Source organism: Meriones unguiculatus, chromosome 19 (assembly GCF_030254825.1).
Source record: "Meriones unguiculatus strain TT.TT164.6M chromosome 19, Bangor_MerUng_6.1, whole genome shotgun sequence".
NCBI lineage: Eukaryota > Metazoa > Chordata > Mammalia > Rodentia > Muridae > Meriones > Meriones unguiculatus.
Genome location: NC_083366.1, coordinates 49532755 through 49666118, shown reverse-complemented (window position 1 = coordinate 49666118; position 133364 = coordinate 49532755). Strand labels below are relative to the sequence as shown.

At 43.2% G+C, this 133364-nt stretch overlaps 3 protein-coding genes across 10 annotated transcripts; 2 read left to right on the top strand and 1 right to left on the bottom strand.

Annotated features, from left to right (window-relative positions):
* Nucleotides 1–23968: 23968 nt before the first annotated feature.
* Nqo2 (N-ribosyldihydronicotinamide:quinone dehydrogenase 2) lies at nt 23969–67667 on the bottom strand. Of its 5 annotated transcripts, none has more exons than XM_060372610.1 (7): nt 67528–67667; nt 36525–36612; nt 33886–34050; nt 30256–30386; nt 28708–28821; nt 27756–27857; nt 23969–25414 (listed from the first exon to the last, which is right to left on the bottom strand). In XM_060372610.1, the coding sequence occupies exons 2-7, from the start codon at nt 36529–36531 to the stop codon at nt 25238–25240; spliced, it is 696 nt and encodes a 231-aa protein (XP_060228593.1). In that variant the 5' UTR covers nt 36532–36612; nt 67528–67667; the 3' UTR covers nt 23969–25237. The 5 variants fall into 5 exon arrangements, with proteins under 5 accessions (XP_060228593.1, XP_021513440.1, XP_021513439.1 ...); XM_021657765.2 differs by lacking the exon at nt 67528–67667 and adding an exon at nt 40522–40676 and having other exon boundaries at nt 33886–34095; XM_021657764.2 differs by lacking the exon at nt 67528–67667 and adding an exon at nt 40522–40676.
* LOC110561379 (serpin B6-like) lies at nt 67448–81984 on the top strand. 4 transcript variants are annotated; one of them, XM_021657767.2, is made up of 9 exons: nt 67451–67579; nt 68312–68393; nt 69580–69637; nt 71918–72092; nt 73395–73547; nt 74695–74812; nt 77608–77750; nt 81019–81174; nt 81469–81984. In XM_021657767.2, exons 4-9 carry the CDS (start codon nt 71928–71930, stop codon nt 81871–81873), a joined length of 1140 nt encoding a protein of 379 aa, XP_021513442.1. In that variant the 5' UTR covers nt 67451–67579; nt 68312–68393; nt 69580–69637; nt 71918–71927; the 3' UTR covers nt 81874–81984. The 4 variants fall into 4 exon arrangements, with proteins under 4 accessions (XP_021513444.1, XP_021513442.1, XP_021513443.1 ...); XM_021657768.2 differs by lacking the exon at nt 69580–69637; XM_021657769.2 differs by lacking the exons at nt 68312–68393; nt 69580–69637 and having other exon boundaries at nt 67448–67579.
* A 19902-nt stretch (nt 81985–101886) lies between these two features.
* On the top strand, nt 101887–120394 carry LOC110561378 (serpin B6-like). The gene is made up of 7 exons (XM_021657766.2): nt 101887–102115; nt 107425–107599; nt 109315–109467; nt 114094–114211; nt 115561–115703; nt 119446–119601; nt 119888–120394. Exons 2-7 carry the CDS (start codon nt 107435–107437, stop codon nt 120287–120289), a joined length of 1137 nt encoding a protein of 378 aa, XP_021513441.1. The 5' UTR covers nt 101887–102115; nt 107425–107434; the 3' UTR covers nt 120290–120394.
* The last annotated feature ends 12970 nt before the right edge of the window (nt 120395–133364 follow it).

The window sequence follows — 133364 nt, the reverse complement described above, 5'->3', positions numbered from 1 at the left end:
GTGTGACAGGGGTGATTGAGGACTTCGTGGACCCAGCGGTGACAGGAAAATTATCGTTCGTCTGCCACGCAGGCTGTGGAGGAAGAAACGTAGTTAATTTGTAGCCATCTAAAAAAGTAATTGTGACATCTCAAGCGAAAAATAGTGTTGCTACAGGTGTCATTAAGAAGCAACTTGTTTCCCTCTGCACTTTGCCCTTTGCCCTTGCTCCTCTCTTCCTTCTTTCCCCTGCTTCTCCCCATTCTCTCCCTCTATCTCTCCTGATCTGCTCTGTCCTTTCTCTCTTTCTGTGTCTCTCCTCTTCCCCCCTTTCTGCGTGCACTTTTCCTCTCTTCCTCCCCCTCCCGCGCCGCTCCAATAAACCAGCATTTCAATAATAATAATAAAGTAGAAGAAATAACTTGATGGGCTGGAAAGATGGCTCAGAAGTTAAGAACACTGGCTGTTCTAAAGGTCCTGAGTTCAATTCCCAACAACCACACGGATCATAACCCTCTGTAGTGAGATCTGGTGCCCTCTTCAGGCGTGCAGGCAGAACACTGTGTAAATAATCTTTTAAAAAAGGAAGCAAGGTGCACCATAATACAGTGATCACTTATTGTCAGTTCATAACTGTCAAGAGAGAGAGAGGATCACAAAAGACACGACAAAAGACTTTAAAGCATACACACAACCACCACTTTAAGAAAATTCACAGCCCTTTAATAGATACCTCACTGTACTGGCTGGTTTTGTGTGTCAACTTGACACAAGCTGGAGTCATCAGAGAGGAAGGGGCCTCAGTTGAGGAAATGCCTCCATGAGATCCAGCTGTAGGACACTGTCTTAATTAGTGATTCGATGTGGGAGGGCCCAGCCTGTGGTGGGTGGTTCCATCCCAGGACTGGTGTTCCTGGGCTCTATGAAAAAGCAGGCTGAGCAAACCGTGGGGAGCAAGTCAGTAAGCAGCACCCCTCCATGGCTTCTGCATCAGCTCCTGCCTCCATGTTCCAGCCCTGCTTGAGATCCTGTCCTCTCTTTCTGCAGTGATGGATCATGATCTGTAAGTGGAAGCTAAATAACCCTTTCTCCCCAACTTGCTTTTTGGTCATAGTGTTTTGGTGCAGCAATAGAAGCCCTAACTAACACACTCATGATGCAGATAAGCATTAAAAAAGATGCTCAATGCCATATGGCGTTAGGGGAAACTCTGCTTTGACGTAAACTACACATAAATAGCCAAAATCCCAAATTCACAAATGCTGATGAAAATGTACAATAACCAAAACTCACATATATTCTTGCAAAGAATGCAAAATGTTCTGGTTACTATGTAATTTAGCAGTTTTACACAGGTATGTACCCAAATGAACATACCTCTAATGTCCAAACACATTTATCGAAGTTGAGTGAGTTTTCTTGGAGGGGGTCCGATGTGGGATGTGTATATGTGTGTGCAAACCTGTACATACGTGGAGGCCAACTCCACCTCCAGAATCTTCCTTTCACTCTGCACCCTTTTGTTTTCCAGACCAGGTCTCACATTAACCTTTAGCATGTGGAGTAGGGCTAAGCTGGCTGGCCAGTGAGCCTCAAGGTCCTGCCTATCTTTGCCTCTCTGGCACTGGCATCAGGAGTGTCACCAAGGCCAGGATTTTTACACAGGTTCTGGGGATTGAATTCAGGTCCATATGTTTGCATGGCAGGCACTTTGCTGAAGGACCCAGGAGCTGTCTTCCCCAGGTCCCTGTACCCAGGTTAGGTGTTTTGGTTTTGTTTGTCTTTAAGATTTGTTGTTTTTGTTTTTTGAGTGTGTCTACATGAGTGCAGATTCTCCTGGAGGCCACAGAAAAGCATCAGGTCTCTTGGAGCTGGAGTTACAGATGAGCTGTCTAATGTGGGTCTGGGTGCAAAACCCAGGGGTCCTCTGTAAGAGCAGTATGTGCTTTTAACAGCTGACTCATATCTCCAGCCCCTGTATCTTAAATTTCTAAAGGTTTATTTTATATGTATGAGTGTTTTGATTGCATGTTTGTGCACCACTGGCATGCCTGGTGCTCATGGAGGTCAGAAAAGGTCATCAGAACTCCTGGAAGTGGAGTTATGGATGGTTGTAAGTCATGATGTGAGTGCTGAGATTGAAACCCAGGTTCTCTTCAGGAACAAACACTAAGCTGTCTCTCCCATTCCTGTATCTGTGTTTTTGCAGCAACTTTTATTAATTGCCAAAACTTAAAAGCAAATGAGTTACTTTTCAATGTCTCTAATAAATCTACGCAATGGAATACTACTTGACACTAAAATGAATTACAGAATTAAAAAAAGAATTTGATGTGGGTTTTTTGTATATTTCTAAGTAAGAGAAGTCAATCTTAAAAACTATACAATGTATAATTTCAAATATGACATCCTCAGTGGAGGGAAGCTATGAGGATTCTACAAAGGCCAGTGGTTGCCATGAGTTTTCAGGAAAGAAGGCCATATAAGTAAAGCATAGGAGATTATTTTTAACAGCCTGAAACTATTTCATCCGATTACAGGTCCATGGATACCTGTTATGGCATGTATTGGTCCAGAAAGGCAGAACCAAAATGATGGAAATGAAGATAGAAAGATGGGAGTAGTTCTCTCTTCTCTTGCTTACTCTTTTCTTTCTGCAATTTCTCTCTCTCCTTTGCTCTCCTCCTTCCCCTGCATGGTGGCTTTTGATATACCAGCATTTGTATAATATACGTATTAAAAAAAAAGATAGATGGAAGTAGATGTTTTTAGGGAAACTGGACTGTGAAATTACTGAAAGGTTGATAATGTGGCTTTGCACTGTATTGTTAGGTTTTGTTACTGTCAACATCTTAATAAGTCTAACTTAAATTACAAGTTAACTTGAGAGAGAGAGTCGGAAGAAGTTCTGTACTACTTGAGGTTTCAAGCATTCACCAGGCTACTTGAGGTATATACCCCATGAATAAGGTACTTATTTTCTCCTTTTTTGCCTTGTCTTTCTAGGGATTTATCAAAGTTGCTGACCTCTTAAAAAGTAAGGTTTTCATTTTCTATTTTCAGGTTCATTGACTTCTGCTATCTTTATTATTTCCATCTGTTTGTGGTGGCCATTTTCTTTTCCTGGGTAGCATTGAAGTTATAGTCTTATGCTTTAAGACTTCCTTTTCTAGTGAACACATTTCAATGCTATACTTCCCCTTAGTCCTCCTTCACCTACATCCCAGATATTTACATATATTTTATTTCTCCTAAGTTAAAATAATGCCAGCTCTTCTTTTGACCCACAAATCATTGGCAATTGTGTTGTTTATTTTCCCAGTATGGAGCATTTTTTTTTTTTCCTTTTGAGACTGGGTCTTGGCACGTAGACCTGCTGACCTGGAACTGCTGACATGTGGACCAGGCGGACTTTGAAATCAGAAATCTGCTTGCCTCTGCCTCCTGGGTTCTAGATTAAAGGTGTGCACCACCATTCCAGACTTCCGTTGTATTTTCATTGGTTTCTATTTTAGTTTTGTGTTAAAGTAGAGCTTTTGTGTGTGTGTAATTCTAATTCTAGATGGCTGTAACTTAGGATGAATGTTCCATGTGTTCTTTGAAACCATGTACATTTTGTTTTGTTGGGTAGAGCGTTCCATAAGTGTCAGTTGGAACCAGCTAGCTCATGTTTTTCAATAATTTTATGTCCTTACTGTTTTTCTGCCTGTCGCTCTACCTATTACTGAAATGAGTGATTTCTGATGCTGATTCTAGTCACCTGAATCACTCTTCCTTTTGGGACTGGTGGAAGATACTGTCAAGTGTTAGTCTTTTGTTTTTAAGCTTAAAAAAAAAGATTTATTTTATGTGTATGAGTGTTTGTCTGCACGTATGCAGTGTTCATGGAGTCCAGAAAAGGGTATTGGATCTACTGGAACTGTAGCTACAGATAGTTGTGAGCTGCCATGTGGGTTCAGAGAACCAAATCCTGGTCCTCTGCAATAGCATCAAGTGCGTTTAACTCCGGAGCCATGTCTTTAGGTTTTAATAGCTTTCTCGTGATATATCTGAGTCTGGATTTTCAGTTGTATTGTGATCATTGTGTTTGTATAGCCTCCATTCCTTGACTGAGACTTTCCTTTTTATTTTCTTTTTTCTTCATTTGCTTTATGGATTTTGTGATTCACCATTAAAAAATGTTTTGTTTGTTTGTTTTGGGGTTTTGTTGTTGTTTTGTGTTAAGCAACAGAATTTCATTGTCTCACAGTTACAGAGGCTGGAAGTTTGAAGTCAGGGTGTCACGGGGTTAGTTCCTTTCAGAGTTTCTGATTTCTCCCAGTTAATGCTGACCTGGGGCAATCCTTGATGTTCCTTGTCTTTTAGCTTTATAATTTGATTTCATTTGGTTCTTCCTCAAATGGCTTTTCTTCTGGATCTCCCCTCTTCCTTAATTACCCCTGTAAAGATCCTCTTTCCAGATGTAGTTTCTCAGATATTAAAGGTTAGAATGTATGGATATCTTTTTGGTAGAACATAGTTCAGTCCACTACAAAGCATGCATTACATAATACATATACAATTTTAAGTGTTTAATGTGCTTCATTTTGATAAATAGATGTAGTAGATTACCTGCCACTATAATCATGATTCAGAAGCCCTCCGGCAGCCTTAGGAAGTTCTCCACATTTTTTTTCTTTTTTAAATATAATTTTTTATTTATTACAATTTATTCGCTTTGTATCCCAGCTTAGCCCCACCTTCATCCCTTCCCAGTCCCGCCCTCCCTTCTTCCCTCCCTCCTCTCACATACCCTTTCCCCAGTCCACTGGAGGACCTCCTCCCCTTCCATCTGACTCTAGCCTATCAAGGCTGTCTTTCATAGTCTTCCTTTGTGGCCTGGTCAGGCTGCTCCCCCATCAGGGGGAGGTGATCAAAGAACCAGCCACTGAGTTCATGTCAGAGACAGTCCCTGCACCCCTTATGAGCCCATTTGGAGACTGAGCTGCCACGGGCTACCTCTGTGCAGGGGGTCTAGGTTATCTTCATGAAACGGTCCTTGGTTGAAGTGTCAGTCTCATAAAAGACCCCTGGGCCCAGATTCATTGGTTCTGTTCTCTCCTTGTGGAGCTCCAGACCCTTCCAGGTCTTTCTGTCTCCCCCTTCTTTCATATGATTCCCTGCACTCTGCCCAAAGTTTGGCTATGAGTCTCAGCATCTGCTTTAATACCCTGCTGGGTAGAGTCTTTCAGAGGCCCTCTGTGGTAGGCTCCTGTCTTGTTCCTTATTTTCACCTTCTTCTGATGTCTATCCTATTTGCCTTTCTGAATGAAGATTGAGCATCTTACCTCCTTCTTGCTTAGCTTTAGGTGTGCAGATTTTAGAATGTTTATCCTATATTATATATCTCATATCCACTTAGAAGTGAGTATATACCATGTGTGTCTTTCTGCTTCTGGGATAGCTCACTCAGAATGATCTTTTCTAGTTCCCACCATTTGCCTGCAAATTTCATGATTTCCTTGTTTTTAATTGCTGAGTAGTATTCCATTGTGTAAATGTACCACAATTTCTGTATCCATTCCTCAACTGAGGGACATCTGGGTTGTTTCCAGATTCTGTCTATTACGAATAAAGCTGCTATTAACATGGGTGAGCAAATGTCCTTGTTGTATACTTGAGCATCTTTTGGATATATGCCTAGGAGTAGTACAGGTGGATCTTAAGGTGGCACTATTCCTAATTGTTTGAGAAAGCGCCAAATTGATTTCCATAGTGGTTATACAAGTTTACATTCCCACCAGCAATGGAGGAGGGTTCCCTTTCTTCACAGCCTCTCCAGCATGTGTTGTCACTTGAGTTTTTGATCTCAGCCATGGGTATAAGGTAAAATCTCAGGGTTGTTTTGATTTGCATTTCCCTGATGAATAAGGATATTGAGCATTTATTTAAATGTTTGTCTGCCATTCGATATTCCTCTATTGAGAATTCTCTGTTTAGCTCTGCACACAATTTTTTAATTGGATTACTTGATTTGTTGCTGTTTAACTTCTTGAATTCTTTATATATTCTGTATATTAGCCCTCTGTCAGATATAGGGTTGGTGAAGATCCTTTCCCAATCTGTATGCTGTCATTTGTTCTGGCGACAGTGTCCTTTGCGTTACAGAAAGTTTTCAATTTCATGAGGTCCCATTAATCGATTGTTGATCTTAGAGCCTGTGCTGTTGGTGTTCTGTTTGGGAAGTTGTCTCCTGTGCCAGTGAGTTCAAGGCTCTTCCCTACTTTTTCTTATAACTAGTTTAGTGTGTCTGTTTTATGTTGAGATCTTTGATCCACTTGTTAAGTATGGATCTATTTGCATTTTTCTACATGTAGATACCAGTTAGACCAGCACCATTCGTTGAAGATGCTATCTTTTTTCCATTGTATGGTTTTGGTATCTTTGTCAAAAATCAGGTTTCCATAAGTATGTGGGTTTATTTCTGGGTCTTCTATTCTATTCCATTGATCCACCAGCCTGTTTCTATGCCAGTACCATGCAGTTTTTTATTACTGTTGCTTTATAGTACAGCTTGAAATCAGGGATGGAGATACCTCCAGAAGATCTTTTATTGTAGAGGATTGTTTTAGTGATTCTGGGATTCTTGTTATTGCATATAAAGTTGAGAATTTTTCTTTCAAGGTCTGTACAGAATTGTGTTGGTAATTTGATGGGAATTGCATTGAATCAATAGATTGCTTTTGGTAAGATGACCATTTTTACTATGTTAATCATGCCAAGCCATGAGTATAGGAGATCTTTCCATCTTCTGATATCTTCTATTTCTTTCTTCAGAGACTGGAAGTTTTTTTCATATAAGTCTTTGACTTGCTTGGTTATTTTATGTCCTTTGTGGTTACTGTGAAGGGTATTGTTTCCCTAATTTCTTTTTCAGCCCATTTGTCCTCTGTATATAGGAGGGCTACGGATTTTTTTGAGTTAATTTTGTATCCAGCCACTTTGCTGAAGGTGTTTATAAGCTGTAGGGGTTCTCCACAATTTTATGGTCTCTCTTTTCACCCCAATCCATAAATCTTTCTGTTAGTGTAATTAGCCTTTTCCATAATGCCCAAGAAGTAAAATATAAATACATATACAATGTGCTGTCCTTTGTATCTGGCTTCTTTGACTTAGCAGAATGCTTCTGTGAATCTTCCATGTTAAATGTATAAATGGAATCAACAGGTTTGAAAATGTTTGAACTTGAATATAAGTTGTAGAAATAGTACAGTGAATACTCTGCCCTTAGCTTACAATTGTGAACATTTTGCCATGCTTGTGTTGTCTTTCTCTAATGCTTCATGCACCTTCATTTTTCTAAGCCACTGCCTAAATTGTATCTTGCAAGGACAAGGATATTGTATAATAGCACTTTTCTAACTGCTACAGTGAATGTATTGTGAAGTTTTTGTTTTAAAGTCTGCCATGTGAATATACTCTTCTGTATAAATATCAAGACCCAAAACATTACTGTTCAGAGATGAGTAATGCCTACCTAATATCTCAGTTAGCATCTTTAATTATTTTTCTTCCCATGCAAGTTGAAACTTACTGGCACTTTGAATGCCAGTAATTTTGGTTTGCATTATGAATGTTTTGAGCATTATGTTATGTAAGGCTGGGTGCTAGTCAATATCTCTGAGGAATGCTGTTAGTTTTGTTTTATCTGGATACTAAGATGGTGAGGATTATGCCACAAGTTACATTATGCACACATGCAATCTGATCTTTGTTCCATGTGTTCAGTGGCCCAAACACTCCTTTGTATCTATATAAACTTCATAGTGCTGCCTTCCTCTGCTTATTTTTCTTCCTCCTTATTGTCTACCCAGTACTTTCTGCTTCTAGTGGGCTTCTGTTTTCAGTCTGCATGCAGAAAGCTAGGGCTTTTGCTTCCTACTCCCACTTGCTTCCACAAGTGCACCCTGTCTAGAGTCAAGATATAGAAAGAGAGAGCAAAGAGGAAAGCAGGGAAGATTTGATTCAAACTCCTATCAGTTGAAGTTTTATGTCTTCAGGGTTTCAGTTATTGTGACACTTGTTGTGACTACAGGATTTCTGTAAAACCAAGCAAAACTTCATATTGAAATACTTTTACTGGTGTCTTAACTAGGGTTTGTTTGTGGTGAAAAGACACCATGACCAGAGAAACTCTTATATGGAAACATTTAATTGAGGCTGACTTACAGATCAGAAATTTAGCCTGTCATCGTCATGATATAGCAATACACAGGTAGACATGGTGCTGGAGAGGTAGCTGAGAGTTCTACATCTGGATTGCGGGTACTAGGAAGAGAGAGTGATACTGAGCCTGGCTTGAGCTTCTGAAACCTCAAAACCACCCCCAGTGACATACTTCCTCCAACAATGCCACATCCAGTTCAAGAAGTCCACGCATCCTAATAGTGCCACTCCCTGTGGGCCTGTGGGGCCAATTTTATTCCAACTACAACTAGTAATTGAAAAAAAATTCAAGGAACAAATGATTTTATTAGTATTATTATTTTGGTTTTTGAAGATGGGGTTTCTCTGTGTAATCTTGGCTGTCTTGGAACTCATTATATAGACCAGGCTGACCATGAACTCAGAGATCTGCTTGTCTCTGCCTCCCAAGAACTGGGATTAAAGGTGTATGCCACCCCAGCCTGGCATGAGTTAATTCTTAATCTATCTAGTTCAGGGTTATATATAGAAAAGAAGACTAGACTTTCCAATTTACTCTTTGATACTGCTCTTCATATGAAAACTAGACAAGGATAAAAAGTGAAACTACACGCTAAACTCAGCAACATCAATATAAAACCTTTTTTCTCATCAAAATGAACATTTTCAAATTTATTCTTTTCTTATATAATACACCCCAACCACAGCCTCCCTTTCCCATACTCTTACCAGTCTCCTACACACACACACACACACACACACACACACACACACACACACAGAGCTCCCCTTCTCCTTTAGATCCACTGCTCTTCATTTCCCTTCAGAAAAGAGCAGGTCTCCAAGGGATATCAACTGAAGTTGGCATAACAAGATGCAGTAAGTCTAAGCACAAACTCACATTAGGAGGTAAAGGGTCCCAGGAACAGGTGAAAGAGTCAGGGATACCCCACTCCCATTGTTAGTCCCACAAACACCCCCAAAGTAAACACCCATAACATGAATGCAGAAGACCTAGTGCAGACCCATGCAGGCTTCATGATCGCCACTTAAGTCTCTGTGAGCCCCTATGAGGCATGCTTAGTTGATTCTGTGGGTGGTGTTTTCATATTGTCCTCAACCACTCTGGCTACTACAATCTTTCCTACTTCTCTTCTATGGGTTTTCCTGAGTTCCACCTTATGTTTGGCTGTAGGTTTCAGCATCTGCTCCCATCAGCTGCTGGGGAAGTTTCTCTGATGACAGCTGGGCTAGGCACCAATCTATGAGTTTAGCAGAATATCATTAGGAATCATTTCATTGACTTTGGGAGGCATTAAACCAGTCATATTTGGTTCTACCATAGGTCTCTGGGCCATCCAGCTTCTTGTTCCTGGTCATTCACACACTGTTGGGCATGGGTTTCCTCTCATGGCTACCTCACTGAAGGTGTTTGTTTTACTTTGGGTTTTATTGCTGTGAAGAGAAACTGTGACCATTATTGTTATGGTGGGAAATATGGCAGCATGCAAGCAGACATGGTTCTGGAGGAGCCAAGAGTTCTTTATCTTGACCACAGGAGCAGAAGGAGACTGTGCCACACTGAGTGTAGCTTAAGCATAGGAGACCTCAAAGCATGCCTCTACAGTGATGCATTTCCTCCAACGGGCTACACCTGCTCCACACTTTCTAGTAGTACCACTCCCTATGGACCAAACCTTTAAACACATAAACCTAAGGGGCCATTCCTATTCAAAGCAACACAGTGTTTATCAGCTATAGGAGTCCCTAGGTAGAATTTGGGGCGTCACTTATGCATCATATCATATCATTTGCACATAATGCTACTTTTAACTTTGTCCTTTCCTATTTTTAGCCCCTTAATCTTCTTCAGTTGTCTTATTGCCTACCTAAAACTTCAAGTACTATATTGAATATATACGGAGAGAATGGACAACATTGTCTTATTCCTGATTATAGTGGAATTGCTTGAGTTTCTGTCCATTTAATTTGTTGGCTATACCTTGCTGTAAATTGCTTTTATTATGTTGAAGTATGTCCCAGTATCTGTAATCTCTCCAAGACTTATCCTGAAGACGGATTGTATTTTGTCAAAGGCCTTTTCAGCCTCCAATGACATGATCATGTGTGTTGTTGTTGTTTTTTCTTTCAGTTTATATATATGGCTGATTTTTGTGTGTTGAACCATCCCTGCATCACCAACCCTACTTGATCATAGTGGATGGTCTTTTATGTGTGTTCTTAGATTCAGTTTGCAAGTATTTTGTTGAGTATTTTTGCATCTATGTTCATAAGGGAGATTGGATTGTGATTCTTTCTTCATTGAATCTTTGCAGGGGGTTGCATATCAGAGAGATTGTAACCTCATAAAATGAATTCAACAATGTTCCTTCTGTGTCTATGTTGTGGAATAATTTGAAAAGTATTAGTGTCAACTCTTCTTTGAAAGTTTGGTAAATTCTGCATGAAGACTGGCCCTAGGCTCTTTTTGGATGGGAGACTTTTAATAACTCTTTTGATGGGTTATATGTCTATTTAAGTTGTTTATCTGAACTTGATTTAACTTTGGTGAGAGGTATCTATTGAGAAAATTATCTATTTCTTTTAAGTTTTTGAATTTTGTTTTTAAAGTATGACCTAATGATTCTTTGGATTTCTTCGATATCTGTTATTTTGTCCTTCCTTTCATTAGTGATTTTGTTAATTTGAATATTCTTTCTTTGTAATTTAATTAGGTCGGAACAAGGTTTGTCCATCTTGATTTTCTAAAAGAACCAATTTTTGGTTTTATTGATCTTTGTATTCTTATTTCTATTTTATTGATTTCAGCCCTTCATTTATTTCCTGCATTCTACTTCTCTTGGGTGTTCTTGCTTCATTTTGTTCTAGAGCTTTCAGGTGTGTTTTTTTAGTTGCTGAGTATGAGATCTCTCCTATTTCTTTATGTGGGCACTCGTGCTATGAACTTTCTTTTTAGCACTACTTTCATTGTGTCCCCTAAGTTTGGGTATGTTGTGTCTTCATTTTCATTGAATTCCAGGAAGTCTTTTATTACTTTATTTCTGCTTAACTCAGTAGTCATTCAGTAGAGAGTTATTCAGTTTCCATGAGTTTGTGGGCTTTCTCTTGTTTCTGTTGTTGTTCTTGAAATCAGGCTTAATCTATGATAACCTGATAAAAAGCAGGGAGTCATTTCAATTTTTTTTTCTTTTGAGGCTTGTTTTGTGACCTAGTTTGTGGTTTATTTTGGAGAAAGCTCTGTGAGGTGCTGAGAAGAATGTATATTGTTTTGTGTTTGGATGAAATGTTGTGTAGATATCTGTTAGGTCCATTTGGTTTATAATATCTAGTAACTCCTGTTATTCTCTGTTTTGGTTTTGTCTGGATGAACTGAACGGTGATGAGAGTGGGTTTTTGAAGTCTTCCACTATCTATATATGAGGGTCAATGTGTGATTTAAGCTTTAGAAATTCTGTGTTTGGGGCATAGATGTTAAGAATTGAAACATCATCTCTGGGGTTTTTTCCTTTGATGAGTATGAAGAGTCCTTCCCCATCTCTTTTGATTAATTTTAGTTTGAAGTCTGTTTTGTTTGATATTAGAATGGCTACACAGCTTGCTTCCTGGGTCCATTTGCTTAGAAGATCTTTTTCAACTGTTTGCTCTGAGGTGATATCTATCTTTGATATTGAGGTATGTTTCTTGTATGCAACATAAGGATGGATCCTGTTTTTGCATCCATTTGTTAGTCTATGTCTTTTTATTGGGGAATGGAGTACATTGATATATAGAGATATCAATGACCAGTGATTATTAATTCCTGTTATTTTGTTGTTGTTGTTGGTGGTGGTGGTGGTGTGTGCTTCCTTTTAGTTTTGTTGGTGTGAGGTTATTTATTTTCTGTGTTTTCATGGCATAGTCAACCTTTATGGGCTTTAGTTTTCTTTCTAGTATCTTCTGTTGGGCTGGATTTATAATAAATATTATTTAAATTTGATTTTTATCATGGAATATCTTGCTTTCTCTCTCTGTGGCAATTGAAAGTTTTTCTGGGTATAGTAGTCTGGGCTGGGATATGTGGTCTTAGAGTCTGCAGGACATCTGTTCAGGCCCTTCTGGCTTTTAGAGTCTCCACTGATGAGTTGGGTGTAGAGTCAGTCATGTAGAGTTTCTCCTCCCTTTCTTATTTAGTATGGGACTCCAGTCATTGGCATGGCATTGTCCTGATATAGGGTAGGTTTTCTTAAAGTTCTAGAAATGCCCTCATAGGCAGGCCCAGGAATGTGTGTCTTAAGTTAAGTTATCATCCAGTTAAGTTGATAACTATTAACTGTTAAATTGGGCATGTCTGAAGAACTTGAATGCTTTACCTGGACTGTTTATTAGAATAGGTTTGCAAGGAGCAACCTCAAGGAATGAGTCAACATCTCATCTCCATCCTACAAGGGGCAGCTTACTTCTGCTTTCCTTTAGAGCAGAGAACTCCCAAGTTTAGTGTTCCTTCCTGTAATGTAACGTAGTCATCCTCATGTGCATATTCTATGAGGAAGCTTTTGCTTGCCTTTCCAGGGTTTGGAAGGTCTAGGGGACCAACACAGGAGTACATGATAAGCATTAGCTGCTGCTTTGCTGGAATCATTTGGTCTCTGTCCTCCCGAAATTGTGAGGTCTGTTAGTGTCCTTGGAATAGAATGTAACAGGCAAGCTTGAAACAAAGAATCCCAGAACCAGGTCTGTTGGTATATGCTTTTAATCCTAGCACTTTGGAGGCAGAGGCAGGAGTATCTACATGAGTTTGAGAGTAGCCTGTTATACATAGTGAGTGCCAGGCCAGCCAGAGCTACACACTCTGCCAAATTAATAATAATAATAATAAATTAAAAATACAAATCTTGATTGAATAATAGCCCTCCTTCTTAAGTGTGTTTGTTTGTTTGTTTGTTTGTTTTGAGACAGGGTTTTTCTTTGTAGCCTTGGCTGGCCTGGAGCTTGTTCTGTAGACCAGGCTGGCCTCGAACATAGAGATCTGCCTGCCTCTGCCTCACAAGTGCAGGGATTAAAGTTGTGTGCCACCACTACCCAGCTCTTAAGTATATTTCTTAAGTTTAATATTTTTCATGACAGCATGTTATATATTATACATAACATCATTTTACTTTTTCTATTAAGTTTATACTTGAGAGATAGAGGCAGGAGGATCTCTAAGTACAAGGTCAGCTTGGCCTATGTAGTGAGTTTCAGGATAGCCAGGACTACCTGAGATCCTATCTCAAAATAAAAAGGTAGTAGACTATGTTCAATTAAGCTCATACTTAAAGTTCTTTTTTTTTTTCACTTAAAAAAAAATCTGCCCACACATCTTTACTTGCAGTGTTCATGGCAATGAGTCATGGTCCACACATCCTTACTTGCAATGTTCATGGCAATGAGTCATGGTGTGGTTTGAGGACTTCTGCTACACTATCAATAATGGATCATCAGGGGGATTCCTCTTGGATATCCAGTTGTTGCCTTGTGTCATGGAGACCCTGCAGCCTTGGATCTACAGGACCAGCCCTTTCATGAGTTCCAGCAGATGGGGTAGATATTGGGGTGGGCTAACTCAAAGCCCTGGACCTGGGCCCAGGTGATGGCTGAATTGGACAGCCTACCAGCTTTCCTGTCTCCTCACCAACAGGTTGAGCTCTCCTGCTCTGCCCCAGATAGCTCACCCAGTGATACAGTGGGAAAGGGGCAGAGCCAGCTCACCCACACCAACACCCCTTGCCACCAGGCCCAGCTCTATTGTTCTGCCCAGGCAAGTTGCGGGGCCCACTCTCCTGGGCACTGTAGCCAGTGAGGACCAGGGCCATCTGTCTAGTTCTCATGGCCTCAGGGCCAGCTCTCCCACCTGCCCCAGGCTGTGGGTGAGGGGGAGCATCTCTTCCTTGCCCATGCCGCATCACTTGTGCACGCAAGACATGTGGACAAAAGGGTATACTGTGTGACACTCTACACACTCACGAGGAGATGTTTTTTTGTCTTTTATTCTATCTTTATTTTATTTTGGGGAGAGGTTACAGGGGGAAGGACAGATATGAAAGGACAGGGAGATGAGTGGGATTAGGGTACATGATGTGAAATTCACAAAGCATATAAAATTTATATATTTCATCCCATTTTTTTAACCTTTTCCTAGTTTGGAATATATATTTATAAAAAATCTAGACTATATAATTAATAACTAGAAAGGAAAATCAAACTTATACTTGAATAGAGATACTTGCGGTATCAGAAGCTCCTGTGAGGTCCCCCTTCATACGCTTATCCTTCCCAGAATTCCATCATCCTGAATTATCACTGTATTGCCAGTGTTTCTACCTAAACAGTGTAAGTTAGCTTTATGTGATTATTGACATCTGTGTCTTATGTTTAATATACCAAAGCTACAGAAAAGTAGCCAGGCAATACAATGGACTTTTCCACACTCTTTAGCTAGATTCCCAGTTTTAGTGTTTTACTGTGTTTTCTTTGTGTCTTAATCTCCGCATATGTATATATATAACACGAATGTGTATATATACACATATATATGTACATATTTGCTGAACTATTGAAATAAATGTGAAATTCATCACTTTGTTTTTTGAGACAGAGTTTCTCTGTGTAGCCTTGGCTGTCCTGGACTCACTTTGTAGACCAGGCTGGCCTTGAACTCATAGAGATCCACTTGCTTCTGCCTCTAAAGAGTGTTGGAATTATAGGCGTGTGCCACCACACCTGGTACTGTCATTTTTTTTAAGTAAGTAAAAAGCTATGATTTTATTGTCTTGTCTTTTTGTTTCTTTGGTTTTTTGTTTTTTTTTTTTTTGGTGGGGGTAGACAGTATCTGTTATGTAAACTCCATATGTAGACCAGGCTGTCTTTGAACTCACAGAGATCTACCTGCCTATCTCTGGAGTGCTGGAATTAAAGGCGTGTGTCACCACAGCCAGCCAAGCTGAAGATGTTTAATGTGAAATGAACTATGATAGAAGAGTGACCATAGACATAAAGAAGTCTAAGCAAAGAGAAAAGCAACCATGGGAGGGCTTAGAACTGTTGGGGTATTATGGCTCAGCCAACAGTAGGTTTGCTAAGAGTGGCACTGGTCTAAAGTGATATGGAAAGCAACAGGCTACCATGGGGAGTGCAGATGGGTAGGCAACTTTCAGAAAAGGTTCAGGGGCTATGAAGGGTGTGGTAGGTCTGCTAACCCCTCTGACCTGGCAGAACAAAGGTGGTATTAAGTCTTCTCTATAGAGACAGTGTCCAAAGCTAGGTTTGTTTAGGCCCAGGTTCATATGTGGGCAGGCTCCCTAGAGATCCTTATTCCACATAGCGTGCGGGCATGCACTGGAAGTCAGTTAGGGTCTCTTCTTCCTGTTCCTCCAGAATACTTTCCAAGAGAAGGATGCTTAAATTTCTACTTGCTTTTAGAGTAGATATTAAGGTAGATGGGGAGCTGACGGGCCATATACTGGCAACTGACATTTGCAGTATTTCTAGACAACTCTGTATGTTTCAGTAGCTAACTCTGTGTGTTGAACATTATTGCTCAAAATAGCAAGAGGCATGTGGTGAACTGGCTTTTCTTTTCCAAAGCATGTCGCCTCTGGGCTCACCATGCTACTTTTCCTTTTCTTTATTATGATGCAGCCTTAGAAGCCAGAGTCATCTCCTGAACACCACAGAAGTATGGCATTCTTAGATTGGCCTGAGTCCCATGCTGAACCTTCAGCTCCCTCTGGAAGTAACAAAGGTAGGCAAGGATTAGCCAGGAATTTCTCCCCGTACAAGTAAACAGCACTCTACATGTTCTTGGGAGAACATTTATACCAGTTTTTTTTTTTTTAAAGGAGCCCTCTCTCAGTGTGAGGGCAAAATATATAGAATAACATTTTCCCTTGTAATTCAATACCTATAGTTTCTGATTTCTTACTGTGGCAGGTTCAGATTGTGGTGGAAAATGAGAGGAGGGAGTTTCTTGTGAAAGCCCAATGCTCCTCATTTCTGCAGATATCAGTTCTTAGAACTTCTAAACCAATTTCATCCTGTAAGTAGAACAGATGTTCCCCCTGGAGTAATGCCTTTCCCACCTGTTTCCTACCCTTTAGTTGTACTTTGTTTATTCTGTGAGATATTGGACTTAGCATGTCTCATCATTTTCTAGGTTGTCATACCATAAGAAACACAGTGCAAAGAGATTTGCCTTTGATTCCATCCAAAAGCATTCAGTTAGTCAGCCCTCAAAGCACCATCTAGAAGGTAATATCAGGTAGCTACTAAAATTTTTCTGGGATGGGGCATGGATTTTGGTTACTTTTAGCTCAACATATTTCCAGTTTTGTTTTCATTTCTCTAATAAGAACTAGCTCGGCTGGGGGATGGCAGACTGCAGAGCAGAGACTCCCAGGCTCACGCCACACCCACCAGCAGCTGGGCAGGTAAGTGTCTGGCCCTGTGGGACAGTGAGGAAGGCTCACACAGCTTGTCATTGTAGGTCATTTTCTCCTGACAATGGTATTCCTTCAGTTAACACTCCTGGTAGAACTTACTCACCCCAAGTAGGGAAAGCCACACTTGTCCCACCCAGGCTTGTCTCTGGCTCTGAAAATTCAAATGCCACTAAAGAAAGTATATCATTTTAGCAGTTACTTTCAACAAGAGCTGAAAGTCACCTCAACAGCATTCAGTTATTCGCTAAAGAGGCTTTAGTCAGATACTCTGCTCACAGGCAGGAATTAACCTGTGTGTGGCAGGCTCTCAGCAGGTTTTGGGGACATCCTGGGCTCAGTGTTTGGGGTACAGTCCTGTGTTGGAGGATGTGGAGTGCCACCACTGACTTCTAATGGCTAGCATGGCTTCAATTGTGGAGTCCTGAAATGTCTTTAGCCATGGCTATATGGTCGATGTGGCCACAGCTGAGAATAGCTATACCATCAGATTCCAGGTTGAGACAAAGAGCAATTACTGGTCAGGACTCATCTGCCAAGGAAACTACCCACCAAAGAGTCGGAATTCATATGGACTGACTTCAAGACATTTGGGGAAATTTCCAAGGCTAGGGAATTCTTTAAACTTTAAAATTACATTTTTTGTTGTATATGTTTGTTGTGTATGAGAGAGAGAGAGAGAGAGAACACATGTATGCTGCAATGCATTGCTCTGAGAGCAGCGGACAACTTTCAGGAGTTGGTTTTCTTCCACATGGCAACCCCCAGGGTAGCACTCAGGCACACCTGCTGAGCCATCTCATTGGCCTAGGGCTGATGAATTCTTGAGATCTCCACAGTGACAGCATCTGGCTAAGGGCTCTAAAACAGCACCTACTGAGCGGTATATGCCCAAGATTGTCCAATACTTCCATCAGATGGGCCCTCTGCGCGCAGCTCCATCTCCTGTCTACACAGAGCATACAGTACAGGGAGATGGCACTGTCAGATTTTCAATTTCAGCTAAGTAGGTAGGTGATAAGGATTCTTTATTGCCCAAACTAAAAATAACTGTTGTCAAATGATGTATTTTAGTATCTGCTAACAATGAAACTAAGACTGACTTTATTGGTAATGAATGACCTGTGATTTTTTTATCTTGATGGGATTTGGTTCCCTAGTAAAGGGAAGAGGGACTCTCTGGCATGAACTCAATGACTGACTCTTTGACCTCCCCTCCCCCAAGCAAGGAGCAGCCTTGCTAGGTCACAGAGGAGGACATTGTAGCCACTCCTGAAGAGACCTGAGAAGCTAGGGTCAGATGGAAGAGGAGGACCTCCCCTATCAGTGGACTTAGAGAGGGGCAGGGAGAAGATGAAGGAGGGAGGGTGGGGTTGAGAGGGAATGAGGGAGGGGGCTATAGCTGGGATACAAAGTAAATAAACTGTAACTAATATTTAAAAAATAAAATAAAGAAAAAAAAAAGAACTAGCTCTTAGTATTATCACAAGGGCCCAGTTGTGGCTGCCTTCTCAAAGCTAGAGGATAGGTTGAATGCCAGGACATACAGCTGCAAAAGGGAAACCCTTGACTTAAATGTGCAGAAGCCTCAGGAAGTAGGAGTTATCCTGTGGGGAGCTGGGCCTGGAAGCCCTGCTGTGCGCCCTCTGCCCCATGGTAGTTAAACCGAAGGCTTCCTTCAGACTGCCACCAGAGGGCATCAGATACACAGCCCCAAATATTTAGGAGCAAGTTAATCACATCTATTAGCTTTGCTGTTGGCAGCTCTTTTGTAGCCTCAGGCACACCATGGGCCCAAGTGGCCTTCTCAGATCAACAGGACAGGTCAGGTATTTGGAATTCAGTTTTTGTTATTGCCAAAGCTATTGGAGTCTTATTCAGAAAGACATCACAAATGTCTAGATCCTCTAAGAGTTAATTAAAAAGAGAGAAAGAAAGAAACCAAAAACTGTGTGTGTGTTAGGGTGTGTGTGCACATGGGCATGAAAACACAAGATATGTGCATGTGTCTGTGGGGGTCAAAGGTGTTGGATCTCCTGGAATAGAAGTTACAGGTAAGTTGTAAGCTGTCCTAGGTAGTTGCCAGAAAGTAAACTTGGGTCCTCTTCAAAAGCAGTCCTGGCTCCTAACTCCTGAGCCATCTCTCCAGCCCCTATGCCTAGATCTTGAAGTGCTTTTCTTTAGTAGTTTAAAAGTTTCGGGTCATACATTAAGGTCTTTAGCATAATTTAATCTGCATGGTGACAGACAAGGATCTAGTTTCATTCTTCTACATGTAGATACTAGAGGCTGAATATTTCTCTCATTTTCTTTGTCCAGGATCTCGTGGCTGTAGTTTCGTGGACTTATTTCTGGATCCTCTGTTCTACTGCATTAGTCTACTGTCCAAGGAGTTTCCCTAATCTTTTAAAGGATCTCAACTTAGGTCAAACTAGGATTTCTGGCTTTGACACACACACACACACACAAAAATAATTTCAGGACTAGCCACTATGAAGCAGAACTGGGGTTTCATTTATTTATTTATTTACTTATTTATTTATTTAGCATGTATGTATGTGTGTGTACACACATGTGTGAGTGCAGGTACACCCACGCTATGGCATGTGTGTAGAGATCAAAGAACAACTTTCAGGGTTGGGTTCTTGTTTTCCACCTTGTTGAAGCAGGCTCTTTATTACTCAGCTGCTGCCAGGATAGCTGGCCTGCAGACTCCCATTTCACCGTAAGAGTGCTGAAATTACAGCTGCACATGATCACATCTGGCTTTTTGCATGGGTACGAGGTATCAAACTCGATCATCACAACACTCAACACTTTGGTGTGCGCTTCCCCTACAAGTCACACTTCAGCTTTCTAGCCTCTAACTTGGACCCTATAGCCACTGTGAAGTTGATGCCTAAGAACCAGATTGCCATATATAAATTCCTTTTAAAGGAAGAAGTGATAGTTGCCAAGAAAGTTGTCCATGCGTTCTTGCTGGAGGAAGTGTGTCACTGCAGGTGGGCTTTTGGGTTTCAAAAGCCTAAACCAAACCTGTTCAGTGGCAGGGGTTTGTAGTCCCAGCACTTGGGGAGGCAGAGGCAGGCGGATTTCTGGGAGTTTGAGGCCAGCCTGGTCTACAAAGTGAGTCCAGGACAGCCAAGGCTACACAGAGAAACCCTGTCTTCAAAAAACAAAACAAAAAGCCTAAGCCAGCGCCAGTGTGCTCTCTCTGTCTCTTTCTCTACCTGATGCCTTTAGATCCAGATGTAGAACTCTCAGCTACCCTCTAGCAGATAGTCTGCCTGCATGCTTCCCACCGTGACAATAATGAAATTGTAAGCAGACCCCAGTTAAGTATTTTCTTTAAGAATTGCCATGGTTATGGTGTTTCTTTACAGCAGTAGAACACTGACTAAGACACTTAGCAAAAGAATCCGTGGCCCACAAAGCATCAGGCTATTACTGAACAGGGAGCTTTTTACTGTCAGGAACTCCTGAAAACATTTGTTTAGGGTCCCTGAGCAGTCCAGAGAAAAAGCTTCAAAAAAAGGGTGTAGTGGTGGGATCCCACTTCACCTCTGTCTCAGTTGCCCATCTGTCAAATGAACATAATCATAAAACCTTCCTTCAGATTGCTAGCACATGCTTGGAAGAGGCCAGCACCAAGTCAGACCTCACAATACTGGCTCATGATCTGATTTCTGGCACACAACCCGAAGCTTTTTGGTGTTCACTCTTAGGTTTTTTTTAATCAACCAAATGGCTTAGTGCATTGCATTTTAGCAAGGGACTTCTGCTTCTAAAGAAAAGAAAAAAGTGGTGAGGGGCTAACAGAAATTAGACATGGCAGTCAGCACACACTCCCAGTCAGCACTGGGACTTTGGGATCCCAGACAGGATTTCAATTTGTTTCTGAGGCTCAAGAAAGAGGTTATTCTATTAACTTTTCATTAATGTGACCAAAATATGTAAGGAAAAAAAAAAAACCTTAGAGATAGAAAGTTTATACTAGCTTACAGTTTCAGCCCATTGAAACCCATTCATATCACCTCAGATAGGAGGAAAGAGGCAATTCATTGAAGGGGCTAGGTCAAGATACAGTCCTCACGGACATGCCTGTGTCCTGCTTATTCCAGCTAGGCCCTACCTCATAACTTTTAACACCTCCCAATAATGGTGTCCTATAAATCCATCACAGGATTAATCTATTGGTTAGGTGACAGCCTCGTGATCCAGTTTTCATTGGAAATGCTCTCAGACACCAGAGATCTACTTCACTAACCTCACCTATGTGTGTTACTTTCCCTCACCATTATAACCAGCATTGCTAACAAACAAATGACAAAACCCAAACCGAAGTTAATTTCCAAAATACTTTCACTTTCTCTGCATTTCCTTAGAATCCCTGTCTGTGACTGGAATGCCTGGTCAGAGATTTAAGTGCAAGTGACATAGCTGATTAGATGTGAGCAAAGTCTCAACTCTGGAACAGCTAGTGAGTCTGCTTGGAAGGAAGAATTTATAATGCCCTTAGATACGTGAGGGCAAGCTGAGGATTCCAACTCCCAAGGTGTAGCGACTTCTGCAACCTGGGAAGGCAGCAAGGTTCCCTCCTTTCACAATCCCTGTCCTCTTACAGTACTGGAAATGGGGAGCTGGAGGACCAGGGCAGAATTCCCACTTCCTAGTACTGTGGTACCCAGTAATTCACAAGGACCCAGAATGAGGCTCTAAAGGGGGGGGGGGGGGGGACTGTCTCTCCACCTTCCATTTCCATGCTCACTGTGGCTACAATTTGCTAAGCAAACTGAGGGATTTGAATTGTCAAACCTACTCGTGAGTCTTGACAGATAAAAAGATGCATATCTAGGACATTTGTCCTGGCACTGCCTATTTTTTCTTGGCATCATAAACCTGCAATTTCTTACCATAAGCTTGGGCCTGTATCTGCAGTCATAGAAGAGACACCAGAGCAATAACCACTGAAAAAGTCCTATTGTCAGAAGCCCAGGATTAACTTCTGCATGATGGGGGAATATGGGGCCAGCTAGTTACTGCTGTCAAACCTTTGATGGAGGACTGGTGGCTAGAAACTCTCATCCAAACATAGAATGAGTTTATAAAGAACCATGTGAAGAGGCCAGGCTGAGGTGATGGGAAGATTCATTGAATGTTACTGGAGCCAACATAGACATGCAGTATTTCTATTACATCTTAGCTCATACACAGCAGGCTTAAAATATATATATATATATATATATACATATATATATATTATTTTACGTACATTGGTGTTTGACTGCATGTATGTCTACGTGAGGGTGTTGGATCCCCTGGAACAGGATTTACAGACAGCTGTGAGCTTCCATGTGGGTGCTGGGAATTGAACCCAGGTCCTCTGGAAGAGCAGTCAGCGCTCTTAGCCGCTTAGACATCTCTCCATCCACCAGAGATTTATTTACTTATTATGGATACACTTTTCTGCTTGCATGTATACATGCACAGCAGAAGAGGGCACCAGATCTCATTATAGATGGTCCCAAGCCATCATGTGGTTGCTGGGAACTGAACTCAGCACCTTTGAAAGAGCAACCAGTGCTCTTAACCTCTGAGCCATCTCTCCAGTCCCCAGCAGGCTTTCTAGAGTAGGGATTCTTTCGACAACCAGCATGTGCAGAATGGACACCTAAGAAGCTACCTCTGAAAGGGCACTTGAGGAACCCATACATAAACAGATTTTCGGGGGACAAACAGAAGATGGAGAGATTTTGAAGAAGATACTTCAGATATTAAAATGCTCTAAGAAAGAGGACCAAGAAGGTCCAAGACGGGCTTGGAAAATGTCTAGACATATCTTAAGGGGACTCCTAGTTAGTTTTAACTGTCAGTTTGGCACAGCCCAAAGTCTTCTGGGAAGAGAGCCTCAGATGAGGAACTGTCTAGATCTAATTGGCCTGTGGCATGTATATGGGGGCTTGCCTTAACTGATAGCTGATGCAGGGCCCAGCCTACTGGGGCAGCAGCATTCCCTGTGTAGGTGGCCCTGTACTGTATAAGAAGGCTTGGTAAATCTGGGCATGGTGGCTCACACCTTCAATCACAGCACTCAGGAGGCACAGGAGGGTAGATCTGTGTGTTTGAGGCCAGCCTAGGCTAAATAGAGAAATCCTCTAGGCCAGCCAGGGTGACATAGTGAGACCCTGCATCAGAAAAGAAAAAGAAAAAGGAAGAAAAATATAAAGCTCACTGAGTATAAGTCTATGAAGTAAGCTACTAGCTAGCGTCCTCTTCCATGATTCTTGTTATACTTTGTGGCTATGAAACCAATTTCTTGGTCAGAGGTAAGGATGTATGGAAAGTAGCAGGCCTGCCTTCCCACCTTGAGTTCCTGCCTTGATGTGCTGAGCCATGTCTCCATCCCCATGTTCTGGGTTGAAAGCTAAAACAAACCGTTACTCATCTAAGTTGATTTTGGTCAGAGTATTTTATCATAGCCACAGAAAGAACTACAGCAGAAGGAGAATCTGAAGACTACTCTGAAAAGCAGCTTGGGGGTTGGTAAAAAGTACTTAAAGGCTGAGGAGAAAGCTCTGCAGATAAAGTGCCTGATAACCAGAGTTCAGTCTCTGAAGGAGAAAACTGACTCCTAAAGGTTCCATGTACTCACCCCCCCTCCCAAATTAGACACTGCTAGAGAGGTGGCTAGTTGGTTAAGAACATGTAGTACTTTTTCCAGAGTATCTAGTGTGATTGCCAGCATCTACACGGCTACTCACAAATGTTTGAGGGACGGAGGGCCCTCTTCTGGCCTCTGCAAGCACCAGACACAAAAGTGGTGCACATAGATACAAGCAAAACACTCATACACATTAAGTAAACATTTAAGCACAGGACCTGCACAGGTTCAAACCTGACAAAATTTCTACACTGAGAAGGGGACGTGGACAAAGACCCACCCCTAACCAAACAGTTATTTGTAATTGATGCCTGCTGAAAAAGGGGAGATAAGTTTTCTTCAGTGGAGGCTCACTGGGTACATCAACCACATTCCATAGCAGACCCCATGCCCAAGAGTGGTTGGCCAACCTAGAACAGACTGCACTTCTTGTTCTGGTGGGATTTTTGCTATGTTTTTGTCTTGATATTTTGTGTCTTACTAGATTTTGTTTGTCTTTCTTCTTTTCTTTCTTTTTTAAGAGTGGGAAGAGAGGTGTGGAGGAAGTAGGGGAGGAAAAGAATATGATCAATATATTGTATGAAAAATAGAAAAAATTTAAATAAAATCAGAATTTGAAAGTGAAGGCACTGAGTAAGTATTTGATAAAAAAAAACTTGGAAGACAAAGATACATTTGGAAAAATATCTATTGACAAAAAGATGAACGTACAGATGAAAAGGAGTCTGGAGCTGGCAAGATGGCTCAGTAAAGCCTCGTGACCTAAATTAAGCCTCTGGAACAGGATAGACGGAGAGAACCGATTTCTGCAGTTTGTCCTCTGACTTCCATACTAGTTAAGGTTTCTTTGCTTTAACAAAACACCATGACCAAGGCATCTTATAAAAGAAACGACTTGATCCGTCTTAGGCTTTCAGAGAGCTGGAGTCCATGATGGCAGAGCAAAGGCAGGAAGGGCTGACAGCTCACATCTCGATCCAAAAGCAGGAGGCAAAAAGGGCACACGGGATGACACTGGTCCTTTAAAGCCACAAAACCTACCCCCAGAGACACGCTGCTGCGTCCGTACCTTCCAAGCTTTCTCAAACAGCTCCACCAACTGGGGACGAAGTATTCAAGCTGAGAGCCTATGGAGCCACAACTTACACACTCACAGCCAGTGGCATGTGTGTGCATGCATACACTAATGAATGTTTTAATGAATAAGGTTTTGAAAGGATGCTGGTAAAAGGAATATAAAGAAACTGCAGATAGAAATCATTTGAAGATGATAATCCTAACTCAAAACTGAGCAAGGAATCTGATGAGGGAATTGTGGGTAGTATCAACAATGCTAAGGAAGAAAGGCCCTGGGAAGTAGCAACAGCCTTCTCTTCAATAGTGATGACACTGAGGGGTAGGAGATGTCTCCATATGTCTGTGCCCATTTTTCAGGGTCATTAAAACAGTAGTAGAATACTATCAAAGGCTTTGATAGACTTAATGATAAAAAAAATCTTCACTGTATGTACTTAATGATAAAAAAAATGCTAGCCTGCTTTTCAATTAAAACATAATAATCCCCAGGCCAAAAGAAAACAAAGTAAATTGAAATTTAGCACTAAAACATTAGCTGCAAATGGTCCTCTTTCCTGTTAAAAAGAACAATCAAGTTAAATAAAATGAAACAACAAACAAATCTACCTCCATGTTCAGAAAACTATACTATGAAGTAGCAAGAGAGATTTTAGAGAAACATTACAAAACAGAAAAATGAGTGAGTAATGACCAGGCAGAACTAATACAGTGTAACAAGCTGATTTTTGAAATATCTGCTCTAGTTGTGTAAAACTGGAGACACTCAATGGTGTCTACATCTCTGGACACAGGGCCACCTTCTCTGCACATGCTTTAGGCCTCTCACTGTGGTGCTTGTTAGCTGTATCCGGAGCACAAAATGCTACTCTTGGAAATACCAAGAGGGTGTGCAGTGGATGGGTTCTTCTTTCCAGATGCCCTTTAGCCGCTGGGCCCATGATGCCAGCATCACTTTTCTTTCTTCTTCTGATGAAACATCAATACCAAAACTGATCTGTGGGGCAAGGACTTTAAATCCACAGAAGTGCAGGGTACCATGCTAAAGCCGGAAAGGAAAGAACTAATCATAACCACGCTCTTTACGTACATTCAGCTAAATTAGTAAAGGGGAAAACGACGTGCTGAAGCCTTCAAAAATTAAGAAACATGCTATAAAGTAACTGATAACAACCCACTTCCATATAGCCGCAGGATAGAGTGCTCCATTAGCAGAAGAATCTGGCAGCTGGAATTCAGACAGATCTTTACTAATGAGTCCATCACCAACATTACAGTTTTGATGGATTTGGCAAATTATGCTATATTCAGTGGTATGTACAGAGGTTATTTTAGCTGTGATGTGCTGCTGTAGAAAGCTGTTGACTGTATTTGTTAAGACAAATTTTAAGCAGTATTTGTGTATACTTTTTATGTAAAATAATAATAAACTAAATAAATAAAACTAATAAATAAAATAATAATAAACTAAATAAAATAATAACATTAGAAAATGTTACAAGTAATTCTTGCTGGAGGTATAGATTAAGTGGGCTTTTCAATTTTTTATATTGTTTACCTTTCCTATCTGTTATTTCAAACTGGGGTAAAGTGCATATTTTTAAAACAAGATTTGAGATTAGTAAATGACATATATGAGAACAACTAGCATTCGGAGAAGGAAGCTCACAGCTTATAATTGCCCTTAATGGAGCGCCACTATCCCACTCACTGAAATCGTCTTTCAAAAAGAGCCTGGCTTCTCCTATACACATCACACTCGGTCTTCCTCACTATGCTCTTGAAAACTCACACCCACACCCGAGCTTTCCCTACCAGGTGGAGTTAGAGGACAAAAATCCCACATGTGTGTTTTTACATTACTTTCTCTCAGATGACATCATTTATTGGAAGTCAGCTTCAAAGTCCATTATTAGGGGCTGGAGAAATGGCTCAGCAGTTAAGAGCACTCACTGGGTATGGCAGCACGGATCTGTAACCTGCCAGTGTAATTGCTGAGGGCAGGGACAAGCAATTCAGTCTAGCCAAATCAGTAAGCACCAGGATCAGTGAGAGATGTGACCTCAGAAACTAAGGTGGAAGGTTACCGATGAAGAACTTGAAGTTGGCCTGCAGCGTTCACACATGCATGTATGCACAAGTGCATCTGCACACACATACAAATTGCATGGGCAAGTACATCCACACACACACATAGACACATCCTTAACACACACGTGAGAGCAAACAACAAAGGCAAGGAAAGAACTTGCCTTTGGAATATACATATACATGTATATATATGTACACACACATGTATATATATGTACACACACACACACACATATATATGAAGAAAACTCTTAGTGTTTTGAAGTCACCGTAGCGTAATTTTTACTAATATAGAGAAAGCTGGCAAATCAGTTAAAAAATGCCAACATCTCAATGGAAATGAGTAAGAAATGTGAACCTAGAAAGAAAAGGGACAATTCTTAATTTTTATTTATTATTTTGAGACAAGGACTCCTATACCTCAAGCAGGCCTCAAACTTGTGTATCTGAGAGTGACCTTGAACTTCTGATCCTCCTGCCTTCACCTCCCATGTGGTGATTATGGGCATGCACTACCATAACTAGCTTACGGGGAACTGGAGCTCAAACTCAAGGCTTTGGGTTCACTAAACACTTATTCCTCCACAGACGTCTACCTGCAGCATCTTCCACAATGTCTATGTTCCCAACAGCAGTCTTTCCAGCTATTAATACAAGCTTTCCTCACAACTGGACAGGTGTTCTCCTCACCATCCAAAGAGCACTTCCATTTAGGTTTCCAGTTCTCCTAAGAGTCTTTGCCCTGAAGTCTGTCTCTTGCTGTCTGTCCCTTACCAGGGAGTTCCATACACACAGGCATCCTAGCCTGCTGGAACTCACTCTGCCATTGCCTTTCCCTTCTGTAGAAGGCTATTCTTCAGCTACTCATCTGTTCAGGGTGTTCAGAGGCCCAAGTGACACTGTCCATATCATAGGGTCTGTGGTACCTCTCACCAAGGTTAAGGGTGGTGCTCTAGAGAGCACTGTAAGTCTGGAAAGGACTCTCCAGGCCTTGCTGTTGCTCATCACTCATACCCACACACCTGGTGGCACCTCAGACCTAGCCAGGTTTGGCCTAACATTGGGTCAAGCATTATCAAAAGTTGTACATTTTCCCTCTTAGCCAACCTTTAAACTGCTACCAATTTGTAAAATAAAATAAGGACAAAAATGTTAATTATTATCTCTATCTAGTTGGGAGTCAAAATGGTATGGAGTGTCAAGCTTACAAGGTATATGTGTGTGTAAGGTGCAGGGTGGGGGGGTGTCCAATGGGCCAGCAAAAGCAGACAAGGTTCTCAAGGCCTATTTACCTGGAGTGGCCACAGGAAGTACCGGAAATCTCCGCTCAGCCCCGCTTTTGTGTACATCTCGGCTGTGCCTCCGGTAGTCAAGGAAAGGAGGGATAATTTACCCTGCAGCAGAGGAAAAGGTAAATGCTCATGTGACTGCAATAAGAGGAAACTGCTCCTGTGATGTAGTACTGAGGTTTATGGTAGCCAGAAGGGAGTCTGAGGTCAGGTTCCTTCCAGGGTAAACAAATGTATTCCCCCCATTTCCCATAAGCCCATCTAGAGATGACAGCTAATGCCTGACAGCAGAAGGGACAAGTGAATACCAAACTTCTACCATGCAAGACTTCTGGAGGGCTGGGTTTCATGAGAACGGAGATCCCACAGGACTAATGGGAAGGTAATGCACAGGATGACTGTGCAATGCAGCACAGCATCTTGGGTACCTGGTTCATTTTCTCCTTGTACGTTTAATTTTAGAAACTTTTAGAATTCAAAGCCACTTGCTCAGTGTGAAGTTCTCTCAATAAGATACAGATACTATACATGGTACCTATGAGGTTTCAGACCCTCTCCCCTACAATATTGGAGCTGCGTGGTTACCCCCACCCCGGGGGGCATATGGAACCCAAAGGTGTGAACTGGTATGAAACAAGCCAGACTGTCACAGAGTTGGTACCCTGGCCGATAATGGCACTGTGCATGTCCTTACCCACTTCACTCTTGCCCAGTACTCAGCCCGTACTTCATCTGCCTCGTGTGTAGATTAGTGTGGATATACATCCCCCACTATCAAAAAGCTCTGTGAATTAAAAAAGGATGCACTGAGCATCCATGAAGTGTGCTGTGCACAGTTAACTGCTTAATGAATATTTACTTACCTAATACAAAAATGCAAACTAGAAATATAAGTTGATAGATGCCCTCACCTTCTTCCCACTGACTGGATCTGTCTTATCTCCAGAGCACTTACCTTGAGAAAACCGGAGTCATAAAAGCCCGGGATATCGAAGGCAAAACCTTGGCACAGCACCCTATCCATCCAGCCTTTCAGGATTGCTGGAACACTAAACCAGTATAGTGGGAACTGGAGATGGAACAAGCAGAGGCAAATTATGTCTCAGGATCCATACTTTAGTCCCACTGGCCTCTCCTCCCAGGGCATCCAGTAGATGAAGGTAGCCTACAGCATGATCTCAGTGGGGACACAATATGGGTACAGTGGAGTGAAGGGCAGAGATGAGTGTGGCCCAGCTGCTATTCTGGAGACTGTCTCCTGATGACAGCCTCTTATGCTATCCTGAGAGCAAGCAGAGAGGAAGTGTGTTGGATAGTTTTATGTCAACGTGACACAAACTAAAGACACCTGAGAGAAGAGAGTCCAGCTAGAAAAAAATGCCTCCATAAGATCAGGCTGTAGGCAAGCCTGTAGGGCATTTTCTTAATTAGTGGTTGGGGTCGGGAGCAGACCATTTGTGGGTGGTGCCATCCCTGGGCTGGTGGTCCTGGGTTCTCTAAGAAAGCAGACTGAACAAGCCATGGGAAACAAGCCACAAAGCAGCACTTTTCCTTGGCCTCTGCATCAGCTCCTGCCTCCAGATTCTCTCCCTGTTTGAGTTCCTGTCTTGACTTCCTTCAGTGATGGACTTCAGCTGCGGAAGTATAAGCCAAATAAACCCCCTTTCCCCCCAACTTGCTTTTGGTCATGGTGTTTCCTCAGCAGTATTAACTGAAATTAAGATAGGAAGTGAAAAACAGTGAAGTCCTTGGATGATGGAAATCTGGGGTGAACAGAGCACTCCAGAAGTGCTGCCCTGGCCATTCTTGCCCAAAGGACTCAAGTAAGCAGAGCCCTTATAGACTGTGCTCCCCTTCCTTCTGAGTTTGACTTGGATTTTAGTCAGTGTAACAATCTCTTGGAAGCACATGCTTATATGACTACGCAGATACATGTTAACTGCTCCCTGTCAGTTCTGGCAGGAGTGGCCAGATGAGTTAGTGCTCCTCAAAGTCAATCTGTTGGGCTAGTTCCTTATGTAGTCGCTTCACCCTCTCTCTCTGTTTACACATTGATATGTATGTAGTAACCAGTCAGAGGATGGAAACAAGAATGTCCTGTTAATGGTTAGGGCATTTAATGAAGAAGCTGTCCCAAACTGCCTTGGTAAACAATACAGAGAAATCTGTATTAAAATAAAGATAAAGAGATCCTTATAAGCCAATGTTACTGAAAACCCTAACTCCCTAAGTCAGTATGAATAAAGAATGTAACAATGGCCCACTGTTCCCAGAAGCATCTGAATCATGCCAGTCTTGCTGTTTTCATCCTCCCAAAGTCACTGTCCCAGACATGCCAGCTAGCTAGGAACCAGGTTTCTCTGTACAATTGTTCTAACTAGGGTTATATCTAGGAGAGATATTTCAAGTAATTATATATATGTGCCAAAAAGTACTGGTTCCAAACTCAACGTTCAAGTGTTTGTTCATAGGAAGAATCTACTCATCTGAGGAAAAAACAAACCTGAAATATCACTAGATCAGCTTCTTGCACCTTTCTCTGTTCCTCAAGTATGTCACTGGACAGAGCTGTTTTCTTGTAGGCTTCATAGGTTTCTATCCCATATCTGAAGATTTCAGGATTAGAGAGGGCACCTAGGAAGGAAGAAGTCAATTTTTCACTCATAAATGAGTGTCTCCAGCTTTTCCCAGCCTTCCAAAAACTGCTATGTGGTCTGGGCTCATCAAAGCCTTAGGGAAGAAGCTGGGGTGTACTGGAGATGTTATCAGGTGGGGTGTGGCCACCACATTACATTTAGCTCAAGTCCACTTAGGTCCTTTACACTTACAGTATTCCTTCAGTGTCCAAGAGAACTGGTTCTGACACTTCCTGCACATAATAAAATTGGTGGTTGAATATAAAATGGTGTAGTATTCACTTGTACTTTTAATCTTATCACCTGTATTTGTCATGAAATATGTATTAGTTTATTAGCTTAAAATGATGATTCCTTATCCTACTTTCAATTTTCTTAGTCCCTGTGCTGCTGTTTATTGAGAGAAAATTGTACTGGCCTTGCTCATCAAGCATTCAACTATTGTGATATATCCCCAGCCTGAACTGATGTATTTGATAAAAAAAAAAAAAAAAAGGGTGGGGTGGGTGGGAGGGATGGCTAGGTGGTTGAGAGCACTTAATGTTCTTGCAGAGGATCAGTGTTTGGTTTTTAACACCCAAATAAGACAGGTCATAACCTCCTATAACTCAAATTCCAGGAGTTCTGACACCCTATCCCTGTTCTTCGGATACCTGCATGACTGTGGTGTACGTACAGGCAAGCAAGCAAACACATAAATAAAAAAAGAAGGAAAGATCAGGATGAATATTACAGACTGGATCTGGAGGTATGGTCTACACAACTGCAAGTGCATAACAATCAGCACTTTCTTACCTGTATCAAGGAAAGAGATCGAAATTAGGGTTATTCTCAAATACTGAAAAAAGTGAGGTGAAATTATTATTTGCAGACAGTTATTCACATGTCTGGAGAACTTCATAGAATCAATTAAAGCATTACTAACAATAAGAAAGTTAGGGTTGGCTGGGTACACACCTATCAACATCCTTATGATAAAACATCTCAGTAAACTTGGGGAAGAAAGGGGGAGAGGAAAGGAGAATGCAAAGCAAATGAAAGGTCACATCATTTCTCTTGGAGAGCAAGAAAGCAGTACCATAGAAGGTGAAGTCTTCCTAAGTTCACCTCTATACTTAATGGGCCTCAGCAAAAATGACAACGTATTTCTTTTCCATCTGGAATGTTGACTTAAAAGGCTTTATGGAAAGCTAAAGTAAAAATAATTTCAAACACTAGGAGGTAACAGTGACCTAGCTTGATCAGACAATAAATTAGATAGATAGATAGATAGATAGATAGATAGATAGATAGATAGATAGATAGATAGATAGAGGAATAGGTATAGATATAGACATAGATATGGATTATTTTGGTGTGCTGATTCTCAGGAAACACTTCCCAGAAGATTTTTACCTCAGTGATGCTGATTTCTTCTTAATTACTGCTAGTTTCTCAGCTCTAGCAGTAACATAGCTTCATCAGATATAGAGCAGGTATACACACAGACATAGATACAGAGATAGATTATTCTGTGTGCTGATTCTCGGGAAATACTTCCCAGAAGATTTTTACCTTAGTGATGCTGGTTTCTTCTTAATTACTGCTAATTTCTCGGCTCTAGCTAGCCAGCATCAATTATACCGGTGTAGTGGTTTGAAAGAGATTGGCCCCTGTAGGCACATATATTTGAATACTTAGTCATCAGTTGGTAGACTGGGAAAGATGAAGAGATGTGGTCTTGTGGAGGAGGTGTGTCACTGGAAGGAGGTGAGTCAAAAGGTCACTTTTGAAACCTCAAAGCCCACACCAGATCCAGTATCTAAATCCCTGCCTGCAGAGCAGGATGTAGCTCTGAGCTACTTCTCCAGTACCATGCCTGCCTGTATGCCACCATGCTGCCTGCCACGAATAATGGACTAACCGTCTGAAAATGTAAGCAGGGCCCTAATTAAATGCATTCCTTTATAAGAGTTGCCTTGGTCCTGGTGTCTCTTCACAGCAATAAAACTGTGACTAAGATACACTCAGTAAAGATTTCATTTCAGTGGTGCTAGTCTCTTGTTAATCATGGCTGACTCTTCAGCCCCCGCTGACCAGAACTACAGAATCTTAATTCAAAATAGTAAATATGCAATGGCCTCAAACAGTCTTTAATTAACTTTCAAACTTCCCTCTAGAACTTCACAAATCAGGCTTCCATCATGGGCACGTTTCTCGACATTCTTTTCTTCCAAGCCCCCACAGAACACCTCATCAAATTTTTCTCACTCACAAAGTCCTTCCACAATCTTTCCAAAACCAACATGGCTAAAAGCCTGTCACAGCAATACTCCATTCCTGGCACAAAGTTCTGTCATTAGTTAGGGTTACTATTGCTGTAATGACACATCAAGACCAAAGCAACTTGGGTAAGAAAGGGTTAAAGGGACTATTCTTCCACACCAATATCATTGCAGGAAGTCAAGATGCGAACTCAAAACAGGGCAGGAATCTGGAAGCAGGAGCTGATGCTTACTGCCTTGCACCTCCTGGCTTGCTCATCTCAGCTTTCTTATAGAACCAGGACCATCAGCCCAGGAGGGGTACCACCCACAATGGGCTGGGCCCTCCCCCATCAATCACTAATTAAGAAAATGCCCTACACACTTGCCTTCAACCAGATCTTCCTGAGGCATTTTTCTCAATCTAGGTTCCCTCCTCTCCGATGACTCTAGCTTTCGTCAAGTTCACACAAACCTAGACAGCACACAGTAGGAAAAATTCCTTAATGACATCTCAGGAGAGCCCATCCATAGCAGGCTTACAGGTACGAGAGAGGAAACTTACTTGAACTTTTTCCCTTGAGAAGAGTATGCGTCTGTGCAACCTGATCATAATGGAAATCATAGGAAGCTGCTTCCCCAGAATTAGTTTCAATGTGCTCAAGCTCCCCGTACTTAGAAGCCATTGCAGCAAGGATCCAAATGGACCCAGCCACTGTCCTAGAACTGCAAGCCCAAATAAATCTATTCTCAAGTTGGTTGTGTTAAGTGTTCTGTGAGAGCTGAGAAAGCTAACACAACCCTCACACTTGCTTATGTAGCAGATACTTTTGAAAAGAAACAGAAACGGGCTGGAGAGGTGTAGTGGTTAAAAGCACATATTGCTTTCGTAGAGGACCCAGATTCAAGCCCTAGCATCTACGTCCAGAGGCTCACAACTGCCTGTAACTCTAGCTGTAGGATATCCAATGCTTACTTCTGGCCTCTGTAGGCAACCAAATGGTTATGTACCTACTCTCACATAGACACACACGTAGACATAATTTAAAATAGAAAAATCCTTCTATTAAAAGAAACCTCGATACCTTGAAAGCAAAGGAATTTGGTTGCTGGGGACAGGGATGACAGAGAGTGGCACTGTGGACTCTCTTGACCTGAGACTTGATGTTACGGGGCAACAGTTAGATACTGCTGACATTTAAAAACTTACAAAGTACGGAAAGTTTTGAGACAGATGATTTAGACTGGACTCACCAGTGATATCGTTTCTTGTGGCCCTCGGCTCAAAGTTCATGGTGTATAAGTCAGACACAGTGACTGCACATCCCTGCTTGCTCAGTTCTTCAACAGCCACTTTCTTCAGGGACCCATTGAAGGACATGGGTTCTTGATGTGCATAGACAATGAGCACTTTCTTACCTATATCAAGGGAAGAGATGTTTCCTTTGAAGAACAAATCCTAAACTGGAGAAGAATACGGTGAAACTGATGTATAGGCACATGACTGCATTGAACCAAAAAAAAAAAAAAATCAACCTTTTTAATGGGTGACAAAACAGTACTTTAGTGCTATTATAGGACACTGCAACTAGACTCACTAATACAAGTTGAATGGCTTCTATTTTTAAAATGCTTGGGACTAGGAATGATTTAGAACCTGGCTTTGAAATATTTGTATAGACTTTGTAAGTAAGTCAAACACCCCAACTTTGAAAATTCAAAATTTGGAGATTTTGTAATCATGTGCTCAGAACTATATTTTGAATTATGATAGTCAGCCTTTATTCATTAATACAATGAACCAAAATATGTCTTCTTAGAAAACATACTAAATTCTTTAAAAAGCCTGTTCCATGACAAGTTTTAGCCTTGCTCTACAACAGAAAACAAAACAAAAAAAAAATAGAAATTAATCTCTTATGCCTACATTGGCCATCAACAATAATGGCACCTTTCAGACTGTGTATTCTGATTCCATCTCCCCCAGGTCCTTGAACACCTGATGCTGAAATAAAATAGGACGAAGCTGACCCTGGCCTCTTGCGGGAGACAGGGCCATGTGGAACCTATCTTTTTGTAGTGACATTGAGACAAGATTCTAAGAGCAGGTCATGAAAGCGCTGTCTCTATCATGAACAAGCATGAGTTTGGATCCCAACACCCACAAAAAGCCAAGGGCATCAGCACAGGCCATAACCCTAGTACCTGGTGGCACGGGGAAGATAGAGACAAGAGAATGCTGGGAGCTCACTGGCCAGCCAGTCTAGCTAAATTCCATTACAGGCCCTGTATTTAAAAAACAAGGTCAAGAGGGCTGGAGAGATGGCTCAGTGGCTGCTTTTCCAGAGGACCGGGGTTCAGTTCTCAACTATCTGTAAGTACAGTTTCAGGAGCTCCAGTGTCTTCTTCTGACCTCCGAGGGTACCAGACATGCATGTGGCGCACAGACATACATGCAAACACTGATATACATAATAAAATAATTTTAAAAATCAGGTGGAGAGTGAGTGAGGAAGACAATCTCAATGTCAACCTCTGGCCTTCTCATGTGCCCACAGGCAAGTGCACCTGTATATACACACACAGATTCACACACAGGCTTGTCTGTGTGTGTGAGCATACCTATGTGCACAGGTGAATGGAGGCCAGGTGTCTTCTTCAGTGGCTTTCTACCTTATTTTGGGAGATAGTCTCTCATTGAACTGATCTGGCTAGATTGGCTGGTCAGAGAGCTCCAGGAATGCCTGTCTGCATGTTGGGCTTACCGATGAGTGTTCCTGTGGCTGGCTTTTGGTGGGTGCTAGGGATCTGAACTCAGGTCTCATGCATGCTTGGCAAGAACCTGATCATCACTCTCTGGCCCATGTTAAACTCTTGATTTGAACTTTCTCGTCTAGGATCCTGAATAGAAAACACGTTACCTTGAAGCAGACAGTCTCAGGGCATTCACCTGAGTGATAAGATTGAATTCCATGTGTTGGAGTAAATATTAGGTTTTACTTCACTTTCTAATTGTAAATGGACTAGACTTTGAGGGCTTGCCAAGAGAATGAACACAAATAAAATACCTACATCAGTGTTTCCCAACTAGGGACCAGTGTAACCAGTCATGGGCACACCTGATGTTTTTAATTGTCATAACTGGTGGTGGAGGACTGCTTCTGTCATCTAATGGGTACAGCCCAGAAACTAAGATGGCACCACACAACTGATGGGGCCTCAAACATCAGGAGTACCTAGGGCAAAAAACCCAAAACCAGGCATGAAGGACATAATATGGCTCAGTAGAGTTCTTGTCTGGCATGTGCATATAACTAAATATTGTAGAAGTAAAGGAAAAGCTCAAATCAACACTGTACTATGCACAGTGAGATAAGACTACATGTTCTAGAGTGAAAGAATTTCAGTGCTATATATTACTGTATAAAAATGTGTTGTAAAGTTATGTATATGTCTCTGATGTGTGCGTATATATAAGAAGCAGACACAAAAGCAAAGCAAAGCAGCCTTGGAGGTGTGGTACGGTGACAGTATGTGCTCCGATGCATGGGACACTGGGTTTGTTCACCAGTATGGCAAAAGAGAGGGAAGAGGTAAAGATGGACTTCAACCTTCTAAACTAGAAGCTCACTTCCTAGGTGTCCTTTCCTGAGAACTTTTTGGCCTGGGATAATTTCTGGACAAAGACAGGATAGGCCTGTGTCCCACTTTTTCTGAAGGAGGTTGAAATGGACAAAGAAGTAGAAAATACAAAAGAAAATAATTACACCCAGTGATCCATGTCATAAACCAAGTGGGTTAATCCATACTTCTATGTTTCTTGGATTTTTTAATAACAAATAGTACAATTTCTGACTAAATGTGTAACACCCCCATAACAGGTCATTCATTACCTGCCATGTTGGAGGAGATGGATTCTCTGATTTGGTAGAGTAGCCAAAAGTTTCAGGTACTGTCGCTCCCCTTGGTGACTGTCACACTCTGGAAGAGAAAGTAAACTCCAGGAGGAATGGAAGATAGAAGTGAGATCAGGATAACAAGTATAGGCTGAGTAAGTGGCTGCTTCACAGACATCTGCACAGCAGCTTCTCAGAGGGCAGGCCACCTCTGGAGAAACAGGCTTCCCGGTCTAAACCACATGCAATGCCAAACCAGGGTTTTCTGTTTTCTGGGAGGACTTAAGTTTCCAAACAGTAGCTAATAAAAGAGTTCCTGGGAGAGGGGCCACAGGCAAGAAATTGAGTGGTGCCTGCTCAGCCAGCCTTCCTGCACCCCAAGATTTCCTTTTCAGCCAGTAAGTGAGGCTAAGATGGAGGGCACCAGAGAAGTCAAAGGACTGTCACTGTACACCACTGGGCCTTTTGCTCAACTGTAAGTAAGGCATGCCTCAGTCTGGCTCACCTTCCTCCTGCTGCGACCCTTTGTTGTGGTGACCCCCAAACATAAAATCATTTTGTTGCTACTCTATAACTGTAATATTGCTACTATCATGAATCGTAATAGAAATATTTGATATGCAGGATAGCTGATACCCCACCTTTGTGAAAGGTCTTTTGACCTCCAGAAAGGTCCCTACCCACAGGTTGGGAAACACTGCTGTAGAGTCACAGGGTCGCCCAGAAGAGAAAGAAAGGTGGCTGTAATGTAATATGATTCTAGGGGACTTTGGGTGGAACTCAGTGGTACAATATGTGTTTAGCATGTGCAAAGTCAGGGATTTAATCTCCAGTACCTTCCCCTTCAGTAAAAGATACTGAATAAATTTCTTCTCCCTAATGGGCTTCAAAAACAAGGAGGCTTGTGTCATTACTGTTTTGGCTAGCCATCTCCAAAACAGCTTTCTGGAGGCAAGATATGTTGGTTTGAATGAGAAAAATACCCCCATAGTCTTTAGTATTCGAACATTTGGTTCCCATTTGGTGAAGCTGTTTGGAGAGTTTGTGGGGAAGTAGAGCCTTGCTGGAGGAAGCGTATCAATGGGTACAAGATTTGAGATTATACAGCCTTGCCTCACTTCTGATTCCTTCTTCTTGCTTCCTGCTTATGACTGAAAACTTGAACTCTCAGGTCCCTGCTCGGTCATCATGCCTGCTTCTTGCTGCCATGCTTCCTAGTCCCTCTGAAATCATAAGCCAAAATAGACTCTTTGTTCTATAAGTCACTTTTGGTCAAGTGTTTTATCACAGTAACAGTAAAGTAACTTATCTACACTATTTCCTGCTATTGGCAGGAAAAAAACAAAACAAACAACAACAACAACAACAACAAACCACAGGTAAAAGTCAACCATGAGAAACCAAACAATCCAACTTAGAAATGGGTAAAGACTTAATGAGACTTTTCTCCAAAGTTATACAAAAGAACTCAATAAGTATGTGAAAGGCGTATTAGCCATTAGAGAAATATGGCTAAAATCAAAACAGCAAGACTTGCTGGCAAACAGACTGTTATTAGTGGTGGTAAAATGTAAAATGGTGCAGTTGCTACAGAAAAAAAAACAAACAAACTGAGAAGCTTCTCAAAAATTACACAGAAATCACTATGTTCTTTTGTAGTTTTGCTTCCGATTATCTGCTTAAGAGTCAAAAGGTAGGATCTGAACTGGGCTTAGATGTTGTCAGATAAGCCGAGTAACCCTGGTTCAAGGTCATCCCGACTACAATCACAAGATTCTGAGGCTCTTGGGCTATTTGAAACACATGGTTTTGAGACAGATCCATTTGTTTACCTATGTAAGGGATAGATGTTAAGTGGAGGGGAAGGATTAGAAAATAAGGTCAGCGTTCCCCCACCTTGGTTTACATTGCATGTTTACAGAGCAGATCAAAAGCTTTATCTCTCTGGCAGAGCACTAATCAAGTGACTTTCTCTTATCTCAGTCACTAAACATTATGTAGACAACACAAGTCCACATTTCCTCTGCCTGTTTCATCACAGAGGGGGTGTCAGAACAGAGACAGTGAGTAAACGGTGATCCTGAGCCAGCCATGCAAAAGCCTGGGGCAAGAGAGAAGTCAGGCAGAGCAAGCAGGCAGGAAGTCAAGTAATGACCCTGTGAGAGTTCAAGAAAAAGCAAGAAACTTTATTTAGCTGGGCTCTGGTTTGAAGTGAGTGGAATGCGATGCAGCCAAGGAGCGGGGTTGGGGAATAACGGAGTAATAGGGCAGGGTAAAGATGGTATCCTAGGCTGGATCCACCAAGGTTCCCATGGCCACTGCAGATGAGCAAAATACAGCCTGAGATTCCCCAAGTGAGGGCCCAGAGCCACCTTAGCTAGGACTCACGGCAGCACCTCTAGGTACACTCTACACTCAATTTCCAGCCTACCCTTGCCTCATCACCCCTAGCTGTCCTGCTCAGCCCCGTTGCACAGCTACAGTAAATGGAGGGTGGTTGCATCAGAGTTGAATTTCCTTACTCAACTCTTGCAGAGTAAGAAATGGGAACATCAAAGTCTCTTGATACAGGTTCTTCACCCTCAGATACAGCCATGTACTGATAGCTCTCCTTAGATGGAAATTGTACCTTACCCAGGTTTTTTTTTTTGTTGTTGTTGTTGTGTGTGTGTCGGGGGGGGGGGGGGGTGAGAGGACGACATAAACTCCATTTTGTCTCCATTTTCAGGACCAGGCCTGACTTTACAAGAAAAGTCCACCAGTCCCAGGGACTAGGCCATAGGTCACCTGTTCTAGAAACAGACCATAAAATCTCCTAACCAAGGAACAGCCTGGAGAGAACCACAAGAACGGGAAAATGTCTTATCTCAGGATGGGGATACTGTGCTGGGCAGCCTTATCTCATCCTGTAGTTAAATGTTCGTGATAAAGAAAAGCAGTCCATCAACCACCTGAATGCAAGCCAGTCAGGAATCTTTCCTTGTAATTTCCCCAGCACCCACCAATAAGGTTTTAAATTACCTAACACTTGCTCCAATTCCCCTGTTTCCAATAAAAAGGCCTGTCACTCCTCTGTCTAGGGTCACTATTTTGTAAAGTGGTCTGAAACCTGCCTGTGAGTGGTGGTCTCTATGTGGTGATTTCGGATTTAACAGGGAGGGGTCTGCGGTTGTTAACCTGTAACCCATAAGCCACATTAAATGAGCTCTGATATTTAGAGATAAACATAATTTTTTTGTCTTAACATCTAGCAGCTATTTTGATATTTTTAGTGTATCATTTTCTGTGCTCCTTTCTACACCAGCAGGTTCTGTTTGGCCATTCTACCGCTAACATGTCATCCTGTAGTGACATTACTGCCCTCCTGCTTTCTGTGCTCATTTGGGTTCCTCCCCCTAGAAACACCCCCCCCCCCGCGCGCGCCCCAAACACACACACACACACACATACTCTTTGCTATATAGAGGCTTCTATGGTTCAGACAAGTTCAGTCTTCTGCACCTCTCTGGCTGAGGCTTCCAGAGATTAGAGATTACTGAAACTGCTAATTTCACATTAAGGTTATAGAAGCCGGTGTTTCTTTTGAGCCAGCGTCCTTGAAAGCAGAATGAACCTCAACTGCTTAAGGCGCCAGGGTAAGGGAAGGCACCTTGTACAAACTGCTCTGGGCTCCGCTTTGACTTTACGAAACCTTTGGTAAAAAAAAAAAAAAAATATATATATATATATATATATATATATATGAAGAGACCCGCAGCTGTTCTCCATCCAGAAGTGGGCTGACGAAATGCAACGGCTCCTGGCAAACAAGACCTGGACCTTTATCCTCTAGATACTTCATCCTGTAGAAAGGTTCAAGGAGCGAGGAACCTCCGGGACATGGTCTATTTTGCTAGCTAACAAACCAGAAGGTACTTCTTCTGTGCTGTATTCCCCCAATATCGCTTGCGGGAAGGACGTGCACGCCCTGGGGAAGCAGTGAACAGACTCTCACCTCTGCCTCACGGAAGGAGCGCAGCACACTCGACACTGCCAGACTCCCGGGCACAAACGCCTAAACCATGCTTGCAGGCACCGCAGCTGCGCACTGGGGTCCAGGGCGGCTTTACCCTCGCTGGGTCCAGCCCCTCGCCCCGCCTGCACACTGACCTTTGGCCGCCTCTGGGCAACATCCCGCCCACAACTCCTTGTCTGACCAGTCAGTGTGGCGCTTGTTGGACTTCAGTTTTCCCTCCCCTAGTCTCCCTGTCCAGTTCCGTCCGGCTCTGGGCTCCAGTGGTTGTGGTGAGAACCAGTTTGGCTTCTTGCCGAAGGAGGCTGGCAGGAAGCCTATGCAGGGGGCTGTAGAGGCACCCTTCTGCCTTGTACCCTATCCCACACAGGCACTGCATCTATTTGGGTAAAACAGAACAAAATGCCCACCGTGTGCTACAAAGGCAGTCAAAAAAAGGAAGGAGTTGTGAATACACCCAGCTCCAGCCTGCAGGGAATTTCCCGGAGCAAGGACAGCCAATCCAAAAAGATTTCACGATTCTATTTCCTGCCTGAAAGAGCAAATTACAGGAATGAGGAATCAGAAGAGTGGTTGCCAAGATTTAGGAGGGGAAATGGCCGTAACTGCAAAAACAGTATTTGTGTTGAGGGACACATTCTTTGCCTAGGCCATCAGTGTCACTTACATGGTATGATACTTTTGCTAGATGTCCTCACTGGTCAAAATAAAATAATTAATTAAAACGAAATGTTGCAAGGACGTCCCTTGGAAGGTGAAAAGTCTTGGAACCAGTGCGTTAGTTGGAGAAGCTGGGAAAAGAAACTGGTGGACACGTAAGGTGAATGTGTGTGTGTGTGTGTGTGTGTGTGTTGGTGTTGGCTTTTCAGCTTCCTACTCACAGTGACATCTTACCAGTTCAAAGAGTGGTGATGTGGTTGATATCTCTGCTACCATTTTCCTTGTATCTAGAGGTGGAATGTGGCATCTTTACTGCACTCCCCAGCAGGGCTGCCTGTGAGCCCTGACCTGAAGATGGTCTTCATTTTGTAGTATGGCTGCAGGTGTGGGTGCCTCAGCACCTGTGATCATGCATGACTGGAGTACGGTACCATCTGTGACAAGAAGAACTCAGACACACCCTAAGGGAGCTGCTCTCCACCGGGCACTAGAAGCTGAATGGTATTCGCCAGTGTTTATAATGGTGAAAGCTGAGTAGAAGTTGAACAATAGGACACTTCACTACCAGCACAATCTTAAACAAACAAACAAAAAACAGGTTTTTTGTTTTTTGTTTTTTTTTTTTTTTTGCCAATCTAGTATTTGTTTCAGTTACAGCAAACAAATAAGACTGAGACTGTATGCTGAGTTTCAGGTGCTCTCAAAATAGATAAAAATAGCACTGATAGCAAACGTTGCTTCTTGGGGCGGGGTTTCCGGTTGAAGAAATGTACAAATAGAATTAGGCATGGAGACAGGAAAGCCTGTTAGAGCCTTCTTCAACTCCCAATCTCGCGTATTTTATTTCAGAACAAAATGGAAAACTGCATTTACTTTAAAAGATGACCACACTAGTCAGGCCGCCTCCTTTAGAAGTTGTTTGGGGTTTTATTTCCCTTATGCTAAAAGTATTTCTTTTCCTTTGAGAACCAGAACTTTCTAATAACAATCATTGTGTGCGTGTTTTACGTGTAAAATTAAGTGGCTTTAGTTACATCCACAATCTTTAGTTCCTGTTATTACCAGTTTCCAAAACCATTGCACAACTCCAAACCGAAACTCCTTTTCTGTTACATAGTTTGGATCTTGACTGTCCCGGAGGTCCACATGCTGAGGGCTTGTCATCAGAGCCTTATCACTTTTGCAAGGCGGTGAAAGCTGCAGGAGGTGCCTGTGCAAAGCAGTCACATCCCTGGGGATGCCGCTGAAGGGAAGTGGGTTCCCTGGCACTCTCTCCTCTCTCTTTGGTTCCGTGCCTCTTTGAGGTGAATCAGGCTCCTCCCCATGCACTCTCTTCTAAGATAGTTAGCTTTTCCACGGGCCAGAAGACAACAGCTAGCTGATCTGGAGCTTAAGGCTCTGAAACCATCCACTGAATGGACCCTTTCCTGCCTTAATGTTACCTCAGCTGTTTGTCATACACCGTTAAACAACAACTCCTCATTTTCTCTCCTCTGATTAATTCTCTTGGTGTTCCAGTTGCATTTCTGTGATAGGCAGCCTGAGGAAAAATCAACTTAGGGGAGAAAGGGTTTATTTTAGCTCACGAGCCTGAGTACAGTCCATCTCAGCAGGGAAGTCAAGGCAGCAGGAAATCAGAACAGCTAGTCACATTGCATCCGAGTCAAGAACAGAGAGCGACACCTGCTCACGCTTACTACGAGTCTAGTGCCCTCTACCCTTCTGAAGCCCGAGTTTTCTGGTTGACAAAACTCATCCATGATGTAGTGACTACCAGAACTTCATTCCTTTCTATAGATGAATATATATATATATATGTGCACATATATTACATTTTACTTATCCATTCATATATTGATAGGTTGTTAGACAAGATGCTTGATTATTTTGAATGATTCTATGTTGACTATTGGTGTGTGCTTATCCGTCTCCGTTCCTGTATTCAGTCCTGTTGTGTATATACCTAGGAATGGAATTGTTGGGCATATGGCAGTTCTGTTTAAAGCCTTTTAAGAAGTAGCTAGTGGCAACAACACTTCATATTTTCATTCTTATTTATTTAGCTAAGCAGTGTTTAGACTCTTAAAGATTTTTTTTTATGTATACATATATGCTTGTATGAGTTTGTGTGTGCCACGTATGTGGACGTACCTGCAGTGGCCAAAAGAGGGAGTTGGATCCCCTGGCCCTGGAGTTAGAATCGGTTGTAAGCCACTTAAAGTGTGTGCTGGGAACCAAACCTAGGTTCTTTGTAGGAGCAGCAAGTGCTTTTAACCCCTGAGCCGTCTGTCCAGCTCCTGTTTTGGACTCTTGACAATGTCTGGCCTGTGATAAACTCCTCCTCAGTTTTGGTGCACCTCCAGGTTTGTCTTCCTGTTGGTTTGGAGGTTCTTTGAGCTGTTTAGGTTCTGCTGAACCATTTGGGATTGTATTCATTACTTTTCTCACTGTTACAATCAAATATATGCTGAGATGAAACAAGGGATCTGGGGCTCACAGTTTAAGAAGAGCTACGAAGTAACTAGTTGCATTGTGTCTACAGTTACGGAGCAGAAAGAGGACAGGAAATGGGGCTAGGCTATACATGCTCAAGGCCTACCCCTACTAACCCACTTCCTTCAGCAAGGTTCCTTTTCCTGGAGTTTTCACAGTACTCCAAAACAGAATGTTAAGCATTTGAGCCTGTGGGGAAATTTTTACGTTCAAACTACAACAGGGTTTTTGTGATGTTGGAGTTCTGTTATTTGGGCTTAGGCAGTATGACAAAAAAGGCTGAAATGAGCCGTAGTTTTCTGGGACTCTTCTGAGCCGTTTGGGTTTTTTGTTTTTAACCCGCACACAGAGAACACAGAGAAACAAAGATGCTGAGGACATACCCATTATAATTTTATAACCATAAGAAGGTTAAGTCTGAACTATCTTAGTGCACCCAAGGGAAAATTCTTGTTGATTACTCTTTTTTATACTTGTGAGATATTATCTGAACGTACTATATATTAATGTAATTTCTCTGTGTCATTTTGTGCCTAAAGCAGCATGGAGCAAAATTTAAACTGTCCCAGAGTTTGTGAAAGTAATTGCAGTAAAACCTCTGGCTGTATCATTAAAAAAACAAAGGTGTTTCATGCCAAAATTACCATTTTTGGCAAGTCATACGTGTATATATATACATGTATATGCATATAAATATATGAATTTGAATATCTGAGGATGATTTGTGAACTACGTTAATATATGAGTGCTTTTGCCTCTTTCTTTTTTTTTCCATTTTTTTTCGTAAAACATTTAGTTAGAATGTAGGAAATTAACAATCAACTGTTAAAGAAAAACTGGTCATTTGAGGATTTCCCTTTAGCTGAAACTAAGTAAAATGTTCACCAATTGAAATAATTTCCAGCTTCCTTCCTGATGGAATGATTTGTGTCGCATTCTGTTAAGTATAACCATGTGAAGTGGAAAAAGTCTGGCATATTAAAATGCTAGTTAATCCTGGAAACTAAGACTAAAATTTCCTCTTGGATCATCGCTATTTTTTTAAAAAGAATATTCTTCTTTTCTGTGTGAGTGCGGGTGCATGTTCCTGTACAGAGGTCGACATCCAGCGTCTTCCTCAGTAGCTCCCCACCTCGTTTTTTGAGACAGGCTTCTCAATGAACAATGAACTTGGCAAACACCTTGACTTCAGCTCGGCCAGCTGACCAACAAACCCCAGGGCTAGTCTGTCCCGCCCCCCCCCCCCCCCGCCCTGGGATAACAAGTGAGAGCTACCGCAGTGCCAGCTTTTACTTCCTGCTAGAGATCAAACTCGGGTCCTTATGCTTACAGAGCAAGCCCACCAGGTCTGCACGGCAAACTGTCTCTAAACTACCTAACTAAATAGTTAAACAACATCCTAAACTCTGACCCTACATCAGTACCCCAGAGATGGATTTAAGAGGTCAATGGATAATGTGATTAGCATTTAAACGTCTTTTTTTATTTTATATGTGTGAGTGTTCATCCTGTGGACAGGTTCCATGTGTGCCTGGTGCTGCAGAGGCCGGGAGATCCCCTTGAACTGGAGCTGCAGACAGTTGTAAATCATTATGTGGTTGCTGAGGCTTGAACCTGGTTACTCTGGAAAAGCTGCCAATGTTTAACCTGCTCAGCCACGTCTCCAGCCCAGGATGGTTAATCTTGATTGTCAGTTGGCTTGGATCTGAAGTCAACTAAAAGACACCTCTGAATAGGTCTGTGGGAACATTTCCAGGAAAAATTAACATTTCCAGGATGAAGGCTCGCCTGGAGACTGGGTGGCACTTTCCATATCAGCCCAGAAGTAAAGGATCCAAGGAAAAGACAGCGGTGCCTGCTTGAGGGCATTTACCTTTTTATTGTTGCTGCTGCCGTTATCTTCCCTGACACCTAAGGTTCTCCAGGGATCTCTGAGGACTTCAGCGTCATATTGGGACTCTGGACGCAACTAGCCTCATGGACTGAATAGCTACTAGGTTCTCCATGTTTTCAGTATGTAGACAACAATCACTGGATTACTTAGGCCCTATTGTATAATCCAATTAAATAAATCCCACTATAACTATTGGTTCTGTTCTGCTGGAAAACCCTGCCCAGTTAACTGGACCTCTTTGTTCCTGTTTCCAGGAGCCACAAAGAATAAATCTCCTTTCTCTGTGCTATTGCTCATCTCTTTAATTGCTCTGTTGAGGATGGACGGCTGAGCCTAACTTGTCAGGGCTGCTAGACTCAGGCCTTGACCATGAGAACTCCAGCAACAGGAGATGAACACTTGACTGACAAAGGTTGTGCTGCTGTCATGTCTGTCTCCATCCCTGCCCCCATCCTTGTCCTGTTCCCCACCCCCACCAGACTTTATGATCCAAAGACCTGCAGAGGGCGAGTCCCTCTCTGTCTCTTAAGTTTTGTTTGTAAAGCTTCTCTCTAAAGTCAGATTAAGACATGCCTCAGGAGTCAGTGTACTAAGACCAAGACTTACCCCTTGTAACCAACGAGCTTCTACCCCTCACCACGGTACACTCTGTCCATCCCACTCTCGGCAGCTTCATACAGAGAACTGGGGTGAGGTGATGTATGAAAACTGGGCCCCTCTCCTACAGAAGGTATCCTTCCTTTCCTTCACTAGGTGGCACCAATTGGTACATGCCCTCTTGCCTATGTCTGAACTGTTCCATACAGTCTTAGGGTGATTTAGCAATGATTCCTCAACCTTCATTCGTAACTAATTCCATAGGCTCACGTTAGCTGTTGAATTGACCTGGCAGAAAATTTATTTCACCCCAACTGCCTGCTGCCTTCATGTGTGGCCTACAGTGTGAGCCTGGGCTGATGAGACTGACTTTCTCAGCTACAAACCTGGCTAGCTCCACTGTCTAGCTTGACATGAAGCCCTGCTGGTCTTATTAGGCCCCTTGCACGAAATGATCAAGGAGGTCCAACCAAAACCATATAATGGTCTGTTTACTGGATGGAATGAAAAAGGCCATTAGGAAACTCGTTAATTTTAACAAGTTACAGGAGATAACACACCACTTCTGAAAACCTTGATCTCTTTCAGTCTAGGCTAGCTGAAACCACACCCCAGTGTTTGAGAATGAGGGTGCCAAGCCATTCTTGCCTGTAGGTTTTGTAAGTCTCTCCGGATACTGGGCAAGAGCTTCAAAAACGAGATCAAGGAGCCCTAGAATCCTTTGCCTGCTTTACTAAATATGTACTCCAAGGTCTTTGGTAATCAGGAGGTGATCTCAAGATCCAAGAGATAAAAGACATGGTCTTTGTCCCTATCTCAGGAACCCCTAGAGCTCCATCTAGTGGTGATTAATATTAAGGCCGAACTCTTGGCTTTTTCCCAAATATACAAGTACTTGGGAAAGAAATACAAATGCAATACAAATACACAAATAAATATACAGATACAACTGATGATGAGAAAAAAAAAAGGGGGCCTGTGTTTTCCTACACCTCTCTGCCAGTGAAGAGAAGGAAAAAGTCCTCACATGACAATATTAATTATGTCATAAAAGTTGTTTTGGTTTGGTTTTGGTTTTATGAGACAGAATTTCTTTGTGTATCCCCAGCTGTTCTGGAACTAGCTCTGTAGACCAGGCTGGCCTCGAACTCACAGAGATCCACCTGCCTCCACCTCAGGAGTGCTGAGATTAGAGATATGCACTACCATCACCACTTGGCTTCATAAGCGTCTTTTAAAATCTCCAAGTGGATCCAAGCTTGGTTGAACATGCCTTAAATCCCAGCACTCAGGAGGCAAAGGCAGGCCGATGCCTGAGCTCGAGGCCAGCCTGATCTTCAGCATGTGTTCCAGGACAGCCAGGACTCCAGAAAGAAACCCTGTCTCAAAAATAAAATCAACATGCGAGTCCAAGATTGGCAATCTGCACCCTCCTCACCAAAGTGAACATATGCAAAAAACGAAACGGTTATTTTTTTAAAAACTATTTTTAATGTAAGTAAAACGAAGGCAACAACCTAGAGTGCTGTCTGGCGTTGTATCTGGGGACCCGGGGCATCAGCAGCTGCTTCCATGTAGGTATCATCAGTGTGAGTCTGTGCGAGTGCTCAGGTGCTCGTCGGGGGTTTGGGTTCAGTTTCATTAGATATGCTTCATTCTCAACACACTCAGCTGGCCAGTGGGGGCCCACGCCTTTAATCCCTGCATTCAGGAGGCAGAGGAAGGCGAGTCTCTATGAGTTTGAGGATGGCCTGGTTCACAGAGTGAGTCCCATACTTGCTCACAAGTGCAAGCCGCTGCCATCAGGCCATGACATGAATAGATTGTGATGGGAATGGAGGGATAGTTTTGTCTTGGAGAGACAGGATTTAGAAAAACTGGGTAAAGAGACCTAACCAAGTTTTTTTTTTTTTAAGGTAAATGTCAGATTGCATCTTTGTGTGTTCTGCTTGAAAACTGGTAACATAGTTATGTAGGCTGAAAATGGAGTTGAAAATATATTAAAATATTATTTTCCTGGAAACCTTGAATTTTGTTTTCAAATTCTGGTTCCAGATTGAAAAACTGGGATATATATTTTTCACTTTTCATGGGACTGTGTTTAACTAACATGTTGAAATACATACAATTGTTCACCTAAATTTTAGCTTGCTGTAATCTCAGCTTTATTCGGAACAATATTCTGATTTGAAACTTAAGTACTGATAAGCCGATTTTCACCTTGAAGGGGCATGTTTAACCCATCTCAAAGAGTAGTTGAATCTACCAAAGAGTCTAAACATGTAAGCCAATATATATATATTTTTTCTCAATGCAGTTTATTCAGGAACCTTGAACAATCCTCGGACCCTGGGGAAAGCCAGCCCACAGCTTAAATAGCCTCTGGGTAGCCAACCCCAGCGTGCCATGTAGGCAATGCAGATAGGTCCACATACACGGAAGCAAGCCAGATCCTCAGCCTTAGCCAAATATGTAGTTGTTTGTGACAGAGAGCACTCACCATCGGGAAGGTGGAAGGCAGAAACCAGCTCCATCTTTAAGGCGAGGCATTACGCAGCTCTCTACAGTTCCCCCTTTTTGTTTTAGACGCATCAGGCAAGAGTAGAGGTCTGATCTCTGATATTAGAAATAAATTGGGACTTTGTACCGATGTTCATTTAGGTGTCATCCACCCAAAGAGCATCAGACCCGTCTGATACCTTTTTCTCAGAGGCGGGACCTGGGGCATCAACCCGCATGCAATCAGACATGCTCTTCTCTGGGTCGAAATCAGCTGACCCTGAGTGCAGTGTAAGCCAATATTTTATATTTATTTTATCATATGTGTATAAGTATTTTGCCCACATGTATGTGTGTGCACCCTGTGCATGCTCAGTGCCCAAGGAAGTCAGAAAAGTGACAGATTCCCTGGAACTGGAATTACAGACAACTGTAAACTGCCCTCAGGGCACTGGGAATCACACCCAGGGAGGCCCTCTGCAAGAGCAGCAAGTGTTCTTTTAAGTGCTGAGTCATCCCTCTAGCCCCGCCTCTCAGTTCTGAGGGTCATCTTCTCAGCTGTCCTTGGCAATGTACATTTCTTTTCCTGGACTTATATCCTAACATGGAGAGACAGAAGAGGGTGCAGGCATATACCTGGATCTAGCCATGGGGTACCTTCAGCTGGGGAAAGGAAAAGAAGGAGAAGCTGAATCTGATTTCTAAAGGCCCTGCTCAGTCTCCCATGGAAATGTGCCTGTCATTTCCAATTGTTCAAGGAAAGAAGGAATAACGATTCATGCAGGCCTTTGTTAAGAGAAACCCTAATGGCGTGATTACCTCTCTTCCGGCTGATTCACCGGGTGCTATAGGCATGGATCTGAAGCCCCAGGCCACATGCAGATTCTTGGCTACCTACAGCAAAGGCCAGGAAATGGCTAGAAACAGAGACAGGTTAAGACAGAGAAACCACTCCAGGGAATGGGAGTATGCTAGTTAGCTGAGCCCCCAAAAGCACCCAGTCATGAATCCTTGGCACTTTATAGGTCATTTACAAAGCCCCACCTCTCTTGTGTTTGTATACTGCACTTTTCTTGAGTGTGAGGCCCAGGCGAGACAGTCCTTCCAGTCTTTCTGGGTCAACTAGCTTCTTTCTTATGTTACTCTTTAAAAAAAAAAATTATTTATTTATGCTGTCGCTGTGGTATATGCCTGTAATCCCAGTACTCAGAAAGGCAGAGGCGGGTGGAACTCTCTTGAGGCCAGCCTAGTCCACAAAGCAAGTCTAGGACAGCCAAGGTTACACAGAGAAACCCTGTCTGGAAAAATCAAGCAAACAAACAACAACCAAAAACAAGAAAAAACAAACAAACAAACAACAACAAAAATGAATTTACTTCTTTTTAAATGTAGGAGTACTCTGTCTGCATGTATACCCACATACCAGAAGAGGGCATCAGATCGCTTCGTAGATAGTCAGGAGCCATGTGGTTGCTGGAAATTGAGCTCAGTACCTGCAGAACAGCCAGTGTTCTTAACTACTGAGCCATCTCACCAGCCCCTCACATGTTAACTTTGATGCAGCTTTCTCCTGCCACTCTGCCCCTACCCCACCCCTGCTCTGCTTAGCATGTCTCCTCAGCTTCGCAAAAGCTGTCATCATCCTTCTTCCCCTGCCTTCCCGGAATCACCACATGGTGTTATTTTAGCTGTTAGGACTCTTACCCTCCTGACCCTGCTCACAGTCACCTCCCTTTATCCCCTTCTCAAATACATCTGTGATGCCCTCGAGCCACACTTTCCTTTGCTGGCTTTGATCGCCTTTAGCTCCTGATTGGAGTCCAGCAAGTATCAGCTCCTTCATCCAGATGAACCCAGTAAGCTATATACATTAGGAGTGAACCCTACCACTGGACTCTCCTAACTGACCAGAAACATCTTTGTTTCCTTACATCTCCTTGCTTACCAGTTGAGGGTGTAGTTTTACAGCTATTGGTCTCCCAAGTGTGGCAGCCCAGGGGCTTACTTGCCTCACGGCAATGCACTGCTTTCTCTGGAAATAATGCACTATGCAGTTTCAAGGCCAAAGGCCAATTTATTATTTAAGAGGGTCAGCCTCGGAGAGCTGGCTCCGTGTTTGGTTAGTGCCTCATCTAGATCTACCTGCCAGCATAGTTCTTCGTTTCTGCCCTTGCCTCCTTGAAAATCTTTTAGTTGAATTTGTGTCTTCTAGAGTACAGGCCAGTAAGCTCCAGATGGCCTGGTTTTAGGAATATCATGTTACCACCAGCATCTGTGCTAACCACCCCTTCCCCTCTCCAAAGTGCCACTCAAACCTTTCATGCCTTAAGGTCCTACACGCTATGACAGACCAACAGGGCCAGTCAGCCCCTGTCAGCCCTTCTCAGCTCTGAAGCCATCCCGGAAGAAAGAAGACCTTGATCTAGTGCCAGTGACTTGACCTTGCTGATCTGTGGAGCGAGGCTCCCTTGTGTACTGTATGGAAGCATCACCTGGCAATAAAGAGCTGAGGCTTTTTAAGTTGCCTTCTGGACTGACCCGGGTGTTGCCAGCAGCCCTTCAGAGGCTAGCTGAGCAGCAGAGAGACTTGGTCAGCTACAGATGTGGAGAAGGCTGGGAAAGCTGAAAAGTCAACTGACTTTGTAAAATACTTGGGAAGTCCTTAAGGAGAGAGTTAGAGATTACAAAGAAAAATATTTTGTGTTAAAAAAATAAACAATGCAATGACACAATGTATCTGGATCCCATCTGTTTTTTGTTTTCTTATCAGCATACGAATAATTATTTTCCAGTAATGATTACAGTTGTATATATTCTCTTTAAAGGAGATAAGAATAAAACAAGACTTAGAGAAGAGGAAGACTGAAAAATGCTAGTGTGGAGGCAGTAGAAAAGAAATTAGAATGAGGGCACTTCAGAAGAATCCAAGCTAAGGCCTACAGCGCCACCTTGTGACAAAATAGCAAAATGGCAGTCCATTGAGATGCTAGAACAAAAAGCTTCAGCCATAAACCAACGTGGTCAAACTGGATGTTGTATTTATATTTTCAAGGATCAATTACTAGATAAAAGTCTATATACAGAATTAAAAATAAAGATTCTTTTCAATGTAACCTTAGAGCAATGTCATATAATAGCTTATGTGTGTCATTTTTACAGAAATTTGGAAAACTAAAAAAATGTGCACATACCATTGATTCATATTCATATTCATGATTCCAATGGGAATTCTTGAACTCTGAAAAGAACGATAATGAGATTACACATTTATTAAAGGTGGTGACTATCTTGGAAATGCCTTTACAGATTGAAGCTGATGATAGTACAGCAGATGGTATCCATTAGAATACAGCAAATTTTAGACATGATGACAGAACATGTTACAGATATATCGTTCAGTCCTACAGGACAAGCAATTAGGGGAAAAACCTAATTTACAAACTTTACAAAAAAATGCTTATACAGCAGAAGAGGGATATGGGATCTCCCAGAGATAGATTAAATAATGGTCTGTTGAATTTAAAATTTTAAAATGTTAATGAGACAAGTAGCATAGATGTTGAAAAACACTGGATTTTAGAAAGGACTGCTGAGTTGGATCAGCCAGTAGACGTCCTAACTTCAAAATGGAAGGAAGAAAATGTGCTACATTGGAGAAGAGGTTTTATATTTATAGCAACAGGAGAGGAAACACTATGGATTTCATCCAAATTGATAAAAATTGGGTATGACTGTGGGGCCAGGGAGGAGTGTCACTGAAGATATTGACTGCTGACAAAAAAGAAAGAAATGAAGACCAACAAAACGAGTAACAAGTATTGCTAATCGCTCTACATAGGAACAGCTCTGAGACTGGCTGAGACATGAGAAAATGTCTCTGTATAGCCAATAAATCTTGTTGACTACAGAGTCCTCAGGACTTATGCCTTCCTTTCATATGGTATGGATGGAGATTTATATTGCAGCTTGGTTATAGGTCTGAACTAACTTATAAAGAAAGACAGATGCCTTTCACCTGTTCAAACAAAGAGCAGAAAACCATCTTTAGATGATTTGTGCACATTGCACATTCCATACATGTGTTAATGCAAAAATCTATATTACCCATGAAAGTTTGTATGTTTATAGAACAAAAGGATCAGACACCAAAGTGTCTGACAAGACAGTGCCCCTGACAAGATTCACCCTCAACGATACTGAGACTTATTTATTCTAGCATCTTGCTAGATCCAGCCTCCCAGACTACCATTTCATCAAAACTTACTTCCAGGACAGCTTCAAAGCAGCCAACCCCAGATGGTCTAGCCTTACAAATTTTTCCAGCCAGGACTGCAGCTAAGCCCTGTACTTTTCTGTCACATAGAGCCTGGACAGCAAGAGAAACAGCTAGCTCTCCTAGGACTTGGCCTTTATCCCTTTATCTTTGTATATGGATAAAAAATTAAGTTTGTTTTTGTTATAACATAATATATATATATGTGTGTGTGTGTTTTAACTCTTGTATAAGGTATTGTAACTATACTACTCATTTAAAGATGCAATGTGAAGTTCTAGTCCTTTTGAAAACTACTATTACAAACTGTTTAGGATAATTAAGAAATGCAAGTTAGAAGCCAACCAAACTCGTGGTCATGTTAGATACTAGTTTAGTTCATTATGGAAATATGTTTTCAGAGTTGAACAGATACTCTGAAGATGATGCCCCAGTGTTGCAGAGAAACTTGGCTCGACTGTCCAGGCAGCAGCCATCTCTGTTGTTTCTACATGTTGGAAGCTGCTTGCTCTGTACTTCCTGCTCACTCAGATAATATTTATCCTTCTCAAGTCTCTGATGGGGTTGAAGACTAGATACTTACAGTCTCACAATGAAGCTTAAGTTGTTCAAGATTTAAGAAAATGTTTTATAAAGATAGTTTTTTAGGTCTAAGTTGGTTTTTTTTAAGTTGGTAAATTAAAACTATGATAGAAAAGGATCTAAGTACACAGCTCTGAACTCACCAAGCTGGGATAGACAGTAGAGTACTTTCTCCTAAGTGAATGCAATTCTTACATGATGGTTTTCATAATAGTTCTTACTGTATGTAGTTTATAACTGTAAGAGAAAGAGCTCTTTATTGGACTGAAAGGGAAAGGTGTTGGGGTTGGTCTGGTGTGGCGTATTCAGATGCTCCGAGATCTGGTTACAGTCTAGACGTGGGCATTTATTGATCAATGTTGTATAAACTTTGCTCCCCAATTATCTCTGATTGTTCAATAAAGAAGCTAGAGATCCAGGTACAGTGGTGCACACCTATAATCTCAGCACGTGGGGAAGCAGAGGCAGGTGGATCTCTATGAGTTTGAGACCATCCTGGTCTACAAAGCAAGTCTAAGACAGCTAAGGCTACACAGTGAAACACTGTCTTGAAACAAAACAAACAAAAAAAGCTGGAGAGCCTATAGCGAGGTGAGAGAGGACAGTAGGCAGAATTTTGCTTCCCAGTGAGGAGTCTCCAGTAGGGACCATGAGGTAGAAGAAGAGGGAAGAAGGAAGAGGAAGTAGAGAAAGGACGTGGCCATGAGGACTGACCTGGTGGAGAACAAGTAGCCCAGGCAGGGCTGATATGGCAAGTAATTTGGAGTGTGTGACTGGGAAGTAGCCAGACTAGCATAAAGGATTAGAGATTCTCTCTGTAGATCTGTCAAGGGAAACTGTAGAGACAAAAAGGCCAAAAATGAAAGCACCCCCTAACCTCACTTCAACAGCAGGACCTGATTACCTCAAGCTTGATCCAGTAACTCATGACCCCATAATGCCTCATTATGGTTCATGGGAACCATCTCATGATGTCTGTAAATGTATTACTTATCAGGAGATTGAGAAGAACACTCCCTGTCTATCCAGATATGACATCACACAAATGTCTCATGTTCTAAGACCAAGTAACTTCCCCCAGTGATATAAAAGGACCCCCTTTGTAACTCTTTAAGTTATCTAATATTTATACCAATAAAGATACGAGAGGCATAAACTGAAGTACTGACCTATGTATAAAATATCTGTTTACAAGCCTGATTCTATGACTAAACTACTAGCTCTTTAAAAATCTCTTCCTACCCACCTCATCTGCCTTTCTCTTTAAGGCAAGAGCTCCTCCAAACCTGAGAGGGGTCCTTAACTTTCTTTCCTAGAATTTTGTTTTACTTGTGTCCTGCCAACTGCTTCTCTTTTGTCCCTGTAAGTCCTGAGAGAATCTCTATCTGTTATCTGGAGCTCCCCCAAAAGGCTTATCCAAGCCAAAAGAGAGAGAAAGAAAAGTTTTACCAAAGGTCCAATTACTTATAAAAGAGCTAGCTCCTCCTCTACACCCTTGGCGGACTGAACTAAGTCACTGTCATGGTGTTGGTGGGGCTCCAAGCCATGTCAGTAGGGGCCTAACCATTTTACCTTTATGGTAGGAAAGTTCAAGGCCACCCAGCTAACTTTGGCTCAGCCATAGAGCAAAGACCGCAATACCTCTCCTAAGCAATGTGCCTTAAAATAGGCAGGAACTTTCCACTTTTTAGCATTCTTATCATGAAGGCTTTTAGAAGCATACCCAAGAAGCTGCATCTAACAAATGCAATATCCACTTAGGCTTTTATACTGTGTTAATGATTAGGGTTTTTTTTTTTTTTTTATGTACAATAATCAATCCTGTAGCACTCTTCCATCTCAAATGGGAGATTCTTGCTGAGAATTTTCTTTCTTTGTTTCTGTTTCTCCAGTAATACACATTCTCCATTAAACCTCATATCAGTTCTGATTTGGTAAATACTTTTAACCCTACACCATCAGCTTGTTATCCACAGCCTGACACCCAGCAGGCATAGAAAGGAAGACCTCTAGATTTGAGTTCTGTTTCCCTAGTTGAATATTAAAGCTTTTCCCTATGGTTTGGCTCACTTTGAGAACCGGACATTAAAGTAACTGAACAGTTAGACCTTTGAAACTGCAGGAGTGTTTTGTAAGGACTCACGCTTAAAGTTAGATGGTTTGTAGTTTTGTTGTTTATGTATTTACTTTGGAGAGAGAGTGCGTGTCTCACACAGCCCTGGTTGGCCTAGAACTCTATCTGTACCCAGGATTTCAGATTGTACTCCCTCTGAGTACTGGGAATGCAGGCACTTCCCCAGGTCTTATATAATCAAAGCCAGAGTTCAATGTAAGGGAAGCAAGCACTCTTCCAGCTGACATACATCCGGAGCCCAGTTTGTGTTACATAAAAAACTACGAAAGTATCCTAAGGTTGAGCGAGAGGCTCGAATAACTAATGAAACATTGAGATGAGAGAACAAAGCTTCAGGACTCTGGCGGTCCAGATAAACTTGATAAACTGCCCAGTGAAAGTGACTGCATGTACTTATTGGTGCACAAGAAGATCACATGTGATACGATTGATTTCCTTACATGCTCTTCCAGGAACACAATTTAAGCCACACCCTGTGGCTTACAGACCGGTCATCCTAGGTTACATTGTCACTTGATCTTTTTCTACCACCCCACTCCAACCCCACCCTCCCCTGGGCAGCCTGCGCCCCACATGGTTCAACCAAGGATCCTCCAGGCCCCAAACCCACAGTCAGGCCCTGAGCAAAGTCCTTCTGGGTCATGGCCAACGGAGTCCCAGGTCTACCTCAGGCCCCATTCTGTCTCTACCCCTTCATCCAGGCTCCACCCTCACTACCACCCTCTTCTCAGAATCCCTGTTCTCCCAGGGCTCAACTCTCTTGAGTATGTGACCTCACCCCTATCTTCTGGACCTCAGCTTGGCAATGCCCCAGGCTCTATCCCAGGCCCCTGTAGCCCAGTCCTATTCCCAGGCATGCTGGCTCTCAAGTGTATGGCCAAAGCTTCTGTCTAGTAGGGAGTGAGTGTGTCATGGGTTTTAAACTCTGGCTGCAGCAAGTGGAGACTGGCTGGGTTTAGGGACAACTGAGAGGAAGGGACACTCTAAGAGTGGGCAGAGCTAAAGAACCTGAAGTTTTCCCAAGTTTCTGGGACCCTTGGGCAGTTTAGGGCTAGGCTAGGGTGTCCTTAGGTCCCGAAAGGGTAAGGCCTCTCCTGTCACCCATGTGTCATATTTCTTCAGTGATTTAGAGTCATGATTGTCCTTGTCCTGGCTCTTTTCAGAGCAGGTGAATTCTTGTTGATTCATCATGATCTGTTTCTGATTCACCAATCATTTTTTCTGGATGTCTAGGGACATGACACTGCCAGCCTGACCTCACCTCCCTGCACTACTCTCCACAGAGGTCACAGGTTCCCTCCAGTGCCAACAGATCCCTCTAGCACGTGCTCAGGAGGCCGAGCCAGTGCATTCCTGCTCTAAGCCAGACCACACCAGCCCCACCTTGCTTTCTGCCCTGTTCCCAAACCTGGTGCTTCAGGTCTGTTCATAGAGAATCTTAACATCTGATTCCACTTCCCTGCCATTCATTCCTCCAGTCTCCCCTCTGCCTCCTCTCTATCCTCCAAGAAGACCAACTGCCCTTGCCCCATCCTCCTCCATTTGAAAGCCACTGCACTCAACTCTAGCCACCTTCTTCTGTTCGACAGTATTTCTTCGTGGCCCCAAACCACTCAGGTCCTTATTTAGAACCAGCCCCTCTTCTTTGTCCTTGATAACCCATTCCTTTGTCTTTTCCAGCCCCTCTGGCCTCTCCTCTTTTTTTCTACATTCACCTTTATGTATTGAAATTCCTGGAATCCTCCCCCTCTACCCACTGGAAAAGCACATTGAAGCCTGTAACTTCAAGCTATATCTATTTGACAGTTATGTTGACACTTGCTGCCTAGACCCCTCCTGAATATCCCATGGAACCCCAATCTTTCCATGTTAACATTTAAATTGATTCCGCATCTGGTGACACAGGCTTGTTATCCCAGTTATGTAGGACACCAAAGGAGTTTGAGCCTATCCTGGGCTACAGACAAAATTTAAGGCTATCTTGGGTGACTTACTGAGACATTTTCTCAAAATAAAAAGTGAAAAGAAGACTGGGGATGTAGCTTAGTGGTAGAGTGATTGCCTAGCATTCAGGAGACCCTGGTTCAGCCCCCAACACTCAAACAAACAAACAAACAAACAAACAAGGACTACTGAGGTGGCTTAGCTGGCTAAAGCATTTGGCCTGCAATACTGACAACCTCCAAACCTTCCTAAAAGTGGAAAAGAGAGAACCAGCTTTACAGACTTATCCTCTTAACCCTGTGGTGGCCTGAGCACAACCTTCTTAATACAGTTTTAAAAGATTTATTCCCTTTTCTGTTTTTCCACTTTGCTTGTCACACTCATATACCTGCTGGACCAAGTCAGACATCTGGGAGTCACGTTAGAGTCCTCCTTCCTTACTCACCAAGTCCTCAAGCCCCAAGACTGTCTATCTTCTTCATTCCCCACTTAGTTCCTTTTGTTCTAAGAATGGCAATGTTGCATTCCTGCCTCATTCCCATTCCAGCCACCCTTCAGCACTGCTTTTTCTACCCTAATTTTGATGTTGAGTACTCTGGTTTGCCTTTTTTTTTTTCTTCTGTTTTTCTTTTTATTGAGTCAGGCTTTCTCTGCATAGTCTTGGCTCTCCGTGTAGACCAGACTGATTTTGAACTCCTGGAGATCTGCCTGCCTCTGTTCCCTGAGTGCTGGGATTAAAGGCTTGCACTACTATGCCTGACTCCCTGGCTTGCTTTTTGTTGATGAGATAAATTTCACTGTCAAAAGCAGCTGGAATGATCCCTCCTGTGTGTCATTTACTCAGCTCATCCTCATTCTTCAGTTCCCAGTTCTAGTGTTAAAGACTCTGACACCCTTTTTGGTCCATATTCCCAAAGACAAACATTGTTTCTGCTTCTACGTGTTCTTGCCTCTATACTCAGCAAGGGTACTGCACATACCATACCATAGTTTATCTGCTTGTTCATCTGTACTGAGTCCAGAGACTGTATCTTCTCTCGTTCTGTCTCTAAGTAGCCCCTGGTCAATTCAGTAAGTAGAATAAATAAGCAATTATGGAACAAATGAAACAACTATTCCATATCTGGCAAGTCACTGGCACCGTTTCCCCAATTCTACACAGTTCGTGCAATAAAGTTATTAAAGCTGATGATCAAACATCAAATTAGAAGAACAAGATTGTACTTGTTCTAGGGGACTTTGCCTGTGAAGTTACATGGTTAACTCAGAGGCTGGGAAGTACCCTGTCCTTGGGAAGGTCCCTTGTTGTTTTTAGACAGCTGATGGCCCTGGAAAACAGGAGGGCCAGTGTGTGTGTTTGGAGGAAAAGTCTGAGGAATGCTGCTGTGATAACAGACAGCAGAGTCCTGTTCTACCAATCGCTTTCTCCTTGAGCTCAGCAAACCGATGCCTTCCTCATAAGAGCTGGGGTTCTGTGGTTCAGGGTAGGGATTGTGTTCTTTGAGTGTCCCCAGCAAAATTCATGCTGAAGCCAATCATGTGAGGGATTAAGAGGTGAGGGTCTTTATGGAATGATTAGGTCATGAGAACTTTGCTAATTCATGTATGTACTAAAGGATTAATTGGGCAACAGGATACCCTTTCTCCCCTTCTTTTTTTGTTTGAGACAGGGTTTCTCTGCATAGCCCTGGCTGTCCTGTAACAGTATGTAGAACAGGCTGACCTTGAACTCACACAGACCTGCCTGCATCTGTCTCCTGAGTGCAACGATTAAAAGCTGTGCTACCACGGCATGGCTGGCACTGGGCTTTCTTGAATGGGTTATTATAAAGCCCATTTGTCCTTGCCTTTTGTATGCATGCCCTTCACAGCGTCAAGCCCTGTGCCTCATCAGGCTCCACAGTCTCCACCAACGACAAGACCCTCACTACTGCACAGTCCCTCGTTTTTAGACCTCTTAGCTTCTAGAATGACAAACTGAATAAGTCTCCATTCTTATGAAAGTGTAGTCATAACAACAGCAACAACACATACTAAGGCAAGTACACACTGAGAAGGTGAGCTTCCTGTCTTCATTTAAAGATAATGAAAACAAGTTGTAACCACTTCACCAAAGAGGACTAATAAATGACCTATCTATCTCATGCCACTTTCATTTTCATTCTAGAATACCAAAGCTCGAATTTTGTCATCTAACCTACTATGTGAAATCCAAATGCGTCTTTGTGATGGTTAGCTTTGTCAAGCTCGCACAACCTAGAATCACCTGGGAAGAGGGTCTCCGTGATGGATTATCTACATTGGGTCAGCCTGTGGGGTTAGTTAACTTAACCAATTAAGTTAGTTGATGTGAGACGATTCAGCCCACTTTGGGAGGCACAATTTGTAGGCAAGAATTCCCGAGCTGTGTAAGAGTGGTAAAGTTCTGCAGAGCATAATCAAGCATGTGAGCATCTATGCATTCATTCTTCTCTTTTCTCTATTGTGGATGTGATATGATAAGCTGTTTGAAGTTCCTGCCTTGACTTGCCCAGCATGATGGACTGTGTTCTGGCACTGGAAGCTGAAATAAAATCTCTTTCTCTATAAGCTGCTTTTTGCCAGGGCATTTTATCATGGAAATAAAACTAGAATAATATTAAAGTATTATTAATTCATATTAATTTAATTTAAATTAAGTTATATTAATTATAATTAATTTTAAATCATCTAATATTTATATCAATAAAGACACAGGAGTGGTAAACTGAGGTAAAAACCTGCTAGCTCACCAAGGTAACTATTTTCTGAACTATATATAGAATATCTATCTACAAGCCTAATTCTACAACTAAACTGCTAGATCTTTAGAAATCTCTGTCATTCTACCAAGTTAGTCTGCCCTTCTCTTGAGTCCCTCCAAACCCAAGAGCGGTCCTTAGCTCCCTTTCCTAGAATTCTGTTTTACCTGGGCCCTGCCAGTTGCTTCTGTGTTGTTCCTGAAAGCCCAGAGAGAAAATCCCCATCTCTTACCAAAACTCATTCCACAAAGGCTCTTCCAAGCCAAAAGAGGGGGGAGCTCTCAAAGGTTCAACTGCTATAGAAGAAGTCTTTAGCTCCTCCCCTGCATGCTTGGCAGGCTGACCCATGTCACCATCACGGTGGTGGTGTGGCCTCCAAGGGCATTTTATCATGGAAATAAAACTAGAATAATATTAAAGTGTTAATAAATATTATTAAACTAGAATAATATTAATAATATCATCACATTAGGTGTGATGATAATTTATATTAGAGTGTTTTTTTCTAGTCACCTGTTCTAAATCCCAAATACGTGAGACAGAGACTTTAAGCACTACAACTGGGCAGATTCCCATTTATAATAATCTTCTATTCTAGTCTTACTGTTTCCCAACCTTGTGTTTCAAATTGTTTGCCATTTTGGTCCTGTCTGGGATGTTAAAGCTCCATCAGGTCAGTTCTTAATTTGTCACGTCCTTTCTCTACCTCCTCTTGAATTCTGTTAAGTCCTCGCCCCGAATTTGGTATGCCAAATATTCAGGTAGGGACCACAAGGGAGAAGAAGGAAGAGGAGGTAGAGAAAGGATGTGGCAATTAAGAACTGACCTGATGGAGTAGAAACAGCTCAGACAGGAGCAACATGGCAAGTAATTCAGGACACATGGCTGGGAAATAGCAAGACTAGCATAGAGGATTAGTATAAATGGATATCTGCCCAGTTATGTTACTTAAAGGTTATTAACAAATTTTATAAGTCTCTGTCTCATTTCTTTGGGAGCTAGAGCAGATGATTAGAGAAAAAAAAAACAAAACCCAAAATATAAATTATCATTGCAAATAGGGACCCAAAACCATCTCACCTTTTTGATGTGGTAGCTCAAGGTCATCCAGCTGACTTTTTCTTGAGTCATAAAGCAAAGAGCACAAGATCTCTTCCAGGTAACTTGTCTTATAATAGGCAGGAAATTTCAATTCTTTAGCATTCTTATCTATGGAGGCTTTCAGAGGCACACCCAAACTCCATCTCTTCGGGCTACACCTAACTGCATCTGACATCTCTTTAAGCTTTAATATTTTGCTAACAACTAGGTTTTCTGTGTACAATAATAAAATATCCTGCAACAAAGAAGGCCATTGAATTTGATCAGGGAAGTATCGCTTAGGTCTCTAAGACCACCTGGCTATAATGCAAGCCCAAAATTCAGCTCCTGTCTCCCCCAGAGCTCCCCCAGCACAGGGACTGCAAAGACTTGGTGTTCCTAGGTACCACTCACAGGCTGGCTGAAAAATTATCTTCAGGCCCTATTCACCACAGGTTTATCATTGTTTTTATTTTACCATCTTATTGATTGTGTATGTGTGTGTATGTTTGTGTTTGTGTGTGTGTGTGTGTCTTATGAGATTTCCTGGTAAAGACTCCTGTGGTCAAACTCAGTAGCTGTCTCTGACTTTGTTCTTGAGGGAGCAGTTTTCCTGGCATCCTCATGAATCTCCCTTCACCAGTCACCCAAGACCTCCTGGCCAGGTGGTTGTACACCTGAAACCTGTCTTACACGAGGGTAGTCCCCTCTTCATTTGCATTTTGAAACAAATTTCCCAGTGATACAGCTAGCTTCTTTTGCTTTGGAGAAAGAAAAACAAAGAAGCATGTCAGGGAATCAGGCCAGTCAGGAAGCTGATCAGTGAGAAGAATTTAGTAATGGGGGTTTATTTTCAAAGCGACTGAGCACAGATAGAGTCTTGAGTCTGAAATCTGCCTTCTGAGGTGATTTGGGATTTTGTGGGATAAGGAGGTAGGATTGCCTAAGTCAAAGGGAAAAGTGACTGTAAAGAGGTGATGGTGTTCTTACCCCAGTGCTCAATAGTCAGGATTCTTCATGGGATGATGTTCAGAAAATGGTAGTGTTGGTTTGGTTTAGGACAATTTTCAGGCCCTTAAAGACAAAAGTCTTCTATCAGAATTCTGAAGTGAAGTGCCAAATGTTTATAGTAAAATAAAATGGGGTGCTTGGGACTGGAGACAAGGCTCAGCACTTAAGAGCACTTAATGTTCTTCCAGAGGGCCTGACTTCTCTTTCCAGTGTCTACTTCAGGTGGCTCACTACTGTCTGTAACTCTGCCTCCAGGACATCTGATGCCCCCTTCTGTCTCTACAGGCACTTGCACACACATGACATACACAGTAACACACACTAAATATATATATATATATATATATGCTAAAATCACTGGCCTACACTCTCAAGGACCTTTTGACCTACACTGGTGCCATCCTCCCGGCCTGCTGCAGCTGAAGGGCTTCACCTTGAATGTGGGTTGAGCCTGCAAGCTTCTGAAGCATCCTCACGAGAGCAGATTCCCTGGTGGAGCCTGCAGCAGCCTTTCCTGCCCAATCACCTGTTACCTGCGTGGTGGGGTGTCTGCTTCACTTTTATATTAGCCTAGTACTATTAGGCATGCTTGTGTGAGTAACCCAAGAATGTCTGAGAGGCAGATTTTGTGTGGCCAGCCTAATTGCCAATTACAGTCCACAGACAGTGCTCTCCACACTGGGGATGGTAGTTCACAGAAGGCTGGCGGGAGAAGTACGAGGCTGAGATCAGCTTGAGCTATCTAGTGACTTCAGTGAGAGCCTGTTTAAAACTACCACAAAACCCCCCCAAACAAACAAAAAACATGCAAATGTAGTTGGAGACTAATAAAAAATTGTCTGGATATATGACCTCCAAATTAATAGTTTTGCTAAAAAGTAAGCAGTAAAAAGCAAATGAAGCAGTATGACTTACATAGGTTTGAGTTAGATGGTTTTTGACCAGCTATTCTTTCAAAAATCTCCAGATTAACAAGGTTCTTCTAATTTAACTTTTAAATACAAGAGTATCATTTTAACAGTAAAGACATAATTGAAACTCAGGTCGTGAAAACTATCTTCTCAGTGGCACCTGCAAGCTTCATGGCCCTGGCTCTCTGGGCACCTGTCTTCCAGGTGCTAGTTTACTGTATTGAGCTGGGAAATGCAAATGTCCTTTGAGCCACTGAGCAAGAGGCTGATAAATAAAAAAATATATATTAAAAAGAAAATAGCACCACTATTGAGCTCTTGAGAAGACCATTTTTCAGTTTTGGTTTTCTTTTTTATCAGACAGGTTTTTTTTTTTTTTTTTTTTTTTTAATCTCCTAGTACTTTGCTAGCTGTTTCTGACTGTCACAGTTCAAAAGGTAAATGATATACTAAATTCTGTTGTGATGTTAAACACAATTTAGTCCCTTCCAGCTATGGCTGGATGTCTCACTATAGTTCTGCAAGTTGATTCTTGAGAGCTTTCTGCCTGCTTCTCCATCTCTTCCCATGCCTGACTCCCACTAAGTTTGCCGTTTGCTTTCTAAAGGCACTGAGGATACATTGCATACTCTCTGCCACCCAGCCCTCTGAGTCTTTCATTTTGTTTGTTTTTGCTTTTAGTACACTACTTTAAAATTTATTCTTTGAGAATGTCATAGATTATACAATGTATTTTGATCATATCCCCTCCAACTCCTGCTAGACACTTCCACCCATCTCCTTCCCAACTTTATTTTCTTCTCTTTCTCCTTCTCCTTTCTTCTGCCCTCCCTCCTTCCCTCCCTTTCTCTTCCTCCTCCTTCTCCTCCCCCCTCTATAACCTACTGAGTCCAATTAGTACTATCCATATATAGCTGGATATAGGGTTGCCCTTTGGCTCATAGGCAGTTTGCCAGGTGCAGCACCCCGATTCCACCTCCCCCAACAGCCATCAACTGCCAGGTGCAGCACCCCGACTCTACCTCCCCCAACAGCCATCAACTGCCAGCAGTTCCTCCTAAAGCTCTTCTCTTATCCATACTGCGACGTTGACTGGCTACGGGCCATCTGCAGGCAATAATCTGTTGCGTTCGTAGATGTAATGGCCCTATTGTGTCCCGAAGGCACAGGGTGGCAGCAATCTTCTGGAACCCCTGGCTCTTAACATCCTTTCTTCTCCCAGAGAGCGGATTAATACTCCTCCCAGAAACCATAGGATATATATATAAAAAAAAAAAAAAAAAAAAAAAAAGCTAGTGCCAGCTATGGAATACCTTCCTTGGAGTTGTTAGCCGGGGAACGCCCAGAGCCTCTAAAATAATACAGGCTCTTGCCATTGCTCCTGGCTGCCACCAGAACTCAATGGAAAGAGCCTGTGGCTGAGTCACCACACAGTTTAGTCTCACAACTTGAAGAAATCAAATTGCTCCTGGTTTGGAAGCTTCCTCCGTGCTGGGTAGCTTTCATAGGAGCAGAAGGTTCTAGGCAGGGTGCTGCGAGAGATCCCACTTGGTTTTCTTCATGCTCTCCTTTCAGCATTGTACCTGGACTGTTTATAGAATGTTTTGATTTTGACTAAGTTCATTTTGATGTCTCTGTTTCTGTCTGTCTGTCTCTCTGTGTGTGCCTAGATGCATGCATGTTGCAAATGATTGAAACTTGGATCCTATGAGTGGTCGGCAAGCACTTACAACCTTGCCTTTTGCTCTTCTCCGTCCTCTCACAGTGGCCTTGCCCTCATTCATCCATTATCCCTGGCTCTACCAACATGTAAAGGCTTCCAGTACAAAGGCCTGGAGACTCAGGCTCTGAAAACCCCTGTGGAAAAGTAAGAAGCCCAGGAGACTGAAACGCAGGAGACTGATGAGTCACTGATACCTCCTGGTCTTTTTTTTTTTCCTTTTCTTGCACCATCCAGGGTCCACAGGGCTGAAGCTCTCTACCAAAGATAAGCACAGCTAGTTCCTCATTAAATGAGGAAGAGAAGAGAGGAAAGAGGAGAAAATATAGAAGACCTGTGAGGGATGGCAAACAGTAGCCTTTATATTCTTCCTCAGGCTCTAGAGACTGGTTTGCCAGGCTTTATCAAAAGTTGCCAGCACAGGGAGCTGGGGCAGGAGGTGGGGAGGTCAATGACAGAGTGAGTATGGGCTTAGCATATGGAAGCTCTCAGTCCAGTCTCAGAGGGTAAAGGGGGGAGATTCCAAGCACCTGCCCATTCATGCCCCTCAGGAGTTACCTAAAGAGGGAAGAAAGGGCACAGTAGACAACTTAATCCCAGGCCTCCCTCGCATTAACACCAGCACTACTTAGCCACTGGGGTAATTTACCAACTGTGTACTTGTATCACTTCCTGTTAAAAATGGCTCCTTTTGACTGTCACCATGTCTTTGATAACAAGCCCATTAGAATACACACTATAAAAAAATGATAGATGTGCTTTAGCAGCCTCATGTTGAGGGATCTTTCCTCTGCACTATTAACCTACAGGATCTAGAAACATTTCCTTAAAGTGATTTACTAAATCAGAACAAATCTAGTGTAGCGGAGGCACCTCCCCTGCTGTGACATGACCACTGCGCATCGTGAAGCAGCGTTGCTGTGGTGACCTATAGACTTGACAAGGATGCAAGCAGACAGCCAGAACTACAGTAATGGTAACAAGGCTAGGAGGCTCGCCCGCAGCTTCTGCTGTCTTCAGATGTACGTAATGGCGCCCCTGCTGCATATAACATAATTGAAAACGTAAGACCCTAAGAATCAACCCGCACAAAAGACTAAGGAAGATTTCTGTTTCTATCAGAGGAAGCTCCGCCCTCCTCCCCTACCCCCAGCAACTTACAGAGTGATCAATCACAGAACGTTAGTCTTTTTAGGAAAGGGGAAATTAGAGTTCCATATAGAATTTTAATAGACCTAAATGCATCCTGTATATTTTGCAAAAAAGCACAGTATATTTTGCAAAGAACACGCAGGAAGGATAAACTGGAATAAACTGGAGTGGACTGGAGAAGTCTCGGGGACTAAGAGCATGTGCTGCTGCTCTTCCTGAAGCTCAGGGTCCACTTCTCAGCTAACAGCTTCTGTAACTCCAGCTTCAGGGGACCCATGCTCTCTTCTTCCCTCCCAAGGCCCTGAGTTCATGTATGCAAACTCACACGATAAGCACACAATTAACTACAAACAAACCTGGAGCAGAACAAATGAAGGACGGGATGTGGAGGATATTAAGATACTCTGAGAATTCCTTTGTTCCACCACTTCAAATGTAAAATTTTACAGCTGGGGTGGCTCCCTGGTTCTTTACTGACATATACTATGCAGAGGGGCCAGGGCCTCTGGTTGACACCTCCACAGGAAACATCCAATGTAAATGTCAACAGGGTCATTGTTGGGAACCCCAGGTTTAGGCCAAGGGTGAAAGGATCTGTTTCCGGAGTTGACCTGTCCTTACAGGTTTAAAACCCAATCAACAGTCTCCCCACCCGGTCGTCTTGCTTCCTATCAGGAATGCAAAATGGCAGACAGGGTTTCCAATCTTATTTATATAAAATCTCAGCACCCCGGAGTCCGACTTTTCCATTCTGGAGTAGTGGAGTCTTGGGACACAGGCACTGACCAACTGTCTGTATTTTTGTGTGCCTGCTGAACAAGCGCTCTACCTCCAGCCCCAGTAGTTAAAAGTCTTTTTTTTTTTCCTCCCTCACTTTAAACATGTGTTCTGTTCAGTCGCACTTATGTCCATCCGGTAAGTGCTGGCAAACTGCCGGTGTCCCTTAGGGCTGTCCTTCAGCCCATAAAGGCTCAGTAAGCAGGCTGAAGGAAACCACCCAGACTCCAGCCTGCATAACACCCCTGCACTCCTAGAGCTTGGGTGTAGCCAGAGCATCCAGAAAGTACCAGGAAGATTAGCAGCCCAATCTGTGGTAGTGTGGCCAGGAGCCAGCGGATGAGCTAGACTAAAGGGGTGCAGGCGCTCACCTGGCCCTGCCCTTTGCCCTTTCTTAGCCGAGGCGTCCCGCTCCCTGGCCTCCAGGCTCCGCCCGCCTCCCCGCCCATCAGCTATTTGAGGGCCCGGGCGCGGCCCGTACCTCCTCGTCTCTCCGTTCTGCTCGCAACCGGCCAGGAAACCGAGAGTCTGGGGTACGCTCTGCTGTAGGCTAACTGTGGCCCGGGCGCTGGGGACGCGGGCGGGTGTGGCGCGCGGCGAGAGCCCAGAGGGCCTGGCTCGGGTTCCCTCTACAGCGCAGCGGCCTCAGCCGGCTGTGACGCCGCCGGGTGAGCCGCCTTGTGATCCCGGCCTGCTGGTGGCATCGCCGCCCTCCCAGATCCACTAGCGTCCTTGGAGGAGGAGGCTGGCGAGGGATGGGGGCGACGCGGAGCCGGCCCGGCTGCAGCGAGGGGGTCCGGGGCTACAGGTGACCACGCATGTCCCTCGGTCACGAGTGATCCTGGAGACCCCGGGCTGGTGACGCACTGCGACGGGGCGTTGGGATCTGAGAGGGGAAAGGGAACAGAGAGAGGCCAAGGGCTGGGTGTTCAGGCCCAGGCTGTGCTGGGGAGTTCTGAGAAATCCTCAGCACCCTGGAGGCCCACGAACCTAGATACTTTTGAGAAACAATTCCAGATCTTTGAAATTTTTTTTTTTTTTCCTATTAAACTCGCGCCAGAAAAAGTGTTGGGAGATTTGATGTCTGTTAGGCTAGGAGGAAGGACACAGGCAAAGTTTTGACAGGGTTTCTGTTCCAGATGAAATTGGCTTGTAAGCGAGTGTTTCCCTCCTGTCTTGTTTTGATGGACCCAGAGCCTTTTTCTGCTGAGCAATTTCTCTGCCACTGTGCCATAAGCGTGGTCTTCCTCTCTTCCTTCCCTTAGGTCTGTTTTGAGAATCAGAAGTGCGGACAACTAGCTTTTACGCGGCGTTAGCCACACTGGTTGTGAGGGAAAGCTGAGTGAGGTTTGGCATTTATTTATTTATTTTTTTGCCTGCTTTTGCCTGTGATAGAGCGCTTCCGGAGGCTGCCCATTTCCTTCCTCCAGTGGTTTGGGACTTGGGTGTGGGATCTGATGTATCAGGTAATCTTGGGTAAATGTATGTGATCAGGGACCATAATGCTGGGTCCATGAAATGACTGCTGTTATCAGTACGCGTGGGGCGTGTCCCAGGGTTTCGTGGCTGCCCTGAGTAATTGTATGTCCTACGACTTGTGCCATCCCACAGAGAGGGTGTGTTTGGGTCACTCTTGCCTCCATACACCAGGTTTATGTGGCTCCCCATACCTGCCTGTCTCCCCATACCATCCCATACATGAATTTCACCTTTAGTCAACATGGAACAGCAAGTAGAAACCAAAATCTGATAGAAAACATTGCAGGGAAACTGAGACGTGTTTCTGCACACCTGCAATCCCAGCACTCAGGAGGCTGAGGCAGGGGAATGGGAGTTTGAGGCCAGCATGGGCTGTATACATACACACACACACACACACACACATACATATACTTTTTTCCTGTCCTTGTTTTCTAAACAGTATGGTAACAGGGACCATTTAGCTAACATTTACATTATGGTGTGTATTTACTCATGTCCAGACCATTTAAAATATGCAGTGGCATGTACATTTGCTAGGTCAAATATTAAGTTATTTTACCTAAGTAAATTGAGCACTTGAGGATTTTGGCATCTTTAGATACCAGCTGATATCCTTCAGATATCCAAGAATGACTGTTAAAATTCTATTATTTCCAGCCCAAAGCATCTTTAGATTAGTTTAGTGAGTTACAACTAATTCAGGCCAATAGCAGTAGATTGCATTAGAGTAATCAACAGCTGTGGCCCCCACATCCTAGTATCTGGCACAAAGAGCCTGGAAGCATATGCTTTAGGATCATATGGAACGCCAACCCTCTGTTTCCAAGCTTGCTGGACGTGGGGTTAAGCCATACAGTTAGTCTTTGCAGACCTTTCAGAAGTGTGCTGGGCTACAGTGCTGGCAAAAGGGAACAGATACTTGACCCTATTGCTTAGCTGCCATTCTCAGCTAGCTACCTCTGTAGCCACTGGCCTCAAAGTGCCATACAGATGCCATTCTTTGTGTGTTCTTGGACTTGGAGAAGATTGGTGATGATTTTCTAATTGACAGATCTGGAATCACTTAGGAGACAATACTCAGGAACACCGAGAGTTACTGTCTTGATTAGGTGAGTGTCTTGGCTGGGCTTTTGAGGGACTGTCCTGAGTAGATTAGTTGAGCTTTGAAGACCTAAAAATGGACAGCACCATTCTCTGGGCTGCATAAAAAGAAGACAGCTAGCTGACACAAGTATTCATCTCACCCAGAACTCTGGAGCTCTAAGGAGCTATGAGCCAAAGTGAACTCTCCACAAAGTTGCTTTTCTCGGGGTATTTTATCACAGTGACAGACATTCGGGAAGTCCTGGGTGAGGTCAGCCCAAATGTTTTAGCATCTGACAAATACGTAATGCAGAAAGAGAGAGCACAGAGTCAGTTTACCAGAAATGAGCAGCACTTTCACAACTGTTTCCAGAGTGAAAAGGACAATCTCTTTGAATTGCTAGTTTGAAAGGGTCTCCTAAGAGCCCAGAAAAATGCATGAGTAGGGCGTTTCTGAATATCAGAAATAAGAATAAGAGTCTATAAGCTTTCAGAGTAGGGGTTGGAGAGGGGCAGAGGGATCTGGAGTCATTATGTCATCAGACCTTCCAATAGCAAAACTGGTAGCCAAGAAGTGGTGAAGCTAGAGTTAAAAGAAACAGATGTAAAGTTACATGTAACCTTTTATAGACCCTGCCAAACCCAATGACATGGAATAATACATTTTCAGAGTTTCAAGAAATGAGAATAACTGCATTCTTTCTTAGAAAGTGGTTGGTCAGTGTGCTGCATCAAAATAAAGGAATGAATGACAAAACAAGAATATATTTGGGCTGAGAACAGATGATATAGGGAAAGAAGTATGAGCTTTATATAGTATTCATAGAGAAGGGTCCAGGAGTTCTATCACTAATATGGCCAGTAAACACTAGTTGGTATAAAACATCCATGTAACAAAAGAGTAATATGATTGAGATATGAATACCTCCGAGTGCTAGTGGATCTCAGAAGAGTCAAGACCATAAGAATTTGTAATGGTGATCTAATTTAAACCATGGTACATGAGAGCCTTAAAGGAGTCATCTATCCCACCTTGTCAATTGGTGTGCCCAACCATAGCAGGGGACTTTCTTTCTCTCTCTCTCTCTCTGTCTGTGTGCGTGTACCTGTGTATGCATGCATGCACACATGCTTATGTTGTGTAGGTGTAGACACAAGTCTTGGCTTGCACGTGGAACTCAGAGACCAACCTTAGGTGTGGGTCCATGCCGTTCATTTTGTTGGAATAGGGTCTCATACTTTGCCACAACATTTGCTAGGCTTCTGACGTATGATCTTGCAGATATTCTCCTGTCTCCACCTCCCATCTCACAGGATTGGAATTGTAGATGGGTGCCACCTTGTCTGGCCTCACACGGGTGCTGGAGCGTCAAACTCAAGTCCTTAAGCTTTCATGGCAGACGCTATCCATTGAGCCATTTCCCTAGTCCAACATCTCTATTTTAAATCAGCACCAATACTCAGTCTGTTCTCCAAACAGTCAGAGTTAGTTCTTTACAAATCCTCTCCTGAAAGAAAGCAAGAGGAGAGCAGTACCTTGGCCTTGGTCTGGAAGAGTTCAACATAGTATCCTCTTGTTGCTGTGAAGCCAGGATATTTGAGACCAACAGCTTGGGCAAAGTAACCAGTATAAAGAGATTCTCACTAGCCATATGAACACAGTTTTGTGCACCAAGAAGAAAAAAATACCAGGTAACTGGAAATATTTATTAAAAGGCTTGTGTCCATGAGTAAATTCAAATGAGGCAAACAAGATGACTTAAAGGCACAAAAGAATTCAGCAGTATTTACACTTCTAGGAATGTTAAAGCTGTGCCATGTATTCTGTTCTTATCACTACAATCTTTCCCTTTCTTGTAGCCTGTTACTTCCGCTTTCCATGTTTCCATGAGTTCCCAGCCTACCTGGGGAAGTCTTAGAACTGCTGTACTGTCTGACTGCGGAAAAGGAATTTGACAGCTGCTAGTGGCTGATGTGAGAGCCAACAGGCTCTGCTCCTGCGGTTGCTTGCTTCCAGCCTGTACTGCTGCATGTGTGGACCTTCTAGCTGGTGGATCCTTAGCTGCCTCTTGGTCTCTGAGCCAGCTTTTTCTGGTTCCCTGTGTATTGGTTTCTGCACATGAGAAAGTCGAGGCACTGGCCCCGGTTAGCCCCAGCGGGCTGTATCACTTCCTGGCTGTGACCTTTGCTTTCCAGGATACCTTTTCCCTTTTGTTGACTGAGTCACAACATCATAATTCGAGTGAGAGTGAAGATATGGTCTACACATCAGCCTGAGTTTATGTGTTATTATTTCCTCATTCTAGGCTCACCATCATGGATCCTCTCCAGGAAGCAAATGGCACCTTTGCCTTAAACCTTTTGAGAATACTGGGTGAAGACAGCTCCAAAAATGTATTTTACTCTCCCTTCAGCATCTCCTCAGCCCTGGCCATGGTCTACATAGGGGCAAAGGGAAACACTGCAAGTCAGATGATTCAGGTAACCAGCGCCATGTCACAGCAGCTAAATATCATAGATTGTTCGTTGAGCTGGTCCTCCACATTCTCCATCTCAAAAACAAACAAAGAAACAAAACAACAACAAACACACACACACACCATTTTGAGGAATAAGTGGCAATGAAATGACAAAGGTATGGTTGGAAAGTTGAGGGGAAGGATGCATTATGTCTGTTAATATCTGCTCACAGTGTGTATGTGAGGATTAGCAAACACCGAAGGGGTGGGGCCAGGGCGCCTGTGATCTCTATATTCTTCTCTAGCCCTAAGGAATCTCAGCTTTTTCACAGGTAGGGAACACTAGACTGGTCTTGTGCCAGGACCTTTAAGTTTCCTCCGAAAGGAGGTCAGCGTTGGCTAGGAGGCCGGGGAAGATTCACTGGGCTCTTCTTGGATGTATTGCTTTAGCTACGGAGGTGCATGAACTGCAGCGACAGGCATAAGATGGGGAGGCTACCTTGGGCTAGGACTCTGCATTCTGGGCTAGTTCTCGGCAGCACCTTCCATTTTTATAAGACGCACCGTGTTTGTTGTTTTCTCAGCTTGCCTCCTGCCTGACGGAGTTAGGGCCTATAGGTCTGCCTTCAAGTTAAACTGCCACGCTTTAACTTCCAGGCTATCCTATCTACGGATAGGCAGTTCATCTGTTTCCCACGGGAGCAGCTGAAGCCTTTCATGTAGCTCTTCAGCAGGCTTGGAAAGTCTAAGGGGCAGATCTAAGGTCTGGCACCCAGGTGTTCCCTGTTGGCTGGGGTCTTGCCGCTCTTCCAAGCAGCTTTATGTGGTTGCAGTCAGTCCAGGATCTTCCACGTGACTTGCTGCAGGATGGCTTGGATTTCCTTCCACCATGATGGCTAGGAACAGGAGCATAGATGTGGTAGCCACCAAGGCCTAGAACAGGGTCACTCTTCTCAGTTCTTGTGTTCAGACAGTGCAGGAACCAGCCCAGACCCAGGGGCAGGGAGGAGAATGCATGACCTGAGGTCAGAAGCCAGCTGCCCTTGAATGACAGCAGCTCTGCTTGGCAGCCACGCTTGAAGCCAGAGCACAGTTCGTGACCGTGAAGAGCTGGGTGTGTGAAGTGCCTTTTCTGCTCTGACCAGGGCTGACAGGGCACAGGGGAGGACCCTGGAGAGGGAACATTCAGGAACTTTCTTCTTCGATCCTGTGGTTCTTTGAGGGGCAGCAGGGATCTGTAAAATTCTGAGGATGAGTTTGGTGTTGACTCATTTCCTGTAGCTGGGCCTGCTGAGGTTGTGCTTTCAATCTGTGTTGCTCTCAGGCTCTTTCTTTGGATAAATTCCGCGGCAAAGCAGAAGGGGATGTCCACCCGGGCTTCCGGTCACTCCTCACCGAGGTCAACAAGACTGGCACGCAGTACTTGCTCAGAACAGCCAACAGGCTCTTCGGGGAAAAGACTTGTGATTTCCTGGCCGTAAGTGTTGAATCCTACTCAGAGACATTAAGCTGACGATTAGCCCCACTTCCTTGCCCTCTAATGCAGTTTCGTATTTGTCTAGATGATTTGAAACCACGAGTAAGTATATTCTTATTGCACAGAATGTTTAAGCAAGAGCCATCCTCTAACTCTGCCCCTTCCACAAATAAGAGCTTTTTATACACGGTGATGTATGCTCATGTACATAAAGAAATTCAATTGGTAACAGTTTTTTCTGTGTGATACTATTACATATATTGTTTTTAATGTGTTTCTCTTATTTTTTGAGTATACCCTGCCTCCTTATTATTACTGCTACTTGCTGTTGTTGGTGTGAGAGATGGAACCCAGGGTCTCACACATTTAAGCCCTGGGCCCGCACTGTAAATACCGTTCAGTTTTATTAGCCATCATAGGAAAGTCCTGAGTATAGATGTTTGGTGACAATAGGAAGCCACTTGTCTGTAGGCGTAACTACCTTGTATACAGTGCAGGCCATTAGCAACAGAGTTCTTGAATGTAGATTTATGCCCACGTGCATGCATTGCTATCAGATACATATGTAAAAAGAAGGAGGAGCCTTAAGATTGTAAGATGTTAATGCTTCATTGTTCTCCCAAATGGCCAGAGGTATCAGCAGAGTTCATTTCTGTCCGTGTTGTGGGCTATGCACAGTCTTACTGTTTTAAATTTTGGTCTTGAGATTGGAAACATTTTTCTTTTTCTTTTTTTTTTTCATTTTTCTTTTTTTTTTGAGCATGCCCAAAGTGAATATTTCTAAATCCAAAAAAAAAAAAAAAAAATCTGAGATCTGAAAACTTCTGAATCTAAATTACCTCTGATCCTGAGCATATATGGTAATTTTGCTCAGCTTATATACGAGTAGTCCATTCATATATTCTGTGGACATTTTTTGTGTTGTGTTATATTTCTTTATGCTAATTTATAAGAAATTTCCTTTTTGCAGTGTTTGAGGTCAGTCTTATCTTTTTATTGTAATTTTCTAACCTATTTCAGATCTACCCTGCTTTAAAACATGTGATAGAAAGTGGGTGCAGCGGAGCGTCAGGTCAGATAGCAGTAAGTTCTATGCAATAGTACATTTATTGATCCATCGATCGATTGATTGATTTCTCTGTCTCAGTCCTTTAAAGATTCCTGCCACAAGTTCTATGAAGCAGAGTTGGAAGAGCTGGACTTCAAGAGCGACACAGAGCAGTCCCGACAACACATCAACACCTGGGTAGCCAAAAAGACCGAAGGTGAACACGGGGTGACTCTAGTGTGTTTTTAGTGCTGAGACTTCAATCCAGGGATCTGAGCATGCTGACAGGGTCTCCTGTGCCACTGAGCCACACGCCAGGCCCTGTTGCAGTTAGCCTATATTTTTTAAATGGTACATTTATTTACTTGTTTGTTTATTATGTGTTTGTGTATGTCTCTGCACACCTGCAGTCAGGATAACTGACAGGAGTTGGTTTTCTCTTTGTACCCCTGGTTGCTAGGTTTTCTACTTAGTTCTTTAGGTTTGGCAGTGAGGGACTTTATGTGCCAGGCCATCTCTTGTCTCTAGACTTTTTATTTTAATTTAATTAATTTATTTTTGAGATAGGGTCTCATTGTGTAGGCTTGGCTGTCCTGGAACTCACTGTGTAGACCAGGCTGGCCTGGACCTCTGGGATCTACCTGTCTCTGCCTCCTGAGTGCTGGGATTAAAGGCGTGTGCCACCACAACAAGCTCCTGAGACAGAACTCTTAAACTTGGCCCATCACAACTCCTTTTTACCCGAGAAATTTTTATGTGACCTTGCACAGAGTACAAACAGGTATACATTTATCTTTAAAAGAATCTTTATGTGTATGCCTGCATAATTTTATGTGAACCCTGTGCCTTCAGGGACTTGCAGAAGCTGGAGAGTGGCAGATTCCCCTGGAACTGAAATTACAGGCAGTTGTGAGCCACGTAACATGGGTGCTCTATGAACTTTTAACCATGTAGTCAATCTCCTTATCTCCCCAGAGAGGTAATAGCTTGATGCTTACATGCTGGGAATGAAAATATGAGGATATTGTAAATCTGTTTTTCACAATGAAGCTTTTCTGTCTATAAGAGCAGAAAACTTTGTATGTAGATCACAAATCCTGCATTCCTAATGTGACAATTTTGAGTATGAGCTGAGGTGTTTCACACAGGGTTGGCATTGCATTTTTTGGCACAGCACAATTGCGTGCACAGTACAAAGTGCTCATGTATGTTCAGGACCAAGGGCACAGTGGAGTGGTGAAGCAAGATGGGTGCCACAGCCATAAGCACCTTGGGTTCATCATGCATTTGAATTTGAATGAAGTTTTGGCTATTGCATGTTCAGAAAGCTTTGAGTATTGGCAGTTTTTCCCACTAGCCCCACACTCAGGCAGTGAGATCCCAACCTGCAGCTGAGGAGGCTTTGCTCTACGTAGATACAAACTTTACAAAGCCGTCTCTAAAGTATTGTCGGAGTCTGATACTTTGCCTAGCTTTCTCCTGTTCTTTTTAATCTTTACTTTTTAAACACAGTGGCTCACTATGTATCCTTGGTTGACTTATGACCTGTTATATAGACCTTTGGCTTCAAATTCAGAGATGGGCTTGTCTTTGGCTCTGGGATTAAATGATCTGTCACCACATCTGGCTTTTCCCAGTGTGTCTGGGATGTCTCCCAATATTTGATACACCTATTTGAGAACTCACCAACCTGCTGTGTCTCCCATCCTTGGTCCCTCTCTCCCTCCATCCCTTTGTTCCTCCTATTCTTCCTCCTTCCCTTTTTTTCTTATTTTCCTTCCCTTATTTTTCTTGTCCTTTTTAAGGGTTTTTACAAAGAGTGCAGAAGGCTTTCACGCTAGATCTTCAGCTCTTCCCTGGTTGTGTGCAGTGCTCCCATTGTGTAGTTCTGTAGCATGGCTGCAGATGCTGGGCCCAGCCCACATTTACCTGTGGCTGTAGACTGCTTTATATTTGTAAAGTTCATTTTATAATTGCTATTCTACTTTCAATTTATTTTTAAGGTGATACATAAATATGCATATTGGCAAAGTTCTGTGTAATTTTCAATGATACCTATATATGTGTGTGTATGTGTATATATATATATATATATATATATATATATATATATATATAATTTCAAATATCTTTAAATTTAAATTTACTACCAGTCTATTTTAAAACAACTTAATGTTCCTTTCTTAAAGTTGTATGCACCAATTACCTCCTTCCAGCTCAAGTGTTGCATTTAAATTTCAACTGCGTGTTTAGTATGGATTCAGACATTTTATGTTTTTATTTGGACAGTGAAGTTTTTCTTACCAGAACCCTTTTCTGCTTATTTTTCTTCTCTCTAAAGCTTTCAAACGGTTTGGCTTTGGTGCTGGAGAGATGGCGCAGCATTTAAGGGCAAACACAAACTTCTGTCTCAAAGGAAAAAAAAAAAGAAAGAAAAAAAGAAAAAGAGTTGCCTTGGTCATGGTGTCTCTTCCCAGTAGTAGAACAGTGACAAAGATGAGACCCAGTTAGCTAACAGAGTTGACTGATATATGCCACGGGCTCACCTCCTCCTCACCACGTTGGCTGTCCTAGACTCATTTTGTAGATCACGCTGGCACTAACAGAGATCCACCTTCCTCTGCCTCCCTGAATATTTGGATTAAAGGGATGCACCACCACTCCCTTCTCCAAAGCCACTCTTATTTTTTAAAAAAGCATCAAATTGGGGGCTTGCTTACAGTTTTAGAAGGTTTAGTCCATGATCATCATGGTAGGAAGCAGACAAGTATGGTTCTGTAGCTGTACTGTAGCTGTAGCTTTACATCGTGATCCACGGGCAGAAGGCAGAGAGAGAGGACCTGCTATCAAAGGCCATTCCCAGCAACACACCTCCTCCAACAAGGCCATTCTTAGGAATCCTTCCCAAACAGTTCAGCTGAGGACTAAGTATGCAAATATATGAGCCTATGGGGGCCACTCTTTTCTAAACCAACACAATTCTTTAATTTCTTTTTTTTTAATTCCTTTCAGATAAAATCAAAGAGTTGCTGTCTGCGGGTACAGTGAATTCAGATACTCTGCTGGTCCTTGTGAATGCCATCTACTTCAAAGGAAACTGGGAGAAGCAGTTTGACAAAGAGGACACCAGGGAAATGCCTTTCAAAGTCAGCAAGGTAAACAGCAGAGCAACAAGGAGACTCCTGTTGAGGTCCTCTGTTCACACTGGCTTCTGAAACAATATGAGGCTCCTCCTATAGCCTGTGCCTGTCCTGACCCTGGGCAGCTCAGCAGCCTGGACTCTCTCTCTCAGCCTTGAAGCCTTTCTCTTCTCTTTTTCTTTTGCATGTTGCCAAGGGTGGCTGAAGGCTACATGGTTTCAGACCTAGCCCTGCTTCTGTCATGGGTTATGCTGTCACTGGCAGCTGTTGAGGCCAAACCTGATGGCAGATCTCTGCAGTGTACAATCTTTTATACAACTTTCTAAACTCCAGATGTGGTGTATGAGGCTCCTTGTGCCCTGAATGCAGCCCATTCCTCCTGGTTCCCTTCAGTAGTGCACATGCCTTTCTCTTCAGTGTGTCTCCCTTGTGTCTTCCCCCTCCTTCAAGAGGACCACAGCTCCTGCTGGTTGCCGCAAAACAATTCAGTGGGAAAATCTTTCTCACCTTGCTTGAAAAACAGCTGAGGACAGACAGCTGTGTAATGAGTGCCTGGCTTATGGCCAGTGCTCAGTAAACACCGAATCAGTGCATGAAATTTCAATGTTAGTTTCATGGGATAAACAGAGATTTTTGCTTACACTCAAGCAGACAAAGGATGTCTATGTAGGATAGACTCCATGTTCAGCCTCTTCCAAGTTGGGGCATGTTAATTCCTGATGGCCCACAGGTGTTTTTGTTTGTTTTGTTTTTAACTGTAGCTAGTTCTCCTAGTTCTCTTTCTCTTTCTCTCTCTCTCTCTCTTGCTTGGTGCATATACTCTTAAGGCTGACAAAACAAATTAATTACATCAATCACTTTCTGGATCATTAATTCAAACCTTGAGTCTCCCAGGCAAACTTGAATTTGAACTTCCAATTTCTTAGGAAATGCAGTTTATTTTAAGCTTTATTCTTAAATAAGCTGTTCTGTTTTTTCCTGATTAAAGTATTTCTTTAATACATGAAGTCACTTGTTGACAAGATGTAGCTTAGGACTTCCTTCAGCTGCAAGCAACAGAAACCCTACGTGACTATAGTTGAACTCATCCAAGTTCATCACCCACCAGGAGGGCAGCAAATGGGTAAAGCCTGGGGCTGCCTGCCTGGGGTGATGCTCTTGGGAACTGGCTCTCCTTTCCTGGTCTGACACCCTTAGCATGGGCCCTTTTTCCTCATACTCACACCAGAGCTCTGACTCTGCAGTTCACAGGGAAGGACATAGGACTGAGAACAAGAAGCCTCCTTCTGAGACTTTCCCGTATACTGCATATGTGGACCTACTTACTAGGGCTCCCGCTAAGTGCAGAGCCAAGAGGCCTTGCCTTGCTAACTTGCGCCTGTACTAGCACAGACTGCTCTGTGGCTACAGCAGATGCTGACTGTAATCCATATAGGTGGCCATGCCTCCAAGGGCACAGGATTTTCTGTTGGTATAGATTTGTATGTAAATTATGAGCAGTGTGTCTGCTCATTCGTTTGCCACTAATAGAGTCTTCAGATGTCACTTGAGAACTCTCTATGGACCAGGAATAGGTGAAAACACAGTGGCTGGTGGGAGGGCTCCAGAGGCATCCAGGGGGCATGGCAGGATGCTCTGCTTGGGTGTCTTTGCAGTGATGGCCACTGAGGAAACTTTTGCTCTAAGGTGGCATGTGAGCAGACACCAGGACATAGAGGTGTGTTCCAGGTTCTGTGTTCCAGTGTGCTGTGCAGAAAGGGCCTTAATCTAGTTAACCACAACACTGCAAACAGCCCTATGAGTATAGTGGGTCAAAGAAGAGAGAGTGAAGTAGACGGAATAGGAAGGAGGGCAGGCTCTTTTTTCTATTCCAGGGTGTTTTCAGGGCGTTAACAACTTTTGTTCCTGCTGTAGCTGTCCCACACAAAGGAGTCCAGCCACAGCAGTGTGGTCTGACTTGCCTTGTGCTGGGGCTTATGGCTGCTCTGCTGAGGTCAGTGAAAAGTAGGTCATCACAATATCCCAGGGCTGTGCTGCTGGCCGTGGATGATAAAAGTAAAGCCAGAATTTGGTTATATTTCAAAGGGACAGACAATACAGTATGGTAATGAGTCAAATGTAGGGTATCAGAGAAAGGTAAGAGGCAAGGATATGAAATGGTTTTGGCAAATGGAAGGAGGACATCACTGTCAATCAAGACAAGTAAGAGGTGTAGGTAGAGCAGCTGTACAAAGGAATGTGAAAGTGCAGGAGTTGGATAGACTATAAAACAATTACTCCAGTGTTCAGGGAGAAGTCCAGGCTACAACAGTGAGTGTGGGAATTATGTGGTCAGCCATGAGAATGAATGAGACCCCAATAGAATAGAACTGTTGGCCCATGACATCACAGGTGTTTGTAGATTGGGCCAGTCAGCTTTCTGTCACTAAAATGTGGAGGTAACCAACTTAATAAGAGAAAGGGTTTATTTGACTCAGCATTAGGGATGTAAGTGTGTGATGAGATGGACCCATTGTTTTGGGGCCTGTTTTGAGGGTTCTGGAATGGAATGCTGGGAGCAGGTATTAGAGCAAAATGGTTCATTCCAAGGCCAGCAAGTAAAAGAAAGGAAAACGTCCAGGATCCCACAGTTCAAGGGAACATCCCAATGACATAAATACCTCCCACTAGGCCCCGCCTCTTAGAGATTCTATCCCTATGCCAGGCATGGTGGCACACACCTTTAATTCCAATGCTCGGGAGGCAGAGGAAGGTAGCTCCCTGGGTTCAAGGCCAGCCTAGTTTGTGTAGCAAACTCTAGGCCAACTAGGGCTTTATGGTGAGACTCTGTCTTAAATGAATAAGATTCTACCTCTTCCCAAACTTGCACACTGAGGACCAAGCCTTGAAAAATGTGCCCTTGGGGTCATATGAGGCCTAAACAAGTGTTTGAGAGGCTAATGAAGTCAATTCAAGAAATTGCTCCCTGGTCTGAAGAGATAGCTCAGCAGTTAAAAGCTCATGTTTTTCTTGAAGAGAACCAGAGTTCAAATCCAGCACCCACTGGTGTCCCCATAACTATCCATAACTCCAGTTCCAGGGGGTTTGATGCTTTTTTCTGAAATATGCAAGTACCAAATCCACATAGCCATGTGGTACCAGTACATACATGCAGGCCAAACACTGATAAAATATCATTTAAAAAGCAGGTATTCCTAGTTGCAGTGCCTGGCTCCCTTGGTTGAATTTGCCCAGTATGTCACTTGTGTCTCCTTTCAACTTGATGTTTATCCATCCTTTACAGAATGAGGAGAAACCTGTGCAGATGATGTTTAAGAAGTCTACCTTTAAGATGACCTATATTGGAGAGATATTCACCAAGATTCTGATGCTTCCCTATGTCGGCAACGAATTGAACATGATCATCATGCTTCCAGATGAACAAGTTGAACTGAGAACAGTAAGGACCCTGAGACCTCGATGAAGCTGTGGAGAGAAAGAGTGGCATTTGGGTTTCTGCTGGGGCAGCTCTCCCAGGCTCCCAGAATCATGCATTTGTTTTCCTTTCATTTGTGGGACTGGGGTGGGACCCAAGGCCTGGGGCATGCTTGGCAAACACTCACCACTGAACTGTTCCCTAGCCCTCCCAGCTACCATATCACCCCACAGCCATACTTCTTGGGCAGTGCAGAGCTTCCCCATCTTGGGAGTCCTGTATGAGAGCATTGTCCTAAAGTCTTGAACTCTCTTCTAGGTGGAAAAGGAAATAACCTACGAGAAATTCATAGAGTGGACAAGGCTGGACAAGATGGATGACGAAGAGGTGGAGGTTTTCCTCCCTCGGTTTAAACTGGAGGAGAACTATGACATGAAGGATGTCCTGTGCGAGCTGGGCATGACTGATGCCTTTGAGGACAGCAGGGCAGACTTTTCTGGAATATCTTCCAAGCAAGGTGTGGCTCTCTCCAAGGTCGTGCATAAGTCTTTTGTGGAGGTCAATGAGGAGGGCACAGAGGCTGCGGCTGCTACAGCTGCCATCATGATGCTGAGGTGCGCAAGGTTCGTCCCTCGCTTCTGTGCCGACCACCCCTTCCTCTTCTTCATTCAGCACGCTAAGACCAACGGGATTCTGTTCTGTGGCCGGTTCTCCTCTCCCTGAGGAAGGGATGCTCCTGTCAGTCTCTTACCCATTCTTTATGGTTTACCTGTGACCCAAGTGACCTTATCCATAAGTGCATTGACAGCATTGAAATAAAGGGCTTTCTAACAACCCCCACCTTCAAACTGAGTGTTTGTCTGCCTCATGGGAGGGATTTCTGTAGGATATGGATTTGCACCTCTGTGGGTTTTTTGGTGTTGCTGGCTACAGAGCTCATTCCTGCTAGAAGACCCTGTGTTTCCAACACAGGCATCCCTGTGTGCTTCTTCTCTTTCCTTGGTAGCATGAGGGTCTCATCCCTCTTTAAGTGACAAAAAAAAGCCAGTGAGTTGAAGCTCTGAGGAGTGGGTAGGAGGGACATGCCTCAGATAGTCTCTGTGTAAAACTGTGCCAGAATTTGTGTTACCAGATAGGTGGGATATGCAGTTACTCAGCCTAGTAAGAAAAGATCCTTTTTCCTAGATCTCTTTTTTCACTGTCATATGGGATGACACATATACCTCTTTAAGAACATACTGTCCACTCTCTCCCAAGGGATGGAAAAATGAGGTCATTAAATTTGACTATAGTTGCATGAATAGATACCAGGTGACTTTCTATTTAGTGACACATTTCTATTTAGGTGATACATTTCTTCAGTCTTGTTTGCTATGTGCTGGAAATACAATAGAAACATTTAGCAGGAAGGGAAGAAGTTGAAGGGGGCAGGGTCTGTGTGAAAGAGTTCCGTTGGAATTCTAAGGGATGGCAGGAAGGACGTTCCATGATCTCTACAGTTTGGCAACAGCCAGGATCCCTTCTGACTTCACTGATGCTGCTGTGGTGACAATATTATTGAACAACGTTAAGACACATGGAACTTAGGAGTTGATGTGGAGAAAGGGAGATGAAGGGTTGCTGCTTTTGATGCTCACTCTTTGTCAGTGTCCTGTTGCTATAACAAAAATACCTGTGACTGGAAAAGATGAGCATGATGGAACAGACATGCGATTACAGCACTGGGTAAGTAGGGGTGAAAGGATCAGGTAACAAAGCTATCTGGACTCAGCTGGAGTTTAGTGACACAAACTAAACATGCCTAGCAGACATCTACAGAATATTTCATCCAAACACTGAAGAACACATATTTCTCAGCAGCCTATAGAATGTTCTCCAAAATCTACCACATATTAGGACACAAAGAAAGTCTCAACAAATTTAAAAAAATTGAAACCACATCATCCAGTCTACCTGACCACAGTGCAATAAAGCTGGCTATCCAAAGAAACTATAGAAAGTTCACATAGCCACGGAGACTAAACAGCACAACTGAATGGCAGCTGGATCAAGGAAAAAATCAATAAGGAAATTAATAATTCCTAGAATTGAATGCAAATGAAAATACAACCTACCCAAATCTATGGGATACAAGACAGTCTTAAAAGGAAAAAGTTCACTACAGCACTAAGTACCTACATCAAAATTTTGAGAGACTTTGAGATCCCTGGAAAAACAATAAAAAATAACATCCCAAAACAGTGTGGGAAGATATAATCAAATTTAGGGCTTAAGAAGTAAAATACAAACAAAATACAAAGAATCAAGGAAGCACTGGATTCTTTGAAAAAAATAAGACTGAAAAACTATGAGCCAAATTAACCAAAAAGGAAAAAAAAAGGAGCGAAAAGATCTACATTAATTACATATCCCTACAGTTAGCGACATAAGTAAGACATCACTATGGATAATGAGGAAACTCAGAAAATCATGAGGACATGCTTTTAAAAAATGTGTATCCTAACTTGGAACCCCTGCACAGAAGTAGCCCATGGTAGCTCAGTGTCTAATAGGATTCCCCAATAATAGGAAGAGGGACTGTCTCTGACATGAACTTATTGGCTGGCTCTTTGATCACCTCCACCTGAAGGGGGAGCAGCCTTACCAGTCCACAAAGGAAGACAAAGAAGCCGGTCCTGGTGAGACCTGATAAGCTAGGGTCAGATGGAAGGGGAGGAGGACCTCCCCTATCACTGGACTGGGGAGGGGGTGCATAGGAGAAGAAGAGGGAGGGAGGGTGGGACTGAGAGAGGATGGGGGAGGGGATACAGCTGGAATACAAAGTGAATAAACTGTAATTAATAAAATTAAAATAAATAAATAAGAGTGCAGTTCTTAAAAAAAAAAAAAGTGTATCCTACCAAACTGGAAAATCTAAAAGAAATAAATGAATTTCTAGACTCATATGACCTACAAAAGTTAACTCAAAATGAGGTAAATAATGTAAATAGACCCATAACAAACAATGGGTAACCGTAACTAAAAATTTCCCAGCTAAAGAGAGTCCAGGTGGATTCTGTGTAGAAATCTACCAGCAATGTATGTGCATCACATTATTCCCCAAAATAAAAAGGAAGGAACATTTCTAACTTCTCTTTACAAAAAGTTATCAGGATACCAAAACCGGGACAAAAAGAAAAAAAGAAAATGAAAAAAAGAATGAATGAAATTATAGGGCAACTTCCCTTATGAACATAGACATGAAAAAATAACCTATAAAAAACATGATGAAGATTATCCTTCATGATCAGTTAGCTTTATACCAGAGATGCAGAGATGGTTCAACATAACGTAAAGCAATAGACATAATCTACCACATAAATACACTAAATTAAAGAAACCACATAACCATCTCATTAGATGTAGCAAAGGCCTTCAGCAATACCCAACATCCCCCCTTCATGACACAAGTTACGAAGAATTTAGGGATATGAGAGACACATCTTAACATAATAAAGACAATATACAACAAGGCCAAAGGCAACATTATCTTAAATGGGGGGGGGGAAGCATTTCTAGAATGAGGGACAAAATAAGGATGGCCACTTTCTCTATGTCTATTCACTATTGTGCTATAAGTCTTCACTAGAGCATAAGTGTGTGAAATAAAGGTGATACAAATAGTAAAGGAAGAAACTTAAATCTCCTTATTTGAAGATGATATGATTCTATGTATAAAAGATCTTAAAAGATGCCAGAAGAAAACTACAGATAATAAACACTTTCATTAAAGTAGCAGGATACAAAATTAACATATAAACATTGCCTTTTATATACAAACATGCCAAGAAGGAAACCAGTGAAACAACAGCATTTACAATAGCCTTAAAGTTTTCAATGCCCCCCCCCAATAACCTCTTTCAGCAAAAGATACATTAATTCAAGTGAAGAGGCAGCCTGCAGAATAGAAAAAACAATCTTTACTAGTTGTTTATCTATCAGAGGATTGTAGTTAGAATATATGAAGAACTATACAAAAAAAATAACAACAAACAAACAAAAATGACAACCCTCCCCCTAAATACCAAGAAAACAAACAACTCAATTAAGAATTGAGAGATGGACCTAACAGTTTTCAGAAGAATGTAAAAGGCTTAGAAAAAAATTTTTTTTTTAAGTGTTCAGCATTCTTTGCTATCAGCAAAGGTCAAATTAAACTGCTGCTTTAAGATTTCATCCTCCCAGTCAGAATGGCTAGGAACGAAAAACCAAAACCAAAACTCAAAACAAATGACAGCAAATGCTGATGTAGGCATGGAAAAGAGGAACTCTAACTCACTGTTGGTGGGCGTGCAAACTGGTACAAGAAGTCTGAAAATCAGCTTGGAGGTTCCTCAAAAAGCTAGGAATCTACCACGTGATCTAACAATGCCACTCTTGGGCATTACCCCCAAATTGAATCTTACTAGACAGATACTTTCTCATCTATACTCTCACTGTTACTCCAGTCACAATTGCCAGGAAATGGAAATAGTCTAGATTTCCAACTAATGAATGGATAATTTAAAAGATGTGGTGCATTTACACAATGGAATATTATTCAGCAATTAATAATAATGAAATGAAGAAATGTACAGGCAAATGGATAGAGAAGGGAATAATCATATGGAGTCAGATAACCTAAATTCAGAAAAACAAACATTGTATGTTCTATCTTAAATGCAGATGCTAAATTTGAATCTTTGTACTGGATTTGTTTTGTTTTTTGTTCTCGAGACAGGTTTTCCCTGGGAAGACATGGGTGTCCCGGAACTCACTCTGTAGAGCAGGCTGGTCTCAAACTCACAGAGATCTGCTTGCCTCTGCCTCCCAAGTGCTAGGATTAAAGGCTTGTGCCACTACTGCCCATCAAATCTTTAGACATGTGTATTTAAACTGAAGTACTCATGGGAACCAGGAAAGTGGTAATGGACCATGGATGTCCATTAAGGTAGGGAAAATGGTGTGAAGTGGAAATGGGAAGTAATGGCACAGAAAGGATTGGGCGTTGCGGGGGATGGGAGGACAGGATAGAGCTCGGAGTGTGGGGAAGAGTGGCTAATACTAAAGACTCCCACCCCTAGCTGAAGGCCTTTCGGCAACAAACAATAATGGCTACCAGATAATGTGTTCCAAGACATTCTTCCTTGGCAGGTTTTGGTAACCGTTTCTCCCTACTTCACGTCTGCCTTCTTTGTATCTTAGCTGCATCAGATTCTAGGATAAATGCCCAGATTGGTGGTTCTCAACCTTCCTAATGCTGCAATATCTGTGTTTTCCAGGGGTCTTAAGAGACCCCGGTGAAAGGGCCGCTTAACCCCCAATTAGGTTAAAACCCACAGGTTGAGAAATGCCGGCCTAGATGTCGTGGGGCATGAGCTGCGTAATAAGCTGAGGTTTTCAAACAGAAGCCGTGTGTGCTGGGACTCAGTGAGCTGCACCACGTGTGTGGTCAGGATATTCTCTAAATGTGGAGAGTCAAGACGTTAGGGCACAAAGCCAAATTACATTTGGTTGTTTAGCCCCTTTTAACAGCCCTTTTTAACCTTCCTCTGTATATAACTTCCTTGTGACAGAAAAGGGAACTGTTTAATTAGCTAAACTTCAATGAGACCTGTAGCAACCCTGTTAAAACCTCTCTTTACTGTGCCTCCCCAACAATGTCCTTTAAAATCAAAACTTCAAATCTCACTGTCATTTCCTTCACTGATATCTGTTCCGTCATCAACTCTTCAATTTACCCTCTATCTCCTTTCCTTAATCACTTCCAACTAGAATGAGTTTGAAACTCTTCATGGTCTTTGTAACATGCTTATGGGTATTCCTTTAATAACTGCTTTGACTTATCTTTATAGGTAGGCACCTCTTTAGTCTTCATGCAATCCAGTTCTCCCAGAATACTGTCCAGCCACACTGCTTGGACTTGCGTGGGCGACAACTTCTTGATGCACTAGTATAAACACCAGATTCTGCCCCAGAGAGCAGCAATACACACTGTAAATTATGAGGTCCCACCCTAATCTATGACTGTCCAATTCTAGCTGAGTAGAAGCTAGACTCCAGTCCACACTCATCATCCCTTGGGTCTCCTCACCTTCCTTTCCTGTGAAATCATTTCTCTATTTCTTTTTGACATAAGCGAAAAAATCTAGGAATGTAACATTAGACTCCAGACCAGACTGCTACTCAGACCACAATACAATGCCTGTGAATCTCTAGCTAACAAACTTCCAGGTATGATGATGTCTCATTGAAGAAGCGAGTTTATTCACAAGGTGTTGGTGGCCATGTATTCTGCTCCCTGCCACCTTCCCCTGTCTCCTGCTGGGGAATCAGAGAGTCTGGCAGCAGGCTCCTGCTCTGAAACCCCCTCCCTCAGCTTAAGAGAGCCTGGGTTTGCTGACAGGCTCAGTAGTTAAGAGCACTGAAAGCTCTTTTGGAGGACCCGGGTAGGGGGATCCTGTGCCACCTTTGACCTCTGCAGGCACCAGACAGCATGTGGTACACAGCCATAAACAGGCAAAACATCCATACACATAAAGTTAAAGGAAGAGATCATGACTCTGTCACGTGGGCCTAATTCCTGTCATCTGTGACTCTTTCATAGATTACATCTCAATGATTCTTGAGGCTTTTCAGGACCAAGTTGAATCCTTTGCCTTATATAACTCCAAAACCTTGGTGCCCTTGATGTACTTACAGCAGCCCTGGCATCCGGGTGGCCTACTTTGTTCATGTCAGTCAACCAGAAAGAGAACAAAGTGCAGGTAAAAACCTAACATGCTTTAAGAGGGTGAGGTAATGCTGCATATCGAAAATGGGTCTGACTCATTTAGAAGAGTTCTGGCCTTTCCTGTTCTAATCTAATAGTCCAGAACAAAGGCTGTGGTCCATTTATTGAACTACACAGACAATATAGTAATGAAAAAGTACTGGGGAAATTTCACCTTAATTGATCTTTTACAGGAGCCTCAGCAGGGGATTTGATTTTGGCCCTATGACTCTGAACAGCACACAAAGCCACAATCCAATCTTATCAATCAATCTCTACCTATGGGTTGTTTTCAATTTTTTTTTTCTTTTGTAGGAAAAGGTATCATTTTCAATACCTTGATGCTTCCAGTAAATATGCTTCCATATTGTTATACACATACATTGTTCTCAGTTGGGAACAAAGAGGTCACAGAGGAAAAATAAGGGAACATTGTGCAATTGAGACCATGCATTCACCTGAATTTTTGTAGGAGTCATTTATTTTGGAAATCCAAAGTATAGTAAGATTGATTGCAATGTTCATCTTAGAGGTTGGTTAATCCGGAAGAGGTTGAATATAGAGTGTGAGTAGAGTAAGTACACAGTTGTAAATGATTACAGAGCTTATTTTTCACCTTTTTGGGTGAAAGTTTGATTGGTGAAGGCAAGCGTCAAAGAGCATTGCTCAGAAAACTCATACTTATGAGAGGAGGACACGAGAGGCTGGCAGCTCTGGGGAGGCAAAAGGAGCTGGCTCTCCTGGTCCCTGGCCAGCAGGATCTCCTCGCTGGCATAGATCTTCTTTTCTTCCATAATCTTCTAATGTGATTGGTATCTTCCAGATTACAGGGCATTAAGCTCCAGATAGCATGGTTTGGGGAATATCATCTGTTGCCATCACCATCAGTGCCTCCCTCTCACCCCTGAAACCATGTCACAGTGTTGTCTCTCATAACCACCCCTTTCCCTCTCCAAATCAAACTCAAACCTTTCATGCATTAAGGTCCTACACCCCTATGACAAACCAATGGTGCCAGTCGGGCCCCCATCATCCCCTCTCAGCTCTGAAGCCATCCCGGAAGAAAGAAGACCTTGATCTAGTGTCAGTGCTTGACCTTGTTGATCTGTCAGGGGAAACTGTTGAGACAAAAATGCCCAAAATGAAAGTATCCCCTCCAGCCCCTCTTCACCAGCAGAACCTGACTTTCTTAAGCCTGATTCAGTAACTTGTGATGGCTTATGTACCGTGGGATCCTCTCATGACCTCTGGGGCCTCCCAGCTCAGAGAGGACTTATGCTCCTGTAAATTTATTACTTTTCAGGATAACGAGATGGAAACTTCTTGTCTTTCCAGCTATGACATCATACAAATAGCCCATGAACTAAGACCAAGTAACTTTCTCCTCTAATATAAAAGGACCTCCTTCCATCTCAGGAGGGAGATTCTCCCTGAGAATCTTCTTTCTGCGTTTCTGTTTCTCCTGTAATACATATTCTTTATTAAGCCGCATATCAATTCTAATCTGGTAAATAATTTTATACCTGCATCACCATCTTGTTTGCTCTCAGGCAATTTCTTCATTCCTATGTAGTTTGATAACCCATGTCTAGAGAATGGTGCTGCCCTCAATGAGCTGGGTCTGCCCATATTAACTTAAATTAAGACATTACCCCAACCTAAGACAAACCCACTGGCCAAACCAATGTAGACTCTCTTACCAGGTGATTCTAGACTGTGTCAAGGTGGAAGTTAAAGCTAACCATCATATCAGGTTTTATGCAGTTCTGGGGATAAAATCCGGGTTTATTATACAGGAAAAATATCCACTGAGATTTATTCCCAAATGAGTTTTTCTTATTCAGAAGCTCTATAAAAAGGTCTCAAGGTCCCGTGAAGGGCTCAAATACAACCAAGTGACCACAGAAGCAGGGCTCTGCCAGTACAGACTAGACAAAAGCCACTGTGACTTGGCCCTGCTAGAGGTACCTTGGCAGAGCCCAGGGGCTCTTGGAAATGATCTGAGTGCCATCAGGAGCACCACAGACTCAGTCAATGACAGCATCCAAGTAGCCTGACCTGAGGACAGTGAGCATACCCTCTCTCCCTGAGCACAAGCCATGGCTCCTTCCAGCCTCTTGGGCCTGACCTTCCTCCCAGATGAAGGTGCTGCTCCAGTGCTGGGGGAATGATGCTAGGAGCCTCAGCTCTCTGTGCTATTAGGTACTTTCTCAGGAAACAGAATGAATGGATGATGCTACATCCTGCTAGGGCTGGAGAAGAAATAAAGAAGTTGTTGGGCTAAGAACTAGCAATCTGGTTGCCTTTAGGTATGACAGACATCTCTTTTTTTTTTTTAAACTTAGCCTTCTCTTCACCCCTTTCACACTGTACCAGGGCGCAGGTGGGTGGTTTAACTAAGGATTCTCTTCTTTAACAGAAGCCCCTTAAGTTGGCTTCCCAATTCCTGTCCCTGTTCTTACAGGCATGTCTTGTTTGGTCTCAGCGCTCTTAAGCCAACCTTCTCACCTGGCCCCAGCCCTTCAGTGCCCCAGGCAGGAGCCTAGACTTGTGTAGCCACAGCCCCATTCCCTCACACTGAAGAACGCTGGTGACCTAGGAATTCTGTGCCCCAGGCCTCCTGGTCTTGGACTGGTGTGTGAGAGTTTCTGCCCAAGGCTTATTATCTAGGAGGCTTGGGAGTAAGGACTCCTGAGTTATGAATCCCCTTCCAGCTGAGGTCTTCTCTGCCTTGCCGGGCTCTTGTACCTGTTTCCTAGAAGGAATGGACACTCTGGCAATGGGCAGCAGCTGATGGCCTAAACTCTTTCCAAAGTACTGCACCTCTGGGCAGATGCCAACAAGGCCAGGGAGCTTGAGGTACCATAGTGGCAGGTCACTGAGGGTTGCGCTTTGCCTCCAGTGTCTTGACCATGCTATCTCTCCAGCTGGCTCAACCCTTCCTTGCCTCTAGACACATTCCTGGTTACTCGACTCACTCTGCTCTCGTGAGTATCATCCTCTAGGTATCTAAGGGAGAGGCACCGTCTTTCCACCTACAGCTCTGTTGAATATTCTCGAGTGCCTTGCCTATCTCTCCAGCACCTGCTGGAGAGGCCCAGCCTGGATTCTTTCTCCAGCTCACGGGCCTATAGGCCAGGCCACACCAGCCTCACCCTGGTGCTTCAGGCCTGTTCATGGACAATCTTAACATCTCCCTCCACTTCCCAGCCATTCATTTCTCCAGTAATACCACTTACTCCTCTGCCTCCTCTCAATCCTCCAAGAAGACCAACTACCCCTGCTCTGTCCTCCTCTATTTGAAGACCACTGCACTCAACTTTGGCTACCCACCTCTGTTCTTTGTGGCCCCAAAACCACTCAGGTCCTTATTTAGAAATAGCCGCTCCTCTTTGTCCTTAATAACCCTCTCCTCAGACTTTTCAGGCTCCCATGGCCTCTCTGAATCAGCTTCTGGCTCTTTTCTCCTTTTTCTTGTGTTTTGGCATTCTTGGGAATCCTTCCTCTCTCTAGGAAAACCTCCCCAAGGCCTGTGACTTTCAGCTACATCTATTTTGCAGTCACATTGACGCTTGATACCTAGACTTTTCCTGCACGTCCCATGGAAACTCAATCTTTCTGTGTCAAAACTAAATTTGATTCTGACCCCAGTAGCACAGGCTTGTTATCCATCTGTGTGGGAGGCTGAGGCAGGAAGAATTTAAGTTTGAGTTTATCCTGGGCTACAGACCAAGTTCAAGGCTAGCCTGGGTAACTTGATGAGACCTTGTCTCAAAATAAAAAATAAAAAGAGGCTGGGGATGTAGTTCAGTGGTAGAGTGCCTGCCTAGTGTTCAGAAGAGCCAGGTTTAGCCCCCAGCACCACAGGAGGTGAAAAGAGTAAACAGGGACTGGTGATACAGCTAAGTGGGTGAAGCGCTTGTCAGTCAAGTCTACTCATCCTTAAAACCCACATAAAGGTGGAACTAAATCAACTTCCGCAAAACTGCCTCTGACATGGGCTGCCACACAAGTCACACACACACACACACACACACACACACACACACACACACACACACACAGTGATAATAATGAAATAAATAAACAAGCCGTGTTTCCTTTAAATTCATTAACTTCTGTTTCTCCATCTTGCTTGTTGTCACAGCCAGGCAACCGCTGAGCCAAATCAGCCATCTGGGTCATGTTAGGTTCGTTCTTCCTTCCTAACTCATCCAGTCTACAAGCCCCAAGGCTATTCTCTTTTTCGTTTTATTCATTTTATTTATTTATTTTGATACAGAGTCTCACTCTGTAGCTTTAGCTGGCCTGAATCTCTCTATTTAGACCAGGATGCCCTTGAATTTGTAGAGATCCTCCTATGTCTGCTTTCCTAGTGCTGGGATTGAAGGAATGCACCCAGCACTGTCTATCATCTTTTGTAAACAGTTCTTTGCTCTGGTTCCCCGTTGGCGCTTTTGATCTAAAAAATTGGCAGCATTGGTTCTCCTGCCGCTCTTCAGCACTGCCATGAAGCAAGCTGCCCTATCTTAATTCTGAGACTATAGTTACATGCTCAGAAGTCTATGAACCCACTGGCATGACATCACGAACACAAAACACTCTGGCGTCTAAGCTAAATTGCAACTTATTTAATGATACACTAATAAGCTATAGGTTTCCTGCGGTATACACATATTTCCATGTTTCCCAGCTTGCTGTGCTGGAATATTCCCTGAGATCCCAGACCACTGCTGGAAAAGGCTATGCAGTCTGCATGAAGGGCCCCAGGACAGTGCTCCCTGGAGACACCTAGAGAGTTCATCCACAAGGTGATACAATAGTATACATAGTAAACAGTGTCATTTACTCAGCTCATCCTCATTCTTCAGTTCCCAGTTCTAGCAATAAAGGACTCTGACACCCTTTTTGGTCCATATTCCCAAAGGCAAACATTGTTTCTGCTTCTACATGTTCTTGTCCCTGTACTCAGAACTTGTATATCACATACCATATCATCTTTCATCTGCTTGTACATTGTATCTTCTCCTGTTCTGTCTCCAAGTGGCTCCAGGCCCATTCAGTAAGTAGAATAAATAAACAATTGTGGAACAATAAACAATTATACCATATCTGGCAAGTCACTGGCACCATTTCCTCAATTCTAGGCAGTTCATGTAATAAAGTTATTAAAGCTGATGATCAAACACCAAACTAGAAGAACAAGATTGTACTTGTTCTAGGGGACTTTGCCTGTGAAGTTACATGGTTAACTCAGAGGCTGGGAAGTACCCTGTCCTTGGGAAGGTCCCATGTTGTTTTTAGACAGCCGATGGCCCTGGAAAACAGGAGGGCCAGTGTGTGTGTTTGGAGGGAAAGTCTGAGGAATGCTGCTGTGATAACAGACAGCAGAGTCCTGTTCTACCAATCGCTTTCTCCTTGAGCTCAGCAAGCAGATGCCTTCCTCATAAGAGCTGGGGTTCTGTGGTTCAGGGTAGGGGGGTGCTGTGCTTTGAGTGTCCCCAGGAAAATTCATGCTTGAGGCCAGTCCCTCATTTGAGGTATTAGGAGGTGGAGGTCTTTATGGAATGATTAGGTCATGAGAGATTTGCTCTAAGTGAGATAATCAATTTATGGACTGATAGAATGTCTGGCAATGGGGCTACCTTGAATGGGTCTATTATATGCCCGTTTGCCCTTGTCACCTGTATGTACTCCTTTCATAGTGTCAAGACCTGCCCTTCAACAGTATTCTACAGATAATCTCTACCAGCCAAAAGATTGTCATTAAGATGCAGCCCTTCACTGCATCTGACATGGATTCTCTTGCCAGCTTTTTGATCACTTCCCCTTGGCAGGACTGCCTTGCCAGGCCACAGAGGAAGAAGACATGTTCAGTCCAGATGCAACTTGATGAGTCAGGGTGGATGGGAATGGCAGCCTCACCTTTTCTGAGGAATATGGGAGGTCTCCAAGGCCACCGGGCTGTTGTGCAAGCTTTAATTATAACCCCTGTTTCCCAGAAGAACCCCCAGAGCCAGGATGGTAGAATCTGGAGGGGTGTGTTGTTGGTAGCTGCCAATCTGAGTCTACCTAAAATTAGCTCTGTAGCCCTCAAGCCCTGCCCATCCCAGATTTACTAAGACCTTTGTTTTGCTTTATTTTTACATATTTTGTATTTCTAACTCTAAGAACTTTATTCACAGGGCCCGATGAAGCCCGGGTGGATGAACTCTCTAGGTGTTTCCAGGGAGCGGTGTCCTGCGGCTTCTCACGCAGCCTGCAGAGCCGTTTCCAGCAGTGGTCTGGGATCTCAGGGCCGGGCTACTGGTCAACTGCAGCCTGTCCTGGCACAGCGGTTACCTGCTCAGCTGCCTCCTCATTTGCATTTCGAAATGGATCCCCCATCGATGCTGGGGTAGATAAGAAGATGAGCTTCGTTTGCTATGGAAAAAGAAAGACACAGAGAAGCATGTCAGAGAAGCAGGCCATTCAGAAAGCTGATCAGTGACAGTGCACATTTATTCCCAAAGTGGCTGAGCATGGACAGGAGGCCCCAAGTTTGAACTGTGTCTCTCTAAGGATTGTGGTTTGGGATGTTTTGGGGATAAATAGCTATACTGGCCTCAGTTAAAGGAAATTTACCTGTAGAGAAAGTGACAGTGGTCTGCCTCTGTCAATCAATCCTCATGGCTTTTCATGGAATGATGTTCAAAAGATAGTGATGTTAGCATGGTTTTGGGCAGAGTTTTCACCCCTCCAAGGCCAATAGTCACCTGTCCAGCACCTGCATAATCTCCAGCTTAGTGTCAGTGTTTTCAGTAATAAAGATATCCAAAGTTGTGGCCTGCCTGGAACACAGAAGGAGCTGTTGGTCAGCCCAGACATATTAATGAGATCCAATCTCAAACTCAAAAGAGAAAGTAAAAAACATCAAAGGCACAGCTCAGTGGTACAGCAGGTTGCCTGGATGCATAAGGCTTCAGATGCAATGCAAGTACAGAGTAGGAGCCTGAGGGGAAAAACTGTGGCCTACAATTACAATTACAATTACAATTACAATTACAATTACAATTACAGTTAGAATAATTCCCTCAACATGACTTGGATAACTGTTATCCTGCTACAAGAGTGACCTGTACGTCACACTCTCAATGCTGTTCTTGGATGGATGTGTGCACGGAGCTGTTTGAGCCTCAGAACAATGCAACTTTTGCTTTGTGGACTGTTTGGCTCAAAACAAGACTACTGGTGTTTCTGGACAGACTGAGGAAGAGCTGACCTTAAGTTCTGACTGCAATCTGTTTAAGGCACCCTGATCATACAAGGGGAGAGCCTTAGAAGGCGACTCATGCAACCCTTCTTTCCTCTCACATTTGATTTGAAACCAAACCCTGAATTCAAAAGGGGCAATTGTGTGTGTGTGTTTGTGTGTGTGTGTGTGTGTGTGTATTTGAAGGAGTTACATTACAGCTCAGACTGACCTGAAGTGGTGTTTGGAACTCATATCAAGTTCTGTAAAGAATTGTGTTGGTATATTGATGGGGATTGCATTGAATATGTAGATTTATTGCTTTTGGTAAGATGGCCATTTTTACTGTGTTAATCGTACTGATCCATGAGCATGGGACATCTTTTCATCTTCTGATATCTTCTTCGGTTTATTTCTTCAGAGACTTGAAGCTCTTGTCATACAGGTCTTTGACTTGCTTGGTTAGAGTTACACCAAGATATTTTATAGTATCTGTGGCTACTGTGAAAGGTGTAGTATGGACTGGAGATAAGTTAAAATGTGAAAGCCACTGGGCAAAGAAAATGTTCTTGTTCTACCACAGACGTAATTCTGCCTAAAACGGGCAAGCTTGAATGCAGGTCAAGTTGACTGCCGAACTCTGCCAAGACAGGGTAAGCAAGTCCTAATAGTTCCTGCTTCACAAATAAGTCTGTCGGATATACTGGGCCAGAAGGCTGAAGATGACCCTCCAACACTAAACGGAGTTTTGGGCGGCTGTCTAGGCAGCAAACTATCTGTGTCACTTTTTTATTTTTTGGAAACTGCTAGTCTGCACTTCCTATTTACTCAGATAATTAGTTTTATTCCTTGTTAAGTCCCTGATGGGGTCGAAGACTAGGTAATTATAGTTTTACAATTAAGCCTAGTTGCTTAGAGAATTAAAAAGGTGTTTTAAGGTCTAGGTAGCTATTTTTAGGTTGATAGATACAAGATATAATAAAAAATGATTTAGATACAAAGCTTTGGACTCCCCAAGATATGATAAATAGTATTTTCTTCAAGGTTGCCAATTACTCTTTGACTTGACATTATGTATGTAAGTCTTACTTATTAGTTTTTATGATTGTTTCATAATTAATTTTATTGTATGTAGTTTAAAAATAGCCCTTTTATTCAGCAGAAAAGGAATTGTTGGGGGCTGGTCTGGTGCTATGTATTCTGATGCTAATTATTGGCCCCCAAGATCTGGTTGCTGCCCAAATGAGCAGACACTCAAGTACTCCAAAATGATGTTTGTAACTTTGCCTAAAAGCTTATTCCTGTTTGACAAATAAAAAGCCGACACACATCTGGGCAGGGCAAATGGGATAGGTGTGGCTAAGGTTCACAAGCTTTGGGGACAGGAGAAGATCTTGTGAAGAAGGTGGAGGAGAAGGAAGGAGGAAGCCATGTTGGGTTAGTGTGGAAAGATCCACGTGGGCCGGGAGGAAGGACTCTGAGAATGGTGTGGAAAGAACAGCACAGAGGAAGAATAAAAGCAAGTAACTTGGGATTATGGATGGAAAGTGGTCCAGATAGGAATAGTTAAAGCAGATGGCATGGGATGGGGGCTGGGATATAATGAGATAGTGTAGGTGAAATTATCTGCCCAGCCCAAGATGAGATAAGGGAAATCTAAAAATCTAACAGGTGTCTGTGTCTTTACTGATTGTGATAGCATGTTAGACAATACTGCCATAATAATTATAAGCCTAATAACAAACATTCATTGGGCCACACTTTTAAGTTAACAGCAACATAATGGCACCCAATGTGGAGCTCAAACCCACAATCCTTAGATTAAGAGTTTCATGCTCTACCGACTGAACTAGCCGGTCACCCCGATACCTAAACCACACAAACACTCAACAAAGAAAGAATTTCAGACCAGTTTCACTCATGAACATTGATACAAAAAAAAAACAAACCTCAATTGAACACTTGCAAACTGCATCCAAGAACACATCAATTACATCATCCACCATGATCAAGTAGGCTTCATCCCAGGGATGCAGGGATGGTTCAACATATGAAAATCCATCAAGGTAATCTACCATATAAACAAACTGAAAGAAAAAAAAATCACATGATCATATCATTAGATGCAGAAAAAGCCTTTGACAAAATCCAACACCCCTTCATGATGAAAGGAATCAGGGATATAAAGCCCATACCGAAGTTCTAGCTAGAGCAATAAGAAAACTGAAGGAGATCAAGGGAATACCAATTGTAAAAGAAGAAGTCAGAGTATTGGTATTCGCAGATGATATGATAATATACATATGTCACTGCAAAAAATTCCACCGGAGAACTCCTACAACAGATAAACACCTTCAGCAAAGTGGCTGGATACAAGATTAATTTAAAAAAAAAAATCAGTATCCCACCTGTAAACAAACAACAAATGAGAAAAACAAAAAACAAAAAACAAAACGAGCAGTTCTTAATCTATTTTTAACCCTCTAAGCTCTCAGCCAGTTGGAAAGAAAAAAGAAAAAGAAAATTTTCATTCATTCATATATACATATTCATTCAACAAATAAGGCAAGGGGGCCCCCATCACACATGCACATTCATGTATACATACAGATATAAATACATATATACACATATGCACACATAGGAATACATACAGACAATTAGACAGACAAGCATATATTCACATATTTACAACTTATGGATGAAGCAAATTTTAGCAAACTCCACCAACTTTATTGTCTTGTCCACAGCTTAAACGCCTCCAAAACAGTCTTCTATATTAGAAGAATTACCCCACAGTCATAAAGCAAACAGATAAGATTGTCACAGCAGGATTATAGATTATGTGTTTCTCCAGGTGAAAGTAGACTTTTCTTATTTATGACTTCTTTACATAGGTTCAGAGTAAGTTCAGAATGACAAAGGTTGACAAGGTATGAAGTGTTATAATGAAACAATTCTATATTCTGCTATCAATATTTGTATATAATTAGACATTCCTAAGCTCTCCATTATTTCTGGGTATGTTAACAGTTTAAACCACTATTAATTATCTTTATGGTGGTGCTGTCTCTAACCTAACCTAGGGTGAATTGTTTATCTTAAACTATAAGTCTGTCTCAGGCCTGCCCCTCTCTAGTGGGATTTACATGCCTGACATCTAGAAGTTCACAAAGACTTTTTATTGCAGCTTTAAATTTTCTGTCAACTATCTAGCTCCTCAACTTCTAAAAGTTATTTGAATCAAATCAGGAATTCTATAAAATTATGAAATCAGTAATTCATCTGAACAACAACAGTACATCTTCATAAAGATTTGTATGAGATCTGCTCAACCAGAGTGGGGAAATACCCAGGAAACAAAAGCCAGTGAGGGTCTCTTTCATACCATGCCAGATTAATAACTGTATAGAAAAAAAAAAAAAGAATGTCAGCAAGAGAAAGCAATTCTGGGGCACAATCTCTGTGAAGCTCAGATTTACCACCAGTCCGGACCTTGCAAAACACTAGTTTGCTTTCCAGAATGCCCGCATGCTTATTGAAGCCCCTCTTCCATATGGCCCCTCCCTTCTTTACAATTTAGGAGCGTGCCTTTGTTTTCTGTGTGTATTCTCCATGTCTTTATAACTGACCCTTTCTCTACATATGTGCCATTAGGTTAGGGAAAAGTGTAAGTTTAAAGATAGTTGTATCCAATCAAGAGACAACATTGACTTTGACAGAAACTAGACATGCAGACCCTCAAACAAACCTGTAAGCAGTCACACCTTAAATTCACAGTTCTCTCATAACCCAGTGCCCTAAGGACTTAGACACCTGGAAACATATTGCAGACGTGATCATTTCTCAACATTAATGGGCCATCCTGGGCTACCTGCCAGAGCCTGAGGGCAAGAGATGTCAGATAAATGGGTTTTAGATAGCTGTTCACCTTCTAACACACTGACTTAGTACTCAATCAAACCTTTCATCCTCTGGTCTACCTGTCTCTGGACTGTTTGGGTCTGTGAACTATTGTAGAATCAAATCTGTTGTGATTATATTCCATGTCTTTTGTGATCAATATCTCTTTAAGAAGGTATTTATTCATTTACTTTTTTCTTTTTCCCCGATACAGGGTTTCTCTGTATAGTAGTTCTGGCTCTCTTGGAACTCACTCTGTAGACAAGGCTGGCCTTGAACTCAGAGATTCACCCGCCTCTGTTTCCCGAGTGCCGGGATGAAATGTGTGTGCCCCCAACTGCCTGGGATTTTTGAAAAATTCATTTCTTTATTTTATTTGATGTGTATATGCCTGCACGCATGTGAGCAGCCAGTGGTCATAACCACTGAGCCATCTCTCTAACTCTAAGGTCTTTTTCAAAACTAACCAACTGATTGGCTTTCCCTAGGGTAAGGCAAAACAGCTTGTCCATGTTGATGGTCCTGTAATACTCTCCACTGCATGCCTGATCCGTGTCTTTTAGAAGCAATGAGTAACCCGACCATGCTTCATAGGTGAGTAGCCAGAAGTGACTGTTTTACTGGCAGTTCATTTGAAAAACTGTTGGATCACTTGACATGAAGAGCTAGAAAGTAATGTGACCTAGTAATGAAGTTTTGCTGTATGCCATTTGAATGACCTTGTTGCTCATGGGAAAGGCCATAGTGCATACAGAAAACTATGACACAGGCATGCTTTGAAGCTTATGTGCCGGGAGTCTACCTCGGGAACAGTCTTGGTTTTGTACTGTAGTTATGTGGCCAATACATAGTTAGTCAAAATGGGTTAACCTAGCAGTTGACAGTCGTGGGTGGCTTAGTCCATTAGTGGGTTTCTCCTTCTTTAAGGTCCCGGATGACTAGACACTTGAGCTTTCGTGGTTCCATCACTGCACTCTGGTTTCCAGGAAGTATTGCTAAATCAATACAATCCCACCTCCACCACCGACCTCCAGGCCTTGGCACTGTTCGCTTTCCATCAGTTAGGCCGTCCACGAACTCTGAACACTGCGCACAGAGAACAAGAGTGTTACCCGACATCACAAAATGTGCCCCAGGCTGAAGCAGAATGATTTCCTGGTTGCTGTTCTGGGAAGGCAGTGAACTATGCATCATGGGGGGGGGGGAAGGGGCAGCATTCTTTTGCATGTGTTTGTGTCAGTCTGTTGTACCCAACATTTGAAGAGGAGTTTGCCTCTTTGTAAGTAGATCACAGCATAGGCTGGGGATAGAGATAAGTGACAGAGTAGATGCCTAGCATGTGCAAAGCCTTCAGGTAGAGTCTGAGGAAGACACCACACTGAAAACATAACATGGGAAAACATACTTAGTGGAGGAAAAAACAAAAACAAAATATACCAGTAAAATGAGCTGTATTTGCTACTCATGAATAACGTTCCTGATGATTTTCTCTCTGTCTTTCTCACTGTCTCTCTCCTTTCTCTCTCATTTGTGTGTGAGTGCGATGTATGTTTTTAATGTACACACAAGTGTGTGCAGTCTGTGCTCATGTATGTGTGTTTTAAAATCAACTTATGGAAGTATTGACAGATAACAAAATGCAATTCTATGGTAAGAAAGGTTGAAATCTGAGCTGTATCTAGAATTCTAGTATAAACACACACAGAGTGTGGCTTCCCAGATATGCTGGAAGGATACTCCAGACACATCAGCTAGAGAGGCAAGGATCCAAGAAGCTAATGGGAGTGAGATACTTTGAGCCTTCCTGTAAGTTTCAGTCCTTTCAAAGCAAAAAAACCCACAGCTGGGCTGGAGATCTGGTGTGCTACCAGCATCTGATAGGTGGAGGGGTGGGGCGCTAGTCAAAGATCTGGAAAATTCCTCATTAAAGTGTCTATCTTTGCAGACTTTGAAGACTGAGGGTCTTCAGGTAGATGCGGTTTGATCGTAACTTTCCAGCCCCTGTACACAACTCGCAGACACATTCTCGAGAGCCTCCAGAAAAGCATGTGCAACACCCTGACAGACTGTCAGGCCTCTTTCTGGCTCCAGCCCTCTGAGATCCCACAGCCTGTTGCATGTGTCAGGAGCCCAAGATCTCACTGTCTGGACAGATGGGATCACATGTGGATTTCTAAAGGGATTTTCCACTTTGTATAAGGGCAGGGCAGCCTGTATAACCAAGACACATGTAACTCAAACGTCAGTATGGTCATAGCTGGGAATCCTTGGCTTAGGGTTGAGGCAAAGGAGGCAGAGTTGACCTGACCCTTAAACCTGGCCAGCATTCTACCCACCGGGTCATCTTGCCCTCCAAGACCACAGTGGGTGGGCAAACAGTGTTTTCATCCTCAGTTGAATAAAATACAAACTCTTTGATGACCAGAACAGTAGTAGAGTCTTGAAGACACCTACCTCTGTTTCGTATGTCACTCACTCATTCATCCATCCACATCCATCCACCCATCCATCCATCCACTTGCTTTGTTTGTTTATCTGTGCAGGCTAGATAAGTGCTCTCTGCAGTCCCAGGAGAGGGTCCTCTGCACTCTCTAACTTTAAACTTCTGCTCGGTCCCATTTATGCCCACTAAGTGCTGGCACACTTCTCGTCTTGCTGAGGCTGTCTTTAATTGAGCCTTGACCAAGGACAGGGGAGAGGATGCTGAGATTGCTCTCAAGTACTCTGAAGGAAACCAGCCGGAGACTCCAGGCTGGGTTTGATTTCTTTCCTGTTTTTCTAGAGCCTGCAGTTAATAAAGGCATCCAGGATCAGAAAGATCAGTTGCTGAATTGGCAGGCGGTGCCTCTGGGAGCCAAAGGATGGGCTGCATTGTTGGGCTCTAATCATCTAATGCGGCTTTCCGGCTTTCCTAACCAGGGAGGCCAGAGCCCCAGGCTCCAGACTCCGCCTCTCTGCCCTGCCAGTATTTGAAGCTGGGCTGGGCCAAAGCCTCCAGACCTCTGCCCAGCTTGCTATCTGCGCTGAACCCAGGAACCAGGGTATGCTCTGCTGGGGGCGGGCTTTGGCACCCCGCACTGTGGACGTGGGCGGGCGGGGGTGGGTGTGGCCTGCCGGGAGAGCCCGAGATCTGGGGCTAAGGTTTCCCCCCTGCACGGAGGCCGCAGCGCCACGTGACTGCGCCCAGAGAGTCAGTCGCCGGCTGGTCCCTGCCAGCTGGTGGCGCTGCCACCCGCTTGGATGCCAGATGCGCCCGCTTAGCACCCATTGAGGAGGTGGCACTATGGGGTTGGTGCCCAGGACCTGGGACCCCATGTGCCTCGTTTTTGCCCAGAGGTTGAGATCCTGGACGCCTGACACTTGAGACAGGCTTTGGGTTCTCAGGGGGCTGGGAGTCAGTGCCAAGGGTGTTGGACCTGCTTTCTGGAGGCTCTTGGGAATGTGTTCTGGTCTTTGTGAGTCGTGGTCTTTGTGAGTCGTGGTCTTTGCGAACCTGCAAAGTTAGGCTCAAATCATGCTCTATCCGATAAGATAGACACTGGTGAGGAGCGAAATGTTAAGGGATTCTATGTCTGCCAGGCTAGGAGGACATGCGGGAAATTTTGATCCCGTTTCTTTTCCAGATGAAATTGTCCTGTGAATTACTGTTTTTCTCCCTTTCTCCTGGACCTAGAACCTTGTGCTGCTGTGCTAGTGCTCTGCCACTGAGCCATGGGCCCAGAAATCCGTTTTCTCTTAAAGTTTTGAGAATCAACAGTACTGAAAATTATCATTCCCATGATGTCAGTGTTACTGGAAATTTTTAGGGAGATCCGTCTGGAGTACCACCGTTTCCAGGAAAATTGGGCTTTTCTGCTAAGTTTCTTAGATTCCTTAATTTTTTTTTTTCAAGAATAGAGGCAGAAGACACTTTTATTAGAGTTTAAAAGAGAAGCTTCTGGGAATGAAGAGGCGGAGTGGAGGAAGAGAATAAGCCATGCTGGTGGAGTTGGGGATGGAGGTTCAGCAAGCAGCAGCATGGCATAAAGTGAAACAGTCTATAGAACCAGGGAAGGCATGCTTACGCCATGGCCAGAACCAGAAAGAAAGAGATAAAAAGAAGACAAGGAGAAAGTTAGGCTTTTCTGGTCTTGACTCAGAAAGATGGGCAGCTTGCGAGGGACCGTGCCAGGTGCTGGCTTTCTGAAAGGAAAAGTGCCTTAAGGTCTTAAGGGGATGATCATTTCTCTGGAGGGGTGGGTCTCCCAGTCAGGTTGACTGACTCTTTTGTTTTTTAGTAGCTTGGAATATTAGACACACCCAGGCCAGAAGAACAGTCAGTCCATTGTTTCGATCAGAAGGAAATAGTTTTCCCTAATGGGCCTCAACAGAGATCCTGAACCGAGGTTACATTAACTCATTTAGGAGATGGGCTAAAGTTAGACTGGAGGTAACTCTTTTTTACCACAAACATCTAGAGAGCCAGTTCTACAGTTGTTCACCAGAAGGATTTAGTGTCCGGACTGGAGTTTGGTTCCACCCTCACAAGGAGCCTCCCGGCAAGGGAGATTAGAAACTCGAGTTCTCTTCTGGCATTCTTGGCCAGGGAAACAGGGACTTTACTGGAACTGACGCTTTTGGAGTCCCTGACCCCCAAGTGCCTAGCCAACTGCAATATCCTTTTCTTATCACCAGGAACACATGTGGAGAACTGTGAAGGCATGCTGGCTGCAGTTTAGCAGTGTGTGTGTGTGTGTGTCACTTGCTTTATGATGAGAGTATTCCTAAGGATGTCTGCTCCTTTCCGGTGTGGTTTAAGACTAGGTGCTATCTGATGTACTGAAGATTTCAGTGCTGGGACAAGAGTTTACAGGGATGGCTGATGCTATCAGTTCACATTGGGAGTGTCCTGTGTTTCAGGACTATCCTGAGTAACCACATGCACTATGGTTGGTGTCGTACGGAGAAGGGAATGTTTGTTTCACACTTGGCTCCATATACTAAGGCCACTTCGCTCCCTATTTTTGCATGTCTGTTTTCATGGATTACACATGTAGAATCAGCAGAAAGAAATCAATAGTTAATAGAGAATGTTGGGAGAGAAGCCAGGTGTGGTACTGTATGCCAGTAATCCCAGTACTCAGGAGGCTGAGGCAGAGTGATGATGGTTTAAGGACAGCCTGGGTTGTAAAGTGAGACTCTAATTCAAATGGACAGACTCGCCCTCCCCCCTTTTTTTTCTCCAAACAGTATGGTGTACAGGCTCAGTTTAGCTGGTGTTTACATTGCATTGGATCTTCAAGGTCATCTACATATGATTTAAAGTTATATAAGTGAATTGAGCACTTGAGGATTTTGGCGTTTCAGATACCAACTGATATCATTCAGATATCCAGGAATGACAGTATTTAAAATTTTATCAGGCCAATTCTAATCTAAAGCTTTTATTGTTTGTGTTGGTTTTATTTTTCAAGGCAGGGTTTCTCTGTTTGGCCTTGGCTATCCTGTAACTTGTTCTGTAGACTGGGCTGGCCTGGAACTGAGAGATCCATCTGCCTCTGCCTCCCATGTGTTAAAGGCATGTGTTACCATGCCTGATGCAAATCATCTCTTACAGTTAAGTTAATTACAGCTAACTCAGACAGTACAAGAAATTACAACAGGTCCGTCCCATCCCTTGTCTGTTCCCCACTTCAGTGTCTGGAAAAATGGGAGGCAGATGCTGTAGCTCATATGGGAGGCCAACACAGTTGTTTCCAAGCTTGCTGGATGTGGTTTAGGTCAGGTAGTCAGTCCCTGTAGACCTAGCTGTGTGCTGGCAAAAAGTGAACACATCAGTCAAGACTGATTCCCGACAGCTTACCTAATGCTCTCAGTTAGCCCGTCACATCCAGCCCAGTAGCCTTGCCCCAAAGTGTCACACAAATATTATCCTCTTGTGTGCTTGGACATGGAGAAGATTTGTGTGACAGTGGTGACTGCCAGATTGACAGGATATAGAATTACCTAGGAAATACTGATCTAAGTAGACTGTGAGGGTTTTTTTGTTTGTTTGTTTATTTATTTATTTATTTTTTAATGCCCATGGGTGAGTTATTATTTTAGTTAGGTTAGTAGATGTGGGAAGATCCTCCCCTAAAGTGGGCAGCAACATTTCCTGGGCTTGGTGTATAAAAGTAGAAAACTGGCTGAGCACAGTCCTTCCCCCTTCTCCTTCTTCGCTGCAGATGCAGTGTGGGCAGCTGCCTCCAGGTTCTGCCTCCTTGACTTCTTTGCCGTGAGGAACCATGAACTAAAATAAACATTGGAATTGCTTTTGTCAGCATATTTTTATTACAAAAGGAAAGGAACTAAGACAGAAGGGAAGCCCTGGATGAGCTCGGTCCAAGAGTTTTAGCATCTGACAAATGGATGATGCTGAAAGAGAGGAAGGAGGACAGACAGACAGAGACAGAGAGAGAGACAGAAAGAGAGATGAAGGAGTTGGAGGGAAGAAGAAAGAGAGAGACAGAGTGAGAGAGAGGGAGAGAGAAAGGAGTGGGAAAGAAGGGGAGAGACAGAGAGAGAGAGAGAGAGAGAGAGAGCAAGAGCAGCATTGCCTGTGAGAAGCCAGCAGTACTTTCAAAACTGTTGCCAGAGTGAAAAGGACATGCTCTTGAATCGCTAGACTGGAAGGCCTTCCAGTGTCCTTTCCAGTGGATGAGCATTAGAAATGCTGCTTTCCACCAAATGAATGAGCTGTGACCAGAGAGGGACAAGATAAGGGTGTACCTGAGAATCGTCGATAAGGATATGAGTTCATAAGCTTTCAGACCCTTGGGTGAAAGAGGGAGGTCGATGGAACTGAGATCAGAATGTCATGAGACTTTTGAACAGAAAAGTTGGTCTCTGGGAAACAGTGAAGAAGTGGCTCAGATGTAATTCACATACCCCGTCATAGACACTTTAAAAACCACAGTGGCATGGTAGAATAATTGTATTCTTAGACACACCAAAAATTAAATTGGTGACAATCTGTGTTAGGGAGTGATTGGGCATTATATTCCATTAAATGAGAGAACGAGTCACTAAGGAAGAGGATGTTGGGGCCTGAAACAGAAGATGATATTAGCAAAGGGGTATGCACTGTGGATCATTTCATAGACGAGAGCCCAGATAAATGCCTCCAAGTACAAATGTATCTTAGAAGACTCAAGTGCATGAGAACTTTCAATGGCAATCTAGTTTACAGCATGGTCCATGAAGGCTTTGAAAGCATCTATCCCCGCTTTGCACTGGTGTTCCCAACAGCAGAAGCTGGCATGTATTTTTCTTTTATCTTTTGGGTATGATCTATTTGTGTGTGTGTGTGTGTGTGTGTGTGTATGTATGTATGTGTGTGTGTTTGTGTACACAGCTACATGTGTTCCTCCAGGCACATGTGGAGATCAGTGACCAACATCGGGTGTTGGTTTATCCATGCCTTTCACTTTCTTTGAGATAGGGTCTCTCTCTTCGAGATAGGATCTCTTTGAGATAAGTCTCTTTGAGATAAGGTCTCTTTGCTCACAGTGGCTTTTGCCAGACTGCGGCCCCATCTTGTACTTCAATTGTTTCTCCTGTCTGCCCCTCCCTGCCCAATGACTGGAATAACAACTATGTGCCACCAAGTCCAGCCTTACAGAGGGTTAAAACTAATATCCTCACCCTTGCATGGCAGACCTCTATCCATTGAGCTATTTGCCCAGTCCAACAGCTGTTTTTTGTTTGTGTGTATGCATTTGTTTGATTTCGGACTTTTGTTTTGTTTTGTTTTGTTTTGTTTGTTTTCGGATTTTTCAAGACAGAGTTTCTCTGTATAGTCCTGAAACTCACTTTGTAGATTAAGCTAGGCTCGAACTGAAGAGATATGCCTGCTTCTGCCTACTGAGTGATGGGACTAAAGGCACGTGCCACCATGCCAGGCCCAACACCTGTATTTTTCAATCAGCACCAATACTTACCTGTTCTTTAAGCATTCAAACTTTAATTCACAAACCCCTTCCTGAAAGAAATCAGGAGATGTTAGATAGTGTGCCCTTGGACTAAAAAATTGAGCAATGGTATAAGGTCCTTATTTTCATCTGCTTGTTTGTTTTGAGACAGGGTCTCACTCTGTAGATTTGGCTGGTCTGGAACTTGCTATATGGAAGAGGATGGCCACTTTCTGCATGAGAACTTTACTTTCCAGGCAGTGTGTGTGTGTGTGTGTGTGTGTGTGTGTGTGTGTGTGTGTGGTGCATGTGTGTCCCTTCATTAACTGAGCCACAGCATCACAGTGAGAGTGAGAGTGAAGATGAAGCTTACACATCAGCCTGTGTTATGTGATGTTGATTTTACTCCCTCCTTCCAGGCTCACCATCATGGATTCTCTGCTGGAAGCTAATGGCACCTTTGCCTTAAACCTTTTGAGAATACTGGGTGAAGACAGCTCCAAAAATGTATTTTTCTCTCCCTTGAGCATTTCCTCAGCCCTGGCCATGCTGTCCTTGGGAGCAAAAGGAAACACTACAAGCCAGATCATTCAGGTAACCAGCACCATTTCACAGCAGCTAAATCCTGTGGACTGTCAGTTGAGCTGGTCCTCCATACCCCAAATTGCTCTTGCAGGTGAAATAGAGGTGTGATTGGAGAGTTGATGGGCAGGTTATGCCGCCCCTGCTGGAAGCTTAGCTACAGTGTCCTGATCCACCAGTAGTGACTGTGTATGTAAGGGTAAATTTGGGTCATGGCAGCAAGGGCCCCATAACCTCCACTGTCTGCTGTCTGATCCTAATGGATCTCACCTCTTCTCCTAGGATCTTGAAGTTTATTTTCAACCTAGGGGTCAGCCTAGGCTGAAAGACTTGGGAGAGAACCTTTGAGGATCTTGTTGGGTGCAGTGCCTTATCTGCAGAAGGCATGAACCTCAGAGACAGGCTCTCCCCACAGTGAGGAATAAGGATACTGCACACTCCCTGAAGTGTTAGTCAGCTAGGGCTGTGTAACAGATACTATGGAATGGATGACACAAGTAAAAGAGTATTTTCTCATACTTCTAGAGGCTGAATTCTAAAAGTCAAGGACTTGGAAATCTGTTTTCTTTTGGCTTGTAAATGGCATGTTTGTCTCCCCAGGATGTCTAGGACAGGATCAGCTTTTCTTTTATAAACACAGATTGGGTTTAGCTTTCTCTCATGACTTCCTTTTAACTTCATTGTCTCTATAAAGGCTTAGCTCCAAACACAGTCATATTTGAGAACTGGGTGACAGAACTGGAAAGATGCATTCAGTGCATGGAAGAAAGGACACATTGCAGTCTCTGAACTGTAGCAATTCTGACCCACAGTCAAGTGTATGTCCAGTACCCTGTATCCCAAAGTTGGGGATATCTTGATTTATGCTCACTTGTGTTTGAAGCGAGTCTTTCCTAATCCCTTGACCACCTTAGGTCATGCCTTTGCATTGTGGGTTTACTCTTGGCAGCACCCTTTTAATAAGACAAGTATTTTTTTTATTCTTCTTCAGCCTGCCTCCTTACTGGAGAGAGTTGGGGCCTAGAGGCTTGCCTGAAAATGTATCTCTTTTAGTTCCAAGATATTGCAACTACCATTAGGCAGTTCACCTGTTTCCCATGGGAGCAGCTGAAGCCTTTCATGTAACTCTTCAGCAGGCTTGGAAAGTCTAAGGGGCGGATCTAAGGTCTGGTGCCTAGGTGTTCGCTGTTGGCTGGGGTCTTGCCGCTCTTCCAAGCAGCTTTATGTGGTTGCAGTCACTCCAGGATCTTCCACGTGACTTGCTGCAGGATGGCTTGGATTTCCTTCCACCATGATGGCTAGGAATAGGAGCACAGATGTGGCAGCCGCCAAGGCCCAGAACAGGGTCACTCTTCTCAGTCCTGGTGTTCAGACAGTGCAGGAACCAGCCCAGACCCAGGGGCAGGGAGGAGAATGCATGACCTGAGGTCAGAAGCCAGCTGCCCTTGAATGACAGCAGGTCTGCTTGGCAGCCATGCTTGAAGCCAGAGCACAGTTCCTGACCGTGAAGAGCTGGGTGTGTGAAGTGCCTTTTCTGCTCAGACCAGGGCTGACAGGGCACAGGGGAGGGCCCTGGAGAGGGAACATTCAAGGAACTTTCTTCTTCGATCCTGTGGTTCTTTGAGGGGCAGCAGGGATCTGTAAAATTCTGAGGATGAGTTTGGTGTTGACTCATTTCCTGTAGCTGGGCCTGCTGAGGTTGTGCTTTCAATCTGTGTTGCTCTCAGGCTCTTTCTTTGGATAAATGCCACGGCAAAGCAGAAGGGGATGTCCACCAGGGCTTCCGGTCACTCCTCACCGAGGTCAACAAGACTGGCACGCAGTACTTGCTCAGAACAGCCAACAGGCTCTTCGGGGAAAAGACTTGTGATTTCCTGGCCGTAAGTGTCGTGTCCTACTCAGAGATAGTATTCTAGCTGTTACATAGACTTATACACACATACCTGTACACCTTCAACACATAGGCACATACCTACATGAAATGTTCATTTGCCTCACACACATAAGCACACAAATAAAAAATAAAAACATGAATCAATGAAATATGTAGCCATGACATGAGCTGTTTCATAGAAATACTGAGAAACTGTTCTATGTACACTGTCAACATAATGAGAATTTTAGCCCATTTACGTTGTATTGACTTTTCTGTTGTAACACGGCAGGTGTGAGGGGTCATCAATGTCGTCATTTTAGAGACTATATCAGCAAGTGGCTTGTACTTTTGTGTGTCGTGTAGTGCTGATGATCAGTTCCCTTTCAGGCCTGGTGCACGCCGGGCTGGTCCTTCACCCTTCAGTACCGCACTGCACCACTGAGCCACACCGCAGCCCGGACTGTGTTTTTATGAACTGTTCACCCCTGCAGCTGAGCTGCCTGAGAGGGTAGCCACGGACACACAGCTCTTCAAATTCCGTATCACAAGCTAACAATACATGAACATGCAGTGCTCGGCTTCATAGCTTCCCTGGCCACCTGCTCCGTGGCTAAAGGTGACATATTTTGTGTAGTACAAATTTGTATTTTTCTTAGCATGGAAAATGGTAGTAGAAGGTCCAGCTTGTGCACAGTGCAGAGGTGTCATGCTCTCTGGGGGTTAACCCTTCCTCTGCCAGGGTGGTGGTCTGTTGGGGTGACAGCAGTATGATACTGAGGGTGCTCCCTGTTACCTCCTTGAACCTCAGCTACTACCTCTGTTCTAATCCAAGAATCGCTGCACAAACCACCCAGACTCTAGTCTCAGTTAGGGTTAGGTTTATTGAACACAATACCTCAAGGCTGGTCAAGACCAGGGACACAGAAAGGAACTCTGGATCTTAACTCTGACATGGACCTTTTCTTAGGTCAGTCTTTTATTGGAAAACCGAGTACAGAACACAATGTGGGGAGGGAGGCAGTAACACATTTCGGCTAACTCTACAAAGCAATGTTACCTTTTTGGTTAATGTGGTGAAGGCAAAGAATCCCAAGACCATGGAAAATTCCCATTTTCAGGCACATGTAGGTGTACTTATCTGGAGTCCATTTGACTTGTGGCAGGTGGGTCCAAGTCACATTCTGAAGCTTATAAGAATCTTTTTTTTTAATCTTATTTTTTTATATTAATTACAGTTTATTCACTTTGTATCCTAGCTGTAGACTCCAGCTCATTTCCTCCCAAGCTCACCCTCCCTCATCTCCTCCCATGGTCCTCTCCAAGTCCACTGATAGGGGAGGTCCTCCTCCCCTTCCATCTGACCCTAGCCTATCAGGTCTCATCAGGACTGGCTGCATTGTCTTCCTCTGTGGCCTGGTAAGGCTGCTCCCCCTTCAGGGGAAGGTGATCAAAGAGCCAGCCACTGAGTTCATGTCAGAGACAGCCCCTGTTCCCCTTACTAGGAAACCCACTTAGATACTGAGCTGCCATGGGCTACATCTGAGCAAGTTATCTCCATGAATGGTCCTTGGTTGGAGTATCAGTCTCAGAAAACACGCCCAGATTTTTTTTGTTCTGTTGCTCTCCTTGTGGAGCTCCTGTCCCCTCCAGATCTTACTATCTCCCTCTTCTTTCATAAAATTCCCTGCACACTGCTCAAAGTTTGGTTATGAGTCTCAGCATCTGCTTTGATACACTGCTGGGTAGAGTCTTTCAGAGGCCCTCTGTGGTAGGCTCCTGTCCTGTTTCCTGTTTTCTCCTTCTTCCAATGTCCATCCTGTTTGTCTTTCTGAGTGAGGATTGATCATCTTACCCAGGGTCCTCCTTCTTGCTAAGATAAGAATCTTTTTAAGTTTACAAAAGGAGGCAAATTGGCTTGGGAAACAATTTAAAGTCTGATTAATGTTAAAGCTCTGAACAGTCTTAACACAATAGTATCTTAAATCATTCACCACCATTTTTATATCCTCCGATCTTTATAATTTGCATTGTTAATATTAAGATATTTGTTTAGTTACCAACCTTAAATATTTTTATCTCCTCAAACATTTTAAAATCTAATTATTTACCATGAGATACAGATAGTTGGTCATCAGAAGTAATAAAGTGAATTTCATCCAGATAAAGGAACAGTAAATAAAGAGTTCCTTCTTTTACTAGTCTAGTTTTCAAACACATCAGAGACCCGAGGAGGATACATTATAGCAGGAAATATAATCCAAACATCCTATGTATGAATTAAAATGACAGAGGCTTACCCATTTTCCAGATGGCCATCTCAGAAGGCTCCTGTGGTTTTGATGGCTTTAATGGGGGAACAGGTCCAGGGCAACATTAGTGTTTGGCTGCCAGGCCTGGCAAATCTGAGAGTCTTTCTGTGAAGAGGGAACATCAGAGAGACTCCTCACCTATCTTAGGCAATGTGGGACAAGTAACTCTAGGTGTCTTCTTGGTCCATGTTTTTAGGCCAGGTCCAGCCAGGGCAGTGGGACAGTCTTGTCCAGTCGTTATCATACCACAATTCAGGTGCAGTACCTTGTTGTTGTGGCTGTATCTTCTTGGAGACGTTAGGGTCACCACCAGGAGCTGGAGTCTCTGTCATAGTAAGCTTTTTGTTAAAGATTTAAATGTCATATTCAGCAGATCGCTGAAAGGTCCCAGGGCCATTCATCTATTTAGTATAGATGAGCTAAACAATCCGTGTTTACATTTAGTTACCCATTCTAGGCTTAACCATGGAAACATAAAGCAAGAGACTAGATAAAGCTTAATCTTGTAATTAATTGCATCAGTTCTTAACATGATTTCATTATAAATATATATCTGAACACATTAAAGGACTTGACTTATCTGGTGGACCATAGTAATCTTTTTTAAATGTATAAATTAGACATTTTTGCCTTATTTAATTTACAATGTAAAATTTCAGTGTATAGCAAGACTTCTTAGTGCTGCTAAGTGTAGGTTCCCGCGCTTACTTACAACGGGCCGAGGTTACCTGATTTGGCTGATGCGAAATGAATCTTAACCAGGCGGGGGTAGAAGATTTTAAAGTGGCCAGAATGCATTAATACCTGAGGGAGTGTGTTGGTTTTTCTCAGGTACTGAAAACCACACAGTGCCCCAGAAGCCGTGAATTATAAGCTGAAAAACTTATGACATATGTTTCTCAAAGCAGCTAGACCCAGCAAAATCTATAATTCATTTCAGTTTCTGTTTTTATTTTTAATTTTAGTGTATTCAAGTCAGTCTTTAAAGCATACATAGAGTAGAAAATTATTCTTAAGGCTGTTATGCTTGCCCAGTATAGCCAATAACAAAATGCTCAGAGACATTCCTATGGACAATAGTTTAGAGGTCCAGTTAGAAACAGAAAATTAATGACCAAAATTCTCTTTGTCAGGTTTTTATGCAGTGATAAAGAAGGGTGATTCATCTAACTCTGAATGCTAAATGGTTAATATTTTACCATGCAAGCAAGGTCTCCTCAATAGCGAAATTGTTATGTAACCATCTTTGCCTAATATAATCATAAACAAGGGCATCCAAGTCCTAAAATTTATTGATATAGGCAGGAATATTATTTTCTTTTCAGTTGACAAAGTGAGGCAGAGGAAGATCAGGCACATAAACCCAGGATGTTTCAGTAGTGACAGATGCATTTAACAGAGGCAACACAGCAAGAAACAGCAATTCGGTTGTCAAGCCCTTCCACTGAGATTTCATATTTCAAGGACCTTGTTGCCCCATTTCCTTTCCCCCCCTCATGTGTAGCCTGAGTATAGGAAGACCCAATATCAGCACAGAAGCAGATGTAATCTTTAATATCTCTTTTAATTTCTATCGGAAGAAATGAGTGGCGGCCTGGCATGTAGCTTTAACATTCTTACATGTTGGTTGTTTGAAAACAGTCATTCTTCATTATCAATCAGGCAATGACTGCCTGCTATGGCTGACCTTCAACTTGCATCTCCTAGTTATCCTCAACAACCTGCAATTAGTTATTTACCTTTGTTTGATTTTGAAAACAAGTATAGGAGGCCAACTAAAGCCCACCCTGGCAATCAATCATGACCGTAAGCACAGTCCTGGATAGTCCAAAGAATACAGTCATTCATGAGGCAACTGATAATCTGCATATCTCAGTCATCTTTAACAGCCTACAATAAAATGATAACCATTGAACTGAACTTTCTTCAGTATTGGGATTCCCCAAATATAGAGACTGGGACCTTAATTGACCCACATATGGCACCTCATTCTAGAACATAACATTTTCCTGTCTGACCCACCATGGAAGCCGAATACAAAGATGGCTGCCGCTACGTCAAAGAGCAGACCTCAACACCTCAAGGATCCACCTCTTCACATGCTTTTTAGTGGATCTCAGACCAACCACACTCTTACCTCGTTCATAAACAAAGACTGAAGAAAGCTGTGAACAGGAAGGCTGGGTTGTGTACTCTTTTTGTTTGCTGGTAAATCATATATGGAAGCCACTAACCTTTGATTTTCTGCTTTGGGCACCAAGGACGGAAGCTGTTGGTGCTAATCGTTTTCATGGCTGTGTAACCATGTTGCTCTGTGTCAGTCCTTTAAAGATTCCTGCCGCAAGTTCTACGGAGCAGAGTTGGAAGAGCTGGACTTTAAGAGCGACACAGAGCAGTCCCGACAGCACATCAACACCTGGGTAGCCACAAAGACTGAAGGTGAACACAGGACAACTCTAGTGTGTTTTTAGTGCTGAGACTTCAATCCAGGGACCTGAGCATGCTGTGTGGGATCTCCTGTGCTACTGAGCCACACCCCAGGCCCTGTTAAGCAATTAGCCTTTTTTTTTAATGATGCTTTTATTTGCTTGTGTGTTTGTTGTGCATCTGTGTGTATCTGTGCACACCTGCAATCAGGACAACTGACCCCACTGGGTCCCAAAGATTCTACTCAGTTCTTCAGGGTTGGCAGCAAATACCTTTACCTGCCAGGCCATCTGTCCGTTCCTAGTCATTTTGTTTTGTTTTATTTTGTTTTTGTTTTTTGAGATAGGGTCTCACTGTCTAGCCTTGGCTGTCCTGAAACTCACTATGTATCCCAAGCTGTCCTCAAACCTAGAGATCTGTCTGCCTCTGCTTAAAGGAATTAAAGGATTAAAGGAATTAAAGGAATGTGCCACCATGTCTGGATTTGTAGCCTATTGTTAATAATTGTATTGTTAGTGCCTTTACAAGAGCTTCAAATGTAAACAATAATGACCTTTTGTTCTTTAAATTGGGACTTCCTTTGACATGCTTGAGGACTGAACACAAGGAGATGAGTGTGCTAGGCAAAGGAAAGCACTCCAGCATTGATCTGCAACTTTAGCTCTAAATCAGAAACTTTTTTTTCCCCTTGAGACAGCATTTCTCTACAGCGGTGACTGTCTTGGAACTTACTCTGTAGACCAGGCTGGACTTGAACTCAGGGATCTGCCTTCTTATTTTTGATGTCAGGGTCATTGCTTTAAGGACAAGTGTCCCTTTATATTTAGAGATATGAAACCTCTTATCCATGCTTCTGACCAGAGCAGGAGATAGCACCATTTGCCTATGAGCCCTTGGCATGTCTCAGCCAACTCTGTTCGTTAATTGGGTCTTGTCTTTTCTATTGTTCTATTCCTCTGAAGAGATACCAAGACCAAGGCAACACTTATAAAAAAAAAGCATCAAATTGGGAGCTTTCTTGCAGTTTTAGAAGGGTTAGTCCATGATCATCATGGTAGGGAGCAACAGGCATGGTACTAGAGTAGTAACTGAGAGCTTAGCTTTCCATCCTGATCCACAGGCAGTAGGCGGGGAGAGAGAGAGAGAGAGAGAGAGAGAGAGAGAGAGAGAGAGAGACTAGCTGTGTTCTGAAATCTCAAAGATCACCCCTGACAACAATCTCCTCTGACAAAGCTATATCTTTTAATCCTTCCCAAACAGTTCAACTGAGGATGAAGAATGCAAATATATGATCCTGTGGGGGCCAATCTAATCCAAACCACAAGTCTTAATTCTATTTTTTTTTTAATTTCTTCTTTCAGATAAAATCAAAGAGTTGCTGTCTGCGGGTACAGTGAATTCAGATACACTGCTGGTCCTTGTGAATGCCATCTACTTCAAAGGAAACTGGGAGAAGCCGTTTGACAAAGAGGACACCAGGGAAATGCCTTTCAAAGTCAGCAAGGTAAACAGCAGAGCCACAAGGAGACTCCTGTTGAGGTCCTCTGTTCACACTGGCTTCTGAAACAATATGAGGCTCTTCCTATAGCCTGTGCCTCTCCTGACCCTGGGCAGCTCAGCAGCCTGGACTCTCTCTCTCAGCCTTGAAGCCTTTCTCTTCCCTTTTTCTTTTGCATGTTGCCAAGGGTGGCTGAAGGCTACATGGTTTCAGACCTAGCCCTGCTTCTGTCATGGGTTATGCTGTCACTGGCAGCTGTTGAGGCCAAACCTGATGGCAGATCTCTGCAGTGTACAATCTTTTATACAACTTCCTAAACTCCAGATGTGGTGTATGAGGCTCCTTGTGCCCTGAATGCAGCCCATTCCTCCTGGTTCCCTTCAGTAGTGCACATGCCTTTCTCTTCAGTGTGTCTCCCCAGCAGTGTTGACTTGTGTCTTCCCCCTCCTTCAAGAGGACCACAGCTCCTGCTGGTTGCCACAAAACAATTCAGTGGGAAAATCTTTTTCACCTTGCTGGGAAAACAACTGAGGGCAGACAGCTGTATAACGGGCTTATGGTTGGTGCTCAGTAAATACTGAACTAGTGAGTAAAATTTCAGTGTTGGTTTGATGGGATAATGAGATTTTTGCTTACAGACAAGCAAACAAAGGATGTCTATGTGGGATAGACTCCATGTTCAGCCTCTTCCAAGTTGGGGCATGTTAATTCTTGATGGCCCAGGGATTGTTTTGTAACTATATCTACTTTGCTCTCTCTCTCTCTCTCTCTCTTTTTCTCTCTCTTTCTTGGTGCATATACTCCTAGGCTGACAAACAAATTAATTACATGGCATTCTGGATCATTTACCAGACATTGGAGCTCCCAGGCAAACTTGAATTTGAACTTCCAGTTTCTTAGGAAATGCAGTTTATTTAAGCTTTATTCTTAAATAAGCTGTTCTGTTTTTTCCTGATTAAAGTATTTCTTTAATACTTGAAGTCACTTGTTGACAAGATGTAGCTTAGGACTGCCTTTAGCTGCAAGCAACAGAAACCCTACGTGACTATAGTTGAACTCATCCAAGTTCATCACCCACCAGGAGGGCAGGAAATGGTTAAAGGCTGGGGCAGCCTGCATGGGGTGATGCTCTTGGGAACTGGCTCTCCTTTCCTGGTCTGACACCCTTAGCATGGGCCCTTTTTCCTCATACTCACACCAGAGCTCTGACCCTGAATTTCACATAGACTGAGAGCAAGAAGCCTCCTTCTGAGACTTTCCCATATACTGCATATGTGGAACTACTTTCTGTGGCTCCAAGAGCCGAGAGGCCTTGCCGTGCTACCTTGTGTCTGTACTAGCACAGACTGCTCTGTGGCTACAGCAGATGCCGGCTATAGTCCATATATGTGGCCATGCCTCCAAGGGCACAGGATTTTCTGTTGTGACTTTGCATTTAAATCATGAGCAGTGTGTCTGCTCATTCGTTTGCCACTAATAGAGTCTTCAGATGTCACTTGAGAACTCTCTGTGCACCAGGCATTCACTGGCTGAATGTGCCAGCCCTCAGGAAGCTCTGTTTTCCTGGAAGACAGAAATTTGAGATAAGCATAAGTGAAAACACAGTGGCTGGTGGGAGGATGCCAGAGGCATCCAGGGGACATGGCAGGATGCTGTGCTTGGGTGTCTTTGCAGTGATGGCCACTGAGGAAACTTTTGCTCTAAGGTGGCATGTGAACAGACACCAGGACATAGAGGTGTGTTCCAGGTTCTGAGGACCAGTGTGCTGTGCAGAAAGGGCCTTAATCTAGTTAACCACAACACTGCAAACAGCCCTATGAGTATAGTGGGTCAAAGAAGAGAGAGTGGAGTAGACAGAATAGGAAGCAGGGCGGGCTCTTTTTTCTATTCCAGGGTGTTTTCAGGACGTTAATAACTTTTGATCCTGCTGTAGTTGTACCACACAAAGGAGTCCAGCCACAGTAGTGTGGTCTGACTTGCCTTGTGCTGGGGCTTATGGCTGCTCTGCTGAGGTCAGTAAAAAATAGCTCATCACAGTATTCCAGGGCTGTGCTGATGGCCGTTGACGATTAAAGTAAAGTTGAGTTTTGGTCATATTTTTTTCCATGTTTTTTAATTTTTTATTAATTACACTTTATTCACTTTGTATCCCCCCCTGTGGTTCCCTCCCTCCTCCCATCCCAGTCCCTCCCTTCCTCCCCACTCTGCACGCATGCCCTTCCCCAAGTCCACTGATAGGGGAGGTCTTCTTTTCCTTCCTTCTGATCCTAGTCTATTAGGTCTCATCAGGAGTGACTACATTGTCTTCTTCTGTAGCCTGGTAAGGCTGCTTCCCCCTCAGGGGGAGGTGATCCAAGAGCAGGCCAATCAGTTCATTTCAGAGACCATCCCTGTTCCTATTACTATGGAACCTACTTGGACACTGAACTGCCATGTACATCTGTGCAGGGGTCCTAGGTTATTTCCATGCCTGGTCCTTGGTTGGAGTATCAGTCTCAGGAAAGACCCCTGTACTCAGATTTTTTGGTTCTGTTGCTCTCCTTGTGGAGTTCCTATCTTCTGCAGATCTTACTATTTCCCACTTCTTTCATAAGATTCCCTGCACTCTGCCCAAAGGTTGGCCATAGTCTCAGCATCTGCTTTGTAGCAGCTTTATTTGTAATAGCCAGAACCTGAAAACAACCCAGATGTCCCTCAACGGAGGAATGGATACAGAAATTGTGGTACATCTACACAATGGAATATTACTCAGCAATAAAAAACAAGGATATCATGAAATTTTCAGGTAAATGGTGGGAACTGGAAAAGATCATCCTGAGTGAGCTATCCCAAAAGCAGAAAGACACACATGGTATATACTCACTCATATAGACAAATAATATAGGATTAACCTACTAAAATCTGTATACCTAAAGGAACTAATCAAGAGGGATGACTCTTGCTAAAATGCTCAATCCCTATCCAGAAAGGCAAAGAGGATGGACACCAAAAGAAGAAGAAAACAGGAAACAAGTTAGGAGCCTGACACAGAGGACCTCTGAAAGGCTCTGCCCTGCAGACTATCAAAGCAGATGCTGAGACTTATGGTCATATTTCAAAGGGACAGACAATATAATATGGTAATGAGTCAAATATAGGGTATGAGAGAAAGATAAAAGTAAAGGACTTGAAATGGTTTTGGCAACTGGAAGGAGGACATCACTGTCAATCAAGACAAGTAAGAGGTGTAGGTAGAGCAGCTGTACAAAGGAATGTGAAAGTGCAGGAGTCAGATAGACTATAAAACAATTACTCCAGAGTCCAGGGAGAAGTCCAGGCTACAGTGTGTGTAGGAATTTTGTATGAGAATAAATGAGACCCCAGTAGAAAAGAATTGTTGGCCCATGACATCACAGGCATTTGGAGATTTGTCCTGTCAGCTTTCTGTCACTACAATTAATATGGAGATAACCAATTTAGCCCAGTGGATTATCCCTTTTAAGAGTACATCTCAATGGTCTGAACATCTTCCTCTAGGCCCCACCTCTTAAAGATCCCCTCCCCTTCCAAAGCTCCAGTCTGAGGACTAAGTCATGCAAAATGGGCCTTTAGGGTTATGTAAAGTGTAAACTATCTCAGAAGTTTAAGGTCTGAGAGAATGTTCTAGAAGTCCAATCAAGTTAGTGCTCTCAGGGACAGTGACTATCTTCTCCTGTTGAATTTACCCATCATGTTTTGTTTCAACTTATTATTTACCCGTCCTTTACAGAATGACAAGAAACCTGTGCAAATGATGTATAGGAAGTCCACCTTTAAGATGAACTGTGTGGAAGAGATATCCACCAAGATTCTGATGCTTCCCTATGTCGGCCACGAGCTGAACATGATCATCATGCTTCCAGATGAACACGTTGAGCTGAGAACGGTAAGGACTGCAGGGCCCTTATGGAGCTGCGAGGGAGAAAATGTGGCATTTGAGCTTCTTCTGTGGCAGCTGTCCTAGGCCCTCATGATAATGCTTTCATCTACTATTCATTTTGTGGAGCTGGGGTGGAACCTGGAGCATGCTTGGCAAACACTCACCACAGAGCTGCACCACCCCCCTGGCTACCATATCACCCCACAGCCACACTCCCTGGGCAGTGCAGAGCTTCCCCATCTTGGGAGTCCTGTGTGAGAGCACTGTCCTAAAGTCTTCAACTCTCCTCTAGGTGGAAAAGGAAATAACTTACGAGAAATTCATAGAGTGGACGAGGCTGGACAGGATGGACAAAGAACAAGTAGTGGTTTTCCTCCCTCGGTTTAAACTGGAGGAGAACTATGACATGAAGGATGTCCTGTGCAAGCTGGGCATGACTGATGCCTTTGAGGACGGCAGGGCAGACTTTTCTGGAATATCTTCAAGGCAAGGCGTGGCTCTCTCCAAGGTCGTGCACAAGTCTTTTGTGGAGGTCAATGAGCAGGGCACAGAGGCTGCGGCTGCCACTGCAGTTGTCATGAAGGGTTCATCATTGTTTACCCCCTTCTTCTGTGCCGACCGCCCCTTCCTCTTCTTCATTCAGCACGTTAAGACCAACAGGATTCTGTTCTGTGGCAGGTTCTCCTCTCCCTGAGGAAGGGATGCTGTTGTCAGTCTTTCATCCGCTCCATGGTTTACCTGTGACCCAAGTGACCTTAAGTGCAATGACAGTTATGAAATAAAGACATTTGACAACCTACTTTCAGAACTGAGTGTTTGACTGTCTCATGAGAGGGCTTTCTCTAGGATCTGGACTTGCATTTCTGTGGGTTTGTTGCATTTTTGGCTACAGAGCTCCTCCCTGTTGCAGGACCCAGAATAATGGCAGTCCAGGTGGCTTCATGTGCGACGAATACTGACCAACAGAAGGGCTATAGTTATGCAAAAAGTTAAAGCAGGCCTCAACAGTAGCCTGTGGTCTGAAAAGTTATTAGGACTATATGAAATTTCTCTCACGGAGATAAGTTTTCTCTCTGGCTAGTGATCATAGGTTCCTGGGCAAATTCCCACATTTTTATGGTCCATTGTTTCAACAGTTTGATAGTCAGGTTGAGAGACACAAGTGTCTCTTTAGAAGTTCTTTATTTCTGTCAGTCCAGCCACATGGGAAAGGTCAGATTTCATAAAAATGGTCCCTCCCAAAACCATGTGTTACTACATACCACCCAGGAGCAGAGTTTGAAAGGGTCTAGGAAATGTCTAATTTTGGTGTCAGTGGCACCTTAACCTTTAGGAAGCGTCTGGTTAGAAAAACCAAAAGCCCTGGGTGTGGTGGCACTCACCTTTAATCTCAGCATTCTCGAGGCAGAGGCAGGAGGTTTTCTGAGTTTGAGGCCAGGCTGGTCTACAGAGTGAATTCCAGGACAGCCAGGGCTACACAGAGAAACCGTGTTTCAGGGAGGAGGAGTAGCAGGGTGGAAGTAAAGGGCACAGAACTCAGGTTTCACAGGTTTGATCAGCCAAAGGACAGACAGACAGACTCATCAGCAATACTTAATTCTCCGGGAATATTGGGAAGAGGTCACAAATGGAGCTTTGGTGTTTGTTTTAACAGCCTGTGGAGTTCCCCTAAGATGGAGTATATAGTCCCTGAGCAGTGCTTGGCAAGAGCTGTAAAAGCACAGCCCCCCCCCCTGCTCCTGCTGCCTGTGGCTGCCTTAGGGTACTGCCACAGGAGCTGTCAAAATGGTGGTACTTGTCAAAACAGCTACACCTCAACCTGCTGCCCTCATGAGGCACCACCACAGGAGTTGACCATGTTGGCTGCACCTTTTTTCCCCACCTCAGCTTGCAGCCATCATGAGATGCCACCACAGGAGCTGCCCATGGTGGTGGCAAGTCCTCTGGCGTCTCTGAGCAGCCCCACAGTGACAGTGCCTCAGCCAAAGCTGCTTGCAGCCTGGAAGGTCTTTCCATCCTAACCCATGGACCTAATGCAGGAGAAAGGGGGTGAAAAAACCAGTAATCCCTGAGCAGGAAAACCCACAAATCCCTAAATTTCCCAAGTTCAGGACTTGAAATCCCACCAATCCTCACACACATGATTTTTGAGTGCCACAGTTTATTTAGAGGTTCTTATCTTGACCAAGTCTAGTTAAAATACCACTCTAACATTTCATTTAAAAAGCTGCTTAAGTGGTTTATCTGTGTTTTTCTAGAAGTTGCTAAGTTTCTGGTCTTATATTAAGGTCTTTAAGCCATTTTAATTTTTGCTTTTTGTTTTGTTTTTGTGTGACGGATATGAACTCATTGTTCTACATGAAAATCCAGTTTTCCAGCCAGGCAGCAGTAGCACATGCCTTTAATCCCAGCATTCGGGAGGCAGAGGCAGGCAGATCCCTGAGTTCAAGGCCAGCCTGGTCTACAGAGTGAGTTCCAGGACAGCCAGGGCTACACAGAGAAACCCCGTCTTGAAAAAAGCCAAAAAAAAAAAAAAAAAAAAACCAAACGAAAACAAAAACTGCTTACTCTACTTAAAGGCATACAAAAGCATAAGGTTTAAAGATGACCCTAATGTGTTTTTATTTTATCATGATTATATATATTTTTATAACGCTTTGTGACAATAACTTGCCTATGTTCTTTTGGCTCTAAAGAGAAAGGAAATGCTTTTAAGTAAGAGTTATTTTTAGATTTATTTTTAATTATGTGTGTGTATATATGCACACACATGAGCGAAGTGCTCATGGGGGTCAGAAGAAGGTACTAGATCCCCTGGAGCTGGAGTCACAGACAGTTGAGAGCTTGTGTTAGTTTCAGTTTTATTGCTATAAAGAGGGTTGTCACAGCTACCCTTATAAAGGAAAATATTTAGTTGGGCATGGCTTACAGTTCAGAGGGTTAGTGCATTATTGTCACGGTGGGAAACATGTCAGAGTTCAGGCTGACATGGTGCTGGAGAAGGAGCTAAGAGTTCTACCGACTGAGACCTCAAAGCCTTGCTCTCACAGTGACTTCCTCCAGCAAGGCCACACCTACTCCAACAAGGCCACTCCTCCTACGCGTTGGAAGAGATGAATCTGTGGGGCCATTCCCATACAAACCACCACAGAGCTGTCTGCTATATGAGCACTGGAAATGGAACTTCGGTTTTCTGTGAAGAGCAGCAAGCATTCAACTTCGAAGCCATCTCTCCAGTCTCTAAGGAAGAATTTTATATGGAGATTTTGTCCTAAGATGAAAGATTGCTAATATAACTGAAAACAAAACTAAGAGGTTAAAGTAGGTTGCAAAAGATTATGAAAATTAGCATGGGGCATAACTAATTATGATTAAATGTTATTAAAATTCCCAAGATAAAAATACAATACTCTGAGGTAAGGTTGATACCTGAATACTTACAACAGTGAAATTTCTTAGATATTGGTCCATTCTTGATAAGATCTACAGAAAACTAGCTTGAAGAACGTAGATTTTTATGTTTTATTATTTTACTAGATGAACCATCTAAAACTCTGTGATTGGATTTTATCCAAGTGCTGTTTATATTCTTTTGCTTTGTAGTAAAAAATCACCAGCCAGATAAATACTGTCATAACAACAGGAGGACTCTTATTACAAAGAACTAGCTATTTTAGGACATTTCTGCTAAATTACAAATATTTAAACTGATTTTTAAATTGTTTCTTATTATACAAAACTTTCATTGTTTCTGTGATCTTTGATTCTCGTGGATTGTTGACCAATCTAGAGAACTAAAAGCTAAAGCTGTCAGATTCTTAGCTCAAGACACATCATTAGTTCTTATAAATCTAAAATCTACCACTTCCCCAAAACATTTATTAGCTTCTAAAAAAGCACTGAACATACCATAAAAATCAAGTAAAAAAACTGTATCTACCATCTTGATGAATGAGAGTGGTCTTTAAACATGGTAACAATTTAGAAGTGGTTATAGATTTCTCCCACAGTGAGCTTCTGAGAAGAGAGAAAGTAAAGAAGCAAAAGCTTAAAACCAGATGATTTCACATGCTGGTAAATCAAACACTTCTTTACTATGGAGGGAAAAGACTTTATGAGATGCTCCTGACCAACTCCTCCACTATCAGACTTTCAGAAACAAACTCTTAGATTTATATGTTTAAAAATTATTTATTATATATATTATATATAAATAAAATTATTATATGTATAAATTATATGCATACCCAACGTTTATCTGTGTAGCCTTGGGTGTCCTGGACTCGATGTGGAGACCACTGTGGAGAATATTCCACTCTTGAAAGAGAAAGCTCAGCCCCTGAGAAATTTGACTCCCCATTGACCAATGCCTATCTCCCATAGTTAGCTAGTCTCAAGAAGGGAAAAATCAACTTTGTAATACTTACTCCTCAGCAAAATAAGGAGATGTCTCTATGACCACCAAGATCTGAGTCCTTTCATGTTTCTGTCTAATTCACGGAAACTAAATCAAAATAAGATTAGGCTTTTTTCATCCTGGGATGTGAGCTGAGTTGGAAGGCCAGCAGGGTGCTTTCTCTGCCTCTCTGAGCTAGGAGGCTTTCAAACCAGCATCTGGATCCTGATTTTATTTTACTGGTAAAATAAAATTTTTAAAAATGCGATTTTCTTTCTTTATAACAACAATGTCTTCTGTGAGTTCAGCCTGTCAGTGAGGTCCTCAGCATGACACAAATACAGCTTCTGCAGTAAAGCAAGTTGGGGATAATGATGTAATGTCAGCAATTGGGAAGCTGGGGTAGGAGGATGGAGATTTCAAAGCCGATCAGGGCCTGTCACAAAAAAGCTGGACATGGTAGTGCATGTCTGTAACACCAGCATCTTAGGAAGCTGAGGCAGGAGGATGTCCAGGAGATTGGTTGGGGTCCATCTGGGTTATGGAGTTCCAGACAGAGTGAGACCCTCTCTCAAAAAATAAAATGAAATAAAACAAAACAAAATGAAATGCGAACAAACAAAAAATAGTCAAGCTAGCTGGAGACCAAGAAAATATTGTGCAGGTGCGTGACCTCCAGATTACTGATTTTGCTAATAGCAAGTGATTAAAAACAGGCAAATCAAGAGGGCTTATGCAGGTTTCCCCTGAACAGTCTCTGCTTCATGATTTAGCTAGTTCTTAACTCCTCATAGCCAGGGATACTTAAAAAAATTTCAGAATAACAGGATTCTCTAAGTTTAAGTTAGGTTTTAGATGTAAGAGGATCATTTCAAGAGAAGAGAAATAACTGAAACTTGGGTCATGAAAAACATATAGCTTAGAAACTCTGGGCACAGTAGTCCAGATGAATAATGTGCCTTCAGCTTTGGAGCCTCTCTCTTCCTCTCTTCCAGGTGCTAAGTTGCTGTGTGGGGCTAAAAAGAATGCAAATGTCCTCTGAGCTATCCAATCAGAGATAACTTAAAACAGCAAAACAATTGTCAGGACATTGCTAATCACTGTCGCTGGGCTAGGACCATAACTCTGTCTACTCCTGTACAAGGCCCAGGATTATGCAGGTTACCAACACAGGAAAATATAAACAGAGAGAGAGAGAGAGAGAGAGAGAGAGAGAGAGAGAGAGAGAGAGAGGAAAAGAAAGACGCCATCACCCTTCACTGTTGTACTCTTGAGAAAACAAACCATTTTTTGATTTTTGATTTTCTTTAAATCAGACAATTTCTTCACTTGCTAGTATTTAGCTGTTGATTGTCATTATTGAGAAGGTGAGTGTCCTGGCTAGTGTTATGTCAGTGATATAATCTACAGTCACCTGAAAGGAGGGAACCTCAATTGAAAAAAAAAATGCCTCTATAAGACCCAGCTGTAGGGCCTTTTCTTAAGTGATTGATGGAGGAGGGCCCAGCCCATTGTGGATTGTTCCTGGTGGTCCTGGATTCTAAAAGAAAGCGTGCTGAGCAATCCATGATGGGCAAGCCAGTGAGCAGCGCCCCTCCATGGCCTCTGAATCAGGTCCTGCCTCCAGCTTCCTTCCCTGTTTGAGTTTCTATCCTGACTTCCTTCAATGGTGAACAGTGATGTGGAGGGGTAGGAGAAATAAACATTTTCCTCCTCAAGCTGCTTTGGTCATGGTATTTCACCACAACAATCATAACCCAAACCAAGACAGTGAATGGCATGTTAAACCCTGATGGGTCTGTAATCCTTCCAGCTCTCTCTGACTCTCCCTAGCTGTCTCACTCTTGTTCTTCAAAGCTAAGTTTCTTGGGTGTTTTATACCTCTGCATCTTTTCCCGTACCTGACACCCACTCAGTTTAGTGTTTAGTCAACATACTGTCACTGGACAGCTAATGACATGGGACAGAGAGTGGCCTTCTTTGCCTTCTTCATTTCTTTCCTTTTTCCATTTTGGAAGGTGCCAAAGATAGGACCCAGGCTTCATACTCTACCACTCAGTTCTAAGGCCAGCACATCCTTGCATTCTAATGTCCTTCTTACTCTTGACTAGCAATGGCTGGTTGTGTCGCTGGTCCAGCCTCTCCTGCCCAGTGTCCTCCTCTTCAAACCTCTTTGCCATGTGTTGCTTTCCAAGCTGTCTTTTGAAATGTGGTCGCCATTCCTTTGACTTCTGTCATTAGACGAATGCCATCCAGATTTTCTGGCTCTTCTAGTACATGTCATTCTCAGCTTTATCTTGCACCTGTATCTCAAACTTTTGTTTTTATTTTATGTTGTCTCTTTGCAACCAATGAGACAAGTGAGACAACCAATAAACCAGTGTTTATTCTGAACCAATCCATTCATATGGAGCATAGAAAGAAAGGAAAAATAGACAAACAACCCTGCCAACTGTGCAGGCAGTGGTCACACTTTCAGTTTGATATTCTGAGATGATCTTGACTGGGAGACTTTTTGTCTCTGTGACAAATACCTGAGAGAAACAGTTTCAAGAAGGAAAGGTTTGTTTGGTTCTTGGTTTTGGAGGTTCCAGGTAATTGTGTTTGGGCTTGTGACAGGCAGAAACATCATGGAGAAGGGCATCACAGAGGAATGTGATGTTCACTTCATCTTAGCCAAGAAACAGGAGAGAGATATGTAACAGGACCCCAGACTGTAGCAGGCTCTAAGACTTTAGCACAACTGACTCCATGATGGAAGTGCCATTCAGGCTGTAAAACTCAGCTCGTAGAGAGCACCACCTGCCAAAACTAAAACAAAGGCCTAATCCGTCAAAGTCCATATAGTTCTTAGAAAGTCTCAAAATACTAATGTTGCTTTTTAGCATATGTAGTTTTGCTTCTGGCAAACTGTTCTTGTTAACTGAAATATGTCAACCCAGAACATGTTTTTTTTTTTTTTTTTTTTTTTTTTTTTTTTTTGTGCTTAAAAGCTCATCCTGTAAAAGGCTTGGTGCTGCACTGGAATCCCAGCCCCGTAGTATAGTTGCTGGCTAGCTAATGAAGACTTTCCATTGGCTTAAACCCATGTCTGAGCAGTCTTCTCTGGTAAATAACCCCCAACCATGTATCCTCCAATCAAGCCCACTTTGTATTTTCCACAACCTCGTAACAATGCCATCAGATCACAAATCAAAGAGTTAATCTGTTGACTATATGAAAGCCTGCACAATCCACTGTCACCTCTTAGCGGTTGGATACACTAGAGGGAGACCATGAGCCATTGCGGGAACATTTCAAATTCAAACCACAACGCAGATACAGTGAAGTGTATGGGTCATCTCCTCTACAGTTCCTTGTAAATCACACTTGGTCTCCTCTTAGGATTCCTCTTGCAGTTGTACCTACTTTTTAGAAAACCATATTGAGTTTTAGTTAATTCAGCTTGCTTTCCTGTGGGTGTGGTGGGGATGGTTGAACCTTGGGTCTTACTTATGGTAGATAAGCACTTACAACGGAGCTATACTCTCAGGCCTTTGGATTTGATTGCATTACTGGTATGCATCCAAAACCTTTAGGATGAGATTTATTTTGTTTCTCAGCAGAAACTGCTTAATTTTGGAAGTCTTGAAGCAGGACATAATGAAGAACTGAGTCAAACACGTACTGAAAAAATAGAGAAAAGAAAAGAGCTAAAGCCAACCTTTGATTTGATGACGCTAGGTGAGGAAACATGCAGGCTGTTTGCTCAATGTTAGGAAAGAATTAATTGTGACAAGGTAGAAACGTGGAAGGAGGGCATGGGAGGAGAAAGGTGTTCACCTCATTTAATGAGGTGAGATTTTTTTCAATAAACTCAGGAGTGGGGAGCAGCAGGGCCTGGCCTGCCCTCAGAAGCAGACGGAGAAGGGGTGGATTTAAGGTCCATCCTAACATCATTCAAAAGGAAATGCAGAGGTGACTGGAGTCTTCTCTGTACAGAGGCAACCATGGTTGGTGAGAAGCATGGAGCAGCAGTTACCCATCATTAGCCTGCTTATTGTTCCAGAAGTTTCTCTGGGATTGAAATATTAAGACCTCAGCTTTTCTTCTGTAAAAGGAGACTTTTGGAGATTGTGTGGTGTGCTGCATGTTCAGATGCTGGTTTCTGTCCCCTGAGATCTGGTTACAGTCCAGACATGGACGTTGTCGTTTCTATGAAGAATCTTCTGTATCAGTGTTGTGTAAGCTTTGCTCCCCAATTATCTCTGGTTGGTTAATAAGGAAGCTGGAGAGCCTATAGCTGAGCAAAAAGGGAAGGCTGGGCTTCCATTCCCAGTCTTGGGGTCCCAGGTAAGGACTACGATTCTGGGAGAGGAGAAAGAGGAAGAGGTGGAGAAAGGACGTGGCCATGAGGACTGACCTGAAGAAGCAGAAGCAGCCCAGGCAGGGCCAATATGGCAAGTAATTTGAGACAGTTGGCTGGAAGTAGCCAGACTAACATAGGGGGTTAGAATAGATCAGTATCTTCTTATTTATAGATCCTAAAGCTTATTAATAAATTTAACAGATCTCTGTCTCATTATTTGGGAGCTAGAGCAGGTGAATTGAAAAGGCCCCCAAATTATGTGATATCTTTTCAGGGGATTATCCCTTCTGCCTCTCACATAGAAGCCATACAACTGAATTAAAAGCCTTCTGACTCAGGATTGAATCTGTAGTTCAGGTTAACCTAGAATATAGCCTAAGGTGTCCTCAGCCTCATGAATTCCAGGCATGAAACAACAGCCTTGGCTTTGTTCTCTCTTTACTCTGCTCCAAGTCTTAATTATCACTCCCCCACCTTCTCCCCAGATTAAGGAAAAGACACAATTAAAAACAATTAAAATGTATTTATAACAGTATTAAGTTGACAATGGCCATGATAGAAACCAGACACATAGATCTTCAAATGTCAAATGTGTAAATTGTCTTGTCTTCTCAGATTCACAGGTCTAGAATAACCCATTGACCTCCAGACTGAGAAAAGACTTTGAAGTCCACACTCCAGAGCTGAACATTTCTGAAAGCTAATGAACTGCCCTAGGGCCACTGCCTAAGACTTTAGTCACATCCCTTTAGAGACCTCACCATGACGTATATATGTCTCTGGTACTGGGGTCTGGCTATCCTCCAAGCCTCTATCATAATGCCGCCTCTCAGTTTGTCCGTGCTAACACTTCTAATGAACTTCTTACTCTCCAGTAATCTGTCTCAGTGTTCTCTTGACTCATCTGAACTTGGGCTTACCTAGTCTCTCTTTCTCTTCTTTTCAGCCCCTGTACCAAAGATCTTTCCACTTCCCCATTCAAAGTCTTGCTCTGAGAGCAGGTGCGTTCTGAGTTCTGAGGCCATAATTCAGTCTCAACAAAGGCATGGGGTAGTGGGGCTGCACATTGGCACCCCCACCCCTTATAGAAACTTCCCAGGGGCCCCACACTGGTTTGCTTGGTCATGCTGGTTTCCTAAGGCAAGTAGGCAAAGCGACCAATCATAATGGAAAGAATGCCTAGCTAATGGCGAGGCCCAGAAGGAAGTTAGCCACTGGACCTGATAGCAAGATGTGGTCACTCACCTCCCCATCCTTCCAGTATTTGAGAAAGCTAGGCCACCTCCACCTCTGCTCAACTCCCTGCTCGCCAAGGCATCTTGTCCAGATTGTGGCCTTGGCTGTGGCACAGGGCACTGGGGACATGGGACAGGAGTGGAAGGAAAGGGCAAAGCTCTTGCTTCCTGAGTGTGAGTTCCCTGGTAGCTGCTAGTGAGGGTGAGAGGAAGAAGAGAAAAGAGCGGAGGGAGGGAGAAGGGAATAAGGGAGGGGGAAGAGGAAGGAAAGGAGGGGAGGAGGAAGAGGAAGAGGGAGAGCAGTGGATGAAGGGGAGAAGGAGGAGGAGAGAGGAGGTGCCAGTGTAGGGAGTGAGTGACAACTGCCTCCTCAACCTTCCTGGGAGAGGTAGGGGGAAATAAGCTTTGAAATCTTTGGGTTTGGGGCAGCGAGAGGCCAACAGCTGCTAAGCTACACCTGGTACTTGCTTGCCTCGGTTTCTTCTTTCCTTTCTTTGTTTTGTGCATGGGCCTAAAGACTTGAAAATATAGCCCTGCTCTGCCTCCCTTCTGCTTTAAAGCTGTTTTGAGAATCAGAAGTATGGAAAATGAGCATTCGCATGACAGTCTTCGCTCTTGTGGAAAGCAGTTGAGCTGTCAGCAGTGAGTGGCACAGGAGCACAGATCCATACCCTACTGGCAGCTTCCTGTTAGGCAGGGAGGGGAAGAGAGGGAAGGGGAGGGGAACATGGACAGTCCATTTAAGGCCAGAAGAGTTAATAAGGCCAGCGACACAGTGGGCTTCTGAAGCAGAGTTTCAGGGTTGCTAGACATAATGAGGTATCTATTCTTAAAGGTTTCAGAAGGACACATCCTGCATCAGGAGGAAGCAGGCTTAGTTAATATGTGAGCTATGCCATGTGACAGAGTTAAGGGAGCAGGCAATTTGGGTTACAAAACAGATCACAGAGCCTGCTGATCTTTAAAGGGCACAGAAGTAAGAGACTCTATTTTGCAGATCCAGGAGAGGGCTGAGGTAGTCAAGTGTGCTTGGTGGTAGAAGCATCGCAGAGGACAATGAAGTAGGCCACTGAGAGCCAGCAGCACATATACTTCACTGAGATGGGTCAATACAGCTCCAGGATCCCATCCCTAAGACTAGCCTCATAGCCACTGGCCTACTGGGCTTTCAGAAGTCACCTCTGTGAATGCCCACCAGACACCACCTCCTCCTCCCCCCCCCCCCCGCTTTAATTACCTCTCAGTTCTTAGGGTTCCATTTGTTAGACTCAGATGGCCTTTAGGAGTCCCACAGCCCTTGACTGGTCCAGGTTCCCTTACCTGAATCTTTCACAACCTCTCAGGGCACTGTTCAAGGTCTGATGCTCCTGGAGTGCATTGAGCTGTCTACCCTGTTCAGACAGGCCCTTTATTAACTGCCAGGAAGGAAGATGCTCAGAGCTCCAGGCCACTGGCAGAGGTAACTGGCCTGGCTTTCTGCAGCTCTGACCTCTGCAGGATGGGGTTGGTGGGGGCTGGGGACACCTGGGCCCATGAGAAAGCAAAACGAGTAGGATCCTTGGGTCTCTGGCTGACAAGGAACCAAGGGAAAGGTTAGCAGGATGTCAAGAGTGCCTGTTGGCTGTAGCTGACTCCAAGCCTCTGTCCATGTGAGGGATTCAGCTGGGAAGGTGTTTGTCCCAGGTGTCCTTTCAGGTCTGCACTAACCCAGACCCCCGTGCAGAATCCTGGCACTGACTTCCAGGAGAGACTTTTCCAACTGCTGGGGTGTAGATTGCTCCATTGGAGGGCTCCTTTTGTCATAAATGACTGAAACAGACACTGAGACAAACTAGTACAGGATATTGTGTCCTCAGTCCCTGAACAGGGCATATTGTCTTTGCACGCCCCAAAGACAGAAGACCTCTTACAATAAGGTGCGTCACCTTTTTCATTTGTAAAATTTAAGTAATGTATTTTTGGGGGGGCTGTTTTGCCCACATGTATGTCTGTACACCATGTGCATGTCTGGTGTACTCAGAGGCGAGAGAACTGCAGGCAATTCAGTGGACAAGAGTGTATTGTAGATCTTGGGGATGTTTGTTTTCCTTTCTGTGCTGATGGTCGCTTAGGAAATATGTCCCAGGACAGATGCATTTATATCAGAAACCCTTGGTGTCAGCATCCTGATTTGTTCTTCAACGTATACATTCTTTGGCTTTGACTATACTTCCAAAGGTATATGACAGTCACCTAATTCCTGATGTTTATGGTTGCTGCCTGTTATTAATATCCATCTCCACACCTACCCTCCTTGACTGACAACGCCTAAACCATTTTCTCCCTGTTTTGCCCAGTCATGAGCATTGCTTTCGAATGACCTGTGTAGTCATATGCTTTTACTAACCTAATTGTTTTCCAGGCTCATCCTCATTGTTTTAAAAGGTGTCAAGAGACCTGGGCATAGGCCACAGTCATTCTTCACAATGCCACCTGCTGTACGTTGAGGCTTTTTTTTTTTTTTCCTCCAGAGGATTTAAGTCTGGTCAATCCACAATTCTTGAGTTTGTCACAAAAAGGAATTTCAGGATGAACCAGTATGAAGTAGAGTTGGATTTATTTAGAAGCAAACACATACATATTTAAAAACAGCAATATACAAAGAGAGGCCAAGTAGGAAAAAAGAGGAAGAGACACTTGGGCATGAAGGGTCCTCAAGCGAGAGCATGGCTTCAGTGTCTTAGTAGTAGCTACACATGCTGCTTTGGTGGCTCTCAAAAGTTACATCTTAGGAAGCTGCTGAGAAGCTCTTCTTCTCTTTTATAATTAATAGAGGTCCACTTTTTATTTGTTTGCTTATTTAAGGACAAGCTTTTAAAACTACAATGAATGAAGTTATATGAGACCAAGACAAATAAGCAGGAGTTCAACGTAGAAAGATGCCTTTCTAGAAAACAGGAACATTAGAAAGACTGTGCACCTTGGAAAAGATCACACTGTGTACAGACTCACTCACCCAGTTCTCCTTGAGAATGTCAAGAGTTCATTTTGCTCAGCCTTCGATCTCACTAATTTTAAACTATCTGTGGTGTAATCAGTCTAGAAAGCTTTTCACTCCATGTGCTTTCTGTTGTGGCTTATGGATGGACAGCTTGTTACCAATCTCCTCCTCCCTGAGGCTTTGCTGTGGTGCACCTTGGCTTCTCCAGGGTGCTCCTCTTCTGCTAATTGGCTCCACATTTCCACAAGAGGCTCCTCACACAACTTGTCTTCTAATCTCTGACCAGGCAGGAAGTGACACAGCTGAAGGACCTTTGGCTTCTGTCTTTTGCTCATCTTGCTTGAGGAAAGGTTTGGTTTGCTTACGTGTAGCATTTACTTCCTATGTCATCTCTGTTCTCCGCCACTAGAAGGGGACTTCAATCTCCTCTACCTTTAGGTTTATCTATTTCCTCTGCTTTGACCAACAACCAGTGTGATCATTTCCTGCTTTAACCTGAGGTCTTGTGGCCACTTTTTTCTTTGGCTCCACATCCCTGAAGCAGCTGGCCCATAGTTATCTTCCTCTTTATCCTTGTGTCCTCTGACACAGTGTCTCCTTCCTGCTCTGCTTCTCCTTCTTCCTCACCCCTGCTCCCTCCTGAGTCTTCCCTGTGATCCGCTGCTTCATTTTCTAACAACAAAGAAAGAATTTCAAACCAATTTACCTCATGAACATGGATGCAAAAATACTCAATAAAGTATTCTCAAAACAAATCCAAGAACAATTCAAAAAGATAACCCACGATTATCAAGTAGGCTTCATCCCAGT

Coding starts and splice junctions, on each gene's coding strand:
- Nqo2 (XM_060372610.1), bottom strand. Junction 27,858..28,707: donor ATGACTCCGGTTTTCTCAAG/GTAAGTGCTCTG, acceptor CCTCTGCTGCAG/GGTAAATTATCCCTCCTTTC. Junction 25,415..27,755: donor ACTTCCTGTGGCCACTCCAG/GTAAATAGGCCT, acceptor TTCCGGCTTTAG/CATGGTACCCTGCACTTCTG.
- LOC110561379 (XM_060372609.1), top strand. CDS start 67,802: ATGGGGGCGACGCGGAGCCGGCCCGGCTGCAGCGAGGGGGTCCGGGGC. Junction 73,548..74,694: donor AGACTTGTGATTTCCTGGCC/GTAAGTGTTGAA, acceptor TCTCTGTCTCAG/TCCTTTAAAGATTCCTGCCA. Junction 77,751..81,018: donor TGCCTTTCAAAGTCAGCAAG/GTAAACAGCAGA, acceptor CATCCTTTACAG/AATGAGGAGAAACCTGTGCA.
- LOC110561378 (XM_021657766.2), top strand. CDS start 107,435: ATGGATTCTCTGCTGGAAGCTAATGGCACCTTTGCCTTAAACCTTTTG. Junction 109,468..114,093: donor AGACTTGTGATTTCCTGGCC/GTAAGTGTCGTG, acceptor GCTCTGTGTCAG/TCCTTTAAAGATTCCTGCCG. Junction 114,212..115,560: donor GGTAGCCACAAAGACTGAAG/GTGAACACAGGA, acceptor TTCTTCTTTCAG/ATAAAATCAAAGAGTTGCTG.